This window comes from Sapajus apella, unplaced genomic scaffold, assembly GCF_009761245.1.
Source record: "Sapajus apella isolate SASKATOON/1434 unplaced genomic scaffold, GSC_monkey_1.0 scaffold41, whole genome shotgun sequence".
Taxonomy (NCBI): domain Eukaryota; kingdom Metazoa; phylum Chordata; class Mammalia; order Primates; family Cebidae; genus Sapajus; species Sapajus apella.
In genome coordinates this window covers 4,964,699-5,102,651 of record NW_022436981.1, presented here as the reverse complement: position 1 = coordinate 5,102,651, position 137,953 = coordinate 4,964,699, and the positions used below count along the sequence as shown (strand labels likewise).

The 137,953-nt window shown below is 41.3% G+C and overlaps 1 protein-coding gene across 9 annotated transcripts; it reads left to right on the top strand.

The window, feature by feature from the left end:
* The first annotated feature begins 28,129 nt into the window (after positions 1-28,129).
* On the top strand, positions 28,130-126,345 carry ADGRF5 (adhesion G protein-coupled receptor F5). 9 transcript variants are annotated; one of them, XR_004275587.1, is made up of 23 exons: positions 57,822-58,211; positions 73,242-73,367; positions 79,933-79,987; positions 91,665-91,835; positions 95,997-96,173; positions 96,608-96,714; positions 98,176-98,234; positions 98,685-98,827; positions 100,232-100,450; positions 101,847-102,050; positions 105,665-105,835; positions 108,317-108,436; positions 108,605-108,814; positions 110,860-111,072; positions 112,924-113,079; positions 114,791-114,999; positions 116,981-117,160; positions 119,580-120,977; positions 122,194-122,235; positions 122,306-122,384; positions 123,040-123,124; positions 124,047-124,113; positions 124,761-126,345. XR_004275587.1 is itself a non-coding variant. In XM_032299619.1 (23 exons), exons 2-22 carry the CDS (start codon positions 73,266-73,268, stop codon positions 124,109-124,111), a joined length of 4,146 nt encoding a protein of 1,381 aa, XP_032155510.1. In that variant the 5' UTR covers positions 57,823-58,211; positions 73,242-73,265; the 3' UTR covers positions 124,112-124,113; positions 124,761-126,345. The 9 variants fall into 9 exon arrangements, 7 of the variants coding, with proteins under 7 accessions (XP_032155509.1, XP_032155513.1, XP_032155510.1 ...); XM_032299619.1 differs by having other exon boundaries at positions 57,823-58,211; positions 122,325-122,384; XM_032299620.1 differs by having other exon boundaries at positions 57,823-58,211; positions 122,325-122,384; positions 124,050-124,113; positions 124,761-124,840.
* Positions 126,346-137,953: the final 11,608 nt, after the last annotated feature.

Genomic DNA, 137,953 nt, shown 5'->3' with positions numbered 1-137,953 from the left:
TGTCATATATATTATATATAATATATATGTCATATATATTATATATAATATATATGTCATATATATTATATATATTCATATATAAATATATATTTCATATATATTATATATATGAAATATAATATATATTTCATATATATTATATATATGTTACATTACAAAAAACATTATTTCAAGCAAAATATGCCAGGCACAGGAAGAAAAAGATTGCATTGTTCTCACTCATATGTAGGAGCTAAAAAAGCTGATCTCTTGGAGGTGGAGATGGATGATGGCTGCCAGAGATTGGGAAGGGGGAAGAGGGATGAAGAAAAGTTAGGTAATGTGTACAAAAATTTAGTTAGATAGAGGGAATGAAAGTTCTAGCGTTGGATAGCACAGTAAGGTGATTGTTAACAATAAATTGTTGTATATTTCAAAACAGCTAGGAGATTTGAAATCTTCCCAGCAAACAGAAATTATAAATGCCCAAGGTGATGAATATCCCAACTACCCTGAAGGAATCATTACACATTTTATGCATGTATCAAAAGACTAGATGTACCTCATAAATATGTACAACTATTATGTACCAACAACAAAAAAAGAGAATGCCATTTAAAGGTAAAGGGAAGGGCTATAGGGGCCTATGAAGAAGAAAGAGACCCTTGACAAGTAGAAAGAAAAATAGCTCAGGGAAAATAAGGCTTTTTAATGGAATGATACTGAAGAACTATAAACCCAAATACATTTCTATCTATTGTTTTCTTTTAAAATATAAAACAGACTTTTAAAATATATCAAAAAACCATTAGTATTACTTCTCCTTAGGACATTTCCAAGTCTACAGCACTTTTAGTTTCCTAAACTGCAATTTCATTCTAGCCCACCTGTTCCTCTGCCTGTGTTGTTACTTTGGGGAAGACCTCACCAGCTTCAGTTATCTTTTTTGTGGCCACTCTTCTTTTATCCACTCTGCTTCTACCAACTGTATATGCACTTTCCTTGTCCTGGTGTTGCAGGTACTGAGAGGGGCTGTGTATTACAAAAATGTACATTCAATTGTTTAAATGAACCAAAGTTTACATTTGAGTGTAAGCATAAGGTGTGTAAGAGGTGTGACTATGAGGGAGGGAGATTGACTCCTTGCTTTCCAAAGAGGAATTTTTACTTTATTTATTTATTTACTTGAGGAGGTTCAGTGGTGTGGCCAGAATTATAGAATCGGGGCTCTCTATTTACATTATAGCTCTCACACTTAGCTGTGCATCCTCTGGTAAGTAATTTAGTCTCTCCAAAACCTCAGTTCCCAAACTGTAAAATTGAAGCAGTAATGGTATCTGCCTACAGGGTTATTATGAGAATTAAACGAAATAGTGTATTTAGCAAAATTCTGGGAACATAGTATGTGCCTAGTACATGTTAGCTCTTATTATTAGCTTTTATTTTACCAGAAATGTAAAAATTTATGTAAGACAGAAAGTATAGATTTCTTTCCTCATTATACTTGCCTTCTTAGTTCCTTATGCACCCTCTCACATCCCCCCCCCCCACCAAGAAATAATCACTGTTAAAAGTTTGGAATATGTTGTTTAAGGCTTCATCCTTCCACATAAATAGGATCCCACTTTCCACATGTGTGTATTCTGCCTTCTAGACATATTTAATATTTATTTCAAAAGTTCACAAAAGAAACTTGGCAATTTCCTGTGAGAACTGAGCCAGGTTTGAAATGCAGAAGGAAATAGATCTCACAACTTAATTTTTTATTTTTATAATTCTCCCGTCCAAAATGTCATTTTGTTTTTGTTTTGAGACAGGGTTTCATCTGTCACCCAGGCTGGAGTGCAGTGGCACAATAATGGTTCACTGAAACCTCTGCCTCCCAGGCTCAAGCGATCCTCCCTCCTCAGCCTCCTGAGTGAAGTGTGAGCCACTACGCCTGGCTAAATTAAAAAAAAAATTTTTTTGTAGAGATGGGGTCTCACTATATTTCCTAGGCTGATCTCAAATTCCTGGGCTCAGGTGATCCTCCCATGTTGGCCTCCCAGAGTGTTGGGATTACAGGTATAAGCCACCACACTTGGCTGACTTCATGACTTTAGATCTATCTCTAAAGCTCTATTCAGAGCTTTCAAGTTATATCCAATTTTTCAAAATAAAAACTACCTTGCTCTACATGGTTATTTATACCCATGGGTGTGGATAGATTTTATTTTCTCAAAAAATTTACACTCCTCTCAAAGATGCAGACGTTGTTACCATAATATTTAGAAGATTGTGATGCAAGGAATAGCCTGGAAGTCTGGCCTCCTGAGGATGGGTCCTTGGCCTCTCCAGAAGTTATTCATTCTTGGCATGCTTGTCTATCCATAGATTGTGAAAATGAGGCTGGGGAAGCAAGGATTGAAGCTTCTGATCCCTCAAAAGAATGCACAACCTGAAAAACGTGGGTAGATGCATACTTATCATGGATAAGTGAATGCCTATACTTACCATCTCTACTTTGTCCAGGAGGAGTCCACTCAAGGCACATCATGCTAAAGATTAACACCTTTAAGACTCAACAAACCCTCGATTACAAATCTTCTGTATTCTTCAGTGCTAGATTCTTCTTCTTCAGCACTAGATGATTTTTACACAGCATGTCACTTAGTCCTTATCATACCCTCTCAGTTCTACAGATGAGGAAACAGGCACTAAGTTCACCTAGAAAAGGACAAAAGTAGGATTCAAACTCAGGACCTTCTCACTTCAAAACCCATGTTCTTTTGCTTTAAAGCTAAGAGCTACTGACAGGCTGGTGAGAGAAGGATTACCAAGATGCTTTCTGATCTCTTTCACATTCTACCTTGGTTAATGTTTTCTGATTAACCTGCTAATTTAGCCCTAGCAAGCAATGCCATTCCTTAGCCACTAAAACATCAGTCATGGAGTTCATGGCTGAGGGTTCAGCTGCTGGGCCTCCTACATTCTTCACAGGCTGTGCAGCCTTTTGAGGGGTCAGAAGCTCCAACCTTAACTGCCACAAGCCTGCCACAGGCAAGCCTGCGAAGATGGATGAATAACTTACCCAGAGCACAAGGACACACCCTCAGGAAGCCAGGCTTCCAGGCTGCATTTCTTGATGGGAAGAAAGCCTGTTCCTTCTCTCTGCAGTGGAAATATACAAAGGACAAGTCACTTGAGAAGCTCCAAGGAAATTCTCTGCTTTCACTCTCAGTGCATCTCTAGGAGAGATGGGGGGCAGAGGAGATCTGTCCAACAGACAAAAAGAAACAAAAAACCCTTCACTGGCCTGCGCGTGGTGGCTCATGCCAGCACTTTCGGAGACTGAGGTGGGTGGATCACTTGAGGTCAGGGGTTCAAGACCAGCCTGGTCAACATGATGAAATTCTGGCTGTACTAAAAATACAAAAATCAGTCAGGCATGATGACACACACCTGTAATCCCAGCTACTTGGGAGGCTGAGACAGGAGAAGTGCTTGAACTCGGAAGGCAGAGTTTGCAATGAGCCAAGATCTACCACTGTGCTCCAGCCTGGGCGACAGAGCAATACCCCATCTCAATAACAACACCAGCAACAACAGCATCAACAACAACAACAACAAAATCCCTTCGTTTAATGTTGGAAAGCATGAGGGCAAGTGGAGGAGAAACAACATAAAGAGAAGCAGATATCATTTCTCTTCCTGCTGCCACTATGAGCAGGCTGTGGGGAGGTACCAGAGGTTTTATATTCCTAGAAGGAAAGCAAAATGCAGACACTAAGGATTGCTGTCTGTAACACAGTGGCATTCATCTTTCCCTGAGGGCTTATGAGATCACACAGGAAAAAGAGGTACATATTGGAAAGAATCTCTTTAATTCCTTCTATTTGTCAAAAGTAAAGGCTTAAGGTGGAAGAGGTGAAAAGCATGAGAAAAACATGCCATTTTCAGAAAAAATGGAAATATCACAGTTGACCTATAACCATGAATTTCATGGCCAGTGTTTTAGTGACTGAGCACTGACATTTCTTGGTAGGGTGAAACCAACAGCGTGATAGAAAATATTAACCAAGGCAGAATGTGATCAATAGTAGAAGGTATCCTTTAGTTCTAGGATCAGAAACAAAACATGATCTTTTTATTTTTATCTTGTGAAATTACATCTCAAGTCCTTATTTTCTTAGTTGGGCATCTCCTCCTTTCAAACATAATCTATTAATCTTGGGACAGATCCGTTCTCTGCATTTAGCTGGAACTAAATCAGGGGATTTGACTAGATTTGAAGCCATTTTTCACAACATGCTCTACCACACATACTCAATTATCAGAGTGCACAGATGAGACAGGCAAAATAAATAATGGGTTTGTTTGTAAAGGGCTAAGCACTTTCATGAGCCTTATTAACATTGGTAGTCATGCATACTTTGGAATGAGCAATCAAATTTCATGCTTCTAGGCTTGGGCAGGAGCAGACTAGCTTAGAAGAAGACATTTACCTTCACACACTTCTGAAGGGAAGAGAGCCTCCTTGAGTTCTTTCCCCTTTACTCTAATGGGGAAATGGGCTTGTATTTTCAGCAAACACCACTGGAGGTGAATCCATTCAGGAAAACAAACACAGCACTCACTCTGTTGGTCTCTGTAATGGCTCTGCTTCAGTGTGTATAAACTGGGCCTCAAACTAAGCCTTAAAAACAATATTTCGAGATTCGTTCTTGTATTTCACAAAAATCATTTAGGTGCCTACCAAGGGCCAGGCACTGTTCTAGGCATTGGAGATACAGTGGTGAACAAAATGAACAAGGCCGACCAGGTTCCCGCTTTAGGGGCCTAGGTGTCTATCACCCACTGTGTATTCCCACCTGGCCACGAACCCATCACAGGCTTAGAGCTTGTCCTTGCTTTCTGCTAACCTCAGCTACCTTGAAAGGTGTTATTTTTTTTATTGATTTAGGGTATGTAGGGTCCAAGAACAAATGAGTTGATACTCATCTGCTTTTTATGCTCTAGTCCACAAAGGAAAAGCTATCACTCACCATGTTATTTCACTCACCTAGCAAAACTACCCAGTCTTTCTTTCACCTTTGCAAATCTCACTGCCCTTCCACGTTCAGGTGGCACCCAGTGTCTGCATGAAGACAACCCTGTCTTCTCCTGCCTCCATCAACTCCCCACTCCTCTCACTTTGGAGTACTCAGATTGCCATAAAGATGCTACAGTGGGGTATTTATTGCATAGTCTTTGTATCTTTTGACGTTTTTCACCTCTATTAATCTTGTTTCACCAACTAGATTATGCACTATTTGCCATTGAAGACTACTTTATTCTTGATGGCAGTTAACTCATTGACATGAGACTCTGATATGAATTGCCTGCATTTGAAATTTTTTAAAAAATTTATCTTTTATTTTAGGTTTAGGGGTATTTTAGGTTTAGGGGTACATGCGAAGCTTTGTTACACAGGTAAGCTCATGTCACAGGGGTTTGTTGTACAGATTATTTCATCACCCAGGAATTAAGTGCAGTAACCAATAGTTATTGAGGAAGGAGACCCTCTTTCCCTCAGCTTGTGCTTAGGGGAAAAGGAAGAAATAAAGGATAAAAGCCAGCCAGATGAGGTCAGTGAAAGAACCGGCTGAGGGCTGCTGACTAGGTCTGGAAGTTTAAAATGAAACCCCCTACTCCTAACCACAATCCTATATATAGATCACAGGCATGGTATGGAGGAACCTTCTCCCGGAAAGGCACTGTTTTTTACTCAGCCACTCAAGACCCCTATCCTGTCACGTCCCCCATGCTTGCTAAATCAATCACGACCCTCTTACATGTGCACCTCTTAGATCTCTTAGATTGTGAGCCTTTAAAAGGCCAGGATTTTCTTTGTCAGGGAGCTCAGTTGTTGAGGTATCTATGCCTGCCACGGCTCCCGGCTTCCTTCCCTGTTCAATATTTGAGAGGTTTGTTTGCGGTCGCTCCTGCTTCAGTTATCTTTTCTGAAATTTTCTAATGAAAGAGCTTTCAATCATTGAGTTGTGTTCTGAGTCATTCATATATGTACTCTTTTAACATATTCTGAATTCCTATTATGTCCAAAATGGTGTGGTGCCATGGGTAATAGGAAGGAAGTGGAAAACAAAATATATGCCCCTGAGGGACTCATGTTTTCCTGAATGAGCTGAGAGAGGTCAAAAAACAATTCAAGAAATTTGAAATAAAAAATAGCTCCATGTTGTAATTCTTGATTTCCATGACCAGAAATTGCTTGTGTGTGTATGTATGTGTGTGTATGCATTCATGACTGTGTGTGTGATATGTATTATATTTGTTTATAAGAGAAAAGTTCAACCTTAACCTATTTTAGAGAACTTTTTTTTGAGGTGGAGTTTCACTCTTGTTACCCAGGCTGGAGTGCAATGGTGCAATCTCAGCTCACCGCAACCTCTGCTTCCTGGGTTCAAGCAATTCTCCTGCCTCAGCCTCCCGAGTAGCTGGGACTACAGGCGTGTGCCACCATGCCCAGCTAATTTTTGTATTTTTGGTAGAGACGGGGTTTCACCATGTTGACCAGGATGGTCTTGATCTCTTGACCTTGTGATCCACCCGTCTCGGCCTCCCAAAGTACTGGGATTATAGGCGTGAGCCACCGCGCCCGGCCGAGAACTTTTATATTATGCTAAAGTTGTTTACAGGAAAGCTAGGCGATGGGATAAAAGCAAAAATTCAGTTAAGTCATCCAGATTTTCCAAATGCAAAGAAGAACCCACTGGAAGATGGACCTGTGTTTTTCTCAATACTAACCAACTAACCAGTGAACTAGACCCAATGAATACGTTGTTCAGATTTTCCCTCTTCATGCAACCTGAAACACAGGAATCCCCTTGGTCAAACCTTTTTGCCTTCAATATTATTCATTTATAAATCTGGTGTAGGAAAAAAGTAGCTCTGGATGTAGTAGGGAAAATACAGCCAAAGGAAATGAGGAAAGTAAGGCCCATTCATTTAACATGACTCTATATGTTCACTTCAACACACCCTAATAGAGAGCCACTCACATCTGCCTGTTGTTTTTTAAACACACAAATGAGGGCTTTCAAGTAGTTTCTTGGTATTTTTCCACCTCAGTCCTCTCTATTGTTTACAAAGCCCTCTGGACAGGCCAAAATCAGATGCATTTCCTCTTTGGTGGTTGTTTGGTTTGTAAATATGTACCTGTGTGTATGTTCTTGTGTGTTCCCTGCCTAGCTTGCAGGCAGATTTCTCTCACACCCTTGGACTTTGAATGGAGCAGAAAAGGTGGGCCTAATATTTTAAGTTGTTAATAACAATACTGACCTACGAACATATCAAACATGGAATCAAAAACAGCTGATTCAGATACATGGCATGAGGCTCTCATTAGAAACGGAGCTAAAGACAAGTTTTAGGGGTCCTAGGACCAACTAACATTGGATGTTGAGGCAGATTCTGTGCGTGAGAAGAGGAGGAGTGACATCTTATTTCTCTAGGTAGAATGTGGTGATTTTATTTCCATACTTCTACAGTCTTTCTTCTGAGTTATTGTGGTAATTTTCACTTTGTATGCATGTGTGTATACTTGTTATTAAACAATATGTATAACAAACTTTATTCAATTAATCATTTATTTTTATGAATAATAAACTGGTGACTCATATTTTATTGTTGTTTTCTTTGTTTGTTTTGCTACACAACAATTGGTAAAATCAGAAATGGTGCCAATTACTGTGAAATCATTAAAGTGTAGAAACCTTGGAATCATTTAGGGCACTTCATATTGACACCTGGTCTGCCGTTTTAATGTCTTGAATTGCAATGTGGTGTATCTTTTGAGTTTGAGGATTAAAAGGAAAACAAAAAGTCAAATTCTAAAATAAAGACAAGAAAAGAAAAATGATTGGAATTCTGGATCCATAAGGTAGCAGATGTCTAAGCCTCTATACTAACACTACATTCTAAGACCTGTTTGTAGCATGGATGGTGCAGGACCTACAGAGGAAGGAAGGTGTACTACAAATGCTTCCATCCTCTATGGCTTCAGCCATAGAGTGACCTCACTGAATTTCTCAGTTTCCAGATTGGAATATGCTGGACCACTTTAGGTTTCTATGGAAGAGGACACTTTTGTCATATATGGCAGCTTATCCTTTACGTGTTTCTTTCTGTTAGCAGGCTACAAGCCCTTTAAGTGGAAGACCGTATAGCTCTACTCATCTGAATAGTCCCAGTCTTAGCATAAATACTGTAAAGTTTGTTCAGTAAATGAAGGAATGAATTAATAAAAGTAATAGGCAGAGAAAAAGAAAAATCCTTGCTGAGAAGCTGTCTTGTCGCTACAACTGACTTTCCAAGGAGGATTTTCTCAGGAAGGCTTCCTTGTTCTTTGACTTTAAATATTGTCAAAGCCTGGCAATATTTAGTGGGACTAAAGGTAACAGGAAGAAAGGAAAAGTCTCTGTTATTCTTTTAAAAAAGATACAGAACCTGAATGGGGAGGAGAAGAAAACCCACATCACATGGAAACTAAAATGTGGGCAACTGAAAAAAATCACTAAAGCAGAAGAATATAAATATATTATTGGTTAGTTTAAAGACATCATATACATGCACACATAGACACACACACACACTTCAAATTAAATACACACAAGACTATGCTCTACAAATTTCCCCATGTCGTAAGTACGTTTCAAAACAAAATTTTAATGAGCTGCATGTTATCCCATAATATTATGGTACTATATTTAATTTAACCAATCCCTCATTTGGAGGCTATACAGTAAATAATTAATCTTACCCAAAGAGAGATCTGGCCATTGCCCTTGGCTACTGGGACATGATTTCTAGGACCTTGGACTGTCCTTCTGACAAAACTATCTTTGTTTTCCTGGGGTTTTGAGTCACGCTGAACAGCCTAACAATGTGATTTGTGGTGGGGGCTATGGACCATGTGGTATCCATTCTACCCCAAGAGGGGTTGGAGACAAAAAATTATCAGTTCAGTCTCTGGAAGGGCAGGAGACTAAAGGTCAGCCTCATGGACAATCACTTGAGTCTACCTGATCAAAACCCAATAAAAAATCTGGACTCCCAAGGATCAAGTAGCCTTCTCTGGTTGACAATAATCTGTGCATATTGTCACATATCATTGCCAAAGGAGCCACATTCCGCACTCTACTGGGAGAGGACCCATGGGAATTCCATGCTGGAAACATTTCTCTATTCTTCCCTGTGTGCATCTTACTTTAGCTGATTTTATCCTTTATTCTTTCCAACAGCTTTCAGTGAGGTCTGTGATTCCTTCCAGAGAACTAATTGAAACTGAGAGGGATCTTGAGAATCCTGCCACTCTGTAATAGTCATCAGAAATGGAGGTGGCTTTGTGGACTGTACTTCCTCACTTTGTAGGGGCATTAGTGATATTTCCCTTTATTCTAAGTGACCAATGATTTTTAAGTGAAACATGGGTTTTAAAAGAGCATTTTTTAGAATGAAGAAAAAATTGCATTAAGTATACATCACTTGCAATATGCATGAGAAAGATTGAGTTAAAGTGTAACTCTTCAAATTAAGAGATCAAGACAAATTGCTTTAATCTTTATAATATAAATCATACGGTAATATAATGTGTGTATGTGTGCGTGTCTGTGTGTGTGTGTCTGTGTGTGTGTGTGCATTTTCTTGATCATTTTCTTTCATTAGATTCATAAAAGTGGGATTAATGGGTTTAAAGTCCTGGTTACCAAGCTTGAAGGATGTGAAGCATTCAAATGTATAGCCTTGGAGTGAGGGAAAACCTTTCCAGGAGGGCCGACAAGAATAGGCAAATGCACAGAGGTGGGAAAGCATAAGATTCTTTTGGAGGTCAGTGAGAAAACAATCTGGGCTGAATAAAATAAAAGTTTGGGCAGCCAAGTACCGGAAAGGACTAAGAAAATAAATCCCATTTGACAGTTAAATCATCCAGGATGCTTAGAGGTCTACAAGACAGGAGACACTGAGACTCTCAGGCCTTCTAAGAGGCTAGTTGTCACTGAACCCCACTCCACAAAGGATCTGAGGGAGCAGAGCTCCTATAAAAGTCTGTGTTTAAAAGTTAATAATGCCAGACAATCTAGAGGAAATAGGTAGCAAACAGATGATGTGTCATATGGGCCGAGTCTAGACTCGGAGGCTTCTTAATATAAGAATACTTATTATGGGCCGGGCGCGGTGGCTCAAGCCTGTAATCCCAGCACTTTGGGAGGCCGAGGCGGGTGGATCACGAGGTCAAGAGATCGAGACCATTCTGGTCAACATGGTGAAACCCCGTCTCTACTAAAAATACAAAAAATTAGCTGGGCATGGTGGTGCGTGCCTGTAATCCCAGCTACTCAGGAGGCTGAGGCAGGAGAATTGTCTGAGCCCAGGAGGCGGAGGTTGCGGTGAGCCCAGATCGCGCCATTGCACTCCAGCCTGGGTAACAAGAGCAAAACTCGGCCCCCCCCCCCAAAAAAAAGAATACTTATTACAGCCTCAAACACTTTAAAGTTCTTGTACGAATATTTTTCTTCTGAAAAATAATGGTAAGGAAGTGTTTCTAAAACCTTGTCATGAAAGTATCTTAACACTTTTAGTGGAGACTTCCAGCTAGCTCTCCACCTCCCATGATAAGCTCTTGCACATAGTGGGTACTTGTTAAATGTTATGCCAAAGAATAAACGGACGAATGCACAGATGGAAGCAATTACCCAAATTCTAGGCCTAGGATTAGAGGAAATACATACCTTCTGTAAGTGTAAAGTGTTCAAATATTGTGAGCTTTCCAAGGGTTCTTTTCTAGATAATTTTTGGAATTATCTAGTCTAATTTCCAGACTGATGGAAATTACGGTATTTTGAGAGGAGGTGCTCAGTGGGCCTAGAAAGAGATGAGAAACAGATGTGGGCTTTCCAATAGGGTCTTGGTCACTGCCATTGTAGCCCAGGACATAATTCTTTCTGAGTACCCCTATCAAGGACAGCTTCATGGGTGTGTGACCTGTGAGTCATATAGGCTCTCATATTCAGAATGGCCATGCTTAATGCGATACTGTTGCTGTCTTGAAATTCTTGATACTTTTTTAACAAAGGGACCACATTTTCATTTTGCATTGTGTCAGGAGCCGCTTCCTACTGAATGATGGATCCTCCAGAGGCTCCTGGAAGAGCAATTGACAAGAGCAACTGAAAAGCTGTCAACATTGGCTAAATTGATAATAAGCGTTTCAAAGTTTATGTAACTCTGAAGAATATAATCAAGGGAAATACATAGCATCTTATCAAAAGGGTTTTCTTTATGTACATTAACAATTACTTCAAAATCTACTAAGGATTTTTTTTAGCCTCTTTTCTGTCCTGTCTCTTAATATCTGAATAATTTTCACTCTGTGGTTATCTAGGCCTGCCTTCTCTTCCTGTTCTTTTCTTTTTTTCTGAGATAGGGTCTCTCTCTGTTGCCCAGGCTGGAGTGCAGTGGGTGTGGTCTTGGCTCACTGCAACCTTGACCTCTCTGGGCTCAGGTGATTCTCCCACCTCAGCCCCTCAAGTAGCTGGGAGCACAAATGCATGTCACCACACTCAGCTAATTTTTATATATTTTTTGTAGAGATGGGGTTCTCCATGTTGCCCACGCTGGTCTCAAATTCCTGGACTCAAGAGAAGCACCTGCCTCAGCCTTCCAAGGTGCTGAGATTACAGGTGTGTGCCACCATGCCCAGCCTTGTTTGGGGCCTTTTAGTCCTCGAGTGCCATAAATGTTACTGCGAATGATAGAATTTCATTCTTTTTTATGGTCAAATACAAATAGTATTTCATTCTGTGTATATACCACATTTTCTTTTTCCATTCATCTATTGATGGGCACTTATGTTGGTTGCATATCTTGGCCATGGTGAATAGTGCTGCAATTAACATGGGGTGCAGGGTATCACTTTGATATACTAATTCTTGCTTTTGATTATAATTCAAAGGATTTAAGAAATGATAGGTATATGAGAACTGCATGCAGAATAAAACTGCATGGTACAAGAAAGCAGCATAACCTGTGGTTCTAAGTCTGCATGACATGACAGCACCGTTCAAATACCAGCTTCATCGCTTACTAACTGTGTGGCTTTGGGCAAGCATTTAACCTCTCCAAGCCTCAATTAAAATGTACATCTGCACACCCATATTGAAAAGTATTTATAAGCATTAAATAAAATAAGGCAGTCTACACGAAATGCATAGCACAGTGTCTGGTACGCAATATATTATAACCATCATAACTGTAGTAATTATTGTTTAAAGCATACATGGAACATGATTTTTCCACTTATGTCCAAAAATATGCTATTGTAGGCTGCAGGAAACCTAGTATGTTCCACAAAAGCTAAATACGTCTCTCAATCTGCTAAGAAAGTAAATAATAAACAATAATATTAACAATAGGCAAGTTAGGACTGCCCTGGACAATCCTTACATTTTTAGCAGCAGGCGGCCAGCTCTAAAGTGAAGACTCAGTTCTCTTTCAATGTGTACTGCCCTGTCTTTTCAAACCTCCCTTGGATGAACTCAATTATCGGCACCGTAATCTTTCTTAAAGCAATTTTGCTTTTCCCAGGCCTTGAAAATCAGCTCTTGCAAATTCAGTAACCACTGCCTTTCTCTCCAACAGTTTTTTTCCAGGACACATGCTTAGAAGCATCAAAATAAACCATTTTTCAGCAGAAAGTGGGCCTGGACTTCAATTCAAGGCATGGGAGCTGTATCCCTGGGCTTAAGGTGAGTGCCAAGGTTTACTTGTGACTTTTTATCAAACAGCAGAGGATTCAATCTTTAAAATGGGATTTTGGAAGTCAACCTTTTATTGTTTTTCTCCCTTTTATATAAATAGAATTATTCACCCTATCCTTGGAGTATTTCCCTCTCTGCCCTAACCAATCGATTTAGAATTAGATAAATGAGAGGGTTGATACTGGATGCCTTCCTCATGCTCAAGAGAGTCTGTTGCCATCCCATTGTCTTTGAGTTACCAGGTGAATAAAAGGTCTAAATTATTCTGCATCTTTTATTTTTCTCCCATTTGAAATCATGCCCGAATTATCCCATTTACGTTTTTTCCCTTTGTACTTCAATGATGGGCACCTTTGCCTGATAATCATTCTATATGCCTGATAATCATTTGGATCAGAACGTATGTGTAACTAGAGCAAAAATAAAATACAGTCAATATTACCCTTGGCTAATCCCATAATAATACATAGATAACAGTGTAAATGCCCATGTTACAGGCCAGATTGGAGGCTGACATGACACACTGTCACTCAGTAAGTCCGTGAGGGCCAGTTTTTTCCCAAGGTTGGAAATGATGGCTGTCCTAGTTGATATCAGACGAAGTAGCTGACTTGCATTTAAGGCCTATGTGACATAAGTGATGTGTATCTTTTAATCCTAGAAACACACTCAGTGTGTCAACAGTCACCTTTAGTGCAAGAGGAGCATGGGAACTGAACCCATCAGAGGAAATAGCTGTGTCAGGTCTCTCTTCTCCAGACCTTACTCCTAATATTTGTGACAATTGGCACAAGAATACAAATAGTGGCCACATAATGCATTTATAAATTCTGAAGCTACACATCAAGGGAACAAACTGTTAAAAGATATGTAAGACTTCTTTTTTGACCAATTGACTTTTATAATGGCCTGAATGGCCACATTTAGATTGGGAAATGTTCAGATTCCTTGGAATTCTGCATTAGAATGTGGCAGTGCAGGGAGGTCACCTTCCAGCCACACTCTTCCTCCTAGGGCCAATGACTCACATGCTCTATACCTCACCCCAGCAACCCAGGACTCTGAAACCCCCTGGCAAAGATCTCAATCTAGTTTTCTGGGGCTGAATTACAGATTTTTCTGGAATAGACAGCACCATTGCTGTGTGTACCCTTAACCCTACAGGATGACCACAATATGATTGTTTCCAGGTGGTTGGGTAGAGTTTAGACATGCTGACCTAGATGTCCATACCCCTACTCATGAGGCCTCCTGTGGTGCAGGTAGGGGTCAGGAGTTGGGCAGGCTGCCCTGATCAGATCTAGAGTTGCTCCTGCTCATCTCTGACTTACTAGAAGGCCCATGTTGATTATACAGGGTGGCAGCAGAATCCCCAGAGCTTTTGAAAGTATTTTTTTTCTCTTTATTCCTGTGCTGACGGTGTATAATTGAGTAAGTTTACCTTTAATAGTGAAATGTGTTGTGGTTACCCATCTGGCAAGCTGAAAGCACAAGTGTGCGTGGGCAAAGGGTGAGGTACAGGGAGCCTTCCACAGTCTGAGGGGGACAGCTGAGGATCTCTGCTTCCTTCCAGGTTCCGTGCTAATGTCTTCCATTCACACACTCTGGAGGAAGCCTTCGTTAGTGAGTGCAGGCATCTGTGATTCTCTCTTGGTATTAAACAACAAGCAGGATCCTCCTTGTTCCTTGTCTCAGGAGACATCTCCATTACTGATCTCCAGGCATCTTGAGCATTGATTTCAATCACTTCCTTTCACCACACTGCCTCCTGACCATCTACTAACACGTTCCTTTTACCTCCGAAATATTTCTCACACGTACCTCTCCTATTTATTCTCACTTCAACCACCCGTTCAGAGAAGAACCTCGGAAAGGAAAGTAGAAAGCCCGGTATAGTTTAAGCCAAAGGCTCTCAAAGCAAGGTGATGACTGGAAGTTCCCAAGGTGGCCAAGGACTGAAGAACAATTCAAGGTTATAACACTCTTGCTTTGTTCTACTGCCCTTTACAGGTGTGTTATACTGTTGTTTCTGCAAATATTTTGTATTATGTCAGAATTTTATGGTGGAGTCAGGCATAAATCACATAAGATAATAAATAATTGCAGATGTTTAATCTTTTTACTTAGTATTTAAAATTATATGCCATGCTCTTTGAAAACTCTCTTCCCTCAAACTAAGAGAAAATAGCTTCTTATAAGAAAATAGCTTTCCATTCCAAATGTTTACCAAATTTCCAATGTACCTATCAATCTACTCTTTTATAACTTACCTTTCTGAGACTAATTATGTAGGCAAAAAATCAATTTTGTGTTGGTCACAGTCATATTTCCTGATGAGCGGGGTAAATATTTGCCTTACTGTTTCAGAGGAATAGGAACAAAGTGTTGAAATACGTGTATCATTTGCCTTCAATATGAATTGCCCTGGTAAATTTCAAAATGTTTGCTTTCTTGAGGTAGGAACTTCTCAGTTTCCTTATTTGATCCACAACTTATCTGGAGGTATCTGTACTTTGGGGGGCCAATAGGAGCATTACAGAAAACATCCACCATGTTAAAATACAGATGATCTTTGTGAAGAGTGAATTAATTATCTGCCATGAACAACGTGTCATATTTACAGCTCTGCAAGGAGATTAGCTTTAGGGAAAAAAAAATTACTTCCATTTTTCCCAGGATCAAGCTTTGTGATTTTCTTCCTTCTTCTAGAGCACAGAATGTCCCTTAGCATAGAAGCAATCAGGCTGCATAGCCAAATATCTTAGAGTATTCTCTTTTAAACAAGCAGGAACAAACATGCATAAAGAGAGTTTCACCTATTTGATGCTGGTACCAGTTGAGATTTTTCAAACAGAAGTTTTGAAAACAAATGAATTCCACAACCTACAACCCCTGCAAAGCAGTAGCCATTCCTTTTCCTACAGGTGCTTTCACACCCATGAAAATTGGCAGGTCTTTCCCTGGATCAGCATTTAAATTGTGACCCCAGCCTGTGTTCTTTAGAAGTCATTTTCTCCCCAAACTGAAGATTCTAATTGTCAATGCCATCAGGCATAACTGTGCATATGAATATCAGCACCATGAAGTAGAAGTGAAAGTTCTCTATACAGCCAAAGTTCTGGATTCTAGTAAAGATGCACATTAAAAAATTTTAATTTGCAGGATTTCTGCATGGAAGTGTCTGGTATTTTGTTGTTGTTGTTGTTGTTGTTTGTTTGTTTTTTCATGGAGCCAGAGTCTTGCTCTGTTGCCCAGGTTGGAGTGCAGTGGTACCACCTTGGCTCATTGCAACCTCTGCCTCTTGCATTCAACGGATTCTCCTCCCTCAGCCTCCTGAGTAGCTGGGATCACAGGCACCTGCCACCACACTGCGCTAATTTTCATATTTTTAGTAGAGACAGGGTTTCACCATGTTGGTCAGGCTGGTCTTGAACTGACCTCAAGCGATCCTCCTGCCTCAGCCTCCCAAAGTGCTGGGATTACAGGTGTGAGCCATCATGCCCAGCCTGGATGTTTTAACAAAGCAAATAAAACTTCAGCTAATAAATTCATTTTTATATTTTAAATTCAAAGACAAGATATTTTGTTGCTACTGGTGTATATTTTAAAATCTATTTTCAGGATCAGTGTTGGCCAATGAAAAAAACTGTGACTGGAAACTCTAGGCTGTCAATAAGAAGAACATAAAAGATGCATTAAAAAAAAAAAGCAAACTGATTTTTATTATAACTGAAATGGATAAATAAATGAAAAACAGTCAATAGTATTTAAACACTGAAATAGAACATTGGCCCTTAGGTGAGATTTTTTCAAAAGAATAATATTATGAGCAGTATGTACCCAAGCATAATGATGTTTTCTGTGGCAATAGCAGAACAATATTTACAGAAAACAAAGGAAAATTTCTAGGTTAAATAGAAACGATTTTGAAATTCGATGTTAAAATGGCCAAACACATAAGACAGATAAAAAGAAAATGAAATAAATGATCACTATCTAGAATGCAGAACTTTAAAAGAGATTGTTAATGAGTAATAAAATAATATTTAATACATAAACATTTTAATAGTCAACTAGATTAGGCCAGTGATAAAATTCACATTGTATACCTACATTTTTCATGCAAAGTATTCAAAACTACTAGATGAAGAAACAAGGAAGTTAAAAATTACAAACTTTTCGTTAGTTTTTACATCTGTTGTAAAATGTAAGAGTTTTGACGTTTATGAAAAGATGAAGAAACAACTCTCAATTTTAGGCATTGATCTGAAAGTTTGTTAACAACTGTGCTTAGGCGGTTGTTGAAGAAAAAAACAATAAGACAGATTACTCAACATAGTTTGAATTTGTTACCAGGAGAGAAGCCCTTAGCTTCTGCATAACAGTGTCATTCTATGGAACGCTTCGAAGCTTATATATAATATTGTCTTTATCTGCCAAAAGATGAGAAACCAAAGAAACTAATGTCGAATTTGGCCATGCAATCGTCCTTTGACGCATCATAGCAATGCTGACTGAATGCTGTTAAGGCAATTAGATTTCATTTAGGCAAGATGTCAGATATAGTAAGAGTTAAGTAAAACAACAGAGGAGCTTCAAGTAAACAGGAAATTATGATCTTCAACAGAAAATCAAATTAATTTTGAACATGAGTGGCTCATGTTATTTTGTTATTCATAATACATTATTAGGCAAAATCTTATAAAAATAAAAATCCAAGTTGTATCATTTTACTTATAAAAGGGTTACAAATGTTTTTAATTTTTAAAAAGTTTGTTTTAGGAAATCACTGATTCATATATTTAGTCATCCATTTCTTCATTTATTTATTCAGTACTTACTAGGAGAGCCAAAATTCAGTCTATATATTCTTAAAGCACAGGTAAGTGGCCATAAGCAAATTACATCATCTCTCTGAATTTTAGTTTCCTATAAAAGATAGGAAATCCTCACATCCACCTTTCAGCATTGTTACCAGAATTGAGTGAAATAAAATCATTCAGCCCAGCATAGTACCTTGAACAGGATATGTACTCAATAAAGGATAGCAATTATTATTGTTGCTATTATTTTAGAAATTTTGTTTTTCTCAAAAATGCATTCCCAAATAAACGACTGTGTTTTGGATTTGAATTTTCCGTGAGTTCTAAATTGCCTTACCGTAATTTCCATCAGATATGAAAATATGGGGAGGGCTGTTGAAATAACAGCAGGTAGTAATTCTTTCCAAATGGCCTTAAAGTTGTATTCAGAATCTCAAAGAGGTCAGCACTCTGGGGTTAAAGTGTTTCTAAATTTAAAGAGTTATGAAATTGAGAAATTGCTTGGACCATGAGCTGCTTGGGTTCAGAATGTATCTCATTTTCCTCTAGCGCTGGAATAAAACCTGGCACCAAGTATGGAAGAGATTTGTCAAATTCTTGGTGTTGTTGGCAGGTTTTCTCTCTCAGGTGCTGGGAATGATTAGGGACAAGCCATCTTAGATAGAGTCCTTGTGGTTCTCAGAGAGCAATAAAGGGCGTGCTTTTGTAAATTCCAGTGGATGTGAAGAATAATAGCTGGGAAAATTACCGTTTCTGTGAGAAGAGATGACAGTTTATTGAGGCAGAGAGAGTGGAAGCCATCCCTTGGGAATAAACTAAAGCAGCTACTGAATCATTCAACAGTGATAACCCAGAGGAAGTGCAGCCCACGCCCTGGCGGGAGGTTTGGCCCAGAGAGATTCTGAAGGCAGCTTTCTTTGCCTGTATTTCTCATTCCAGAAAAGAAGAGTCGGGGGAGAATACCTCACATTGTTCCCTAATGTGTTCAGTATTTACGGAATACATTTAGTAATCTAGACCCAAGCAAAGAAACAGTGCATTCTGGAAAACATACAGAACTTTAAAGACCTTGTCGAATTTAACTTCTGCATACTTTTCTATCTCCTAGCTTTGTGTCATTTACAACCATGAAAAAGATGCTTTCCGGGTTTTCCCAGTCATTGACTGAAACTGGTGTTTGCTTCTCTTTGTCCATCCTAAATGCTCACTGTCTTCATGCCTTCTATCATGCTTTTTCTTATTAATTTATTTACCTGACAAGTATGTGGCACAAAGAAGCATGGAAATCTGGAGTCAACATGCTTAAAAATGATACGAAAAATAAGACACATAGAAGCAAGGAAGATAAGATATGTAAAAGCTCAGGAAGAAAAATAAAATGTTGCTGTTTAAATTGATAAAAGTATTGCAGATTTCTAAGGGAATAGCATGAAGATGAAGATGGATGCTTATTCTTTTTTTTTTTTTTTTTGGAAGACATCCCAATTGGGTCATTTGGAGGTGAAAGCTGAAACCCCCTGGGCATTTGGACTGGTAAGAGCAAAACAAAAGAGAGCTGAATTACTCTGCATCATGAAATAAAGGGAAATTAACAATTTACACAGCAGTGAACGTATAGGACCCAGAAGAGAGGGAGAAAAAGGGCAGTGCCAGGAGCTTCTGAAAAGGCATAGGAGCCTACACAATATGATGTAGATGGAGACTGGAGGAAAACATTGGCCAGAAAAATTCCCTGTGGAGCGGTGGGAGAGGGACATTAGGGAATGACCTGGGAACAATTTAAGCGGTTTTCAGCTCTGTGATGTAAACATCCTTCTCAGATCGTCAATAAAAGTCTGTTCTACTTAACAGCCTGTGTTAATAGGACTTTGGGGAAATGGAGGACGTGAGGTTCAGCTGCAGAAACCAAGAGTGATGGCTAGGTGGTGAATCATTCAGGGCCAATTCCAGTGCGGCCTGCAGCAAGAATGGCTCAGAAGAATGCAACTCTCCCCCACACACTCTTCTCTAAGAATCCCATAGGAAGGGAGCGTGGGAGGGTTGGGCTTTTGTGGATTTCCCACAATACATGGGATGGGACATCCAGTCATTCCTTTTTTTCTATATTAAAAGAAAGGCTGTAAGCATCCATAGGGTTGTATTTGGGGGAGAATTAAATAAGTTAGTCCATGTCAAGGGCTGGGCATATAGTAAGTACTCAATGAATTTTTGATATTGTTATTTTTATTAATATTTGAATAGCTGGATTATAAATTCATCAATAGATGATATTTAAGACTGAGAAGGGCTATTAAAGACAATAGTAGCGAAATACTAAAGATAATATATAAGACTGAGAAGGCCTAGTAAGAAGGGATACAGACCATATGTGCTCTGGCGTATTAATGGTGGGAGAGATTACTTGCCATTGTTTATGAAAGAAGGGTTTGTGGAGGAGATGGATTTCATGCAGGGCATGTGAACCTGTTTGAGACTCTGATGCTTAACTCTAGCTCCTTGCAGAAGAGGAAAAGACAAGGTTTGCTGGAGAGAGAGGAGATTCATTTGGGTCTGGAGCTAAGGCTAAGTACAGAAGAACAGAGGAAGCTGCACTGGAAAGATAAACTAGGCAGAGACTGGGGCAGCTTTGAATGACAATAGGTATTCAATAGGCAGAGTACCAGTGCAGCACAGGTATCATGGAAGGATTTTCAAGGAGAAAGTACAAAAATAATAACAGCCTTTTAAGGAAATTAACCTAGCAATAAACCAGTAAATGACTGGGGAAATGGAGTTCAGGAGTAGAAAAGATGGAGAATAATTTCTCAGTGGTTTAGGCAAAAAGAGATAAAGGTAGGCATGGAGTTGTGATAGTGGATATGTAAATATAGAGACATAAGGAAAAGATCTGCCACAGTAAGGATCAGCAGTTCCTGGAGGCTGACTTGGGCCTGGGGAAAGAATGTGGGCCTGGGAAAACAAAGGAGGAAGTAAAGCTAGTTATCACACTGTAGATTTGAACTTGCTAACTAGAAGAATGGTGGGTACCAAAAGCAGGACAAGAGGTATTCAGTGCTTTGGGAAATGCTGGCAGTTAAAGAGGAATGAAGAAGAATAGCCAGATGAGGAGGGAGAAGATGGGTAGAGGGGAGAGACTTTAGGTGGTGCAGATGCAAAGAAGATGAGAGAAGACTTTCAAGAAAAAATTGACACACATATAAAAGTTTCAGGATGAGAAAGATGAGAACTTAGAGAAACTTTTGTTAGCCTAAAGTTGTTTAAAGAGCGTGCTTAGGGAGAGGACAGTTTACCAGAGCTTTGAAGAGAGGAGGAAGAGACTGGGTGAGTACCAATCAGTTTTTTGGGAAGTTTGGAGGCAAATTGAAGGGGAAAAGTTAGGATGGTAATCCAAGAGCAAGAAAAATTATGTCAGGCTTGTTGGTGAAGATTTTGGAGTCAGAAATTTCAGGCAAAGGACTTAAGGAGTAATGAGGGGATCAAATCTCAAGAGCTAGGCCACTGAGTCCTGGAAATCTTTGTTAGGCAGCTGTGAGAACCCAGGTGAGGCTTGCTCTTCAGTAACATTTCATGTCCTTCTCCACTGGTCTCAGAGAGAGCAGGGCAGATGGATTGCTAGGTGCTCCTGGACTGGAGTTTGCCGGTAGCACAGCAGAATATCAAGAAAGAAAGACATAATAAAAAGTTGGCAAAGAGTACATTTAAATAGCTATCCATGGCATCTGGGTTTGGCAGGAAGGTAAGGGTAGCTTGCAGCAGTGGGAAGTCTAAGAAGGAGAAGGAGGTATAGAAGAATTGGGCTTTCTATAAAGGCAGAGGTACCATGGCAGTGAGGAAGGATGGTAACAGAGTATATCCCCTCCCCATCACCCTCGAAAATTCAGACTTAATCATCTATTTTGAAATTATAGCAGTCCCAGATGGTGACGTTCTGGGACACAACAATCACAACACACAGTGATGTGCTAAAGTAGGATGGAAGTCGTTGGTATTGGGGAGCTCAGGGAAGTGAGAAACATCTTAAAAGCGAGGATCCAGAAATGACAGACAGTGATTGCAGAGCGAGGTGTAAAACTGAGCCAGGCGCCAGTATTCAGGGAACGGTGGAAGAGCAAGGATGATGGATAAGAATGAAAGGAATTGAGGGCTGACAAGGAGGGGGAAGAATTCATGCCTCAGGTGGCAGAGGCACAGTGATCAGAGGCACACCCAAGGAGAATGGAAGGGTATCTGAAGACAGAGGCTCCAAAAGGGAAGGAAGCTTGAATTCATTTTTCATTGTGCAAGCTGGTGGGGCACAGAAATGTCTCGAGAGGAAGCAATTCAGAGCTTTGACATTATTACTGCAATGTGTCTTGGGTGGCGAGGCGATGTCCCACAGTCGCATCTTTAAAGAGACATGGCCTCTGTTTGTTTGACTTTTTCATCTGAGACACCCAATGGCAAAGTTTAGTTGAAGTTGAGACCAGGGCCATGCCTTCCCTAATAGGAAAGTCAGAGGTTAGAGAAGTTTGGGACATTTTTCACAAAACCACAGCTTCCTCCTCTATCCCTATAACAAAAAGAAGAAAAAGGGTTTTGGTGTATTCCCAACCCACACTGGTTTGTTGCTGAACTCCACTAACCAAGCCAACCACCCAAACAAAACAAACAGGGTTTATACTCTGGTGCAGAATGCCTTCATTGTTATACACTCTGATGCAGAATGCCTGAGTTGTTATATACTCTGATGCAGAATGCCTGAGTTGTCATATAGTCTGATGCAGAATGCGTTAGTTGTCACATACTATGATGCACAATGCCTGAGTTGTCATATAGTCTGATGCAGAATACCTAAGTTTTGTTGTTAAAACCAAGTTCCTCTTTACATCATCTAAATACAATCATATCCAGTTTTAAATTCCAAAGACACATAGATTTTTAAAGCAAGTTGTCTTTGGGAAATATTTAGATGTAATTATTGAGGTTTGGCACATTCTCTCATCAATTATAGTAAAGGGTGTTTGGAGTAAACAACCCCAAGCTCTCAGTAAATGCAGTGACCAGCTTCCCTAACAAGCAGGACACTTGCCCTTAACTCTAAGGACACAAGGCTTTATTTCACATGGGAAGAGTGAGTGAATCTAAGAGGAGCCAAGGGCAGTACTCCCATTTCATTAAGGACTGAAGATAGTTGTGACTGTTCCTAGGCGTCTTTTCCTAGAAACTTTTTTCTACCTCCATTGTAAGTATAGAGTGAAAAAGAACATGTCTCTACTCTGTGACTCAAAACGAGTCTGTTTTTTAAAAAGAATACTTTAGTGACTGCTTTCTCTTTCTTTAAAAGACAACCTACAGAGAACAAACATCTATATTACATGCTATGCAGAATTAAACATTGATATTTTGATGTTTTTGTTTCTTTTTTATTTCAAAGACATAGAATACAATGAAAACCTCTTTATTTCCTGCTTAGTTTTAGTTCAGGCCTTCTTCCTCCTAGACTGCATTGTGTAGTTTTTCATTATATAGCACTATGTATGTATTTTTTCTGCAACTGACCTTTTTCCCTCTGGTTTTAAAAAAATTTTACATGTATTTTTACCCACCTATGTTGATATGTATAGACTTAGTTTATTATTTCTGTAATAATATCAACATTTTTCTATTAATGTTTTTATGATGTGTATGTACATATTTTGCATTATAATTATTTTAAAGAGTGTTGCAATTGAATGCTCTTGTGTTTCTGCTTGTGTATATAAGCAAGATTTTTCTAGAGTATATCATGTGAAGAGAATTTTGAACTATCCTGGACACTGTGAAACTGCTCTCCAAAGTAATTTACTGAATTATACTCACCAAGAAGTGCGTGAAAATTTCTAATGCTTCCGGAAACACTAAGCAGGATTTGAGAATCCCTGGTTCCCTAAAACACTCAGTTTAATCTATGTACATATGTATGTCCCCTCCCTCCCTCCCTTCCTCCCTCCCTCCTTCCTTCCGTCTCTCTCTCCCTCCCTCGCCTTTCTTTTCTCTCCCTCTCCTTCCTCCCTTCCTCCCTCCCTCTTTCTTCCCTCCCTCCCCCTCCCTCCCCTTCCCTCTCTCCCTCCCTCCCTCCCTCTCTCCCTTTCCCTCTTTCTTTCTCTCTTTCTCTCTCTCTCTCTTTCTTTCTTTCTTTCTCAGGAAAACATCAAAACTTCCACACTGAGCTGTTAGATAAGTCATTTACCCCCAGCTAAATTACAGAATTAATGGCAAATTCATTTTGAAAATAAAAACAAGACAAAACAAAACAAAAAGGCCTTAGGTTTAGCCACTTATCTGGCCCTAAGAGCTTCAGTGAGTAAAGCCAAATTGGCTGGCCAGGCAAATCCTTAAAGTTAAATTATTTTATGTCTTTGATATTTAAAAGTACAGATTGCAGGTCATGCACATTAAAAATATAACAAATATAAAAATTAAAGAGAAATCAAATAACACAAATATATTTATCTTTTCTTGTTTCTTCCTTTCAGAATGTCCCTGTCGACCGTGTTGAAGGGTTTACTATAGCTGATTGATTGTGGGACACTTCTGCATGGTTGCCTATGTGGCAATAATTCCTAAAAATACTGTCTTAAATAAGAAGCTCTGAAATGCATGCCCTTTGCTTATCAAGGTTTTCTTTCCTCCAAGGTACCGATTCTAGTGAGTCCAAACCTAGGCCACGTTCACCATATTTAGTGAACCTGGGTCCAGTTATTATTTTAAATAGTTCTGCTTGGGCTTTGCCTGTTCTTCTGCCCTCACTGAAACTCTGCACCTTCCTGTTCGTTCAGCTGATGTAGCTTTGTCATTTGCTTTTATAATCAACACATTTAGTTTATTCCCTGTTTTTATTTTACATACACAAGGAATGTATAAAACAAGGCCAAATATTTAAGACAACAGTTTTGCTATGGAAAATTCCTGATACAACTTACTGTAAACACTATCGCCTGCCTTCTGTTAAAAGATCATTTTCCAAAGGTGAAATTTTGACTCAAATATAAAATGAACATGTGAAAGATATTTTATTTAACTCATTAATTAATGAAGGGAGTGGTAAAACATTAGAACTTGTTCAAAGGAAAATCCTAAGAGCAGATATATTTATATGGAGACGATCAGGAATGCTGAACTGAATTTGCTGATAGCTACAAAAACTGGCTAATATCCTAACATGTACTAAGATTTAATGTTTGAAATAACCATTTCTATATGGTGGAAAGCAATTATATCTCTACTGGACAAAACTAATGTGCATTTCTGTGGTCAAAAATAAGTTGCATTACTATTAGTTTCTATATCCTTCAGAATTATTAAACATCCAGTCGAAGATCAAATGTATAGACCCCTATAGATTCAGCTCCTCAGCCAAATGTTGTTCGCTAGGACTAGCATGCTGTTGACAGGACACCCAGGCATCTTTTTCTGATTTAAAGCCTTTCACTATTTTCCCTGACACTTCCATTTCCAATGGAAGTAATATCCATTACTTAGGAATCAAATTAAGACTTCACAAAGAAAGTTAAAATGATCAGCTTAATAAATATCTTTGCCTTATTCTAGATAGATGCATATATTAAATGACAATTAAATGCACAAAACCAGGTATTCAGAATCACCCATATTTTGATTACCTTTATAGATATTAGAGTACGGGTCTTGTTACTGCAGCTGGTACTCCAATCATCCAGCCTCACCTGGGGCTTCTCACTCATGTACTGCCCTCATCAACACACAAAGTGACTTCTTGATTCAGGGGAACCATGAAAAGTGACCAGAATATATGCTCAGAAATCCCAGATGTAATATTGTCATGGAAGTGTTCAAAATCATGAAGTAAAAAATGAGTATGTGCAAACACTATGCAGAAGCTAACTGTTGTGTTGCAAGAGCAGTAGTGGCATGCCCCTAGACACTCTCTTGCTTTTTGACTTCTAGAAAATAGAGGCTTGATTCATCAGGGAGCCTGGGAAAGTTCAGGGGAGTCAGGGAGGGTGCACAGAGCCTGCTTGTGGTACACTGCTTCCAGACAAATGCTGACTTCACAGGGGTTTTCCTCCCATCCCCACCACCTTGCTATTTTCTAAGCTTTGGTCCATTCTTGTGCTTCTTTCCACTTCTCCTGTCTTTATCCCTCCTCCTGTATCCCTCCCTCCTCTTTTCCACTTTCCTTTCCACTGCCTCCTCTTTCTTTTTTTTTTTTTATTGCATTTTAGGTTTTGGGGTACATGTGAAGAACATGCAAGATTGTTGCATAGGTACACACATGACAGTGTGATGTGCTGCCTTCCTCCCCATCACCTATATCTGGCATTTCGCCCCATGCTATCTGTCCCCAACTCCCCACGCCCCACTGTCCCTCCCCTATTTCCCCCCAACAGACCCCAGTGTGTAGTGCTCCCCTCCCTGTGTCCATGTGTTCTCATTGTTCAACACCCGTCTATGAGTGAGAACATGCGGTGTTTGATTTTCTGCTCTTGTGTCAGTTTGCTGAGAACGATAGTTTCCAGGTTCATCCATGTCCGTACAAACAGAACCAAAGACAAAAACCACATGATTATCTCAACTGATGCAGAGAAGGCCTTTGACAAAATTCAACAGCCTTTATGCTAAAAACACTGCCCCTTCTTTCTCCCTCTCTCCCCTCACCTCCAACAGCCGTTTCCTTCACCCGTGATCACTTTAGTCCCGTTTCTTGTGGGCAAGTCTAAGACTTCACTTTTTGAATAGAGGTTGTTGCCTACTTATAATAATCTCTGTGAGGCAGCAATACACAGCAAATGACAAACTGCAGCATTTTAATAATATTCAGCAATAGCTCTGCAATATCGCCCACGAAGTGGATCCACTTTGTAAAACTGTAACAACAGTCTTGTGTTTTTCCTCTAAGTCATGTATTTTCCCTTTCCCTAACATGTAATAACTGTAATTTATTTTATTTTATTTTGTAAAGACAGGGTCTCACCCAGGCTGGCCTCAAATTCCTGGGCTCCAGCAATCCTCCCGCCTCAGCTACCCGAGTAGCTGCACCCAAAATAATGTAATTGATGACGCTCCTACTCCTAACATTCAACCCACACAAACCAGACAATGCTGGGTCCTGGATGCTAGGGACAGAATGGTGAAACAGACACAGTCCTTGACCTCACAGAGGGACAACCCAGCAGGAGGTGGAGACAAGCAGGCAGGCTTCCTTGCTTTAGTGTTATGAGAGAAACAAACATGGTTTGCTAGGAAGAGCACCAAAGGGGCCCAGAAATTGGAAAATGCATTCTGAAGGATGTGAGATTCCAGGAATTGGGGTTTGGAGGGGAGGACGTGCTTCATTAGGTGGAGAGAGGTAGGGAAGGAGGGGATGAGAAGGGTCATGGGAAGAGCGCAGTTGAAGGTGGGCTTTGAGGGAAAGTAGGAGAGATCAGCCATTGTGAATTAAAGGGTTTGGCCTTTATCTTTAAGCTCCTGAAAGATTTTAAGCATGAGAATCCTACCATGAAGATTGCATTTGAGAGACATTGCCCTGGTTGCTGGGAGGAGAATGGGTTGGAAATGAGGGAAAAGATGGACAAAGAGGCCACTGTGTGATTTTTAAATCCATGATATGTTTGTGATCTTTGCCTCTTCACACCCATAACCCAGCATCCACCCTCCCCCTCTGCTGCCTTGCGGCAGCTACCATGTGTACTCCGGTTCAAGGACTGACTGTCACCCCACTGAACACAATGGAGGTAGTCCAGGCCTCTCAACAACTCAGCTTGCGAAAATCCACACACCCTGGAATTCCCACTGTCTTTCTACAGCCAGGACGGGCTTGGGAAGTCTAAGACTTGGTGCAGTTGCATAGAGCCCTGTGCTCCGGAGAGTCCCCACACTTGCTTTAATGTTCTGTTTTCCTGAAATTCTTAATTTTTAAATGAGTGGTGTCACATTTTTGTTTTACATGGAACCCCATAAATAATGTACAGAGCTCTACTTCTAGCAACCCATGGATGGTGGCTTCCTGATAATTCTTTAAACTCTAGGGCAAAATGGCCTGAGAACTTTAGGAGTCAGTCCAAGATTAAGAAAGATCAGATTTTTCAAAGACAGAGCTTAGAGGGTCTTTCCTGAGGCTGGGAACAGACTTCCAGGTCCTCTTCTAACCTGCCTCTCATCAGCTCTCTGTAACATGACATCTGGACTTGGGGCCAGATATGCTTCAGCTCAGTGGAAGAGGTGATTCTTGACTTTTGCAGAGTTAAACACTTAGAGAAACTTCAGGAAGAAAGCACTTGGTAAAAGGTAAAGCTAGCCAGCCCAGCCCATCAGCTCCCTATGCGGGGGCCTGCTGTTTTTTTCAGTTCTCAGTGTGTTTACTCTTCTTTCCAGTGGCCAGAGGACAAGTTTCTTGTTTCCTCTAGGGAGCCTGGAGAGAGGCATCAGGCACCAAATACAGGAAATCATGTGCAGAGGATCTCTTATTTATTACAGTCCCCATATAACTTCCCTTCCTCAAGCCCCCGCCCCCACCTCCAGTCATTCAGTGTCTCCCAGCTTCTTCCTGCATCAGAGAACAGAAGGCAGTTCACCTCTGCTCCCGACAGCCTGGGAACCGGCAAGAGCCCCAGCATCTGAAGTCTGGTCTTGTGAAACCCCACCCTCCTCTGGCTGTGTGATTGAATGGGAGGCCCTCAAGTTTCACCTCACCTGAGAGGTTTCTGGGCAGATCTACAGTAAGGTGTTAAATTTTAGGAGCCTGCAAATCACAGAAGAGAAAGGTAGGTAGCTGCATCGTTTTGATTTGTCATGTTAAATGTGAATCCAGCTGCTCTGGAATAGATGTGTATTTACACATGGCTTTTCTAGTGGGCTGCATGCTCTCAACCTGTGTGTCTGGTGGCAATTTACTGATTTACAAGGCTGTGAGGGCCAAATAGTGAGAGGGGACATGACATTTGGATTTATCAAATCTGTGCATCTTTGGATAAAGAATGCAACCAGTATGTAGGTCATGACGGCGATTCTTATTTTCTTTGGAGTGCAAATCTCATTAGAAGTTGCTTTTTTTTTTTGGCTTCTGCATAAGGGGTAATTTTTACTAACTACCTTTCCTTTTTAATAGTGTAGGCTCCTACCATGATTTCTTTGTTATTCCCTTCTGAGTTTTTCAGTTAAAGAAGTACTAGATTTGACAGAGAATTTGCTAATAGAAATGGGAACAGGTGTTCCTAATTTAGAGTGCCTATGTGCTGTAAGTAAAAAGAAAAGAGTACTTTGTTCAGGAATCTGGTGGACTTCCACGTTATTTTCTAGAATTTGCAGTGAAACAGTTGTTATTCTGAGGTTTCCTGAAATTCAACACAAGTAGTGACAGTGCGTATCCAGTAACGGCTCAGAGCCTGTGGTGGTTGCTATCTGCAGGGATGGCACTCACTCCTCAGCTGGGTGCGTGGTCACCACTGGAGCTCAACATGATAGGTCACTAAGACTCAGGGAGCGATCAGGTCTTACTTAGGTAGCACTACACATTTCTCTGGATTTCATTTTTTTGGCCTCTTATGTTTTTATTGTTGCTTCTTGTCTTCACAACCAGCCTTTCCCCTAAGAGAAATAATTTACACAGACTTCACATAATCTCAAACAATTCATTCCTATTTATGAACATTTTCTATTCTTTTCTAGGTTATTTAGTTCCAATGCTCATATTTTCTTACCACTTATGTATTTTACCTCAGTAGTCTCCCTCCATTCTATCTTCTGTACCCTGCTACAGGGCTCTTGGGAATATGCAATTCTAATAATGCCACTCTCAGTTTATATATATGTACACACACATACATATATATGTATACATATATACACACACATATATATATATATACACACATACACCCACATATATAAATACACACACACACACACACACACACACACACACACACACACACATATATATATATATATATATATATATATACACATTCTTTTTTTTCCTGAGACTGAGTCTCACTCTGTTGCCAAGCCTGGAGTGCAGTGGTGCAATTTCGGCTCACTGCAACCTCCACTTTCCGGGTTCAAGTGAATCTTGTGTCTCAGCCTCCCAAGTAGCTGGGACTACAGGCATGCACCACCACACCCGGCTAAATTGTGTATTTTTAGTAGAGATGGGGTCTCACCATGTTACACAGGCTGATCTCAAACTTCTGACCTCAGGTGATCTCCCCACCTTGGCCTCCCAAGGTGCTGGGATTACAGGTGGGAGCCACCACGTCCAACCTCAGTGAAATATTTCTGTTGCACTCTGTTGCTTACAGCCTTGCTACCTAAAGTATAGTCCAAGGATCAGCTGCATCAGGTATCAGTTGGGAGTGATAACTTGGGAACAAATTCTTTATCTCCTTCCCAGACTTCTTGAATCAGCATTCTAATCCCTGAGTAACTCATATGCATATTAAAGTTTGAGAAGCATTCACGTAAGGAGGGTAGAAAAATCAAAATTGGCTTCTTATTGTTCTGCCAGCCTCACCCTCTTACCACCTGACCTCACAACTAAACTAAATGCCTTGCATTTCCCTAATATGTGAATGCTCTAACACCTGCCTATTTCTCTGTGTGCTGTCCTCCTTGCTTGGGTTACCTCTATTCATCTTCCCCACCCAATTGCCCATTAAGGCCTACTTTGTACACCTTCCTTCCCCTCTATCCACCTTCTACTAAGTGGTTCTCAGGTCTGTGATTTTTCTAGTACTCGGTGGAATGTTTTGACATATCCCTAAGCACATTAAATGATGGTTGCTGTATTTATTTTCATTCTCGAGGAGTTATGGGTCTTCTATGTCTAAACACATAGCACTTAGCATAGTTTTGGGCACCTAGCTTCTGCTCAATCAATTTTGTTGAATGAATAAGTGAGAGAATGAATGTGTACATTGTTTGAAAAACCCTAATTAATTATCAGATCAAGATCTATAGTTTGAATCTTCCAAGGATATTTTTAATCCCTATAGCATTTCCCACACTATTCTTTCTGAAATGTTGCTGGATTTATTTACTCGCCAAATATTTTGAGTACTTTCCATGTGCCATGGTTTTTAGAGCATATTTCTTTATGTCTATGTGGTCGCCTCTTTCCTTAAGTGTTCCCCTATCAGTGCCCCTCATTCTTTGCCACTCTAAGTCAGGGACTCACTGAGTACCTTTCATAGGGCAGGCAGTGTGCTATGTAACAGAGATATGATGGCAAACAATACAGATGTGAATCCTGCCTCCAAGCAGGTTTCATCTGGAGGAGTTACTTTTTGTCAACCTCTATGCTACTTCTCTTTATGGAAGTATTAAGGAGAACTGAAATAAACCTAATCCCTAACAAATGCTGGCACATCCAAGTAAAGGCCTTGAGAGCTTGAAGCTTGAAGTCAGTGTGATTCAGTAGAAAGAAAGCTGAACTGTGCTTTGGAACCCCAGATTTAGTCCTGTGCCTGCAACTCTCTTGCCGTGTGACTTTGGGTGGGTCCACAACCTTTCTCTGAATGTTGATGTTTTCAAGTGCTGAACAAGACAGAGAGCTACAGGGGAGAGAATCCCTGATTGCAGAGTGTGCAGACAAGACCATATCCACAGAGCCTCTGCAATGACATTCTCTCCTGCCACAGGGCAATTTGAAAGGCGGTGCTCTATATGTCTCTGAGTCCAACCAGCTCAAAGAGAACCATTTTATTACTATGCCCATGTGTTCAGCCATTGACATTAACATTGTGCTTTGGCGCTTCCCCCAAGAAGACAGTGTGCCCATGACTCCTGGGGAGCAGTGCCCTGAAACTCAGAGGGATCTGCTAGGCATTCATTGTTGGGCATAGAGCTGCTTTGAAGCAGGTAAGATGAGGAGGGAGGAAGGGCCACCATTAAGCAGTCCCTGCTTTCAGAAAGCAGCCAGGAAAAGAGAAGGAAGTAGCTCTACCAAGTGGTGCAGGAAAAATCTAGAAGCAGGTAGACATATAGCCAGTTCCTGACATCATTACTTACTGCAGCACAGCTAAAGGGACTGCCTTTCTGGCTACATTTGATATTTTCCTTTTTCTACCCAAAAATTTGTGTCTTAGCCAGGTTTCACTTAGAATCAAATGTTGGAGAAGGGCATTGTATCATTTTCCCACATATTTTGCACTCCCATAAAGCACATGGGCACTTGGGAGAAAGCAAACAGCCACAACCATCAGGTTTAGGCTGAAGCAAACTGCTGAGGCGCTCTCAAGGGACCGCTGTTTCTGTCTTCCAGCCTTCTTCTCTTCCTCCTCCATTGTCCAGAACTTCCAAATGAGATGCCTCCTGCACCTCTAGAATCTCTTCTTGCTTCCTGTTGCGCCTATTCCTTTCTGTCTCCAGGCTTCTGCTATGCCCGCCTTGTCTACAGCCGCCTTTCAGCAGCTGAATGTTTTCCGCTGGTAATTTCTTAACTACTCACGTTCACTTTAATCTCTGTCAATAAGCACATGTTGCAAAAACAAAAACATGTTAACCTGCATGAGAGGTTTCCAGCGGCCTGCCACAGATCTCAGGCTATATTTGAGATCAGCCTGGACTAGATCTGGCTCAACATTTCTTTTTAATGAGAGGCATGCTGTGGGCTAGAACGAGGAAGACCTGGTTTTTAATCTCCTGTCTTGAACAAGTAATTGCATCTTGCCAAGTCTTTGTTTTGTTTCTTATAGGAGCTAATACTTAGTGCACAAAGTTATAAGATTAATTATCTAAGGTGTCAAATAGATTCCTTTAAAAAAACACCAGGTCTTAAAAGAGGATGTTGGCCAAGAGGGTGAAAATGAGAAAACTGTCATTCACAGAATAGTTGAAGGAACATTTAGGGGACAACCAAAGTCAGAAGTACATCTTGCAGCACATGAGGGCTGCCTTTAAATATTTAAAGGTTGCTCTGTGTGGGAAAAGAGAAGGCCAACAGAAGATCAATGAGTGGAAATTATAGCGTAACAGATTTCAGCTCAATGTGTGGAAGGATTTACCCACCATCAGAATCATCTAAAAATGAGTGAGCTGCCTTGTGGTGTGGTGAACGCCCTGTCCTGGGCAATATTCCAGCACCCTGGAAGACGGAGCAGTGGCCGGGGTGTTCCCAAAGGGATGCCCGCACTGGGTTGAGTCCGGGTAATGACCTCAAAGGTCCCTTCCCGCTCAAAGCTATCAAGAGTCTCGTGATGTCGGTGCAGTGATCCAAGCCACCAAATGAAGTTCTGCAAAAAAATCATCAGGCTAGACAGAGTGAGGATAGCTGACTTTTCACCAGCCAGCCCTACCTATCTGCTGCAATGAGTTTAAAATAGGGTCTTAGTAACAATGGAGTAGGTTGGACTTCCAGGAAAGAGTAAAAAAGAAATGAGAACAATGAGGAGGGAAAAGTTCACTGTAAACCACTCTTCTTGGGTTACTCTTTAACTAAATTGTGGGTTACTTCTTGTGCTGCAGACACATGGCTATTTGATAGAAAACTGCCACATTTTGGTACATTTTCAGTCCAAGTAGAGTCAGGCAAATAACAGCAAGAGTCAGAGCTTTGGCCCTGACTTCTCCTCTAGCTGTAAAATGGAAACACGACTACATGGATATGGGTTCCTGGCCGTTCACAAATCTAATTTTGAAATGTGAAAAAGAAGCTGATTCTACCATCTTCTTAATTTCAATGACTACGAATGGAATATTTGACTTTTGGGGAGAGAAGAGAGCTGGCTGGAACTGCCTGCCTGCTCTGAATCAAGTTCACTGGACTCTGACTTCTACCCATCTTTCCTTTTCTGCTACATGAACCACCTCAAGAGCAGCCTCTCTGCCAAGTAAGGACCTGGAAACTTTTAGAGAGGTGAGACTTTAGCTTAGGTAGGCCCTATACACATCACCAACCACTCCTGGCAGCCCCAGAGCTTTCTGTTAATACTTTATCCTTTGTGGACTCAAAGAACTTGCAGTTCTGGACCCCCATACATTTCTGACCATGCTTGGGCAGCATCTCAGCATACCTTTGCTTTCTTCAATCTCACTTTGAGATCCTGGGGGGAAAATGCAGCAATCCTTTCCATAGAAATAGATATCAGCAAATGCTATGTATTTTCAAACTGAAACAAAGCCGTGATATATTTTATTCTCAAGGCTTACCTAAACTAGCTTTCTTAAAAAGCACTAACTAAAAAAAAAAAAAAAAAAAAAAAAAAAAAATTCTTTGACCTGTAATCAATTGTGCAGGAGAAAATCATAGAAACCCTTGCGGACCAGACCAGTGTGTTTATTTTTAGATGCACATCAGCCTACCCAGCATAGCAAAGCAACTGTCTAACGTCCAAAGCATGGCCCTGGGAATTTCCTCTAACAAGGCTGTGTTTCCGCCCATTGTTAAAGCACAAAGGACAGAAGGAGGCCTGAGTAAAGGCTCATGTTAACCTCACTTAGAGTGAAATCTGGAACCTGTCATCACCTCGGTTGGATCAATGTGGTCTTGCGGACTAGGGTCAAGAGGGACATTGCCCGCCAACTCTGGACAGATGCAAATGAGTAGTCATCCAAAAATATTCCAGAAATCAGTGACGGCAATTCAAAAGTAGTAAAGGGCCAGCTTTCTCTTTGTAGTCAAGGATCTAAATATCATCTGTGCCATGAAGTGGATTCTGGTCCAGACCTGAGACAGGGATGCCATTTGAGGATCTTGGCTCGAATTGCAATTAATAAAGGTATTTTAGGCATATTTTAGTTTAAAAAGGCATAAAGGTGTATACACATGGCCCCAATACACATACACACATACATAGACACACATTCACTAGAGCAAGTATCAGATACCTGAATTGCCCAAAACTTTATTATTTTAGGCAAGTTTCTGATCCTTGATCTATTCATTGATGAAATAGGCATACGAGATCTCACATCCTATTAGTTTAAGGATAAATAACGTACAGTATTACAAATAATTTCACCCAAAATAGACTTTTGCTTAAGTGTTTGCATCTTGATCTTAACCTTGAGCTTCTTACAAGAAACTTCTGTACAAATATTTACTGTCAAGTCTCCAGGGGCTTTTGTTTGTTTTGCTACTACAGAAAAAGGAGGCCAACTTTGTTACTTAATTGGCACACTTTACGAACAGAGCTTTTCATGACTTTGTCAAGCTCTTTCTACTCCTAGAGACGGCCGCTGCATTATTACTCAAAGTTACAATGCTCAGGGTTATGTCTAGGGGTCTCTGTGGAAGATGAAGAGGTGGGTCTCAGGTCTGCACACAACAATCCACACCCATCCTGTCCTGTGTTGAGTCTGTGATCTGCATTCCACAGCCCCATGCCATCCTTTGCCCAGTCAAAGGCATAGGAAGCAAGGGGGACCTGCACGTACAAACACCAGCCCAAGCAGGAACTGGGTTGTTGGCCTCTGCCAGCAGGTGGATGTCCAGGCCCCCGCCAGGTCCACAGATTCAGGAAAATGTGTTGTAGCCCTTTGGTGAGAATGTGAGAATGTTAGTAAAAACGCCTTTATGGATTGTTTTGTTTGCAAATGTTTATTATCAGACACCCCTCAGGGGTTCACAGGGCAGGTTGTGAACGTCCGAAGTGGGGCCTGGGAATTTCCTTCCACAAAGCCTGTGCTTCCTCTCTTTGTTACTTCTTAAAGAACAAGTCGAAGCATTACTAGAGAGCCTTACTTAACCCTTTATCCTGCCCACCGCTTCTTCATTTATATCACAGAAACATCACGCTACCAGCCATCTAAGGAGAAAAAAGGTGTTTGGATTTTGGTTGTGGCGTGCACCGCAGATGTGCATGTATGTGTGCATTTGTGTGCATGTATGTGCATACATTTGTGTGTTAATGGAAAGGAAATATGTAAAGCACAAAAGGTACTGCATTTTAAAAACTTTTCATTTGGTATTATAACACGTACCCAATCATTGGTCAGACCAGAGAAATCTTCTTTCTTTATTGTAATATGAATTCCTGCTAAAAATGATGACTCAATTTCGGTTTCCTGTCCCTAGGAAAGGGCTCTCTTAGAATTATAGTTGCTTTTCACTTTTGGAGTCTACTAATTGGCAAAACTAGGGTATAATGAGTTGAGAGATATTTCAATCAACCGAGAATTATTTATTGAATATCTTCTAAGTGTCTGGACCCTAAGAGAAACCAGAGATTCTGTGCTGCAAAAAAATTCAAGACCATATGATGTATTTATATATAGATACAAACACATAAACTCAATGCATTGCAAGTGAGAGTGCAAAGAAGTCAGATATTTGTATGGTCTAAGGCCAGGAAAGATTAGAAGAGGGACATGGGCCCTCATCCAGCCTAGAACTCTTCAATTATCCCTGGAGACATCTTCATGGTATCTTCACTGTCCTTAAATCTCCAAGCACCAGTGTGGCCAAGTGTGTACACTGTGCACATACACATGTACTCACGTGCACACAAACTCTGCTCTCAGGAAACAGCTGTGCCTTCTTGGAGGATAACTCCATTGGCCTTCTCACCACCTACTCCATGCTAGGATCAGCTTCAATACCCACCTCTTTTGCCCTCCTGTTTTGTCCCAAGGGAAGACAGATCCTTCCCTGCATCCAGAGCTCGAATCTCCCATGTGCCTGCCATCTATTCCCATAGCCCCTCACTAGGCTCCCCTCTTACTGGCCCTTTCCTCTTATCATTTAATTATTCTTAGGTCCTTCTCGTTTTAAAACAATATCAGCAGAAGATCTTTCCACTCCATATTTTTCCTCAGCTGCACTTCCATCTTCATTCCCCCCCCCCCACAAAATTCTTGAAAGGGTTATGGCTATTCATGTCTTCACATCATTACTAAGTATTCACTTTGTGCTCTGTCTCCCCTACCCCAGTGCACCTCAGCAAATGCTTTTGCCAAGATCCTCTATGACCTCTGTATCCTCAAATCCACCTCATTCATTTTCAGCAAGACTTGACACTGTTTTTTACTTCCTCTAGTCTTGTCCCTGCCTTCCAGGACACCAAGGGTCCTGGCTTTCCTCTTTCTTCTCTGGCAGCAACTTCCCAGTTTTTTTTACAGGTTCCTTTCTCTCTGCCATTTCCTCAACTTCCCAATGGCCATAACTGGGGCCACCTCTTCTCCATTCATTTTGTCTCCCTGATGTGGTTCATTCCTCTGCCTGGAGTTATCTTTTCTCCCTTACCTGTTTATATGGTTTGGCTGCATCCCCACCCAAATCGAGGGTGGGCCAGGTAGAGATAATTGAACCCTGAGAGTAGTTTCCCTTAAACTGTTCTCTTGGTAGTAAATACATCTCATGAGATCTGATGGTTTTATAAATGAGAGTTCCCCTGCACAAGCTCTCTTTCCTGCCACTACGTAAGACATGACTTGACTTTGTTCCTCCTCACTTTAGGCCTCCCCAGTCATGTGGACTGTGAGTCCATTAAACCTCTTTCCTTTTTAAATTATCTAGTCTTAGTTATGTCTTTATCAGCAGTGTGATAACAGACTAATACATCCGTCAAATAAACTATCCTCCAAAGCCCATTTTAAATGTCACCAAATTACTTCCGTTTTACAGGTCACCCCATCCCTGTGCAAAACTAATCTCTCTGCTAAGTGCTTTGCAGCACTGTCCCAAGCCTGCTTTACAGTCCCTTTTGTGTTTGAAATCTCAGTAATTGTTCACGTGCTCTTCTTTCCTAGGACATAGGGATGCCATCTTTGTTTTTTTCTTTTTTTTAATAAGAGACAGGGCCTCGCTATGTTGCCCAGGCTGGAGTGCAGTGGCTGTTCACAGGCGCAATACCACTACTGATCAGCACGGGACTTTTGACCTGCTCCGTTTCTGACCTGGGCTGGTTCACCCCTCCTTAGGCAACCTGGTGGTCCCCCGCTCCCGGGAGGTCACCATATTGATGCCGAACTTAGTGCGGACATCCGATCGGCATAGCACACTACAGCCCAGAACTCCTGGGCTCAAGCGGTCCTCCCACCTCAGCCTCCCGAGTAGCTGGGACTACAGGCACGCACCACCATGCTCGGCAAAGTGGTGCCATCTTATTCATCTTTTTACTCCTCGCCCCAGCACAGTACCTGTCACATTAGGTTTTTAATCAGTACTTGATGTAGAGTTAGGAAAGCAAAAGTGTCACTTAAGTGAGTTATCTCTTATTTAAGTAAAATAACATCTTGTACTGTTTCAGGATGGAAGTATTCATTTCATTTTAATATAATTTTTGAAACTTTACTCACATTTAGGCTAGTAGCAAACTTTTATCTTTTCTTAAAATCAAAATCACAATTCTTAACACTTCCTATATGAGTTTGCAATTTCTGTTTAAAAGCAGCAATGAATGACACTTGGATGTCACATTTTATTTAAATCATCACTTAGGGAGAATTTCCAGATGTGTCATGACTGACACTGCATATTCATGCACCTGAGGTGGGGTTGCCATGGTATAGCAGAAGTAATATTTTTCAAGGTCGTTACTTCACTGTGGATGTTGGTGATGCACACATTTTCCACAACTCGCCTGCAGAACTTGTCTACTCTTCCTTCAAAACCACAAAGGTTGATTTACTGACCTGTCTGAAGGGGAACCATGGTGGCCATAGAGAATGAGCCTAAGCACTGAGCCAGGACAGATTCCAACCAATCTCCTGTCTTCCGGAAGTTCATAAGACAGGGATGCATCTTAGGGCACAAGGCCAGAGGCTCACTTAACTCTGGGTGGCAGATGGTATGCTACCTCCTTTGTTGAACTATGAAGAGAAAGTATGTGACCTGCTTTTTATTTTGAAAGATAGCATCCCTTTAAAAATCTCTATTTTGGGTTTTTGTAATAATGGATGTATAATATATTAGTATAAGAGAATGATAATTGACATATAAAATATAACATTTACATGGAGATGCAAAACAGTTTGTGCAAGTGTGGTCTAGAGATCAGCAGTAGATAAACTGGCGGAATACCGAACAAAATGCAGATCTCTGGGCTCTACCTGAACCTATTAAATTGAAACCTGTATGTGTAGGAAGATGGGGGTAGAAGTAAGACAGGGAGCATTGCTGCAAAATCTGCATTTTCCAACCAACACCTTAGAACAGGAGTCCCCAACCCATGGGCCATGGACCAGTGCTGGCCGGTGGCCTCTTAGGAACCAGACCACACAGCAGGACATGTGCCTCAGGCGAGCCAGAATTATTGCCTGAGCTCCACCTCTTGTTGGATCAGTGGTGGCATTCGATTCTCATAGGAGTTTGAACCCTGTTGTGAACTTCACCTGCAAGGGATCTAGGTTGTATGCTCCTTTTGAGAATCTAATGGCTGATGGTCTGAACAGTTTTATCCTGAAATCTCATGCCTCCACTTACCCCGCTTCTCCTGGTTTTCTAGAAAACTTGTCTTTCATGAAACCAATCCCTGTTGCCAAAGAGGATGGGGCCGCTGCCTTAGAAGTACTTGCAAAATATGAGGCACATTTAGTCAGGCATAAAAAACAATGTTTAGAAAATATCTTCCAGCTTTGTTTAGAAAAGTGTTTATACTAGAGGCAGATGGGTCCCTCCCTGCATTTCTCTGGGTAGGTTAATGATTTTGTAGTCCAGGCTCATGTTTGCAGGGACATTCTTCCTGCTGAATTGTACCCTTTGTCTGGACTACGGGTTTGGAACAGAATTCTATATCATTTCGTGCCATCCTTCAAAGCATCTATGTTTAACTTTTCATTTGTTTATGTTTCAGCAGCTTATCTTGAAGCATGATATAGTAGTGGCAAGAGCTGGGTTTGGGATTCAGAGTCTGCCTCAAATTCTTCAATTTGATAGACTTTCAATCTATGTAGGTTTTAAACCAGATTTGGCAAGTTGTTTAACCTTTCTGAGCCTCTTTCTCTAAAGTAGGAGTAGCTAACTAATTCATGGAGTGTTGTGAAAATTAAATGGCATTGTGCATTTTAAAAGCTTGTTAAGAAACACACAGCAGAGACCCTGTGATGGAGGTGGTCCTCAACAAGAGAGCAATTAAAAATAGCAATACTATCATCATTATCAACAACAACAATAAATGTGCTGTGAGAAAGAAAACGTTCACTAGTTTTCCAGCATTAAAATAGTATTCTGCACAAAGTAGGTGCCCAGAAACATTTGTACAGTGAACCTTGTTTGTGAATATGAATACATATATTGGGAAAAGGATAGGATTTACAAAGTGAAAATATGTAACCAAACTGCTGTGTGACTTGAGAGCGAACCTCAGCTGCTCTTGATAAAGCTTAACAAGTTTCTGCAAAAATCATCCATTTTCTCAGAGATGGTCTAAAGTTCTCCTTACTTACTTTAACAGGCAATTACGCCTTATTTTTTGTATGTGTAAGTTTCAATCTGATATAAATTACTAAATCCAGGTTTCTTTTTTTCCTCTTTTCACTTGAGACCACCTTTAGTCAACAATTTCCTGTGACAATTTTCAGGAACATGCAGACTTTATTTATTGTAATGAATTATCCTACATCCTTCAATTATAGGTCTTCAAAAACAAGACTTATAATTGAAGAATTAGTTAATGCCTACAGCCTATTTACTGACATGCACTAGTTCCATTTTTAAACCCAATAACTCAAGCCACCAAAGAAAATTCACACACATGCATGAGTGCATGCATGCACACACACAGACACACACGTGCATATCTCTAATGGTTATGCATGTGGGATCAAATTCTTCAGTTTGCTAGGCTTTCAGTTTATGCAGGTTTTAAACCAGGTTTGGCAAGTTGTTTATCATAGTTTGGCAAGTTGTTTAGTCAGAGCTCACTGCAGCCTCAAATTAGTGGGCTCAAGTGATCCTCCCACCTCAGCCCCACAAAGAGCAAGATTACAGGTGCTTGCCACCAAGCCCAGCTTTTTATTGTTTGTAGAGACAGGGTCTTGCTATGTTGCCCAGGTTGATTTGAAACTCCTGGCTTCAAGGGCTCCTCCCATCTTGACCTTCCAAAGTAATAGGATTAGATATGTGAGCCACTGAGCAGGCCTAGAATTTACATTTTCGTCAAGCTGCCAGAATGTTGGGGGCCCACGTACCACTGCTCTGTCTACTGAGCAGACTCTGGGTGTGAAGCCAAGAACTTAACCAAAACTATTTGGGTGATTCTTAGGTTGTACTAAAATTTGAAATTTCCTGGGAGGAAGAATCACTAATCTCTTTATCTTCTTTGCTGTAAGTGCTCCTTTAACTTTTAAATATTTCTGTAGTTGAAGAAGAAAATCCAACCCAAATAGTCCTGATATTCTGATTCATTTTGGTCTGCAAGGGGTCAAAATATAAGAACCTGTAGGGTTCTTTGGAATTTGGAAAATCAGCCTTTGAAATTTCTCTTTGCAAAACAGGAAGTCACTTGTTGCCCAGAGTAAACACTTGAGTCAAGCATTTGCCTCTTTAGAGGGCTTCAGAGCTGTGGCTTTTTAGCACGTTTTTCTTCATTTTAGAACAGTCTGAATCTGAGTCTTTACAGAATGGGTTATGCATGTGGAAATACGAGATCTGTGTCTTTGAGTGTGGCCAACTGGCTAAGGCTGAAATATATCCTGAGGACTGTTATTTCCATGGTAGATAAGGCATGAGGAGGCTGGGAAATCCAAAATTCTCTCGAACAAAGGAGAATTGGAAGGATGGATAGGGAATAAGAGGCCCTATGTGCTTATTCTTCTTTGCTTACCAAACTCCAACAGAAAGCGACTATCTTCTTTAATGTCGTGGTCACAAACTAAATTTCTCAAAACAAATGTTTAGAAGAAAAAGATTGATGTGAAAAATGCAATAGCAAGTGGCTGAATTAATCTTTAATATGAGTGATGAATCAAGAGTTGTACCCCTTCACCCCAGGTTGTATCAAAATCCATGAATCCCGAGTCCCAAAGCAAGTCCTGCAGAACCTCGCATATAGAAAAAATAAAAGTCAGCCGTTAGTATTGCTGGTTTAGCATCCAAGGAAAATCATATTTTTCAATACGTGTTTGGTTTCAGATACAGAACTACGCATACCAACTGTATGTATTGAAAAAAAATCCACATAAAACTGGGCCTTCGAATTTCAAACTCCTGTTATTCAAAGGTCAACTGTAATTGAATATCATAAGAATATAAGTTATGGGTTTTATAATTATTCTAGTAGTCTCAAGTCCTCTATCTATAGTACTAAAATGCAAATGCCATTGAGAATATCTGGAAGTAGCTGGAAATCCTCATTCATCGAAGTTGATTCAGTTCCATTTACAATCTCTACTACATGCAGAAGCAATGAGCTAAATATATGTTTGAAGATTTTCCAGCAGTACATGTTTCCTCCTTTAGTATAGCAGTAAAATTAATTAGTTGAAGCTCCCCATTCCATATCCTCACAACAAAATTCAGCCTTTAGTGAAAGTCACTTTTGAATTTTGAAACAATGAGTTTGAAGAGAAATTACTAAAAATAATTGAAATTAACAGCGATTGTATAAAAAGGAAGTAAACAAAAAATTGCTTTTATAGAGCCCAAGAGACAATACATTTTAATTAACTTACTCTTTCCCCTCATTTGTTTGATTTTCACACAGGGATTTTACTTGAAGTCACATATGCTTATTTGGTTGCCTACTTATTTACAGTGTCGCCACAAGTCTCTACACTCCTCCCAAACCAGTGCCCTCCCGTTTCCTGTGCCCCTTCACACCTTTGAGCCCACCTTGAGTCCACCTTAAGCTTCAGCTCTGCCTGCCCTCAATCCAGATACCATGAGACTGGCCACTCAACGAACCATGTTAAAGCAAGATTCCTGCCCCAGAGGGTAAAAGAGAACCACTAGTTAAAGGAGTAAGCCATGAGTCCCTGGGACTTTTGCTTTGATATAATCAGAAAAATAGAAAGAAGGAGAAATAAGACAAGTTTTGGGGAGAACTGAGAGCTCTTTGTGAAGGACTCTGTGGTGGAACATGTGTGGTCATCTCTAGATTCGTGGTTTTCAGAATTTGGTTTGCACAAGAGGGTTTGTTAGTGATGAAGACCTTGGGGCTGTACCTCGAAACTCTAGTTGGGGAACTTACAGGGGGAACCCAGAAGTGCTGGTCAGGGGACACCAAAAGAGCTGATTAACCACCTTACCCATGTAAATCATTGCACTAGTGCAGTGATCACTAAGGTGCTGATCCCCACCCACCAAGATGCTCCTTCATCTAGTGGGATAAGGAGGTGGACTCTGAGATTTTAATCGCAAGCTCAAAGGACCACTCACTTCCAGTGGCCTCATTCTACCAGAATCTGTTGGCTTTTTCATAGCAGCCCCAAAGCTTCTCATTCCCATTGGCTTCCAAGATGATTGACAGAGCCAAAAAATACAGAACTAGACAAGTGGTACTTGCCAGTCAACAGTGTTTATCAAGGGTTAGAGGAGTGTGGGAGGAATGTGGTGTTTACCACATTCGGCTCTGATTTGCTGCTTATAAGATGGCAGGTGGTGGGGTCTGAGGCCAGCAGAAAGGAGGGGAAAGGGAGGAGGATGCTGTAGAAGGCACCCAGCATGTTATCATTCTTCTAGCAAAGACTTTTCAGAGGAAACACTGGAATTCGTTCTGCAGGCTTTCCAGAATTAAAGGCTGTACATTTTTCCCAAACACCAAAATTAAACTATAAATCCTGTTTATTCACAAGTTACATGTAATAGAAAACATTTCTGATTATTGATAACTTCAAATCAGTATTCCCACCTTCCTCTTATTAGTACTCTTGCCGTCTGTGGTTTCAGCCACTCATGGTCAACTGGGGTCAGAAAATATTAAATGGAAAATTCCAGAAAAAAAATTGTAAGTTTTAAATTGCATGCATTTCTGAGTACTATGATGAAATCTCATGCTGTTCATTCTGTTTTACCGGGAATGTGAATCATCCCTTTGTCCAGCATATTTCTGTCCATTGGTCACTTAGTAGCATTTTCATTTATCAAATCGACTGCCAATGTATGTATTGCAGAACCTGTGTTCAAGTGACCTTTATCTGACTTAGTCATAGCCCCAAAACACAAGATTAGTGATGCTGGTATATTATATCATTGTTCTATTTTATTGTTAGTTATTGTTGTTAATCTCTTAACTGTGCCTAATTTATCAATTAAAGTTTATCATAGATATGCATGTATAGAAAAAAACATGGTACATATGGGGTTTTGTACTATCGATGATTTCCGGCATCCACTTGGGGCCTTGGAACATATCCCCCTCGGATAAGGGAGACCACTGTGTTGCCTTGCAACTGGAATGGTGACAAATGGTTGGGAGGACGTAGGTACACATTTCAAGGTAGCAGCCACAATTGGCCTGAACTGCTCTGCTTACTAAGATAAGAAAATAGAAGATCCTGTAGTAAACCCAATGGCATGAAATCTGAGACAGTAAGGGGCTGGGAAAAAAATGAGGTAAGTGTCATAAGGGGAATTTCAGTGACATGGAAGGGCTTGATGCCACCCATCAACACACACACACACACACACACACACACACACACACACACACTCTTTATTGCCTGTACCTTGTTTCATGTTCTTCATAACATTTTTGCTCATCAGACGTATAACTCATTTGTTTGATTATTTTCTGTATTTCTGTATCAGTCAAGATCCTGGCAGATAAGAAGTGACATTCTCAAAGGGTAGCAGAATAAGTAAGGGCAGTTAAGTCAACATAGAACTGGCAGCATCGAGCAGCCATAGGTTGCCTCTCATTAAGCAAAGAGGGTCAAGAAGGGTGGGGAGGTAAGGGAGGTGTCAGAGGAACCTGGCAGGGTCTGTGGCTGTGGGGAGGAACAGAACGACTGCCAAAACTGCAGCCTGGCAGGAGGGGAGGGGAGAAAAATGGCTGGCCCTCCTGTGCTTCCACATTACAACCTCCTCCTCCCTCTGGGATGTCCCACTCTACCTACCTTCCCTCATCCTCCCAGAAGACAAGGCACAGCGGAGTGCAGGGTTAGCTCCTTGGGGCACAGAGAAGGGCAAAGATGGGCCCAGAGAGTAAACAGAGGCTAGCCAGCACCTCCTCCAACTAGAGTGCTGACTCCTGGGGACAGTTATTTTTGTTACTTCTTATCCCCAGGGCCTAGAACAGTGTCTGGTGTGTAGATTTTCAACAGATGTTAGGTGATAGAATGAATGCATACATGATTTGGAAAGACAGAGATGTCGAAAGAAGTTTAAAGCAGTTTCTTAGCATGTGTGATGTAAACCCACCTACTCTCACTATTATAGTATGCAATTAGATTTACCCTTTCTCATAATGCTTTCATATGAAGAGATAGTTTGAGGAAAGCAGGTACGGCAGGCAGATCTGGAAGAAAAGACAGGCAAGATACTGCAAGGACCTCTTTTTTTTCCCATTTATTTATTTTATTGCATTTTAGGTTTTGGGGTACATGTGAAGAACATACAAAATTGTTGCATAGGTACACACGTGGCAGTGTGATTTGCTGCCTTCCTCCCCATCACCTACATCTGGCATTTCTCCCCTTGCTATCTCTCCCCAGCTCCCCACCCCCCACCGTCCCTCCCCTATTTCCCCCCAACTGACCCCAGTTAAGGACCTCTGTGTATGACCAACATTGAAACCGCAAAGTCTGAAGGTTAATGCTCTAGAATCTACAGGTGATAGAGGTGCAGGAGTGTTCAAGCCCCAGCCAGCCCCTACCCCAGGCAGGAAGGCCTTGGACATGGGGCAGCTCTGGGGTCCATCCTGACCAACTCAACCTCTCTGAGGCTGATTTTCCTCATCTGTAAAATGGGGATGAGGAGAGAATGCAGTGTTGTGAAGCTTGAGCAGGACCTGACACACTGGGCCTGGTGTAGTGTAAATGGTAGGAACCATAAGGATTGCTTCTGGTGCAAGGCAAGGTCTCCAATTTTGAGATAGGTAGCACTGGGAACTGCTGCCGATGCTCTGCTTTCTGGGCTGAAGCCATTCATTTTGCATTCCTGATTAGGGAAAGGGTCACCTCCTTCCGGAGGACTGCTTTACCCCAACCCCCAGCAAGGCTTCCTGCTTCCTTCCTTCAGGGTCAAGTGGAGTCAAAGCTTGTTTTCCTTCTCACTCCAGGTCAGCACCACACATCACACTCTTATTTTTTCAGGTGGCTCTGGGCGCTTTGAACTGCACTGACAGAGATCCTTGCAGCCCTTCCTTCCTCTGGGTTAGGGAGATGCTTCCAGATGGAGTTGAACTCAGGAGCAGGTGAGGGACTTGGGGAAAAGGAGAAAGGCGAGATTAGCTTCCCCTGGAGAAGACGGGAAATGCCTTAAAAAGTCAGATTCATGTGGCCTTCCTTTAATGTTAGCTTTCTCTCCACTTTTATTTGGTAGTGGCAAGTTCTTCCTCTACCCTCTTTGGGTCTGTACCCCTAAAAGTACTGCTCTGAGATAAAATAGATGAGGTTAATAAGGAGAGAATGGGGCACCTCTAAATGAAGGTCTCCTGTGCTTGCATGAAGAGCTCACAAGACACACTCTAGAATCTGTGACACCAAGGTGGAGTGGTAGGGGGTTCCCTCAAGTGCACGCAATAAGATGATGCTTTGTCTGTAGAGAATTTGAAATCAACAATAAAACTGACTAAAGCACTTTTTTATCTATTTGGGCTCTGGGGTACATGTGCACGTCCTGCATCCTGCAGGACTGTTGCACAGGTACATACATGCCAGGGTGGTTTGGTGTCTCCATCCCCCGGACCCCCATTACCTACATCAGGCATTTCTCCCTATGTTATCCCTCCCCCTCCTCTCCAACCCCCCTCTACTGTCCTCCCTTCCCCCTCCACCCCTCCACCTAGCCCTGTGAGGGTTGTTCCCTTCCCTGTGCCCAAGTGTTCTCATTGTTCATCACCCGCCTATGAGTGAAAACATGCGGAGTTTGGTTTTCTGTTCTTATGTCCGTTTGCTGAGAATGATGATTTCTAGGTTCATCCATGTCTCTATAAAGGACATGAACTCATTGTTTTTTATGGCTACATAGTATTCCATGCATTTTTTATCATTATCACCATATGATCGTGATCCCAAACAATGTCATTGGTTAAATATTTTTCCTAAAAATATCTATTGAAGGTCTAAGTTCTAAACAATTGCCATCATCACTGGTGAGTTTCAGTAATATAAGTTGCTAATTAATGTACTTTGATTACATATCTTTTAATAAATAGTGTTCTACAGAGAAGGTAATTCAGAAAACTCTCCTTTATATAGCAGCTCCTGACACAGAGGAACTCAGCTGTACATGTTTGTTCCAACAGTAAATTCCTAAGGGTTTGGGACTGTCTGAGTTTGCCTGCAGTCTCCCCAGCCTCTGTAGAATGACATATCCTTGCATTTGAACAGTAGATTAAAAACACGTAATATTGGCATGGTGGTTGTAAAGAAACTAAATAGGAGTATTCTGTCATTCTATGGGACCCTATAGAGTTTTGATTTGTGTTTAAAATTTAAAACGGTGAAGAAGAGTGCAAACTTCAAGGCATACTATTATTATTTGGCATGTACAAATTTTAGTTCACACTGAAACATTTTACTGAATTTTAGTAATAGCATAAAGTAGAATATTTTCTTTTTTAGTCAATTGCTTTAAATGGGAAGAATTAGTCGAGAAAAATAAGGATTATTGCTAAAAAATAATATTCTCATATAAAGGAGGGGAAAATTAATAAAAGATCTGGTCCAAGTGTCAACTCTGCTAGATATCCCCATGGTCCAGATTTGTGTGCTGGCTGCTTTTTAATTTTTTTTTTTTTTTTAAGACGGAGTTTTGCTCTTGTTGCCCGGGCTGGAGTGCAATGGCACAATCTCAGCTCACCACAATGTCTGCCTCCTGGGTTCAAGCAATTCTTCTGTCTCAGCCTCCCAAGTAGCTGGGATTACAGGCATGTGCCACCACACCCAGCTAATTTTGTAGTTTTAGTAGAGACAGGGTTTCTCCATATTGGTCAGGATCATCTTGAACTTCCAACCTCAGGTGATCTGCCCATGTTGGCTTCCCAAAGTGCTGGCATTACAAGCGTGAGCCATGCACCTGGCCAACTGCTTTCTAATTTTATGCAGAGAAGTGTGAGTGTGTATGTGGCATAGTGTGTGTGTGTGTGTATGTGTGGGGGGTGTGTGTGTGTGTGTGTGTGTGTGTGTGTGTGTGTATGAGAGATTAGAGGACTCAGGTGCCTCAGGGAAAATAGGTCACTCATAAGATTGCCCATATTTAGTAAGAGCCCGGGAGGTTCAAATGAAGAGTCCTAGGCAAGGGTATGCTGTAAGTATGTGCACATACTGCTGGGTAAAACACAAAGCTTAGATCTCAATGGCTTTCAACAAAACGGAAAATTGAACAATTTGAGGAATTCTGGAAGAAACTAAAAATACATGTGGTTTTCCCTCCCTTAATATTCTAGGTCAGATGAGGCAAACCCAAGGGATATGAGCCTGGAATAATCATGCAATTGTTGATATGTAGCTGTGTTTTGTGTACTGTGCTTCAGATCCAAAAATAGTTTAGTGGTCCTGTGAGGCAGACTCTGATAAATAGAAGGTGACGTAGTTATGAAAGGTCTTGAACCTGGAAACATGGACCCCTCCTTGTGCTGAGATGGGCCATGGGAGTTGTGGAGGGCTTGGCAATTTCCATGAGTCCCAGTAACAATCTGTACAATGCTAAACCATTTCAAATTGCAGTAGCAGCCACTGTGAACAGCTTTCTCTTTAATCTCTTACCCTTTTTATTCCTTAAAAAAAGTCAGAAAGCTCAGGCTAGAATACAGGGCAACTCACCTTCAGTAGTGGCAACCTGACCACCACGCCAACCAGAAGGCCACTCCGTCTCTCAGGATTTGCACTTGTGGTATGAGATGGAACAGAACAGTGAATAAAGAGGGTACCAAAGCAATGACATGTCCGCGACTTGGACCTGGGGAGACAGATAATTCAGTGGATTTAGGGGCAAGCTACTTGAAGTGAACAGCTAATGCTTTTCTCCAATATTAAAACAAGCAAGTTGTTTTGAACAGGAGTTACTTTACTGAGCGTTATGTGTAGGAATCTGGAAATTATTCATTCTTGTATTTTATTTAAAAATGATTCACTATAAGTAACATAAAAAGCGGTGCTCTCGGTGCTCTCGGGTACCAAGACCTTCCTAACTATCAAGTTGATACTTAGTTCCCCTAAACTCACTCACGAGCTCTGTCATTTTGCAGCATTCCACTTCTCTATGCTTTTAAGAGGCACAGTCTTCCTTCTCCCCAGGGAGCTGAACTTCAGAAAGTTTGATTAATTTTCATATATGCTGCGTTTTCTATTCCCATCACTGCTGCCTCCAACTTTGTGCTTCTCCTCAGTGAGCTTATTTTTGGCCCATTTTTGGCATTGAATTTCAGAACCATTGTTTTTCATAGACACTGGCGTCGGCCAGTCTTTTTTCAGATTTCTTTCTCAAGCAAACGTTGTCATTGTACATGACATATTATGTATTCTTGAAAGGGCATTTTAAAATGAATACATCATCCCACAGAGGAATTAAGGGAAGTCTTAGTAAAGGGACATGACTATTAGCCATGAAACAGGAGACCAGGAGCAGTGACTCTGTAGGGAGGTGGGACGCATGCTTGAGGGTGGTAATTTTCACCACACAATGACTCTTCTGTGGCTGACCAGGAGGTGTTGCTGACCTAGCAATGTCACCCTTCTATTGAAGGTCTTATAAGTTATTGAGCATCTGTTATGTACTGGGAATTTCTAGCCCTTCCTCAGGAATTACTTTCACTGTGGCTATGGCCATGTGGAGACTGTGGGAGCTCCCTGAGAGCAGCTGTGATGCGGCAGTAGAGAGGAATGATTGATTTGACTGACTTTGAGGTTGGAGAAGAAGGGTAAAGAGAGGAGATGAAATCTTTAGTTAAGAGCTGTGAAGGGGGACAAAAATCTGTTGCAGTAAATGAGGGGAAAGAGAAAGACGTAATATCAAAGAGATACTCTATGTTTGTGTGCTGGTGATGCTGAGGAAGTAAGAGGGGATAGAGCCCAGAGTCCAGTGGAAGAAGGAGCAGGACTTATCATTCTCTTAAACTGGAAAGAAGGCCAGAATGGGTAGTACAGGTGCAAGAAGATTAAAAGTTTGTATGTAGGAAGATGAATGTTTATTATTTTTTTAAAACAGCATCTCTCTCTGTGGCCCAGGATGGGGTGCAGTGGTGTGATCACAACTCACTGCAGCCTCGACTTCTCAGGCTTAAGTGATCCTCCCACTTCAGCCTCCCTGGTAGCTGGGACTCTAGGTGTGCACCACCATGTCCAGCTAATTTTTGTACTATTTTGTAGAGATAGGGGTCCCACCATGTTGCCCAGGCTGGTTTCAAATTCCTGGACTCAAGGGATCTGCCTGCCTCAGCCTCCCAAAGTACTGGGATTACAGGCGTGAGCTGCCACACTAGCCAAATGTTTCACTTAATTGACTGTTTTTTCAATGAAATGAGGCAAGGATACTGCTAAGAGTGAGGAGAGAAGAGAAGGTGTGAAATGGTCCTTTTGGAGAGAGAAAATGAACATAAATAATAGGCTTACCAGGTTATGTGGCTGTAACAATTCCACTGATGATTAGCAGAATGATTTTACTATACAAGCTGCCTGCCAGCCTGTAAAGAACTGCTCTCTGAAACACCATCCCCACGTCACTTCCCACTCTTTTACCCTCATTGTCCTCCTGTTATCTTTACCATGATCCATGTTAAATCTTTAACTGCTGGCTTGAATTAATTCACACTAATCTGGAACTCACTGGAAATGGAAATGAATAATACATAAACATTTCAAAGACATTTGGGTCAGAATAGGGGCAGTCTCCTTACTTAAAGCAATTTGTCTCTAACAGTGTAATTTTAGGAACTAGGTACAGGTAAACATAAGTTTTTCTGTTGCCTCCCAAATTCTGCTACAGAAGTGACAGTTTATACTTCTGATGTCACCTGGCATCTTATTTTTCAGACTACTATTGTGCCAATCGTTACACTTTCACTTAAAAGCTGTATCCTAATATGTTAAAAAGAACCACTTAACATTCTTCCATGAAAGAATGTAAGCCCTGGAGGCTGGGCATTGTGGTTGGCTCATGCCTGTAATCCCAGCACTTTGGAAGGCCATGGAGGGCGAATCACCTGAGGTCCGGAGTTTGAGACCAGCTGGCCAACATGGTGAAACCCCATCTCTACTAAAAATACAAAAATTACCTGGGTGTGGTGGCTGGCGCCTGCAATCCCAGCTACTTGGGAGGCTGAGACAGGAGAATTGCTTGAACCCGGGAAGTGGAGGTTTCAGTGAGCTGAGATCACGCTACTGCAGTCCAGCCTGGGCAACAAAAGGGAAACCCTATGTCAGGAATAATAATAATAATAAAATAAAAAAGAAAAAGAAGAATGTAGTCCCTGGAAATATTGAGCTAGTTTATTTAGGTGTCATTTCTTGCTCTAATTAAATCATGAACCAAACATCATAAGGAAAAGACTGCAAGTTTAACATTGCCTCATTCTCTGCCCAGAATTCACTACTTCATCTTAGGCGTTAGGTATATGGATAACATCCACCTGGACCTGTGAAATTGTCCCAATTTAGAGGTAAGAGAACAGGGTACCTTAATAGTCTTCCTTGGGAGGAAACTGTCTGTAGAAAAATACCCTGATAAGCACCAGAAAGCAATTGCGACTCCGAGACCTCTAAGAGAGCAGAGGGTCTCATACGTAAAGGGAGGAGTGGAATGTGTTTGTTACCCCCATAGAAAGAGGAGCCAACAGGAAGAGAGTGGAAACTACAGGGAAGAAGGGAAGAGAGGTCAGCGAGATGGTGGGAAGCTGGCACTAGACAAGATGGGATCTTGATAGAATGGTAACTTTGTTATTTTTCTTGTTGTAAATATGACTTTAGCTGCTCCTTTGCCCCCAAACTTTACATTCACATTTACTGGGTGTGTGTTTAGTGAAGTTCAAAAAAAGAGGCTGTTTTTCTTTTATACCACCCTTGAGCAACACAGACACAACGTACTAGGAGTGTGACAGTTCTATGGTTTGAGCTGGCCAGGAGAATATAAACATCCTCAGGAATTCCCAGGTATACTGAGGAGGGCTCTGAACTTCCACAAGCTGGGGTAAAGCAATTTTATCTAGAATTTTGACAGACCAGGATTCACAGCCAGCATTTGGGTTATGTGCTTCATTCTGGGACCCAATCTGACGTGGGTTCTTCTGTCCCCTCACGTGTTCCTGTGGTTGTCACCCCACTTTTCAGTATCTCCCTGGTTAGAGTCAGTAAGAATCAAATCGAAGCATTTTAGCCAGTGTAGCCTGTGCTTCTGTCTCAGGAGGGAAATACAGCTATTCAGCATGACATGAGCTTAATTCTAGCCTGGGGAGTGGAGAAACTTTCGCAATAAAGTTTGTTGACTTGTTGATGACGAAGCTTTGTTTATGGGTGTTGTCTGAGAAGGCCTTTACCACCTGTTATGTTGCCGTTCTGAGTACTGTATGAAAGCTGGGACCTAGGTAAGTGGGTGGGGACTTGAGGGTTCAGGATGGAAAAGAGACTGTTTTCACTGGTGCTGGCCTACTTCTGCGATAATGATGCTAACAAGGAAATTCTGTTGCTGACTTGCACCGGAAGTGTTATCTGTGTTTAAGACATGAAGACGGGATAAATGCTGACAGATTTTTTATTATTCTCGTCAGTACGGAGGTATAACAGGACTTTACCTCTGTGTGTACTTATTCTGCTTTGAAGCGTTATTTTTTCCTACCAGAAAACTGGGGATAGGAATGCATGTTTTGATGGAGGCTGGGGGTCACCAGACATAAGGAAACAGCTCTGCATGCAGAGACAGAATATCTAACTTCCAAGTCTAGCTCTGACACTAATGCTGCTTGTGACCTTGGGTACGCCTTTCAACTTTAATATGAGAGAGTTAGAACAAAGGATCACTAGCCCCCTGCCCTTTGCTTTAACATTATTCAATTCTGATTTTCTCGTGTCATGGATGGTTCTTCAGCACATATTTATCTAGTGGTTTTGGCATTGTGGCTGTTCACTAATAGCCTTGAAAAATTATGAGGAAATTATTTCTATAATCAGAGGCAAAAATGAAGGAAACTTTCTTGGGAGTCAAAGGAAATGTCAAAGCACTGAAAATAGCATAGAGTGATGGAATTTGGATGGGAGGTGGTGTTGTGAAGACAGGGTTTTGCAGTCCCAAACCAGGACTCTGCCTGATGTTTGCAGATCAGCCTCGCTGTTACTGTAGTACATGGTATCCACCAGTGCAGAGTGCCTGAACCCAGGATGCATGGTAAAGAAGCAGAGGTTAAAATAGGAGCGGTTTCCCAGTGTGCATGGACAAAAGGACATGTGTACACTGAGAGAAAAAGTGTAGCTTCCTTCTAAATACATTTCCTCCTAGGCCAAGACAAGAAGGAAAGCCATGTCCTCAGACAACTGCTCTTCTCCATGGGACTAGATTGGAAAGGACTGAAGGAAGAAGAGTCAGTGACAACTTTAGTCAATGACTCTGATATGTACATCACATCTGAGTTGACATAGGTCATGCCATGGGCATCAGAAATGACCTCCTGCTACATAAACGGCACGTCAGCTCTAAGAACTGAAAGTGGAATGTGAAGGCTGTGGTTGACTCACAGGCCATTGGCAGTCAGTATTCCCCAAGAACAGATTAATAAGGGTCAAGAGAGAAGTGTGGATGACACCTCAATGAGCCATACCTCAAATCTGCCCCCCGCCCCAAGATGCTATCTCTTCCTCTTCAAGGAAAAGGCAGAGAGGGTAGTTCTAGCAGTAGAGTTCAGAAAAAGGTTCCACTTGGATGGTGATTTGGATTTCTGGCAGAAGCTGGGGCCATTACTGCAGGCATAAGAAGTGCTGGAAGGGAGCTGTCAGTTGTGTCCAGTTGGCTCAAAAGATGGGAGCTTTGCAATCTTCCACAGTAAAATAACATCAATGTCTGCGAGACGCATCCACAAAGAAGGTGTAATAACACGGTCTATTGGTAGAATGGGTGCAGTAGCAGTAAGTGAAAATAAAATCTGAGTGGCTGCAGCTAAGCACAAATATGACCAATTCCATTAGCGGAGGCTCTGCCAAAATATACACAAGTGAGATAAGAATAAGACCATTTGTATACTATAAAACTGCCCAATTATTTGCCGGTTCCTTCCTTGCATAAGGACAGGTCAGGGCCAAAGGAGAATTTTCCTGACCTCAATATAGAAATACCAAAAGACAGCTGACCTGAGGTCAAAAGGGTTACCAACATCTGGTTATGGATTAAAAAAATAAAAGAATATTAAAAAAGCAGAGCCTACCCTGCCAAGATGTGGAGGTAGGAGAATTTCACAAGTTGAACTATTACATACTTTAGCTATGCTGTCCGGGGCTGTGGCATTAATAACTTTGCTTGTGCATTACACTTTCAGATACTCCTTTGCAATGAATCTGTTAAACAGGCATCTCTTCCTTTCCCTTGGGAAGCTTACCTTCTTCTTCTTCTTCTTCTTTTTTTTTTTGGAGACAGTTTTGCTCTTATAGCTCAGGTTGGAGTGCAATGGCATGATCTTGGCCCACTGAAACCTCTGCCTCCCAGGTTCAACTGATTCTCCTGCCTCAGCCTCCCAAGTAGCTGGGATTACAGGCATCTTCCACCATGCCCTGCTAATTTTAGCATAGAGAAGGGGTTTCACCATGTTGGCCAGGCTGGTTTTGAACTCCTGACCTCAGGTGATCCACCCACCTCAGCCTGCCAAAATGCTGGGATTACAGGCATGAGCCACTGCACCGGACTTGGGAGCTTAACTTCTAGTGTGGGGATGGAAGGTGGAGACATTCAGCAAACTTCAAAAGTGCATTATAATGTACCAGAGATGTCATATGATACGGACAACTAGAGCAAGTAGAGAGGATGTGGAGAGAAGAAATGTAAGATATGGCTGTCAACGAAGGCCTCACTAAGAAAGCAGTGTTTGAGCAAAAGTGAGAATGAGGTGATGGAGTGAGTCTTGAGGAAATCTGTGTAAAGAGCATCCCCGGGAGGCAGAGAGAACAAATATGAAGACCCTGAAATGCAAGTCTGCCTGGTCCACAAGGAGGCCAGTGTGCCTGGAGCAACATGAGTGATGGGAGAGAAGGTGGTGCAGATCATGTGGGGCTCACCTGCTGTGGAAAGGACTTGTGCTCTGACTGCAGGCGATGAGTTGAGCACAGATGGATTTTATATGACTTGTATTTTATAAGGACCATTCTAGCTACAGTCTTCAGAACAGACTATAAAGGGGTAAGAGGAGATGCACAGAGACAGGTTGGAGACTGGTAATTATCCAGTCAAGGTATAGTGATGTCTTGGATGAGAATGATAGCAGCAGAAGAGGTAAGAAGTGCCAGATTATACAAGTATTTTGAGATGTGATGACAAATTAAATGTAAAGTGTGCAAGGGAAGACTCAAGGATGACTCTTAGGGTTTTGGTTGGGTAACCGGAAGGATGGAAATGCCCTTTGCTAAAATGGAAGAGACTGATGGTATAGCTAGTTTGGGAGGGAAGATCAGGAGTTTGGTTTGGGACATGTTCTGTTTGAGGGCCTATTGAACAACTGCGTGGAGTTATCAAGTAGGCAGTTGGATATATGGGTCAGGAATTCAGGTGAGAGGTCTGTGATAGAGATAGACATTTGGAAGTCGTCAGCAAAACTAGTAGAGATTACCTGGGAAATAATTGTCAATAGACAAGGGTTTCAAAGACTGAGCTATGAGACACTCTTATGTTAAAAGGAGGAACCAGCAATGGAAAATGAGATGGAAAGTTTAATTTTGCTTGCTTTTATTGATAAGCCACTATATACCAGCACTGAAATAGGAATGGGCATAACACAAATCAGACTAGTGCCTGCCCTCAAGTTGCTTACAGGCAATGCATTAAATGGATTGTTTGAATACAATGTGGTAACTTTAAAAAGACATGTATCTGGCAGTGTGGGATCAGGGAAGAGAAATACTTGGTTCAGGTTGGGAGAAATAAGAGAGTCCTTGGAAGAAATAACAGCTGGAACTTAAAAAGCGACTAAACGTTACCTGTGTGAAGAAAGAAGAAAGAGCAGTGAAACAGCTTGGAACATGCTGGAAAATACATATTTATTTGGTGCTGAAATTTCTTCCTGAGAAAGTAGGAGCTTTGTCTCTGACTGTACCCTACAGCCATGAGAGACCTTCATATTAACAAACAGATAACATGACTGATGAATTCGTTACTCTGGCTACATTTGCAGTTTGGTTGAAGAGGTTTGAGTTCAGCCAGCAACATCAATGTTTTAGAATTCAGGAAAACGGCCCCTGTGACAGTCAATTTCAGGGCAGGGTCTCTCCATCCACAGTTCATTCTGGGTTGCTGCCAAAGCCATATGGTGGTTCCATTTTTTTATTTGCTTTTGTTTTCATTGTAATGTGTGTGCAGCAAGCACAGACTGTTCCTAACAACAAGCGGGGAACTGTGGGCGAGAAGAATTGCTCCTCAGGGAAGGAAAGGGACAGCCACTTTGACAACGCCCATTCCATGTTAGAGAGCCTGCTGCACCCAACAACCAAAATGCAAGCAGGAAAAAAGGCCGCATTTGCCAGGAGCTGCGTCCCTCAGCAGGCTGTTTCTTAAGTCTGGGTGTACCAATTCAAAACCAATTCTGAAACCAGACTAGAGTTGAGAATCAGTACCTAGAAGTGAAATAATAACATTTTGAAGTTCATCCTCTTTTTGCCCAAATACTCTGATCTCAAGCCTAAGTCCTGCTGGTGGTTGCTGACTTGCCCCAGGCTGACAGCACGACAAGAAGGGACAGCAGCTGGAGGGGGAGAGAGGACGAGCTTGGAGGCACTGGAGCCCAGTGCTCCAGAGAACAATGAACAGTTGCTAAACTCTTCCTCTCGAGTTTCAGCAGAGTCTATAAACTCAGCACTGTTAATATCCCACTTTCACACATAATAAAACAGAATCTCAGGGCCAGGAATAGTGGCTTACCCTGTAATACCAGCACTTTGGGAGGCTGAGGCAGGGGATCACCTGAGGTCAGGAATTTGAAACCAGCTTGACCAACATGGCAAAACCCCGTTTCTACTAAAAACACAAAAAGCTAGTCAGATGTGCTGGCGGGCACCTATAGTCCCAGCTACTTGGGAGGCTGAAGGAGGAGAATTGCTTGAACCCAGGAGGTAGAGGTTGCAGTGAGCCAGGATCATGCAACTGCACTCCAGGCTGACCACAGAGCAAGACTCCATCTCAAAACAAAACAAAACAAAACAAAATAGAACCTCAATAGCGTCAAGTAATGTGTACGTGCCCACATAAAATTGGTGGGTCTAAAGCGTCAGTTCCTATAGCCTGACTCGAGTCCTTTCTTTGATACTATGAGGATTTCTCTGAAGATACTGAGAGAATTCTGAGTATACTCTCACCTGAAGCACTCATTTCCAAAGCAGATTCCAGGCCAGGCCTCATTCATTACACTTTCTGTGGGCAGAGCTCCAGAGTAGGCAGTGGAACAGCATTCCCCATCTGTATTCTGATCTTGGGAAGGTTTCTCCTTGGGTCTTAGTTTTCTCACTTGTAAAATGAGGATCAGTGGGGTCACTTCCAGTTCAAAAATTAGCTGACTGTAATTCATCTTTAAACCTGACAACCTGAACGCAGCTTGCCAACCAGGCCTTTGCCATATATCTCCTTATCTTTAAATATCCGTGTTATCGAGTGGTATTTTAAGTACCACTAAATTGATGGTTTGATACACAAACACTCACAGAGTTTCCCTGGAAACCTAAGAGAACTGGACATGCCTCCAATGTGGCATTTTTGAGGTACAGCCCTCCCATGGGGGAGGACTAAGCAACTTCTATAGGTCTCTCCTCTTCTAAGGATTCTTTTATTCTCTGCTTTCTTGGCACTGCTAAAGACAAAGAATTCATCGAGAGTCTTAATTTTCCTTCTACTCTGAAATTACAATCTAATTTGGTGGTCATCTTTTAAAAGTTGAAACCAGGCATCTTGCACTTCCCATTAGCTCTCACCCATGTTTGGTTGGCTCTGGTTTTGCTTTTCTGATATTTTTCTCTTTGGAGAAAGGAAAGTGAGAACTAGGGGCATTGGCCAAACAAGTCTGTCCACTTGGTGGAGAGGTTTCCAGATAAGAAGGATCTGAAGGACTTCCCATGGGCGTGAGGGAAATTGCACACGCCATCCGGGGAAGAGGACCAGGAAGTCACTTTTTGTTTTTAAAATAGCAGTGCGGCTCTCAGGGATGACTCTGTGAGGCTCGGAGGATCACAGCTGGGGGAGGATCACAGCTGGGGGAGGCCCCAGTGAGGCTGAGTGTGGGAGCGGAACTGCCAGTCCTGCCTAAAAACTCGAAATGAGTCTTGCTTGGTTCTTCCTCCGCTGGGCGTGAGGCCCCCTGCCCAGGAGGCTGCGGGACAAATGGCCCTGTAGTGGAAACTGGGAAAATTTTAGGCATCTGATCAGAGTGGGAGCCAGCAGGGGGACCACAGTGCTGGACAGGTAAGACATTTCTCCTACTACGGTCTGTTGTTCTGTCTCTGCCTCCCTTTGTAGCAAGATCTCAGGGGCTCCGATGTTACTTAAGGCATCGTCCACTTAAGGTCCTCTTTCCCTGCTTTTCTTTTGCATATCTGTGACATGTACGTTAGGAAGATAAAGTATGTCCAGTCAAGAGCATTGTGCAGACTGTTGGTCTATTTGACGAGACTATGTTAAAGGAAATTGAGTATCAAGCACCTAGCTGGGATCCTTTAGGACTTTTTTTATAACAGACTTTTTTTTTTTTCCAAACAAGTTTTCTCATCCTTAAACAAGGAAATACTATGAAAACCAGTGCATTCATGAGCTACTGAGCTGCTGCTCTTGCCAAGAGGAGCCCTGGATATTCACTCAGCTCTGGGAGAGTCCTTCCAAAGGGCAAGGGGTGACCTTAGAAATGTAAAATGTAGGCTGCAGCCTCACACCCAGGACTGAGAGGAAAGGAGTTTGTAGTCAGCGTTAGGAAGGAGGTCAGTAAAAGTGCTGGGGCTTCATGGCCAGACAGACTTGTTTTGAAAGGAGGAACCCTGTGATGTGTGGCTTGCTTAAACCACATTTTCTCATACTTCAGAAAGCCAGGCCATCCCATTTCACTATAGCTTTTTTCTTCCTTTCATAAAGGGCTAATGTAGTTGTTTTTCAATGCAGTTTAGTTTTGAAACACACAAATAATACTTTAATATATTCTTGTTGTAAAAGAATATCTCTAAACAGATTGTGTGTGTGTGTGTGTGTGTGTGTGTGTACGTGTGTGTTTTGAGGCAGAGTCTTGCTCTGTCACCGAGGCTGGAGTGCAGTGGCACGATATTGGTTCACTGCAAAATTCACCTCCTGAATTCAAGCAATTCTCCTGCCTCAGTATCCTGAGTAGCTGGGACTACAGGCACCCACCACCACGCCCTGCTAATTTTTGTATTTTTAGTAGAGTTGGAGTCTTACCATGTTAGCCAGGTTGGTATTGAACTCCTGACCTCAGGTGATCCACCAGCCTCAGCCTCCCAAAATGCTGGAATTACAGGTGTGAGCCACTGCAGGCGGCCTTCTCTTAACTATTTTTCAAGCTCTGCACCCCCAATATACACTCTCTTTCTCCCTGCTCGAAGATTATTCTATCAATTTTTTTTTGTGTTACCAGTTAAAGGCTTTATTTTCTGTTCTTCTGAGTTCTTAGGATAAACTGGGGCACAGGACTACGATAAATTCTCACATTGTCAAGTTCATGTGATGATCCTAAAATCCTTCCATTCAGTGAAAGAATAAAAGGATACATGGGAAACATAAATAGCTCTTTTAACTCTTAGAAAAGTCTAAAAGAATTTTACTTATTTTTACCTTATTATTTTGTGTTGGTTTTGGCTTTCACAATTAATAATATTAATAATCTCCTAAGGATTAAATTCTAGATTTGCCAATTAGCAATTTGGGCTTTCCCCTTGAAGGCTTTCTTATTATAGAAATGAAAGAAGAGAAAATAAAATAACAGAAAATTAACTAGATGGATAATAGCCAGATTGACAGTTAAAGTGATTGACCCAGAGAAGATAGAGTGAGGGTAGGCGAGATTGTCCTTTTATTCAGTGGATAATAAATGCATTTAACAAATGGGTTCATTTTCCTTCTCTTTTAGTCTTCAGTAGAAAGGTGGCCTTCCCCTCCCCACCAACTGTTAGGAGACAAGCAAATAAAGAAAACATCACTGTGAACAAGTTGATACACCTTATGGAGAGAGGCTTTGGGAAGAAGGTATAAATAGCCAATGTCCAATCCAAAGATAATTACAAACACTTTCATTAGCTATTTTATATTTTCTTGTTCTTTCCAAGGTTTCTCCACCCCAAACTATAGGGCCATTAGGCCTTGCTGATTTTGGACATTCTGTAAAATTTGCCTGCCTTTGTCCCTTCTCCACATCCCTGGCCACTCTGATTAATCATTTTGCCCTAATGCACAGTGTTAGCCACATGACACACTTCCACCGAGGCCCTGTAGACGAGCACTGCCCACTCACTGAGTGCGGCTTCAATGACTGCAATATAGTTACCTCACTTACTGTGCTTGGGGCACTTGGGGACATTTTGGAGCAACTAAAAATATACCACATGGGTTCCCACCTCGTCTGCTTAATGAGAATAATCTGTCTCCTCTAAATATTATGCATTCAATCTCTTGTATTTATAAGCAACTCTTTTATTATCAAAAGACTTTTATGCCTCTTCTTTCACCATGTCACCGTAAAGCAGGTAACTTATTCTCATCTAATGGAATACAAAAGCAAGAGGTTCACAGGTTAATATATTTGCCTTACATGGCACAATGAATCTTTTTGAGGGACTGAGATGAGAAGAAGCCCAGATTGCTGTCTTTGCAGCCCCATTTTTTTTTCTTTTTCCTTTTTTCTTTTTTTTGAGATGGAGTTTTGCTCTTACTGCCCAGGCTGGAGTGCAATGGCACGATCTCTGCTCGTTTCAACCTCTGCCTCCTGGGTTCAAGTGATTCTCCTGCCTCAGCCTCTCGAGTAGTTGAGATTACAGGCATATGCCGCCATGCCTGGCTAATTTTGTATTTTTTAGTAGAGATGGGGTTTCTCTATGTTGATCTGGCTGGTCTCAAACTCCCAACCTCAGGTGATTCACCTGCCTCAGCCTCCCAGAGTGCTGGGATTACAGGATTACAGGATTACAGCCTCCCACCGTGCCCAGCTAAGCCCCATTTTTTTGTCGGTACTGTGAGGATAAAAATGATATGGAATAGAGAATTAATGTGATTGTCTGGATTCTGTCAGCTTTGTAGCTACTGGTAGATATTTTGCTGTAAATCTAAAGGTGAACTAAACTATTGCCTTGTCCAGATATTAGTAGGTTCTATCACCTGCTGTCCATCGGCGTCACCCTAGGAACTTAACAAAAAGAAAACAATGTCCAGACACTTTGCCAGAATAACTGAATCAGAATCTCTGAGGATAGGGCCAGGACATGGTTGGTTTCTTTGTTTGTTTGTTGATTTTAATCTCCAACGTGATGCTGTAATGCAGCTGGGGTTGAGAATCACAGAATCTTGGCTATGTGAGATACAGTGGCAAAATTGAGAAGCAGAAGCAATGCCTGTTTATGAAGCCAAGAAATTAGGGCCAAAGGTACCAGCAATAGTGCAGATCATTAGAATTCTGGCTGCTGCTGTTTATCAGAGGAACAGACACATTTGCATGTGAGAATGAAGGGGAGATTTCCGACACCTCCAACAATGGCACTGATTTTCCAGTTTAAATTGGAACAACCCCACTGACTTCACTATAGATACGTTGGCTTCCTGGGACTTGTAGATTTTACAAAGTCAGATTAAATGTTCTAGGTAAACAGGATGTGCTCTTCTAATGCCAGATGACTATCAGATCATACTTTTTACTCAAGGTCACTTTGTCATGTTGTATCCCAATCCCAAGAAAGAGAGCAAAAAAGAAATACTAATTATCCTTTGCATGAGCTGCCACTTTCTGGGTTGAACTAAATATAAATAGACAATAAGTCATGGCTGTTTTAAAATTATAACATGTTTCCCTACAGCCTTTTCCCCACTGACATTTCTGGATATAGTTCAAGTTAGTATATCTCATCAGTGCAGTGTTTGTCTTCTTGAGAGAGAGGACTACAGGGCCTGTTCAGGATTTATGTCGGTTTCCCCAGGACCTGCAAGTTTCTGCACAGAGTATGTGCTCTAAGAAGGATGGTTGAGTTAAATATACATATTAGCTAAGGGCACACTGTGATTCATAAGTTACTTACCAGCTCAGCATTTCAGATCACACAGGGTGACTCTGGTCATGATGGTTAAAATAATTGGAATCTTCCCTATTCCCTGAATGATAATCACCAATGTGAAATCTTTAAAACTACAGCCTAGTGGAATGAGCTACTCTGGAGTGACTTGCTAAGTACTGAGGAATTGCAAAGGCAGAAAAATCTTTCCTCTTAATCAGCTTAGACTCTTAATGGAAAGCAAGTTACATTCATTGAGAATTTTAACAACAAACAATATTTACCAAGTACCTCCTATGTGGCAGGAACTATACTCAGTGATTTATAAAGATAATTGTTAACCCCTTTAGTTATTCCAATAATTCAATGCCTCAGATAAAATTATAATCCCTATTTTATAGATGGGGCAATCCAGAAAAGTTAAGTAAATTGCTGAGACAAAAAGCTGGGAAATAGTGGCATGTTAGGATTCCATCTCAGGCAGTGTGACTTCAGAGTCCATATGCCTAATTACTGTGCTATGCACAAAAAACACGCCGTGCTGAAAAGTGATGCACATGGCAGGACCAGATGACTAGCTGAGCAGAGAAATGCAGTGCATGCAGTGGAAAGATATATCTTTGGGGAGGACAAGAAAAGAAGCAATATGCCAGAAAGGTCAGAATTGAGACTTTGGAGGCAAGCTTGACCACTTGCCAAGTGTGTTCATTTAGCCAATGTTCAGTGTTTCTTTAGCCAAAGCTCAGTTTCCTCATCTGTAAAATGGAGATGGTGGTAGTTCTCATCATACGGGGTGATAATGATTAAATGAGTCTAGTCATGTGTCGTGCTTAACCTAATGCCTGCCATATAGCAAGTGTCTGGCACACAGCAAGTGCTCGGTAAGTGATAGAGCAATTGTTGTTGTTACCAAATAAATAAGCAAGACGTGAAATGATGAGTAAAACTCAGAAAACAAAAATAGAGCATAGCAGTTGCCAAGAATAATGTGAGAAGAAGCTGCAAGGTAGCAATCATTCCACCAATATTTTCTGCTAATATTGATGGCAATACTTTGCAAAAGAAAGTACAATAAAAGCTGGAATCAGGTCAGTTTGTTCTTTACCCAAGTGTTATGGGAGAGAAATTGACAGAGCTCATTTTACATGAGGTCATGGTGATCATGCTTGCCTGGTGAATTAGCTTAAATATCCTTTGGGCATTTGCAAATGTTTAAAGTATTTAAATATGATACAGCCACAATTTAGGAAGAATAGTGTTCTGGGCAAATAAATTCCCTGCTGCTGTGTTGGATTATTGGTCAGGGAAGAAAGGACGGAGGAGCCCATTCAGGAGATTATTGTAACCATCTAGAGGTAAGATGATAATGTCCAAACCAATGTGGTGGCCCAAAGTGCAAGCCAGTGTGGTGAGATGACAATATCCAAACCGATGAGGGGCTCTGAGCGCATCAGCAGCAGGTAATAAGACTTAGTGCCTGGTCAAATTGCTGCTCCTACTCCTGCACTGCTTGTGTGTCTAAGGACACCTGTTAGGCCGTGAGCCTGGGAGACTGGAGAATGAAGCCAGCAGTTGGCAAATCTGGGAAGGGACAGGTTAGCAGAGAGCAGTGGAAGAGGAGACAAGTTCAGTTTTCAATGATCTGAATTTACACTGAAGTGGAAATAACATAGTTGGAAAGACATGCCTAATATCTAGCAAAGAGAGGAAATAGGTATGGAGAGGAGAGATAACTTTGGGGACAAGAAAAGAGGCAATATACCATAAAGGTTAGAGGGTGGAAACACAGTTTGGAAAATTCACAAATAAATTGATAATTGGAGCTATGGAAATGGATGAGCTCACTATGAGAAAATGTCAAGAAAGAAGAGCTGTAGACTCAGGAGAGGTATTTGGCAGGGCGCACAGTCAGGAGGTTGCAGGATGATGAGGATGGGAGGATAGAAGGAGAAATGGTATAAGCTCAGGAGCCTTGGGAACCAGGAAAGAGAATGGGGGCTCTGCAGAGGAGGAGGCCATGTACAAGTGGAGCAGGTGCCCACTGCAGGCCAGGGAGAGTGAGGACTGCAGCAAGTGTTACAGGTTTGCCTTTACCGAACACTTTTCATAATGCGGTGAGGACTAAAGCCAAACTGTCCAGAGCAAGGAAACACTGAACTAGGAAGGACTTCTCAGAGTACCTTATTTCTTGAGGTTGGAGAAGGTGGGATACAGTAATACTTTTATTTTTTCATTTGGAGTAGTGCACACATTACATGGTCAAAGTCTAACAAAATCCCTAGAGAAGGAAATGAAGATTTAGAAGAGAAGTCACCGGCCAAGGACAGCAAAGCCTTTTCTTAGAGAGAACTAATGGATGGGGGCCGAATAGGGAGGAAGGGCAGGCTAAGGTGGCCCTGCCAATTACTGTGATGTTGGAATATTTTAAGCCACGTGGCAAATAACTGCTTCCTCCACCCCCTGGCGTGCCTCCCCACCCCCTGGGGTGCCTCCCCACCTCTGCTTTAGCCGTCTATCCCCTTTCCTGGGATCCTCCACAGACTTCCCTACTATCCAGCAGTGATACTGCTAAGGTCTGGCCCAGCAGGAGACCCCCACTCCCTGCTCCTGCACAGTGGACAGATACTGTTATGATTGGCCCATTATTATTATTATTATTAAAATATTCAAGTATTATTTTAGATCTTACCTAATATGTGGTAGAACCATAGAACTCTAAGGCTTGAGAACAACCTAATATAAACAACCTAATGTAAAATGAGCTCTGCCAAATTTTCTCCCATAACACTTGGGTATAGAGCACACTGGGCTGAGTGTGGTGGCTCATGCCTGTAATCCCAGCATTTTGGGAGGCCAAGATGGTTTGATCACTTGAGGTCAAGAGTTTGAGACCAGTCTGGCCAATATGGTGAAACCCTGTCTCTACTAAAAATACAAAAATCAGCCAGCATAGTGGTGCATGTGCCTGTAGTCCAGCTGCTCGGGAGGCTGGGGCAGGAGAATCGCTTGAGCCTGGGAGGTGGAGGTTGCAGTGAGCTGAGATCACACCATTGCACTCCATCATGGGCATTGCAGTGAGACTCCCTCTGAAAAAAAAAAAAAAAAAGAACAAACTGACCCACTCCACAGGGCTTCCCTCCATCTGCAATTGGAATGCACGCCTGGCATTGTTTTGCCAGGGCTTAGGGAAACCCCTCCACATGGTGAATTAATGCAAGATAGACTAGATAAGAGCAGAGTTAGGAACTCAATGTTTTCATACAGATGGCAATCTCTTGCTTAAAGGCTAAGCTCCTCGGTGACTTACAACAAGGAAAGATGGATAAAAGGTTATCAACACTGCCCACATGTGCAGTGTGTTTTGGAAAACTTGATCCCATTGTATACAAACAAATGTTCCCCTGTAATCTGATAATACTGAGCTTCCCTGACACAATGCTTCTGCAGGGCCTGATTTCAAGGCAATAGAAAATTAAATAGAAAAAAAATGTCTTCAAGGCAGTTCTTTAATTGGTATTGTGTCCCTTGTTTGTGTTAAATAAATATTTAGCTTATAGTTCTACATGTGCAAGAGATGAATCATCTAATCAAATAAGGTCAGCAAAGATAAGTCTCACCACCTCTGCAGCTGAAAATACAGATTTATGAGGGCAGGCTCTTAAAGTTATACTTAAGGGCTTTTAATTTGTACTTCTACAGTTATGGGAGGTGGCTACTGATGACACTCTATCCTTATTGCAACTTTATGCCGCGTAGAAATGAGCAGAGGAATAATCACAGTAAAATTTGCAATGATAGTTCTCCTGAAAGTTGGCATTGCCAACTATCATCTCCCATTAAGAGAAACTCTATTCTTGATTAGAATGCTTATATGTGCTCATCTATTTTCAGATTCAATTAGTCTCTATTTTGATAAGTATGCATTTCCAAAAGGGCTGCCTGAGCATAGTCTGTATCCCAGAACACAGGGGTTGGGGGACACTAGTTTATATGCCCTTGGTTTTTTTCAAAGGTTACAATATTGTGTCCAGTTATCCGGCTACAGGCCAAGGTTTAGTAAGAAGCATGATTTCCCTTGCTATTGTACTAATACAATTAGTTCCTTTCTTAAAGAGAAAGCTATGTATATAACATCACCTACTGCATGGACATGAAAGCTCAGCAGCTTACATGTAGATAGAACCTTCACCCTCTCCTTCATTTTGCAAACACATTTCTTAGGTTTCATGTACTCACCATCCCCAAGTCCTTATCCCTCAGACACTCTGTAACTCTTCCCCATATAATTTCCATCCAACCATCCCAATGGGGTTTTCTTTGCTAAGAGCATACCATGTCTCCAAATCCAATGAGCAATATCAATCTCCTCCTTAATGGACTTCTCGGCATCACTGGACATAGTCGACCATCCCCTTCTTTTTTTGAGGGTGATGGAATTTCAACCTTTCCGCCCAGGCTGGAGTGCAATGGTGTGATCTTGGCTCACTGCAACCACCACCTCCTGGATCGAAGTAATTCCCCTGCCTCAGCTTCCTGAGTAGCTTGGATTACAGGTGTCCGCCACCACGTCCAGCTGATTTTTGTATTTTTAGTAGAGATGGGGTTTTACCATGTTGACCAGGCTGCTCTCAAACTCCTGACATCTGGTGATCCACCCGCCTTGGCCTCCCAAAGTGCTGGGATTACAGGCATGTAATCCCATGTAATCCCGGGAGCTACCGCACCCGGCCCCCTTCTTAAAACTTGACTTTCCCTGGTTTCCTTGATTCTCAACTAGCCTTGTTTGCCTCCTGTTCCTGCCTCTCTGGTTTCCTTCCTGTCTCAGGTGATTAGCGACTCTTTAGAGCTGGTGACAGGAGCACTAAGAAAAATTTACTGAGGCAGTTGTAGGAAAAGAAAGGCAGATTTATCAGAAAAAGTATGAAAATACGTTGCAAGGATGCAATGGGCAGGCCAGCAGAAAGGAGCTGACTGCAACAAGACACAGCCTTGCTGGGGGTTTTATAGAATGTTGCTTCTATTGTGTGCTGAAGAGGGCTTTGTGTAGTGCTGACAATGCCAAGGTTGCAGGGAGCTAACTTGCATTATTTCTAATCAGGCAAGAGTCTGATCATAAGTTGGGCACAGGAAGATTGTGAGTTATTTGCACTGGAAGGCTATGTGTTCTGGACCATGAAGAAAGGCAGATTTATAGCTTATCTGCTTTATACTTTTGCTTTCACCTGGTCCTGCCAGCCTGATTCTTTTTCCCTAATTAGGACTCCACAATTTCCAATAGTCTTGGCCTGGTCGTCTTTCTCAACTGGACCTTTGATTGTTAGAATTCTGGGGGATTTGTTCCTAGGCTGCCTTCTCTAGTCTCTCTATTGCCTCCCTAATCAATCTTACCTAATCCTTTAGTTGCAATGACAAGTCCTCCCCACCTTGGCCTCTGCTCACCTTACCAGCTCTGCCTTGTACCCTTCACCTGCTCTCTTTTCATGTTCCAGCCACTCTGGCCTGATTGCAGTTCTTCAAATGTCTCATGCTCTTTCTTCACCTCAGGGTCTTTGCACATGATCTTTTTTTCCACCTAGAACCATCTCCTTCCCCTTTTTCCAAACTCCCCTGTCGTTTTTAGCTAACTCCAACTTATGCTTCAGGTTTTGACTCAATTAAATACTTCCCCTGGAATATCTTCCACAAATCCCTAAGACTAAGTCATGTCCTTTTGATACAGACATTTGTAAACAGTTCAGCATAATGGTTCAGGGAATAAGCTCTGGAGTTAGACTTTCTAGGTTCAAATCCTGGCTCTGGCACTCACCAGCTGTATGATCACAGGCAAAATATTTAACCACTCAGTGGCTCAGTTAACTTTATATCATACTAGATCTGTGCCCTTTAATTAGATATCATGCTAAAACCACCCCATTAGGATTGTAAAGATTAAGTGATTTAATAATGTCAGTGCTGAGTTTAGTGCCTGGCACATAGTAAGTCCTCAACAAATGTTAATATTATGATTATTCTTCTTGGTAGCACTTTCACAGCCACAGTTAAACAATGAATTGAGTAATTTATTCTTCAATAATGTTCATCCACTTTATTAGACTTCAAGCTTCATGGAGACAGGGTCCATCATCTTGTTTACTGCTACTTCCCCTTCACTTAGTAGAACTCTTAACATGTAACGGGACTTCATAAATGTTTTTCCAGTAAAGGAATACACAAACGAATAGATGAGTAAAGGAATAAATAGTTTTACTTCATGGAATATTTATAACCATAAATATAATACAAGCAGGAAGGCTAAGGGCCTAGACTAAGTGTGTGTAGGTATTCAGGGGAAGTAGAGACTATTTATAACTGGACAGATCCGGAAACCTTCATCTGCGAGGAAGCCCTTTGCCTGGACATTGAAGGATGGATAGAATCTGAATATGCAGTGATTGTTCTGGGGCTAAGGGACAGAAAAAGATGAGGATTCCTAAAACAAATAAATGGCAGGATTATTTTGATTTTCCCAAACACAGGAAAATTGTTTGACAGTAATTGCTCCTGTCCACCCCCAAAATTAACTCTCAAAGATTGACTTGGCATTCTTACTTTCGCATGAGCACTGGAAAATATCTTGCACTATTTTAGCTTATGAAAAAGCAACTGACTTTGGTAGTGAAAATATTAGAGATGTTTATTACATATGCTCACTCTTATAAATAAAGTCACTTTCACTGATCCTTAAGGAGAACCTTAAGGATCAGTGAAAGTGATTTCCTTTATTCTGAAAGCAGTGAAAAATTGAAAAGGGAATGTTGTGAGAAGAGTGCTTGAGGAAAATCAATTTTGCATCTCTGTAGAGAGAGAGAGTAGAGAAATAAAGAAAGGAGGCCATTGCTATGGCATACATGAGGGGCGGTGAAAGCCTGGATTGTGTAGTACGTCAGAGGTAGGGGGATAAATGCAAGATAGTTACAGTCAGTCTCAGAAGTTAACCTGAGTGAGGCTGCATTTGAGTAGAAATGACTGAAGAATTTTAGACTTTTAGAATAGTAATAGAAGACTTGAAGAAACCAACTCCTGCATCCCAATTTTGAAATCATTGGGTGCAGTCAAACCCCTGGATTTTACTGATAAGAAAACAGTCTCAGAGAGATAAAGTGACTTGCCCCACATTACACAGCTAATTAGTGGCAAAGTGAGGCTAGAAGTTTCTTTCCAGTTGCCTGGTCAGGTGTCTGTAAAGTTTTTCTTTGTGTTCTGGAGATGGTGTTTCACTCGTTGCCCAGGCTGGAGTGTAATGGCTCAATCTCGGCTCACTGCAACCTCTGCCTCCTGGGTTCAAGGGATTCTCCTGCTTCAGTCCCTCAGATAGCTGGGTTTGCAGGCACCTGCCACCATGCCCAGCTAATTTTTTGTATTTTTTTTAGTAGACACGGGGTTTCACGTCAGGCTGGTCTTGAACTCCTGACCTCAGATGATCTACCCACATGGGCCTCCCAAAGTGCTGGTTAATTTCCCACCAAGAAGATCTCTTAGCTCAAATGGCACCTTGTTCTCAGAGGAATAGGCTGCTTTGTTTCTAATTTTGCCACTACCATATATCAGCTGTGTGGTCTCGGTGAATTAGTCATCCATCTAAGCTTCTGTTTTCCATATCTGAAAAGTGGGGGTAATTTAATAGTATCAGAGGCTTCTTGAGAGGGTTAGACGGCATAACCCTTGCATAACCCTTGCTCCTGTTCTCAGCAGCAGGTCTAGAACATAGTGAGCACCCCTTAAGGTTGGGCTCCTACAGTCATTCTCACACCAGCAGTTATTGCCCATAATCCTATCATACGTGGTTGCTCCAATTGGCTAAAATTTTGAGAATCATTGGTAGATCTCTTGGAGTTCTGACTGATTCAGTTCCTACCTACCTAGAAAGAGCTACACTTAGCTCTTTCTGGGCCGAGTTTTCTGATCTCAGCGCTGATGAAGGATTTCTAACAGAAGAGTTGATCTTAAGCACTGATTGTTTTCTTATTGTTTATTTATTTATTTATTTTTTTCTTTTAGAGAGATAGGGTCTTGCTCTGTGGTGCAGGCTTAACTAGAATGGTAAAATCATAGCTCACTGCAGGCTTGAACTCCACAGCTCATGGATTCAAGCCATCTTCCCACCCCAGACCCCTGAGTAGCTAGGTGCATGCCTCTGCACTAAGCTAATTAAAAAAAAAATTTTTTTTTGTACGATACAGGATCTCACTTTGTTGCTCAGGCTGGTCTTGAACTCCTGGCTTCAAGTGATCCTCCCTCCTTGGGCTCTGAAAATGCTGGGATTGCAAGGCATGAGTTACCATACCCAGCCAGCACTGGCTGTTTCTAAGAGATGTGAGAACAGGCCAGTTCCACAGTGAAGGTTCCTGGTGCACAAATCACTCTGCAAGAGAACGTCATTAATGGTGGCTTCAAGGAACCCAGACCATTCATCCTCCAGGTGCAGTGTTGCTGAGAACCTTGATGACATATTCCTGGCATATGATGTCAGGCTGTGCTTTATTTTCCTCTCCCTCTCTTCTAACTTCACAGACAGGAAAATGGAGTCAGAGGAGACCAGGAAGTTGCTCACAGCCACGAGGTTAATACTGAGGGCTAGGTCATATTTCCCAGCTTTTCTAAGAAATAGCTGGCTCACACACGTTGGTGAGTTTTAGTAGAGAGTGTCCTAGATTTTAATTTAAAAAGAGAGGGAGATTGGGAATGACATCTGTTCATGTTCTTTCTCTTTCTGCCTCTGTTTCTCGCTTTGTCTCACAGTCTTTGTCTGCCATTTACTCCAGGAATTTTAGAAGAAATATGAACTTTTGGGGAATTTAGTATTAGAGGGGCCCCACTGAAGACAAATTGCCTTGAATATAGGATTTTTCCCCCCATTGCCTAAGTTATACCGTTTTTACTTGCTTCCTTACAAGTACAGATACCTGTGAGCTGGAAGGTTTGTACGATTAATGATGTGGGTTAAAGAAAAGTTTGTCTTCAGGTCTCTATCCAGGTGTGGCAGCAACCCCTAAAGCTGAAGTGAATTTCAGCTGGTATCTCTGTTCCCATTGTTCAGGTCCATGCCATACTGGTTGTCAAATATGTTGACTATTTTCTTTCTTTCTACGTAGTGGCTTTCTCCTTTCTTTTGACTGAAGAATCCATGACCTTTGCTGTGTAACTGATGACTGTATGTCACGTTCTGCATCCAGAGAACACCCTCCTCCCCGTGGTGGGGTCCTTCCTACAACTCCATTTCTTTTGGCTTGTGATCTTGTTGTCAACAAATGAGTCAACATAGATAAGGATGTTAATTTATCCAAAATTGTCTCAGCAGAGGCAGAGGGTGGGGGAAGATGGGGACAGTATTGGCCAATGGCCTATACAAAGGGCCAGACATGACTACTTGGGAACATTGGAATTCTTGCTAACTCTGACCAAACAAAAGGATGCACTGCTGACATTGGGAAACTGTAGAAAGATATGGAGCCAGCTCTAGTCCTTCTAGTATGTGAGTCCTTCCTTGGTTATCAGATTCGAAGGGAGGCTCATTAACTATTCAGTTACTAAGTCTCTTCTCCTTGATTAACTGCCTAGGTAGGGAACCAATTAGTATGACGTACTAGGTTGGAGCCTGAAAAAACTATTTTGCCTCTCAAATACCTGACTCATTCTATATTAGCCTGTTCAATACCCACAAAGTCACACCGTCTTTCAATAAGGGAGAGAAAACTTCCAATAGAAAATTAAGCAGGGCATTGCTTTGATTTCCCCACAGCAGAGGCATCTGGTCTTAAACAATTGCTATAACCTAAATTGCAAAGCATTTCCCCCAAACCATTGAGTTTCAGAATTTAAAAAATGTGTTTGATTGTCAAATTTGCAAATTGGATCGGTTTTCCAGTTTTCCACTGAGGAAGAGGAAAAGGTGGCCATTGGCAGCTGGCGATTGAAATACGATTTTCCCTGGCATGTAAACCTGGCCTATCATCAGTGTGTTATCCTGGCCATGCTTTCCTGGTGCTCCCTGCAACACTGCAGCCAAAGCCTTCCCTTCTGGATGGTTGCTTTCTGGATTATATTGACAATCAGAATAATAATTATTGCAGCCTGCATTTCTGGAGTTCTTCATGGTCTTTAATCTCATCTGAGTCTCAGAAAACTGTGAGAGAGAATTAGGGGTGGTACAATTATTTCCATTTTAGAGACGGGCAAACTTGGACTCAGAGAAGACAATGACTTACACAAGGACACAGTTTCTAGTAATCCCGGATCCTAACCCATACATTGTGTCCCTTAGTCTAGCATTCTTTTGACAACAACACATGGGCATAGAAAAGCCATTAGGAGAGGAGTGTGCACAAAGTAGATTGCCTTGGTCCCCAGACCTTCTAGGGTCGAGATTATTCCATGTGACGCCATACTTTTTAAATGCAAGAATGATTAATCTGGTCACCAAGAAGCTGTTATCATCAGCATTATAAAGGGAATTTTCAAAAATCAATACATAAGGCCAGGTATGATGACTCACGTCTGTAATTTTGGCACTTCGGGAGGTTGAGGCAGGAGGATTGCTTGAGGCCAGGAGTTCAAGACCAGCCTGGGCAATAGAGTGAGACCCTGTCTCAAAAAATAGAAATAAAATAATATGAAAAATTTTTTAAAAATCAATGAATAAGATGAGATATATAATGATACTAATATTCCATAGTATGCATTATAATATGAAATGATACTATAAGATACAACTTACATTTTTATAACCAAGTCCAGCAGTTTTCACACTAATGGATCATAGTCTATTCATAGTCATGAAGTCCATTCAGTGGGTTGCTACCAGAATTAAATTAAAAATGGGGTAAGATACTTTATGATAGAATTGAAAATACCAAAGTACATTGCATGTAGCAAAACTGAAGTGTTCCCTATTCAGTTTTTTTGTTCATAACTTATGTGTACTAGATGACAGTGTTTAAAATATTTCTTACACATGCATCTGCTACCTTTTCCTGTTTACATGTACCATTCTCAGCCTCTCAACCCCCGTTATCCTAATATGATCATCACCCAAAGGTCTGGGCGGAGAATGCTAAGTTATTTCCTTCGTGCTCCTCCGTCCTTTTCTCTCTCTATTGAAAAGGTTCTCGTGTAGGATGACCTTCAAGACAGGGCTTGAGAGTTCTTTCCTTGTTTAAGAAATAAATTGCTGTATTTCTAAACCATCATATTTCCATTTCAGCCCAACCACCTCAAACTTGAAGACATGAAATCCCCAAGGAGAACCACCTTGTGCCTCATGTTTATTGTGATTTATTCTTCCAAAGCTACACTGAACTGGAATTCTGAATCTACTATTCATCCTTTGGTGAGTACACCCATATCTGCTATAATTTTTCTTGTCACATTTCTCAGTTTTGGGAATGTTACAGAATGACAATGGTTCTTTTAAAAAGTTTAGGGAGAAAAATGTTTAGGGAGAGAAGAAAAAAATTCTTCCCATAATTGCAACATAAGAAAAAATGTTGCAAATGAGGAGAAGAGGTGAATATAAACGTAGGTCAGTGTATTTGCTGGGCGACCACTTGCTATGCTCTGAAATAAGTAGTGGTGTCAAGGGAACATCAATGTAACTTCAAGAGAAACCTCCCAGGCTTCCTTCCTTCACTAGATTGCAATCACTAGGCCTGAGGTGTCCAGTCTGTGAAACTCACAACAATAACAACAAAACAGATTTGAAAGATTGAGCAGAATGTATGTTCTCAAAGGATTCATTCTAACTGGGTTATCAGACTAGAACATGCTCCAAAAGACATTAATCTCTGTGTGTGTCTCAATCACAGACTGATATAGCTGAAGGGACCATAGACATCATCTAAGACCTTTGCTGACAAATTATCCAGGTGTTTTTGTCTTTGGAAAGTTAATGAGAGTTTAGCTTAAGTAAAGGGAAGGACAAGTACCCGCTTATTCCGGAAATTTTCAGGCTATTCCTTACTTAGACTTCTCCCTGCATCAAAGGGCATGTTCCTCATTGGAAATCTTTGGAGACTGATGTAATTCTCTCTGTCTCAATTTCTTCATCTGTAAAATGATACTAATAGTAGTACTGATTTTCTTTGATCGTTATGAAAATGGAATTAGTTTATACCCTAAGATGCCCTAGAACAGTGCCTGGCACATAATAAATGTTATTTAAGTGTTTGCTGTTATTATTTCTCTTATTGTAATGGTATTTTCCACTTTTTTGTTTCAGATGTTTCAGTTCTATTTTTTTTGTCAGTCACTGTTGTTAGAGCTTCACTGGTACATTTTTAACATGATAAAATGTCCCTCTTTGCCCTACTTTGTATGTTATATTTTAATTATTTGTCTGCTATTCCAGTTGTCATGTCTGCTTTTGTTTGTGTGCTTGCTTGATTTTTGTCCTTTATTTTTTAAGCCTTTATATCCCACTTTATTATTCCCTTGTAAACAATGTGTGTTTGATTTTTTTCTTTTAAATCAAACTTAAGCAAGTAAATTTGCATCATTTATTCCCATTTGATATCATTTTCAAAATGCTTGCCTGATCTTACCTTTAGGATTTTGTTTCCCGGCTACGCGCTTTCTTCCTATTTCCATTTTTGGTTCTTTCATTGTTTGACCTAGGTTATCTTTGTCTTTTCTTTATTTCTCTCATGACTTGGGGGATATATATGGTGTGTCATCTCTTCCAAACTCCAGTATGCAGGGTACAACCTATACACTCACACACAATAGCCTGCCCATCTAAACAGAGGAGGGAAACACTAAAGCTTCTTGCGAATTCACATAGCAGTGCAGAACTCTGGCTATCCAAGGTAGGTGAGGTAAAAGCCAGGACCTGAGATTATCTCAGCAATGGGGTGAACTTTGCTCTGTTCCAGTGTTTCTTAGTGCTACTGGCTGCAGCAGTGCCTGCCCTCTGTGCCACATCTGCCCTCCTAGCGATGGCCCTGGCAAAGCCCCTTCATCTACCTGGTGGTGAAGGCTGGTCAGGGGAAGCTGACCTCCAAGGGCTCTTGGTAGAATGTGAACTCCATCTTCCTGGAAGCTCCTACCACTCACCCCAAAGGACCCCACTTTTCCTTGCTAGATCTATCCTTCAAGGTATAATGCCTTCCTATAACCCAAAGGCTGAGGACTCCCATTGGAAAAGTGTGCTTGAGGCTGCCTGATCAGTTTACACTGCCCTAAGCTGCCACCCAGTTTCCATGATTGACCTTCTACCATCTTAAATGCAATATGTATGCAACGTGTAGTGATGGGCTTGGTTTTTTCAAATCGTGGTAACCACCTAACATAAAATTTAACGTCTTAAAACCATTTTCAAGCATACAGTTCAGTAGTATTAAGTATATTCACATTATTGTAAATCTAATTTCCATAATTCTTTTATTTTGCAAAACTCAAACTTTATGCCCATTTGACAGTAACTCCTCATTTCCTCCTCCACTGACAGCTGCTGGTACCACTATTCTAATTTCTGTGTCTACAAATTTGGTGATTCTAGATACCTCATGTAGGTGGAATCACAGAGTATTTGTCTTTTTGTGGCTGGCTTGTTTCACTTAGCATATTGTTCTCAGGGTTTACCCATTATAGAATTTCTTCCCTTTTTAAGGCTGAATAATGTCCTGTTTTATGTATGTACTGTATTTTGTTTGTCCATTCATCCATCCATGGACATGAGTTGCTTCTACCTCTTGGCTGTTGTGAATAATGTGCCTATGAACATGAATATACACATGTGGGGTGAAGGCCTTTTAAAGGGTGGTGATGTAGCCCAGTGCTTCTCAAACTTTCATGTGTGCACAGATCTGCCCAGAGACCTCGTTAAAGTGCAGAATTTAGCTCAGTATGCTTGGGTGGGGCCAGGATGTTGGCTTTCACACACGCTGCCCTGGCTCATGCTCCAGTGACCACTCTTAGAGTTACAGGCTGTGCATACTCAACTTTGATATCAGGCCTGAGTGGAAGCCCAGCTTTGACTCTCATTAGCTTTCGAAACTTTGTCAACTTTCTTCATTTCCCTGAGCCTGTTTCCTCCACATAAAATAAGACTAAATCATATCTCCTTCATTTGTTTGTTGTGAGGCTTAAATGTCCTACATGTAAGCCGCAGCACGGTGACTAGCACAGAGCCCAAGTGCTTATGAATTTGCAGTTATTTTTAACATTCTAGTATTAGGCTGGTGCACAAGTAATTGCAGCTTTTGCAATTACTTTGAATATAAATAAACCCCTCTAAATATACTTACATGAGGAGATACTGCTAGAGGACTCTTGCTCAGACAGTTTTCTAACACAGTAGAAAAGATGTTAAATTGGAGGTTTCAGGTATATGGCAGGGCTCGAGTGAGTAGGGGTAAGATTTGAGAAAGCAGGATCCTTTGCTTATCACCTCGTTTGCCATCCTGCTCCCTGGGAATTTTCTTCTTCATGAATAAAAAGCCATCTCTCATTCCTGACTGATTACCTACCTCCACTCCAGGCCGCCCTGCCCCATTGCCACAACAATTATGTGTGAAGTCATCATGTCCGACAGGTGGGGCACTTCCTGGAATTGGTGACCTTGTCTTTTCCGGCTGAAGCTTGGCCTTCAGGAAATTCCTTCTGGACAGCACTGTCCACTGTGGATCAGACAGTCCTCTGGACACCTTCACACAGATGGAGCAGGCACGGGGAGGTCCAATTGGAAGCTCTGTTTCCTTGTCTGAAGTAAACACACTGCCGAGCCCTGGGAGCCCTGGCAAGCCTATGCTCCCTTGTGAGTTCTACCCAGCACCCAAAGTGTGAGAGGAAGGGCAAGTGCTGGAGTCCCACAGTTCCCCAAGCTGGGATGACATGAGGACTCAGGATGGTAAGGCTGGTCCCCAGTGAGTCCAGGCCAGCAGATAACACAGCATACACCACAACCAGAGACTGCACTGAGCACCCGATGTGCCTCAGCACTTAGTATTTTTCATAATGTAAGAAACAGAGGATTAGAGGGAATGAACGACTTCTCCTGAGAATCTGAGACTGTGGGATTCAGTTCTTGGTGTGACCATTTGCTCCATTCAAATCCAGGTCCTGTGACTTAGTAGCCAGCTCTTTGTACCTCCTTGAATCTGGGGATGGTCAAGGGCTTTTGACCCCATTTCCACACCAGCTCCTCAGAGGGCTTTATTGCCATCAGTGTGCTTTTTCCTCCATCATCTCTGATGTTTGCAGGGCTTAAAATAAGAAGTAGGTTGTTCTCATTGGACAACAAAGAGGCTGTAGGTAACAGAGCTGTGAGCTGTGCAAGCAGCACTTTGCAAAGATGTGCCCTGAAGGTTCCAGATGATCACTATAAAGATTCAGGAAATCTTCAAAAAGTAGTATTTCCAAAAGATGGACTCATGTCAACAGATGCGCTGGTTGAAAAGGTGGTTTCCTGCACCTCACCCCAGACCTACTGAATCACACTGGGGGCAGCAGAGACAAGCGATTCTATTCTCACAGAGAGATGAGAGAATTGCTGCATGAGAGAACTGAAATATACCTTGATTTTAACACGTAACTGACAAGACAAGAGGCAAGACCTCTCTGCTTTAGTCCTATTGAAAGCAGAGAGAATGAAAACTCGACCTGGGAGAGCTGCCCAAAGGTGACCACTGGTGGTCATATTCTCCTGTGCTAACTGAGTCCTCTTACTGCTGCCTTGAAGTGTGAACAGAGAAAGCTCCCAGTGGCCACTTCCTCCTCCCTACCAGGCACCAGAGAGGATGGAGGCAGGAAAGCAGGGAGAACCTTCCTTTTGTCTGGGAACAAAGCCAAAGCATTCTCCAGGGGAAGCTGGGCCGGAACCAGCCCTATACATTGACTTTGCACCTTCAGTTCCTGCATTCAAGTACCTCTAAAATAACTTCCCTGTAAATAAAGCAGCAACTGGGCTTTTGAAATTCCAATCATCATCCGTCATTCCTCTATTAATTTGTTCAAGAACATTTATGAACTATCAAGTGCACAGTCCCTCCCCATTTCCTACTGACTTTAATACATTCCTCAACCAGTACCTCCTAAGGGCATCAGCAAGGGGAGCAGGTAAACCTAACATTGAGTGGTAAATTGCTGACTTCTGATCTTTTCCTAAAAATGTAACTTAGTAAGAGGAGGGAGACCAGCCAAGGGAACTATTAACTGGAACGGAGGAGGGAATAGAAAGAGGTTATAGAGACAGAGAGAGAAGCAGTGCTGGGTAGAGAGACCGGCTCCCTGAGACAAAGCCAGTTTCCCAGGTCTCTGCTGATAAGGTGATGCAGTGCCTACGTCGACAAGTGCAGACTCTGGAGCTGGCTGGGTTTGAATCCTAGCTCTGCCATTGAAGTCTGTGTGACCATAGGCAAGTTACTGGACCTCTCTGTGCCTGTACTTTCTTATTAGTGAAAGGTGGATAATAACAGCATCTACCTCTTAGATTGTCCCGGCACAGGATGTTAAATACATCTTAGGAAGTATTATGTTTGTCATTGTGATGATGTGAGATACCTAGAAAATAGTGGTAGACAACCCTGATGGCAGAATGAGCTCTGCCCCAGGTGGCGGTCATGGACATGTAGAGTTTGTGGTAAAGCACAGATCTCTGTGGTCAGGGGTTATCTGGCAGACTTCAGAGAGGCGGGGCTTTTCTGCTGAGTGTGAAGGGAGTTTGAGGTGGAAAGCACATCACAGGAAAACTTGCAGGCAGGCAGGGACGAGCTAGGAAATCCATGTCAGGTCAAGATATGGTACAGGCTGTGTTACCAGCTGCAGAACTGGTGGTGAGCCCATGAGTGAAAGTGATCAATGCTTATTCTTTAACAAAAAAACTACATGATGAAGGAGATGAACTTCACAGAAGTGCACCAGGTGGCAGGTGCAGCATGATGCCCCAGAACACCTTGATGACCCCTCTCCGAATAGCATTTGCCATATAACCAAAATTACTGTCAGTGCTTTGCATCAATTAAACATTTGGTTCTCGCAACAACGTTCTGAGATAAGCTATATTCATCTGCATTCGGTAGGTAAGGACTGAGGCACAGAAAGGTTAGCTGATTTGCCCAAGGTCACACAGTAATTTTATGATGGAGCTAGGATTTGAACTCAATGTCTGCAGAGTCCTTACTTTTAGTCACAGCACGGTGTCTTAATAGCTAAACTGTATTAAGAGCTCACTGTATGCCATACTGTAGTTTGCTTAGTTCTCATAACAATCCTATAAAATTGATACTGTTATTATTCCCATGGTACAGGAAAAATAAAACCCTAAAGCTCAGCAAGAATATGTAACTTCTCCAAAGTCACAAAGCCATAGAGTAAGTGGCACACTGTTGTACCCAGGCAGTCTGACTCTAGGGCAGGCTCTCTTAGTTCCTACTACAGAAACCAGCAATAGAACCATCCAGGAGAAAAAGGATCAGAAGCAGAAGAAATAATTTCTAAGCACACCCAATGGTTAAAGAGCCCTACTACAGCAGAAAAATTGAGGTGGGGACAGGCTGAGTGCTAAGAAGGAGGTCGTGAGACTTGTCTTGAAGGTCACTGGGATGATTCATAGTTCGAGTCAGGCAGAAAGTACAAGTTTAGAACATTATAATCATTTATATTTCTTGACAGGATTCAACCTACAGGAACTCTGAGAAAGTCAGATATGGTGATTTCTTCTGCTCTTGCTCTAGAGACTGGTCTAAAAAAAAAATGAATTCCTAGGTCACACTGCAGTAGCAACTCTACTTCATTTTCCAAACCATTTCATTGCTGTTGCCTGGCATCCACGGGGCACATGGTGCTGACCCGAAATCTGCAGCCTTAAGCTCAGCTCCAACATTTAGGGCTATCTAAGCAGGGAACCATGGTGAAAAGACTTCTCTAGCATTAACAACTTTCTCAAATGTTCTTTTCAGCGTCTTCATGAACAGGAACTAGCTGGTGAAGAGGCATTGAGGCAAAAACCAGCCGGTATGTAAACTCTGGCTTGGCAATCTCTTTTATAAGTCTGCTCAAATGATATGTGTTGCAACTTTTTAAAACATTGTAGCATACACAATTCAGTCTCCAAGGGCATCAGGGTCATATAGTACAGCGTGATTTGCAAAAGTAATTACTAGGAAGCTCCATTCTCTACCAGATGAGAGTAACTGGGTCATAGCAACATGTAAGAACTCCCTTCCCTCCCCATCACCATCACCGTTCCTTACATTCCTAGGATTTTCCTGTGGCTCTCTCCTCAGCTGCTCTCCTGTGTCACCAAACAGCCTACTTCTCTCCCCAGCATCCAGAAGCCTTTCTTTTTGCCTTTACAAGAAAAGTTATTTCACTCAGGACTTTATCTTTTGAAGCAATCTAACCACAAGGCTCAAGTCCTCCTCCTCTGTTTCCCACTCCAATTTTCCCACCCGCCTCTAAAGCGGGTGGTCTAGAAAATACAAGACTCAGCCCTTTGGAGAGTTAGAGGCAGGTGAAGAGCTGTGAATACTGACACAGCCACCTTCAAATCCCATCCTGGGTGGACCCTGCGCAGATGTCAGGGAACAACTGCAGGCTGGGTGTTCCCAGGACTGATACTCATGCTCCCAGCACAGCAGCCCTTCAAAAGCACAGATCCGATCCTGTCGTTTCCCTCCCTAGAACTCTTCATGGTCTCCCTTGGCCTTGGAACTAAAAGCCAATCATCTGCTCGTGACTCACCAGGCCTTCTGTGCATTTCCCACCTGATCTCCTGTTCCCTTTCACTGCATCAACACCCTGCCCGTCGTCACCCTTTGTTTACCTGGGAGACTCCCACTGAAGTCTCAAGGTCTATGAACTCCGGCCCTGTTAAGCCTCCCATCCATTCCCCAGAGCATCAGGGATTGCTTTTCCTGGGTTCCCATTTCCCTTGACACGTATCCATTCACAACATTTGTCCCAAAGCACTGTAATTATTTTACTTCCTATTTGCCACCCCCAGTAGAGGAGCACTTACTTGAGTTCTCCTTATCTCTGTAGCCTGGCATCAAGCCCAGTTTCTTTCTCAACCAGTGAGCAAACAGATGAAGCACTTGAACGTTCACGTTACAGCTACACCTTTCTCAATTCCTATTGGGAAGTGTCTGCTGGTTGAGTGGCCGTACCAACCTTCTAGAAAGAAAAATGTTTTACCCTGTCACATTGTGATGGAATCATTTCTTCAGGCATGTGTGACTTCATCTAGTCAGTCTAAGAGAAATAGTAGGTTGCCCAAGAAGGCAGGGTTACCCTGAGGTCGGAGTGGAGGCATCTGTTAGAGCCTTTCACAGTGCAGTGTCCAGTGCTTGAAATGAGAATTTGACCACATTTTATTAAGCTCTTAAAATACTGATGGGAAGATCATACCACTGTTGGTTTTCCTCTCTCCCTTTCTCTTCCCCTTCTTTTCTTTTCTATTTCAGCCTTCGTTTTGTTAGCCCTGTGGGATCCACCCTCCCTTTCTCCCTCCTTCCTTGAAGTGACCTATAGCACAATCTGTATGTTCCATGCTCTAAAACAGGTATCATTATCTCTACTCCATCCTGACAAACCCTTAAACTTTTCTGCACCCTATGACAGGAACAGAGCCAGGAATGTGCTTATTTGCTATTTTGAAAGACTTTTGCCTTTTAAAATCAAACTACTAGCCAGTGAATTGCAGCTCCAGGCTTCTGCCAGGTTCTTCTAGGGCTCAGGCTGCCAGCTTCCTCAGGAGCAGTGGGTGACTACAGCTGTAAAAGGAATGTCTTCCTGTTCTTCTGAGCCAGGCTGTTTATGACCCACGGTGACACTGTGAGAGGGTAGCCCTTGGGGAGGAAACCATTTCTACATCTAAGGATTTGATATTCCAAAATTTTTCCAGGTGTGATTTCATTAAAAACAATCATGATGACATTAAATCACCATGAAAACATGTTTTTTATTTATTATACATGGCCCTCTGTGTTCTCAGGCGGCTAGAGTCATTTGGGAAGTGTTAATGAATCAACCTATCATCTGCAGAAGATGGATTGACCTTGGTACTTTTACAAAATTGCGGAAGTAAGAAATGGCCATAGAAAGGCCCAGGCACTAGGCCCCAGATATCCAGAATGTTAGTTGCAGTTAAGAAGATGACTCTCCAGGAAAATGATGAAAGGAAGCCACAGGAAACGTTACCTTCAACAGGACGCCACATGGAGTTGTGCGTTCTGCTCGGTGTGTTCGTTAAGCGAGGTGTTAGAACTGAGCTCTGATTTTCATGGTGCGATTCCCTTTCACGTACACATACCTCTCCCTTTCTGAAGCCTGGATGTCACAGGGAGACAAAGCTTCTAAAAGAAAAAAAATTAGGTCAGGAATTTTTTTTTGAGTCACCGGACCAAATCTTTAGCATTTGGAATAGAATCATCTTTAAAGATGGGATCAATATTTATATTTATTCTCAGCACACCATGAATTTCTACCCAAGTGACTGGTCAGTTACGTAACCTAACTGTCCCTTTGAATTTATATGTGTGTATATATACACACATACATATATGTGTGTGTATACATGCATGTGTGTGTATATATGTATACGTGTGTGTGAGTGTGTGTGTGTGTGTATACTGTTGTCCTTCTTTTGGCATCTAAGGGGTTGGTTCCAGGAACCCCTCAGATACCAAAATGTGCATATGCTGAAGTGTCTGATATTAAATTGTGTAAATTTGCATATAACCTATGCACATCCTTGCATATATTTAAAATTATCTCTAGATTATTTATAATACCTCGTGCAATGTACATGCTATGTAAATAGTTGTACTGTACTTTTTAAGTAATAGCGACAAGAATAAAAGTCTGTACATGTTCAATATGGACAAAATATTATATTACACATATATGTATCACATATGTATGTCACATTTACATACACATACATATCTCAGAGTTATTACCTTATTGGGTTGTTAGGAAGATTAAATAACGTTATGTTAATATTACTTTAAAAATGTTAATTGGATTATCTGGTGTTTTTTTTTTCCTTTTAATAGTTTTTTTTAATAAATTTAAAACAAAGAAAATCGGTTTATTTATAAAATAGTATTGCATTTGAAAGGGCCTGATCTACCTCCAGTCCAGCAAAGATATTCTGTACCAGTCACATATAACCACTTGAAAGCAGGGACACAGATGCTGTGATATAGGCGTTGGCATTTTAGGAAAACTTTGTCAAAATTCTGTAGGGAAAAAGGCATGCACAATACCCAGAGGCAAGAAAAAGCATGGAGCTGCTTAGGACAATGAGTGGCTGTAACAGATCAGAGGGAAATAAGAATGTGGGAAAGATCCTGAGTCACATCAGGATTCCATCAGGAAGTGAATTCTGGATCAGCTGATGGGCTGGCACAGAGAGGTGACTGATGAATGCCCCTAAGTGAAAAGTATTTCAAAGGTTATGGTTAAATAAATTACATGAAGAAATTAGTGCCTGGGAAACCAGCCAAGAGGCTCGGCAGTCTGGACACGCAACCCTGGCCATGGAGTGAGATAGAAAAGAAGCAGAGGAAATGCTCGCTGAAGACATTTTGAAAAACACAGCAAAAGGGTGTGGACAGGTGTCACTTGAGAATGAAGGACTGCAATAATCCCTGTGACTCTTCAGGAGAGCACAAACTTGGAAGACAGTGCTTTTGGAAGGTCACAGGTAAAGGCCAGAGTTCAAAATAAAAGCTTGTTCTGGAGGTTTGCAGATAAGCTCCAAACTCAGTCTTAAGGGGACTTTTCACAGGCGACTGAAAGTGGATGTTTCTTAATGGTTAGAAGTCGGCTGGCCGAGTTCTCCACTCCAGGTTTCTGAGAGTAATTGGGAAGGGGGCGTGTCTTGGAGCCTGGTGCTCCAAGAAGAGTCCCGATTGATTACTCTTTGGCTTCAAAGGAATAACTAATGAGAGACAAAACAGCAAGAGAGGGAGATTCAGGATGTCCAAATGCTGCACTGGATACACTCACATTTTCACATCTATTTAGTCAGAGTAAGGTTCCTCCCAGATTGGGTCTCTGGCTGCCAGAGTGGAAATCCTGCCCTTTCTGTAGGCCTCGCAGCCTGGGTGTGCTGGCCCTTTTTGGTCTGGGTCCAGGAAATGCCGTGCATTTCCCAGGTTGAGGAACAGATTTTTGGATTGTCATGGCTGTAGTCTTTCTGGTGATGACATGTGGGCCTGAGTGCTCCGAGCCAGCAGTGGTGGTGGTGGAGTGAGATTAAAGACCTGGTGCTCTCAGCTGGTGTGTAGGGTAGGTTTTAAGCTTGACATTTAATGTTGGGAGTGTTTTGTTTTTTAAAAAATTTTCTGATTAACGTTTTTCTGTTTTGTTTGTTTGTTTAACTCTCCCAAAGGTGAAGCCTGATGTGAATAACGTGAACATTTCTTGACCTATCAGCACACATCTACATAGAACATAATCATATATTTATGATAATCAGAATTACTATTTTACTGGCAACTATACGCCAGACACTTCGTTAGGGGTTTTCACGTACAATTCCAGCTCTTTAGCAATAATCCTGCAAAGCAAATACTACCTTTCATTTACAGATAAGCAAAGTGTGGCTCACAGAGTTAAATGACCTGCGCAGGTCAGAAGGCATTCCTCCCCCATTCTCTCTGGCTCCAAAGTCCATGCTCATAGTTATGACTTATAGTTTTCAACATGTGTTCCTGGTTGACTCATGAAGTCCCATTTCATGATTCTTGGAGCAGCTGTGAAGAGTAAGGAAGACTGGTATATCTGCCTTCATCTTACTAGGTAAAATGGGGCTAACTTTGATGATTTGGGTATATGGATGGCTAGTAGAATAAATTCTCTTCCCTAGGCTTCACAGTCTGGTATTTGATGACACAGTGCTGCCCACTTTCTCCTCAATCTACACCTGCCACGTAGCCCATAGCCTTGGGTTCTGATTATTTTCTCCTTTGTGAATGACTCTTTCTGAAACCTGAAGAGAGAATAAGATCCCTTCACTGCATCTGCAGAGCAATTGCACAGCAGTATACAGACAATGCTGCCAAATTGCCACCTTCTAGCATATGTCAAGAAACAAGCAAAATAGTAGGTATCTTTTGACATTTACTTGCTTAGACCAATAGGGAGAAACCGGAGAGCCAATCCCAATGGTAAAATTGCATTGAACCCTTTAGTCAAGAGGAAGCCACACCAACCAGTCTCTTTTCTCCTGGGTGAAGTTAGCAGGCAAGAAGTTAATTTATGCATCTACTTAAGCTCTGACGCTGACAAACCATAGTTCCCATTAGTGTTTCCAGGCAAAAGTGGAATTGTTTGCTTAAACAGCTGTGATTAAGACCCAAATGTGTTGGTTGCAGCTTATGGCCAACTTTCCAGAAATGTCCCTGTAAGATAAGTGCTGTGTGGCTGGCAGTGATTTATGAGAAAGGAGAAGGGAAATCCTGGTTGTCTTGTACCTCCTGGGCCTGCTGATAGGCCTCTGTCTGTGACACTGATGACACCTGGAATTGGCTACCTTCCACAAAGTGCATCAGTGAGCCAGAAAAATCCAGGCTAACAATGCCAGGGGCAAAGAAAACACATTAAACTATCAGGAGTCAGACATCCCGAGGAGCAGAAAAGGACGGGAGTGCATCCAAAACACACACACAGATGTTGAGGAACTGTCTGTTCCTCCTGATCCCTGGTAGTCGTTGGGGGAAAGACAAGGAATGTCACTTTCCAGGCTCTGAAGTCCTCAGGCTGAGAGGGGCAGGCATTTCTAACCCTCAACTCCGGGCCTTCTGAGGGAGCAAGGCGAGCGAGCCTCTAACCCCACCGCTATGTGGGTCATGCTGATACCTGAGCATCTAAGCTGCTCCTTAGGTGCTGATCCTGTTGCCCTGGGACGTTACAGGGGAAGAAGCCTCAGCCACAGCCTCTATGTGCTGTTTGCCTATAGGACCATGATATTGTTCTAGGCTTCAGAAAAGAAGAAATGACCAATTGCAAGTGTGTACTGGGGGATTGTGGGCATCTTCTTGCTGTTCCTCAGCAAGCCAAGAGGGTTGCTATCTCAGGGCTTTCATACCTGTTTACTCTTCCTAAAGTGACATTCTCCAGATAGCTTCCTGGTTCACCCCTTACTACATTTGAGTCTCTGCTCACAGTTCACTGCTTAAGAAAGGTCTTTTGTAACCATTCAAAAACAAAACAAAACAAAAATCCTCCCTGTTGTCCTGTCACTGTTTCCTTACCTTCCTTCATTAAATTAAAATGTAAACTTATCTTTTGCCTCCAGCATAAGGATGAAAGATCCTGGAAGACAGGGCTTTGCTCCTTTTACTTACCCTGTGTCTCTAGCTCCTAGTGCAGTACCTAGAAAATAGACATTCAATAAACAGTAAAATTACAGGTAAATCATTAAATCAAGGAACAAACAAATGAGGCTAGCAAGGCTTAATATCAAAATACACAAGTTTCAGTGACAATGAGTCACAATGCATTTTTAGTGTAGATGGGTTTCACTGTGTTGCCAGGCTGGTCGTGAACTCCTGACTTTGTGATCTGCCTGCCTTGGCCTTCCAAAGGGTTGGGATTACAAGTGTGAGTCACTGCGCCCAGACCTGAATGTGAATTTTTAAGACATTTATTACGTTGAATAGAATTAAACAAAGGTTTACATAATTCTTTGATTTATTATCAATCATTTTGCCTTCGAACTTGATTTTATTTTAGAATTTAGGAATTGTACACCAAGTTCTAAAGACACATTTAACAATAATAACTAATATTTTTAATAGTACTTTAAGGTTTACAAAGTGTTCTCATTTGGCAATGATAGACTGGATAAAGAAAATGTGGCACATAAACACCGTGGACTACTATACAGCCATAAGAAGAATGAGTTCATATCCTTTCCAGGGACATGGATGAAGTCGGAAACCATCATTCTCAGCAAACTAACACAGGAACAGAAAACCAAATACCACATGTTCTTACTTATAAGTGGGAGTTGAACAAGGAGAACACATGGACACAGGGAGGGGAACATCACACACCAGGGCCTGTCAGTGGCTGGGGTCTAGGGGAGGGAGAGCATTAGAAGAAATATCTAATGTAGATGACAGGTTGATGGGTGCAGCAAACCACCATGGCACATGTACATGTATATAACAAACCTGCCCGTTCTGCATATGTATCCCAGAACTTAAAGTGTTAAAAAAAAAAAGTGGTCTCATTCATTATCTTCTTCCATCTGAGATGTGTCAGGGTATGATGAAGAGACAATGGACTTCGGAGTCAGAAAAATGTTTCCAATCCCAGCACTGACACTGTCAAAGTGGCCTCAACTCTTTGAACCTTATTTTGCCATCTGCCAAACAGATGTATGCATACTGTTCTCATGGCCCTAGAACCTAACAGATGATGAATAAATGCAGCTGCTGCTGTTATTGTTACATTTGCTATCGTCACTGATTTATCCAGTATCACCGAAGAGATGGAATGAGCAAGTATCACCTCCCTTGAGGCAAGAAAGGGAAAATATGTGAACAAATACGCTTAGAGGCTGCCTGAGTGTTTGTCTCCATAGGAGCAGCAGCAGGAGGTGTCTGGAAACAAAACGCAAAGCCAAACACAAGTTTAGTTGCCGATATTGGCTCTCCAAAATTCCCTTCTGGGTTTCTTCATTTGGATTAGAACATTAGACCTCAAACCTACTTGATCATCAAAATCACCAGTAGAAATTGAAACAAAACAAAACAAAACAGAAATAGAGGATTCAGAGTTACTTATTTAATAAATGAATAAATGAGAAAAAAAAAAAAAGAAATACAGGATTCTGGCCCTAACCCATAGATACTGTACTTTGGTTCACACGGGCTGAGACTCCAAAATCTCTCTCTCTCTCTCTCTCTCTCTCTCTCTCTGCGTGCGTGCGTGCATGTGTGTGTGTGTGTGTGTGTGTGTGTGTGTGTGTGTGTGTATTCCCTAGGTGTGCATAATCCTCAGGTTTGGGGACCACTGAAATAGATGATTTCCGAGGGCAAGCCAAGAGTCTGCTAAATTACAATGGTGTTTTTGAGCCTGTTTTGAATAATTGAGTATTTTCAAGGAGAAGGCATTTTCTTCTCTATTTGAGGTTCCCCATCCATACCAGTCTCTAGAGAGAGGTGATGCTCAGGCTAAGGGTGATTCTGAAACTCTTTTTAGAAGCTATTGGGGAACATAAAAGGTAGGTAAGGGAAAGAGATCCTTAGAGGCTGGGTGCCCACATTAAAAGCTGCAGGAATGCTAAGACTGAAACTTACTAAGGTCACAGGAGCCTTTCCTCTTAGTTCTTCATGCTTTTGACTCGGCTCCTTGTAAAATCTGAGCAGAACTGCCTTGGTTTCAATGGGGAGTGATGACATCCTTGAATCACCATGTGCTTTCTAGGCAGGCATTTGTGCTTCAGCTGTGACTGAAAAGAGCACAGGGAGTAGGGAGTAGGCTCAGGTCCAGGTGTGACTCTCAGGCAGGCATTGATATTTTGTGGGATCAGATCCTGGGATGCAACAAAGCAATGAAGTGGGAGATACGGATTTGTTACTGACCTCACCCATCCAAAAGGCAGCTACCATCCAGGAAATCCTGTTTATATCTATGGAAGGAGAGTAGACTGGCATGGCAAAGAGGACCCTGGAGGCAGTGAATCCTCTGGAGGATACATACATTGCTGCATTGCTTTTCAGGAAAAAGAATGTACTCTAAGGCAGACCTTGTAAATATTGTACAGCCTCTGTCCTCGCAAATATTCCCAATGGACAACATGATGTGTCCAGAGTTAGAATCACATAAATTAAGATTAACCATTCTTCCAGGAAGCTTGTTTTCATCACAGAACCATTTGAGGATCAGAAAGTAAACAGGAAATTTGAGGCAATGCCATACTATCACAACAGAGTTTCTGCATTACTTATAAAAGTCACTTTATTCTATTTGCTAAGTACATTTTTATAAAGAGGAAATATACCTTAACATGCATTCTTAATTTAAGAAAATCTGCACAGACCTTTTTAATAGGCTGAGTTAATTGTGGAAGCTGAATGATGCCAGGATGAAATAATTCTTAACAAGGTTGATGGGTAAAACCAACCACCTAAGACAAACAGTTTACAAAACTAGGGGACAAATGTTATAGATTTCTGAAATAAGCATTCAACAATTAGAATTTCCCAGGATAAACTTACTCTATTTTAGTATTTCACAGCAAGAGTTCTTGGAATATATAAATCTTGCAATATTATGGGAAAATTTTGTGCCCTTTTAACACAGAATTTTAACTTTATGGCATAGTATACTTTATCTTTTCAGATAGAACGTATATTTTAAAGTAATCATTTTATAAGTATTCACTAATCTTTTTCTTATTTAACTGACAAGATAAAATATTCTCATTGGTCAGGCACAGCAGCTCATGACTGTAATCTCAGCACTTTGGGAGGCTGAGGCAGGCAGATCACTTGAGCCCAGGAGTTCAAAACAAGACTAGGCAACATGGTGAAATTCCGTCGGTACAAAAAGCACAGAAATTAGCTAGGTGTGGTAACATGAGTTTGTGGACCCAGCTCCTCAGGAGGCTGAGGCTGGAGGATCACTTGGGCCCAGGAGGTGGAGGTCAAGGTGAGCCAAGATCGTGCCACTACACTACAGCCTGGGCAACCGAGAGACCCTGTCTGAAAAAAAGAAAAACATTCTCAATGTGTTTGTGTAAAACATTCTTATTCTTTGAAGGTTCTTTATTAAGCATTAACTGTGTCCATGACTTTAGTTATATATTCTAGCCAAGATTTGGTCAAAGTTCTGTCAGTGACAGAGAGGTGAATTTGTGACTTGATTCAGAGAATTTCAGGTTTAACAAGAATTGATTGGTCACATATTTGTAATGTGGTGAGCTCTATGCCAAATGGAGTAAGTAAGGCTAAAAGAAGCAAAATAAACGTGAAAGAAACAGTTCCTGCTCTTGGGAAGCTTAAAACTAATGGCCCAGACAGGATGTGATATAGAAAACTATGAAAGAACAATTCCCGAAGTGTGTGTGTGTGTGTGTGTGTGTGTGTGTGTGTGGTGTATGTATATGTATGTGTGTCTCACACACATATATATTTAGTGTGTATAAATAGTATGTAATGTTTGTGTAGACTATGTATATATATACTAGACTATATAGACTAGACTATACATATTTGAGACTAGACTATTTATATATATATAGTAGTCTATATAGACTACGATAGCCAAGGTGGATCTGTTCCCCAGCACACACCTATGTCAGGCAGGATAGAAAACATATATAGCATACTATATGTAGAGACTACTATATATGTAGGATATAGTATTATATATATATGGTCTAGACTATATATTATTACATATATATCTATGTATACCTAGTTTATATATATAGCATACTATATATAGGCTACTATATATAGTATCTGTAGTATAGTAGAATATGTAGTATATATAGTATAGTATATATATATAATATACATAAAGTCTATATATTTAGTCTCTCTATAGTATATATATAGTCTGTATATCTGTATATATATATATATATGTCTGAACTATACAGATAGCATAGTACATACAATTATATATAGTATATATAGTATACTAGTATATGTATAGTATATATAGTACAGTATATACATAGTATATATGGCCTATATATAGTGGTCTACTACTATATATAGTCTATATAAAGAGTAGTCTATATAGACTACTATATGGCAGTTTATATATATATAGTAGTCTATATATATAGTATGCCATATATGGTCTAGTCTATATATATATATACATAGTCTATATATAGTATATTAGTATATATAGTATAGTATGTAAATAGTATATATAGTCTATATAGAATAGTCTATAGACTCTATATAGTAGTCTATATAGTACATACATAGCCTATATACAGTAGTCTTTATGGACTACTAGTATTAATATACTATATATATATATATATATATATATATATATATATATATAAAATCTAGCCTGCCTGATGTAGGTGTGTGTTGGGGAACAGATACACCTTGAATACCAGCCAGTTAACCACCTGGAGACAATTTGGATAAACAATGAAGAGCTGAAAATCTCTTTTGTTTTACTTTCCAATTTGCCAAACTTCTATGGAGTACCTATTGTTTCTTAACACAGGAGATACAGAGGAAGAACAAAGAATATACGCTTTTTACATAGGCTAAGGGCAAAGGGAATTAACTGTGTGAATTTTCCTAGATGTCTTCAAGTCATGCATGGTTCAGCTCTTAGAATATGCATCTATTGACTGAAAGTTGCTGGAAACACTGACTCACTCACTCCTATGAGTCCTGACTGTGACATATTTTCCCTGAACCATTTCCAGACCCTCCCTGCTATTCTCTCTGCTTCCACTCTTGCCTCATTACAGTCCATAATTCACACAGCAGTCCTTGGCCTTGGACACCAAGGTGGTGAGTAGACAAACTCTTCTTTTTCTCTGAAAGGTTTCATTAGAAATTCCTAAGGGTTGTTGGACCAACTATTCACATGTACCTGTCATTACCTTTAACTGCTGAAACATCCACATGATCTTGCTCCATTTCCCATGGTAAGTTCTCACAGTCTTCATGTGCTTTCATTGTAGTTGCCACAAAAAGTCCTGCAGCTGAAGAATACACTGTTAATATTGAGATCAGTTTTGAAAATGCATCCTTCCTGGATCCTGTCAAAGCCTACTTGAACAGCCTCAGTTTTCCAATCCAAGGGAATAACACTGACCAAATTGCCGACATTGTGAGCATAAATGTAACAACAGGTGAGTGAGAGACCCATTGTTTCAGAATAAATGATTGGATGTCATGAGAAAGACTGAGCTCCTGACTATCAGAGCAATCTTTTACTCAGTAGGCAAGTGAAATGACTCACCAGGACTGATGTGTGAGCCTATGACTTCAAAGCCTTCCTGAATGAATCCTCTATGAGTAAACTCTGCAGCCAGAGGTTTCTTATGTTAAGGGGTGACCAAGGGTTTGCTTGGTAGTTTGTATGATGCTTGTCATAAAATGGTCCCAAGATATGGCCAGGTCCTTTGTGATAAACTACTGGGTCCTCTTCCCTTGGGCAGATAAGCTACTGGGTCCTCTTCCCTGAATCCTCTTCCCTTGCTATTTCAATGGAATATATTCCATTGATGTAGAACCTATAATGCCAAAGAGAAGGGCATTTGGTACTTACTAATATCTTGAATATATATTAGTAATATCTTGAATATTAGTAAGTACCAAATGCCCTTCTCTTTGGCATTATAGGTCAGGAAATAGGAAACAAGTATGTGCCTGCATCAGAAGTAAGGTGTTAAGCAGAACCTCTCAGGCCATAGATTGGATTTTCTGGTTGCTAACTCTTTTCCCAGGTCATGCTAGCTTCCCTATGTCTCCAGAGACCATCATCCAAGATTTGGTATACAGAAGATGCTGTGAGAGAGGGCTTCCACTTGTCTGATAAAAGGGTATTGCTTTTTAAATTGGAAAGATGTTGGGTTTTATTATTCTACAATGAGGTTGAGAAAAATAGATGTTGGGTTTCATTATTCTAAAATGAGGGCAAGAAAAAAAATCTTGTTTTTGAAATTCTTCTTGAATTTGCATATTTCAAATAGTTCATCCCAATGTCAGTACATGCATTTTAATTTTTGATTCTTAATGTATGCTACTTGAAGTCATAGCTCTCTTATCACTCCTTTTGGATGCTATTTCCCACTGAATTCTACCATTAGCACTAATTTCCTTGTATTAGTGGTTTTCCACTAGCTGAGGGTGATTCTCAGTCAGCAATGTGCAGTTATAAGTCCTTCAGGAGCAGTGAGCTTCTGTTGTGTTTCCCACTCTTTATCCATAGAACATCTCACAAAACTAGGGTACTTTGGAACATACATAGGAATCACCATTCTATGTTTCCACCCAGCACAGATCTGTTACCTCTAGAATAAATTACTGGATAGATTTTTAGTCAATTTTGCTTCCCAATTTTTTAATGGAAACCTTTTGGTGTCTTTGTAGGTGCTAGTAAGAGAATCCAGTAAACGCAACAGACCAACAAGTATAAAAAATAGTTTATTGTTGAACAACTTGTAATTATAGACACCTGAGCTTTAGTTGTGAGTTTACCTTACATACTTTCAATATAAACATATTAACAAACTTTCTCTGATTTTTTTCTGCTAGAGGTGGGATGTCTTCAAGAGGCATCACTGTTTAACCATCTGAAAAACTTGGGTTAACAAGCTTCTCAATTAGAATGCATTTGACCTTGGAAAGTTTAACTTATCCTTCCAGAAAGACTGGTCATTCACACATGGAGGGGGTGAATCCTTTCTGATTGTGAACTATGAAACAGGTTTGACAAAAGTGGATGCATCAACATGGCAGAGAGAGCCTGAGGCTTGTGGACCTCAGGACCTGCAGGGAACAGCTAAGGGGAATTGTCCTCAAAGAGGAAGGGAATGAGATGGGTGGGCAATGAAGGTTAGGCCTACTGACCATGGCACTAATGTCGAAGCATCCAAACTTTCACCATCCTCCTCTTTCCATCCTTCCCTCGCCTCATTCTTCCAACAGCTTACCTTATGATCCTTTGTCAGTAATGACAAATAAAAAACTGAGGATATTTAGAATTGGACAATGTACGTAAAGCACCAATCAATATCTGAGATATGGCAGGTGGTCTGGAGGTGGTAACTTTTTCCATTCTTCTACGGCATGTTTGCATTTTATGTGGGACTCGAAAGTTCTTCAACTACTCCTCCCATAATCCTCGCTCACAAAACAGAAGACAACAACAAAATTGCTTTAACGCTGGAATTTCATGTCAGTAAGAGAGAGATTTCAACAAGTGGGATCCTGTTGGCTATCCTCATATTGCCTCCAGTGGACACTTAGCTTTTTTGTTAGCAGCTCCAGTTTCTTCTCTTCCTAATTCTCCTGCCCAAGTGCCACCCACTTCTGGGACACGGGCTGCATTAGTGCCCAAGGAATTAACTGGAACGTGTTGTCCCTCCTATTTCAGAAACAACTATTTGATGACTTCCCTTTGGGTAGTCACTCCATGGGACTTTGCCTGGACACCCATCTGCAGAACAAACAACTCTCAAAGATGTGACTTTGGTCCAGCTTTGGAAATTGATTCAAAACACTCTTATTTCAGAGCTCCAGTGAGAACAGAGTTCATGTAGGCTGTTCACATCTGACTTGATATGCAGAAAGCACAAATTTACTTGCACTCTATATTTGTTATCTATTGATGCATAACAAAGTCTAAAACCTAGCATCATAAAGTAGCATTTATTATCTGAGAGTTTTAAAAATCATTGTATTTATATTTGTTAAGAATTAAGATGTAGAAGGTGGAAGTACTGATGAGTATTGGTACTAACAGTAATATAAAAATAAACTTCCATATATATATAAATTTATTTACCCTATAGACTATATATACAATAGTCTACAAATAGAGGTATGCGTTACATACATCCTGCTGCATTTAACATATAGAAAGAAAGCATTGGTCCTTGTTGCTCACTCCTGGGAGATGAAAATGCACTAAAGCCATGAAAATCACTCATTGCCAGGCCAAGTTTGACCCTTCCTTTTATACAATATATAGGCGCAGAGATGAACCAGCCCCAATCCAAAGGCTCTCACCTAAATTTGAGAATGCTTATTCCTTCTCGCTGGAGTTTCCATCAAGACAGGACCTCTTGTTTGCCTCCACAAGAGTGTGATATAAAAGGACACTTTTTTCTTTTTGTCTTTGTGTCCTAAGTGGGGTTTTTATGGTAATGGAAAAAAAAAAAGTTTAGTTCTCTTATTAGAAGATAGACTGCTTCAGAGTTTTTGAGGGTCAGAAATCTTAGAGCAGCTTAGCTGGGTGGTTCTGGCTCAAGGTCTCTCCTAAGGTTGTAAGTAATCTATCAACCATTGCTGTTGTTGTATGAAAGCTCAACTGGGGCCAGAAATCCATTTCTTTTTCTTTTTTTTTTTTCTTTTTTTGAGACAGGTCTCACTTTGTTGCCCAGGCTGGAGGTAGTGGTTGCAATCTCAACTCACTGCAACCTCAACCTCCCAGGCTCAAGCAATCCTCCCACCTCAGCCTCTTGAGCTGCTGGCACTATAGGTACACACCACCACTCCCAGCTAATATTTTTGTATTTTTTTGTAGAGATGGGGTTTTGCTGTTTCCCAGGCTGGTCTAAAACTCCTGGGCTCAAGTGATCCACCTACCTCAGCCTCCCAAGTGCTGGTATTACAGGAGTGAGCCACTGTGCCTGGACTGGAAAAGATATTTCTAAGCTCACTCATGTGGTTGTTGACATGCTCCAGTGTCTCACTAGCTATTGGCTGCAGACCTGTTCCTTGCCATGTGGACCTCTCCATGATGTGTCTTCATGCCACAGCAGTCAATTCCCCCAGAGTGAAGGGAGAGGGAGAAAGAGAGAGAGCAACCAAGAGGAAAGCTATAGTGTTTTTAATAACCTAATCTTACAAGTGCTATACCATCATTTCTGCCATATTCTGTTGATTACATAGACTAGTCTTAGTACAGTGTAAGAAGGTACTACAAAAGAATGTGAATACCTAGTGGTAGGGATGGTCAAAGGCCATCTTGGAAGTTGGATACCTTATACGTATCATCATAGACACCTGGTGGCTATTAACTATTAGGCATGACTATCTAAAAGATGCCCTAGTCATTCGTCACTCAACCGTCACAGCAGTCATCTTTCAGATTGTCGTGGTTAATAGCATGGTGATGCATACGTGCAAACATCAATTTCATGCAGTGCTATTGAACTTCTCAGAAAGGTAATATAAAGTCAGATGAGGATTTTCTTGAAGAATGAATACCTGCAGGCTATAAATGCAAATATGGTGACCACCTTTTCCACCTTCTCTCTCCTTGCTGTTCTGGTTAACGATAGTCTGCAGACTTGCTGGAAATGAAATCTGGTGCTCCTGTGAGAGAGGCTATGGGTGGCCTCGGGAAAGGTGTCTTCGCAATCTCACTTGTCAAGAGCATGATGTCTTCCTCCCAGGGCACCAGTGCAGTTGCCTTAAAGAACTCCCTCCCAAAGGACATTTTTGTGAGCTTCAGGAAGGTAAGTAACTGCTCATTAAATGCTCTTTGAGTGGCTATTGAACATCAGTGTATGGCCAGGCGCGGTGGCTCATGCCTGTAATCCCAGCACTTTGGGAGGCCGATGTGGGTGGATAACCTGAGGTCAGGAGTTCGAGAGAAGCCTGGCCAACATGGAGCAACCCTGTCGCCACTAAAACGCAAAAATTAGCCAGATTGTGGTGGTGCATGCCTGTAGTCCCAGCTACTCAGAAGGCTGAGGCAGGATAATTGCTTGAACTTGGGTAGCGGAGGTTGCAGCAAGCTGAGATCATGCCTAACACTGCAGCCTGGGAGACAGAGGGAGACTCCATCTAGACAAACGAACAAATAAAAACAGTATACAAATGTTTCTGCTTTGTGTATACTCAAACACTAACATGATATTTTAAAATATTGTCCTATGTTTTTCAACAGACGTTACCCTGAACATGAGAGTCAGATTAAATGTAGGCTTTCAAGAAGACCTCATGAATACTTCCTCTGCCCTCTATAGGTCCTACAAGACCGACTTGGAAACAGCGGTAGGTTTTGACCCCAAGAGCCTCTTAGCCAACAAACTTTGGTCTGAGCTGAGTCTATTGCATTCACAGTGAACAGTTGCTTGGATCTGTCAGAATTTACTGATGGGCATTTGTTATTCTTTTGCATCTGAGATGGCAAATTAATACTTGCTCAAATCAAATCATGTTTAGGGGACAGTGTGGCATCACCTTAACCTATAAGTAGAAGTTTTTCTCAGGGTGGAACTGGTTCAGGTAAGATTTGGTGGTGTCAATTCACTAAAACTTATTCTGAGCCCCAAGAACCTAGCCTACAAGCACCAGTTAATGCGTTTCTATTCTTCACATATCACATGAATGAAACCTCTAACAACTTTTGGGCAGACCAACCCGTGGCTGGGCACAGAGAGTTTCAAACCACTCTACACCAGCGGTCACTAGACATTCATACCTATGACAGATATAAATTTATTTGCATAAAAATAGAGACTATTTTACCAGTGTTAATTGTTTGCCAGCCACTGTCTTAAGTGCTTTACACTGAGTTGATTCATCTAAACCTAAACACTTTGCTGGAGTTAACCTATTTTGAACAGAGCTTCCCAACGATGTGGCACAGATTATTATAGGTGGGCTGAGAAAATGACTTCCATTAACTTTCCTGGCAGCCAAGCCCTGCCTTAGGCTGTCAGCAGCCTCCTGCTCATCGCAGTGTGTCACCCAAATATTGTTATTTCCCATGAGTGCCTTGATGAAGTGCTGCTTCAGAAGAGCTCTGGGATATTTGATTTACATTTCTGGCATATAATATTTCTGCACAGCAGGATAATCCTCCTCACACACATACTATACTAAATTATGTGCTTAGAAAGAAAGAGAGAGTTACATAGCAACCACCCAGGTATCTGGCACACCAATCAATGCTGCAGTATGGCAGCCATGAGGATGCCTCTCACAGACCTCCAACTACAGGTCATGTCATGGAGCAAGGGCTGCAACTGCTGCCTCTGAAATCCATGACCATCATTGCTGCTCCCCACCAATGAAGGGGCACAGCACGTCTGTGTCTGGCAGATACTGGGACTCCTTGGAAGTCTTTAGTGAACCTTTCAGGCTCAGGCTCAGGCTAGGTTGCTTTTATCCAACCTCCCTTCCCTCTCTCTTTCATTTGGGGGTCTGGTGGCTCTCTCTGTCTTCCTTGCTCCCTCCACATTTTCTTTCCTAGGCATTTCCCTGAGTAAATTTTTTTGCACGTTTCATCTAGTTTGCTAGAAGGGGTCTACTTCTTGGAGGACCCAGGCTGACATAGATAGTTAGGAATTACTTCTTCAGAAATCTAATGCCCACAAAATTAACAAAATGGACGGAAGATAATTTTACCCAGTGTGATTAAGAATATGTGGTTTTTACTCTACTTCAAATATTTTGACCTACCTCTCTCTAGACTTTGATGTATGACACTCACCTTGCTTTATTTTTCAGTTCCGGAAGGGTTATGGAATTTTACCAGGCTTCAAGGGCGTGACTGTGACAGGGTTCAAGTAAGGCTATTGTAATTTGATCATTTCTACTTTATGGCTGGGATCCATGTGGTAGTGAAGGAGGAAAACCCCCTAGAGAGGCATTATTCACGTGGAATGCTCAGCAGGACCAGTTTGGTAGAGGTGAAAAGAGTGGTCACCCCTTACAGATGTACCTGTTTAAAAGGAAGAGAGAAGACTTGTGTTCATTCTACACACATGCAAATGTTTTTGCAAGCCAAGATAAGGGATAAAAGTTTGTAGTCCAGATAGTTCAGAGATATAAAAATAAAATAATGCCATGTAATGATGTCTTTCTACCAGAAGATCCCACTGGCCAGTCAGGACCATAGATTTGCATGCTGCAACAGGCAGTTCTTGCTATTTCGTTTTCCTAAGCAAGTGAGCCATAAATGTCTAAACTCTTCCAGGTCAGCTATTGTTTTACTGAACTGAGTGGTCTCTGTCCAGGTCTGGAAGTGTGATTGTGACATATGAACTCCAGACTACAGCACCATCACTTGACCTAATTCATAAAGCCAATGAGCGAGTGGTACAGAGCCTCAATCAGACCTACAGAATGGACGAAAACTCCTTTCAAGCATTTAATGGCAGTAAGTGAAAGTGTTTAGAGATGGTCATGGTATTTATGGTTATGCTTAAACCTAGGAAATCTAGCTTATATTACAATGTCCTCTGTGAAGCTAGACACTCCAGTACCTGGCACAGGAGGTTCTGTACCATCTCCTCTTATGTCAGTGCCTCCTAATCTGACTAATGCCACTGTATCTGGGGTGTGCAGAAGAGGGGCACAGGGATTTTACAAGGGGGTCACAGAGCCATCTTGGTTTGTGGATTTTCTAAATTAACAGATCCAAAACATCCAAAAAAGTAAAGTTAATATCATAGTAGAGATTTAAATATCCACAAAATGCAGCAATAGGAAATAGAGGGCCACTGTTTTAGAGCAGTAAGCCTCAGTGTAGCCCTCTGTCATCCAGGCTGGAGTGCAGTAGTGCCATCATGGCTCTCTGTAGCCTCTACCTTCCTTACCCAAGTGATCCTCCTACCTCAGCCTCTGGAGTAGCTGGGACCACAGGTGCATACTCCCATACTTGGCTAACATTTATTATTTATTATTTTTATGTTTTGTACAGATGGGATCTCACTATGTTGCCCAGGCTGGTCTCATACTCCTTGCCCCAAGCAATCCTCCCACCTTAGTCTCCCAAAGTGTTGGGATTACAAGCATGAGCCACCATGCCTGGCTGTGTTTTCACTTTTATCTGTGAAATGTCAGGGGAGTGATCTCATGGATTTTTACTGCCAAAACAAGAATAATAGTTACAGTTTCTCCAAGTTACCTCCCGATGTAGCTCTCTTTCACTGCTCCTATTTTCCAGACAAGGGTACTAAGGCTCAGCCAGGCTAAGCAATTTCCCCAGGGTCATACACTTACAGGTGGGACAGAACCAGGACTCAGATCCGAACTTATTGTCTGTAAAGCTCCGAAACTTCAAGAGGTCCAGTAGTATTAGGAAATTCTTATTTTTCAAGCAGACTTTATTATAGTTAATTAATTTGTTTTTAAATTTCTAAATCATTCAAGACTTAGGTCAGAACTTTTAATAAGCATGAGATATCAGTTATTGATAAGAAGTAGTTGATATTATTCCAGTCAGTAGCAGAGAAACTTGATGTTTAAGTTAGTTTGTGTGTTTTTTTCCTAAGCAAATGTGCAATTTTCTACCACACTTTTTGAAGTATTGAAAATAGCTTTAAAATCTCCATTACTGCCATTAAGGAGCCATAGGGCAAAGACCCCAATCTGGAAACCCTGCACCTCCTCAGGGCTCCAGATGCATGGGGATGGAGTTAGGAGACACATTGCCTCAGCCTGTTCAGCACCACAGATGCTGTCAAGACCTCCAAGAGCCTTGTGGTGGTTGTGCCTGGTGAGTAGGATCAATGACATTTATTTACTTTGGGATCTTAGTACCTTTTCCTTGGGTTTCCAGATGATATTAAGTTATCTGTCACACCAGAAATCATCTTTGAAGGGGACACAGTCAGTCTGGTGTGTGAAAATGACATTTTGTCCTCCAATGTGTCTTGGCGCTATAAAGAACAGGAGTTGGAAATTCAGAACAGCAGCAGATTCTCGATTTACACTGCCATATTCAACATGACCTCAGTATCCAAGCTCACCATCCACAACATCACTCTGGGTGATGCAGGTAGGTCTCCGTTCAATAACTGGTGTGAGGAATGAAATGAAGAGCTTGTAAAGATGCAAATATGTAATAGTGTTTTATGTAGATATGTAAATACTGTTTTTCTCTTTAACGAGAAGTCTCCTGGTTCAACCTTTCAAAACTGAAAATTAATCACATATGTATTAGTTCATTTTCACACTGCCATCAAGAACTACCTGAGGCTGGGTAATTTACTGAGAAAAAAGGTTTAATTGACTCACAGTTCTGCATGGCTAAGAAGGTCTCAGGAAACTTACAATCATGGCAGAGGAGAAGGGGAAGCAAGGCACGTCACATCTTACATGGCAGCAGGAGAGAGAGAGAAAGTCAGTGAGGAATTATGAATTGTCAAACATCTGATTTTAAACCATCAGATCTCATGAGAACTCAATCGCTATCCTAAGAACAGCATGGGGGAACTGCCCCCATGAGCCAATCACCTACCACCAGGGCCCTCCATGGACATGTGGGGATTACAATTTGACACGAGATTTGGGTGGAGACATACAGCCAAACCATATCACCATGGTATTAATTGTTAATTAATTTTAAAATTTAATTATTTTCATTATTTGCTCTATTATAGTACATATTTTCATTATTTTGTTTTGGAATATAATATTACTTTATTTTTAATTTTCAATTGATTTTTAAAAAAATTTTAAATAGCTTTGTTGAGGACAGAATTGATATATAATAAACTGCACATATTTAAAAAGTCTTGACACATGTACACCTGTGAAGTCATTACCACAATTAAGAAAGTGAACATATTCATCATTCTCCCTGCCCTCACCAAATTTTCTGGTTCTCCGCTACTATCCCTCCCTTCTGCTTTCCCTTGTCCTCTGGCCCACCCCAAGCAACTACAGAAGCATAAGGCTTAATTCTTCACTAAGACTAGTGGTGAATCGGTCACATTCTGGAATGCAATAACCCCTATTAGATGGGGCCATCTCCTTTTCTCTGCATGAGGAGGTGAGCTGTAGACATATGGGTCCTATCACATAGTTGTTGATTTTGATTTTATCACATGGTTAAATACTGTGGCAATATTATCCATCTTCTTCTAATTCTCCAAGTCTTTTCGATTTTTCTTTCCTACTTCTTCTGTTGTTATATTTCTTTCCTTATTAGCAAAGTCCCTGAGATATCTACCATTTCCTCAGAACATTTCTGTACCCTACTTTGTGGCATCAGAAATATCTGCACTTCCTGAATTCCTGAATGGTTTTTTAGGCATTTTTAGATCAAGTTTCAGATGCTTTTGAACATGATGCTTCATGAAGTACTGTCATGATCCATGACATGAGGGTACCATTCCTCTATGAAAATACACATATGTTGTAATAATATATATTTTGTGTATTGTATGCAGGTGAATATGTTTGCAAACTGATATTAGACATTTTTGAATATGAGTCCAAGAAGAAAATAGATGTTATGCCTATCCAAATTTTGGCAAGTGAAGAAATGAAGGTGATGTGCGACAACAATCCTGTATCTGTGTCCTGCTGCAGTGACAGTAACATTGATTGGATAAAAACAGAATGGAAGCAGGAAGGAAACATAAATATTTCAGGTGAGAATGTTAAATAAGCCCTTTTGCAAATAGGTTTTCGCCTCTTGGCCAAGTAAAAATGGGAGATATGGTGTGTGGAAGGGGAAATGTCAGATGGCTGCTATTTTCTGGACTTTGAACTGTGAAAAGGCATTAGGTTTAATGCCAGCTCCAGCTTAGCCACTCTAGAGCAAGACTCCAAAAATATATGCACACAAGTGTCATGCTGTGGTTGTAGATGAGATCTCAGCAGCGGAAGACACAAGGGAGAAGGATCCTGATGACTTAGGTCCATGGCATTTTGCATTAAAAAAAAAAAGACAAGAAAATTTGTGCTCACCTTCCTTTCCATCTTCAACAAAGAGTTAAGGATGAGGTCACTTGTCGTTGAAGTCTGACTTAGAGCTTCTAATTTCTGTGTTTCTTCTCCTGGTGTCTGGTCCTTCTCACTTCTCTGTCTTTGTATCTATGCATACCTCAATATTTTCTTTCTCTGTGTTTCCAGCTTTATCCCCCTCTCTCTCTATAGACCTGTTTGTCTCCCAGTCATTTCATACCAAGTCTGATCCCGTTAGCTTTTGTTTTCAATCAGAAATCTTACCTAAAGTTCCCTATCCTCCAGTTTATATTGATGAATAATAATAATAGTAATAAATTAAAACACTGTCTCTGTTTTAACAGTTTATAACCCTTTAAAAATATGTTACTGCTTTTTAATTGCTTGACCACAAATTAGAAGCATTTTATTTCTGATTTGCAAATAAGGAAATTGAGGTTTAGATTATATGGCTTATTCAAGGTTATCAAAATATGAAAAGAAAGAAAGAAAGAAGAAAGAAAAACAAAGAAGAAAGGAAGGAAGGAAGGAAGGAAGGAAAGAAGGAAGGAAGGAAGGAAGGAAGGAAGGAAGGAAGGAAGGAAGGAAGGAGAGAGGACTCAGCAAAGGTCTTGTCTCACAAAATCAGTATTTGTCTTGGCCAAACTATATGACACATGCCTGGTGGGCCAGCACTGGAATGAGCTAGTCAGGCAAAGTTAGGACAGTGTTCTACCTAGAAACTGCGTAGAGCAAGATCCAACTCTTCTCTTAAGAAACAACAGTATAATGTGCTGATCTGTAAAGAAAAAGTCTTTTTTTTTCCCATTTATTTATTTTATTGCATTTTAGGTTTGGGGGTACATGTGAAGAACATGCAAGATTGTTGCATAGGTGCACACGTGGCAGTGTGATTTGCTGCCTTCCTCCCCATCACCTACATCTGGCATCTCTTGTTGGGGGGAAATAGGGGAAGAAAAAGTCTTTAAAGTAAAATGTGGATTTACACATGAAAGACGTTAGTGGGGTGAACCTTCCTTTTACAAAGCCTTAGCTATGGAGCTATGTTACATTTTCTTTTTTTTTGAATTATCAGAAAAAGAGCAGTGGTTCACGCTTGTAATCCCAGCACTTTGGGAGGCCAAGTCAGGTGGATCACCTGAGGGTGGGAATTCGAGACCAGCCTGGCCAACACGGTGAAACCCCATCTCTACTAAAAATACAAAAAATTAGCAGGGTGTGGTGAGGTGCACCTGTAGTCCCAGTTACTCGGGAGGCTGAAGCAGAAGAATCACTTGAACCCGAGAGGCCAAGGTTGCAGTGAGCAGAGATTGCGCCACTGCACTCCAGCTTGGGTGACAGAGTGAGACTCTGTCTCAAACAAAACAAACAAATGAAACCCCATCAATATTCAGGCAAATTTTCCTAAGCACATGTATTTTGCAAAGCATGTTTCATCTGCAAGCATTTGTATTAGACTTCAAAGTACTCCGAAGAAGGTATGTGGTAACTGTTGAAAATATTGACACATGATACATGGAGTGACTTTCCTGATTTCTAAGGAAGACAAGGTGTAGATACCCTGAAGAAACTGCCGGATGAAAGGAAGACTTACACAATTCCTCTGGTACTAGCTTAGAAGATTTCAAACCCTAAAGGTGAAAAACTTGCCTTCTGGCAAAGGAACCAGGAAGTCTGTGGCACAGATGCTTAGAGCGGGACAAATGACTGCAGAACAATGGATTTCCTGCCTCAGGGCTGGCCACCTGGGGACCTGCTCCGTGGCTTCTCTGATGAATTTAGCCTCTGCCCTCGCATCCTGCCCTTCTTTCTCCTGCCCTTGCTGCTTCCTCCCTGCAGCTCTCTTTTCCAAATTCCACAAGCTCAACTAACAACCATTTTTTCCAGTTCTGTAGAATGCAAAAAAAGCAAAATAATTTACCCAAAGCATTTGGAAGTGAATAAATGACCTCCTCTCAGAAATGGTTGCATATTCAAAGCCCTTTGGGAAAGGATAAGACAGAAAGGAAATAATCAGCAATGGCAGAATTTCTAACTTTAAGAGACTAAAATTCAATGAAGATTTCCTCCCACATGGGAAAAAAGTGAAGACGTATTCTGTAATGGGATCACCATGATCACAAAATAGTTATTATGGCAGATTCAATATATTCAACTCCTTTTTTTTTTTTCTTTTGAGACAGAGTCTCACTTTTGTCACCCAGACTGGAGTGCAGTAGTGTGATCTTGGCTCATGGCAACCTCCACCTCCTGAGTTCAAGCGATTCTCCTACCTCAGCCTTCTGAGTAGCAAGGATTACAGAATGTGCCATCATGCTCACCTAATATTGTACTTTTAGTAGAGATGGGTTTTATCCATGTTGGTCAGGCTGGTCTCAAACTCCTGACCGCAGGTGATCCGCCCAGCTAATTTTTGTATTTTTAGTAGAGACAGTTTCAACCATGTTTGCCAGGCTGGTCTTGAACCCCTGACCTCCGCCCACCTTGGCCTTCCAAAGTGCTGGGATTACAGGCAAGAACCATTTCACCTGGCCTCAACTCTGTTTTCAATGTTTACATTTATCACCTTGGTTTTTCTCCATTCCCCACCCAAAGTCTTGCAAAGTAGGTACCATCACAACCATTTTATAGAGGAAGGTCTGGGATGTCATCTAACTTTGAAAAACAAAATTATAATTGCATACTTGCTCTTCTCCAGAAAGCAAGGTATCAGCTTATTACCTGCATTCAGTATCTTCTGTGAAGAGCCTCTGTTTGCACAGCCCCAGGGGTGTTGTAGGAAACACAATGTTAAGGATGCCAATTTGGAGGTCCTGCTTGTGGTTTCTGAGTTTGCCATCTCTTTGGAGCCTTTTCTCCACTCTTTCTCTGAATCTCAGCCTAACAGAAGTAGTTACTGTTCTCTGAACAAGACCTGCATTCCAATAACCATCACTAATGGTCTTTGCTGGGGCAGGCCCTAGTAGGGTACTTTTCTAAGAATTTATGCATATTATCTCATTTAACCTTATAGTGGTCCTGGGAAGTAACTGCTATTACTAATCCCCAATTTACATTGGGAGAACTGAAGCACAGAGTGGTTAAGTGACTGTCTCAACAAGTAAGTGGTGGAGTTTGGGATCCAAAGCCAGGCAACCTGGGTACAGAGTCTGCAGATCTAATTATCACACACCCCTCCTCTCCATTCAGAGAAGAAATCTGTTTAAATAGTAACTCCTTTTATTAAAAAATGATTTGGCCACTTCGTTACTAAATAAAAGAGACAGCTAGGATGGCAACCATATGCTTCTCATTACAGGATCTGCTGAGATACAGATAGATTCTAGCTGCAGCAAATACGTCTTCAGGGTTGACAGAACCCAATGCCCAAGCGGGTCATCTGGAACAACCGTTGTCTACACCTGCGAGTTCATCAGTGGCTACGGAGCCAGAGGCAGTGCAGACACAAAAGTGACATTCACCTCTGTGGGTAAGGACTCTCCCTAGAATTTTTAGCCATAAATAGGTTGCACCCTAAATAAATGCTGGCAATGAACTATGAGCAAAATAATGTGTGGTTAGGGCAAATCGCACAATGGGAGATAGAAATGGATTTCCCTCTCTGCCATTTAAATTCAGAGGGAGTCTTTTTAAAATTGGGAATGGTTGTGGTAGAGCACAGTGGTTGCCAGGAAGGAACCCAGGGCATTCTGTGAGTAAGGCAGGAGGTGGAGTGGGAAGTAGGGTTTCGTTCTCGGGTTAGCCCTATTATCATTGAATAATGTGTAATGAGGATAATGTCCCTAATTTTCCCCTTTTCCCCCATTACCTCATTCTCCCATTCTTGAATTTCAACAGCCTGGCTCACTCTCCTGTACCCCTCAACACTCTCCTTCACCCCTCCTCTCCCATTTCACCTATTCCAGAGACAGTGCCGCAGAAAGCCTTAATACTCTGATTCTTTGTGGTTATTTTATGGTTGGAATGAGTGATGTTTTAGTCTCTCAATTAATTGTTTAGTTAGACTTCTTAAAAGTGTCATTTCTCCTTATATCATAAAGCATTGTAATTTCACCCCATGTGCAAAAGGAGGACATTCAAACTTGTTTTTTCACCCATCTTACAAAAATGAGCAATTTACATTAATTATTAGTCCCTTTCTGAACAAGTTTAGAGAAAGGACTGATATAAGCAATACTTGTTAACTGTTGTTCACGTTTTCTGCTATTGTGACTTAGCAATTTTACAAAGATCAAGATTATGTTTATGTGGGCATAGTCTATCTAATATATATCTATAATATATAATACATAGCTATAATATATAATATATAGCTATATAATAATCATATGTCTAATCATTTATCTACAGGGTAAACAGTTTTGCATTCCCAGTTTTAACACCAAGAGTTGTGTTCTGTTCACATAATCAAAACTGTTCTCACTATAGAAAACTGCAAATTGTTCAAAGTAGCCATGAGCTCTTCTAGGGAAATAATGCTTTCAGATAAACCTAATCTTTCTCCAAATTACTTAACTTTACCCCTATCTGCAAAACTGGGACCTGTCTTAGGGACATGTTTAGCCTTTGCTGAAAATCATTGGTCAGGTAGTTTGGAATCTCATCAGAGAATTAAGAGGACCAAATTCATAGTTCCATGAGCCTTTTTCTTCTTACTCACAGAAATAGCTAAGCCTCAGAGAGCCATCTCAAGATGCCTACAGCTGGGGAGGGTAATACAGGGACATATTATACCTTGCTAAAGTGGCTTTGGGCTGTATCTGAACATTTGAATCCCAGCTTCTAAATGGTAACTATGAAAAGCTCTAATATCATTGGATTATGATTAAGAATAAGATTTTTAGGCCAGGCATGGTAGCTCATGCCTGTAATCCCAGCACTTTGGGAGGCCGAGGTGGGCAGATGGTTTGAGCCTAGGAGTTTGAGACCAGCCAGAGCAACATGGCAAAGCCCTGTCTCCACCAATAAAAATAAACATAAAGTTAGTCAGGTGTGGTGGTGTGTCCCTGAAGTCCCAGCTTCTTGGGAGGCTGAAGCAGGAGGATCAATTAAGCCCAGAAGGTTGAGGCTGCAGTGAGCCATGATTGTGCCAGCTGGGGTGACAGAAAGCAATCCTGTCTCAAGAAAGGCAAAAAAAAAAAAAAAGAGAAAAGAAAAGAAAAGAAAAAAAAGTATAAGATTTCACACTGACTGGGAAAGTAGACCAGCATCAGTGGGCTCACAAAATGAAGCTATTCACATATAGGAGACTGAAGTAATGGTGTTTTGAACTATCACCCATGTAAAAATATACTCAAAGAGAAGTAGAAACTTAGATGAAAATAGTGGGAGGCTCATATAAGCTTTTACATTTGTAATAGCCTTATTAATATTTTTGATTAATAGTTTTTCATGAACCTGTGAGAATCTTATTAGAGGAATAAATATATAGCGTAATTAATTACATATAAATACTTCTATTACTGTAGTTATAGAGTTATAATTATAATTAATGTGCCCATACATCCCAGTTTACCTGAAACAGTACAGGTATAATTATTAGGTTAGTGCAAAAGTAATTGTGTTTTTTGCCATTACTTTTGAATCACCCTATATTTGGGCAATACATGCTATGACTCTTGTACTTAAAATGTAGTTCCAGAATTCACTCTTTCACTTATTAAGCACTGACTGTGTACTAGACACAGTGCTGAGTGCTGCGGATGCAAAGACACAGAGGTCACATTTCTGCCCCTGAGGGCTCACATTTTTATGGAGGAGAGATATGAAAAGAGAGAAAATAATACACAGCGTGGCATTATTAAAAAGTATTTTAACAGAGTAAAGAATGAGATTGTTAGAGGAACCCAGCCATTTGTTCTCCCTTGAGGTGTTACAGAGGAGGTTGGAGGGGAGCTTGGGATAAGTTGACACTCCTAAGTTTGCAACCTTTTACCCTGCTGATCATCAGGAGATAATTCCAGCCAGAAAAGTGAAGTGCCCGAGGTCCTAAGGCATGAGATGGAAATGAGTACAGTGCAGAGCACCACCAGGAACAGCCTAGAAACGAGTAAAGCCTGGGAGCAGCAAGGTACCAATCCTACCTTGACGCGAATAGAGTCAGGATGCTTCGGGTTTTTGTTTTGTTTTGTTTTTCCTGCCCTCTCTGAAGTTTCACTCATGTGTCAATGTCCCCAGAGATACTACACATTGGACTTGTTGTCAGTTTCTTTTGTCTGTTTTGTTTGCCTTTTTTCAGCCAATCTAACAATAACCCCGGACCCAATTTCTGTTTCTGAGGGACAAAACTTTTCTATAAAATGCATCAGTGATGTGAGTAACTATGATGAGGTTTATTGGAACACTTCTGCTGGAATTAAGATACACCAAAGGTTTTATACCACGAGGAGGTATCCCGATGGAGCAGAATCAGTACTGACAGTCAAGACCTCTACCAGGGAGTGGAATGGTGAGTGAAGGGCTGGACACCATACTGTACTCCCTGGGTCCTTGAAAACATGCAATAATAGTTACCATCCATGTAGGGTCTGCTCTGAGACATGCCTATGCCAGCCACTTTAAATTCAATATGTCCTCACACTTAATGCAACAGTCCTTTGAGGGAAGGGGCCATTATTTCCATATTTACAGATGAAGTAACTATGCTTAAATAACTTAAGTTGTGGCTGGGCACGGTGGCTCATGCCTGTAATCCCAGCCCTTTGGGAAACTGAGGTGGGCGGATCACAAGGTCAAGAGATCGAGACCATCTTGGCCAACATGGTGAAACCCCGTCTCTACTAAAAATACAAAACTTAGCTGGGCGTGGTGGCGAGCACCTGTAGTACCAGCTACTTGGGAAGCTGAGGTAAGAGAATCGCTTGAACCCTCAAGTCGCAGGTTGCAGCCTGGTGCCTGGCGACAAAACAAAACTCTGTCTCAAAAAAAAAACAAAAAAAAAAACCCCAAAAACTTAAGTTGTAGAGCCAGGAATGGACTCGTGTCTCTAATTCCAGACCCTGTGCTCTTGCCATTAAGTTATGTGGATTGTTTTGAAAAGTACTTTCACTAGACACTTGGGAGTGTTTCATCCAACCACGCTTTAGAACAGCTAGGAAAAGATTTTATAAGCCTGGTTCCAAAAAAAGAAACACCTTTTAGTTTCCTGTTTACCTCTATCCATGGTTTGTACTGTGAGGAAATGCAAATCTCTGAAAGCAAAATGAACTTGGTAGACAGAACTGCTACAATAGTAGCTCATATTTATTGAGCCCTTAACTATGTGATAGGCACTATGCAAAGTATTTAAATGTATTAATTGATGTAAAACAATAAGCCTAGAGGATACTGTTATTATTAGCCCCATTTTACAGATGAGGAAACCGAGACTCAGTAAAGTAAATTACCCAAGGTTATATTTTTTCAAATGTAACAATGGCAGAGCCAGGGTTCAAACTTAGATTGACTGGCTCCAGCGGCCAACTCTTAGCCACTCCACTCTGAAGACTTTCATTAACTATGAGGTTAATAAGCCTAGATTCCATGAGTCCCATGTCGTCTTTATATTTTTAACTAGGGCCTAGGAAACATTGTAGAAATATCTAGTTATTATTTGGGCTGTACTTGGTAGTATATGTTTAGGAAGTGGAAGTTTTTTTCTTCCAGGCTGACCTCAATCCTGCTCTGTCCAATTACTCTTTCCTACTGCAGGTCAATAACCTAGAAAGAATTTTAGCTTTTCCAGTCACATTAATCTGTTAAACAGTCCCATAATCAGTTGTTGAAAAAACATATTATCATCTAAATTTACTACACTGTTGTTTTATATTCAATTTAAATTCCCTCTTCCCCCCAACAGGAATTAAAAGGAGTTTCCTTTCTCCCCTCGTTCTACTCATTTGCCTTCTGGCTAGCTGCTCCTTCTGACTTTTCCAGAGCTGGGGCAAAGGGAAGCAATGTAAAGATAATTGAAGGGTCTTACTTAACTGTAGGTGCCGCTGTAATCTTGCTGTATGTCTGCACGGCAGCTGCCCAAATGACTTGTCCTCTGGGGACATGATGAACAGGGCCTGTTCACTTAGAGTTAGGAGATGGGGCGTCATAACACCACAGTGTTCCATCAGGTTAACAATTATCTTCAAAAAACCTCCCCACCCCTGCACACGCCAAATTTCCCATTTATTCCTTGGGTTGGTAGAAAAGCCTTGGAGTAGAAATTGAAATTCTTGTTTAAAATCCAATTTTGCCACTAACAGGCTGTTTGACCTTGAATAAGCCACTTAATTTTTATTGAAAGTAAGTGCATATTTATGTGGTCATAGGTTAGTCCTTCTAATACATGGAGAACCCAGGAGAGGAGTCAATCAAGCATTTTTTCCTCTAGTGTCCAGGAAGGTGTGGTATTCCTTTACCAAAGCTTGAGAGGGAAAATTAAACCTCTCCTTAACCTTCCCAGAAAATGCCTTTGAAGGGCAGTTATTTCATTCCATCTCATTTTTGCTGTCTTCTACTCAGGAACCTATCACTGCATATTTAGATATGAGAATTCATACAGTATTGCAACCAAAGACGTCATTGTTCACCCGCTGCCTCTAGAGCTGAACATCATGGTTGATCCTTTGGAAGCTACTGTTTCATGCCGTGGTTCCCATCACATCAAATGCTGCATTGAGGAGGACGGAGACTACAAAGTTACTTTCCAAATAGGTTCCTTGTCCCTTCCTGCTGGTAAGATGCTCACTGCTGAATTGTTAGGGTGTATTATTTCACATATGTGGAGTCTAAAAATTTACTCTTAAAATAGGGATCAAGAGACATAGGACTGTATCAGAGATAGAATGAACAGAATAGAATCCCATGAGTCTATGTAACCTTCTATTTTGCTATGTGGCTGATGGTTCATTGGTTTGTGGCAAAATCTTGGGAGTTTGCAATGGTGGAGTGAGTCCCTTTTTTGTTTGTTTTTAATTGGGAGAAGTTGAAGAAACTATTGACATACCTTCTAAGGAATATGGCGGACTAGATATTCTGACAGTCCTTTCTTCCATGCTATAAAGTTGCGTGCCACAAAAGCACCACAAAAATCCTTTTAAATGCATAATTGAGCATGTAAGAAGGTATGAGAAATAACCAAGTGCCAAAAAAGTAGAGGAAAATAAAATAGAAATGATGCTTTAATACTGGAGCTTCCCTGTGGGCATTTGCCAATAGCAGAAACCCAGAACCTTGGGTTTTAAGGCTCCTTTGGGCATAAAAGTAAAAACTGTGCTCCCCAAACAGTACCTGGGGCACTCCCATCCCATTGACACAATGTTAAGACCTTCAAAAAGTGACATGTTCAGTAAAATACTAAGCTAAGAAAACAAACTTCATCTGCCAGAGTTGAGGCCTTGGCCTCATCTCTGGGTGGACAAAACGTTTCCCCCGAGAATTATAATTGTCCTCCATCACCCAGGTTTGGTCTTTGAATTTATATTTCCTGTGTGGTTCAGGAGCTCCAGTCTAAGTTTAAAGTTGTCCATTGGTAGCACGCTATGTCAACTAGCAAAAAAAAGAAAAAAAAAAAATCAAAGTCTCTCTGGTAGATGGTACCATAATCCAGATCCCTAGGGATTCCCAGAGATTAAAGTCAACCAACCTGAGCTCAAAATCCAAAATCTCAAAACACAGACACCTTCATGAGGGATTTACAAGCTCATTTGTTCTTTCAATAACTATTCTGGAGGACTTACTCAATGCGAAACACCATAGTAGGCAATGAAAGGGAGACAATATACTTACTGAATACCAGCATATACTTACTGGATACTTACTATGTGCTGAATTATATGACTTGTACTATGTTAGGAATTATGGGATATGAGAAGGATGTAAAGAAATGTAGAAAAGAAGTAGGGTACATATTTTAATATCTAGAAGGGTCCATGCCACAAAAGGCAATGCATATAACATAAAATATCCAAAAGGAAGAATACAGACTGAAAAAACAGTGGAAGTTCAGAAAAGTGGGGACTCAGTAAACACTGTAGTCTTTAAAGAAGACTGCGTGGTAGAGTGATATAATCAACCTGGATTTTGATGTATGCAACATTTCAATATTCTGTGTCTAACATGCATACATTCCGTGCTTTCTGTGTGCCAAATATTGAGCTGAGCATCAGGAGATGGAAAAATAAATGACAAGGTACTTTCTCTCCAGGACCTTATGGTCTAATAGAGAAGATAAACTTATAAAGAGGTGTCTATAAACCAATATGGTAATGGCAGAATAGGATAAATGCTCAGAGCATGACGAAATTTAGATAGGGAGAGCGATTTGTGGGATGCTGAAAAGGCGTCCTGAATGTCAAAAATGTGTGACTTAAAGTCATTAATGGTAGAGGAGAAGTTTTGGCTATCATACATGCAATTGTGGGCTTACATACTTCTAAGAGACAGAGGCAAAAACCTATTAAAAATGAATATGGCACATTCCTGGGGAAAGCTTAGACAATTTTATTCATATTAGGTCATCTTAACACGATTCGTGCGTTAGAGACTTATGTTGTGACTTAATTCTTTCAATAATTCTATCTTTAGCAAAAGAAGTTAAAGAAAAACAAGTGTGCTACAAACACAATTTCAATGCAAACTCAGTTTCCTGGTGTTCAAAAACTGTTGATGTGTTTTGTCACTTTACCAATGCTGTTAATAATTCAGTCTGGAGCCCATCTATGAAGCTGAATCTGGTACCTGGTAAGAGCGTTTTAAATTACTTTAAGATATTATAGTCAGGAGCAGGGACTTATTTATTCATTCACTCCCTCATTCATCCCCATTCAATAAACATGTGTTAAATATCCTCACTGTGGGAGGCCCTGGGCTCACCACGGGGTATTTAAAAGAACAGAAATAAGCCATGTCCCCTGGTCTCAAGCCTAGGGGAGAAATATATGTGATAAAGTTATTATATGTAATGCTTCAAGAGCTCAATAGAAATGTTGTGGGTGGCTTAGCTCTACTGAAAGCAGGTGGGGAAAATGTGATCAGGAAAGCCTTCCAGGTGAAACGGGACCTCAGCTGAGTCTGGGGGCTAAGGAGTTCACCAGGCAGACAGGAGTCGACAGTGTCTGGGCATGGCTGAGATCCTTTGAGGTTTCAGCAAAGGAAGGGTGTCCACAGTGCACTGTTTTTCTGAGACAGGGCTACATGAAAACAATTGATCTCAAGAGTAGACCACTGCCTTTCCCATCTGTTGCCATCACTGAGTCAATTTTCCATTGCGTAGTGTCTTTGAGGTGAAAGGTCATAATTATGGAATCATTGCTGTGCTAGCCCATGCTGGGGAGCTCCCCTAGGCAGCAGAGAGGGATAGATCATCCTAATAGAAGGTCATCTTAAGGGAGAATTTTATGTTAAGGCAAGAGATAAATGATGACCCTGGGCTTCTATCATAAGCAACACCTCATCCTCCTAAATCTTCTCAGCAATGGGACTTGTGACAGACAAAGGATCCATGGCTTTATTATCACTTTTGTTTCAGTTTACTGAATAACTTGTAGTCATTCTCACATGTTGGCAGCTAGCCCCTGGGCACCAAAACAGGAAATAATTTAGAGTCACTGTCTTCTGACCTTGCCATGCATAAGCACAACCCCTCCAGAGTGCAGCAAGGTCGCCTTTTCTTGTACCCCTCACTCATCTTAGCCAACGCATTTTATTCACATATCTTTGTTCTTCTCTGTCTTTATACCAAATACGGTTTCACCTCTTTTTCCCAGTAGAACATTACTTATTTAAGATTTGTATATAGTGGTTGAGATCTTAATGTTAAAAAAACTGTTGGTGATGGAGGGGTCTCATCAGAATCAGGGTCCGCTGGGCATGAGAGATTCCACAGCAAGTGCCATTTTCCTATCCTTGTCAGGTTATGAGAAAAAGGTGACATATAATCACCTTTAAGGGAAACCAGAAGGAACAAATGCTTAAAAATATTGATTAGAATATTCAGGTCATGGGTACCCAGAATTGCTACTACTGATTACGTCTTTGGATAATGGCAGTGATTCTCAATCTTGAAAGCACATTGGAATCACCAGGGAGGTTTAAAAACCTCCTGATGCCTAAATTCCAGCCCTGAAGATTCCCATACACTTATCCTGGACACTGGTGTTTTCAAAAGCTCCCCAGCTGATTTTATTATGACACAGTTGAGAGTCTCCAGATTAAGGTAAAAAACTGTTAGGAAAAGCAAGTTCAGATTACAGAAGTCAGGTTCATGTGGAAAATAGTGAGGGGCTTTGGAAAATCAGGGACAAAATTAAGACATTGGGTAGCTGCTAAAAAGTCACTGAAAGCAAAGAAAAAGAGGAATTCAAACATCACAATTCTACCTAGGCCTGACCGTATTTCTACTATTTGTCTCTTCCTTGCAATGATCTCTTTTATTTCAATGTTTCCAACACAGGGGAAAACATCACATGCCAAGATCCCGTATTAGGTGTTGGAGAGCCCGGGAAAGTCACCCAGAAGCTATGCCAGTTCTCGAACATTCCCAGAAGACCTGGCAGTCCTGTTGGCGGGATTATCACTTACAAATGTGTAGGCTCCCAGTGGGAGGAGAAGAGAAACGATTGCATCTCTGCCCCAATAAATAGTCTGCTCCAGCTGGCTAAGGTGATCCTTAAAGCTTCCACTCTGACCTCTTGGTGGGGAGATCTGTCTGACTTACCATATTTCTCAGCACTTACGAAAATGGGTTTGGGGTTGCTTTGTGTTGCTCCAAAACTACTTTTATTTGTGTATTTCCAAAGGAGATGCAACCATAGAGCTTCATGAAATGCCTACACTCAGATATTAAGACAACTAAGTATGTGTTCTTCTCTCAGACCAGCAGGATACCTTAACCTTGACTTCTCAGTACCATGTGTTAAATACCTCTGGGGGCAGCAGTATTATCCTCTGTCTTATTGCTCTCCTTTGAGTAATTTTAATATCAAGAAAATAGCTGCAACCCTTTCAGAAAAAGTAGCAATACAGAAAATAAGATTCATCAATTTCTTTTTAAAAATAGCTGGGCTTGATGCTTTTATAGGTATGAGATTTTCCTTACTACTTGGAAGTAACTTGTACTTCTGAAGAAGCGACCATCTGCCTCTTTTACCTACAATAGAGGTTACCGCTGTGTAACAGGGGTAAAGTTCCTTTCCTTCTCTCAATATAAATAAGTGGTACCTCCACACTTGATTTGTCATAAGCTAGACTCCTAAAATTCCATGAGTTACATTAAAAAATTCTGGTGATGCAACTAGTGAGGTTATAGCCAATGATGACATCTTCAGACAACCAGGTCCAAATCCTCTCACCACTGGGAGAAGAATTGAAAAAAAAATTAGGGTAATACTATTTATGTTTTGTCTAATTAACTTCTATCTCTCCTCTTGTCTCACACCAAATTTATTAAAATATATATTATGTGTAAAGCATTATTATAGGTGCTGTCAAGGTAAATGGGCCAAATCAGATCTTGGTCTCTGATTTGATAAAGAATATAATCTAACTGGGTAGTTACATACACATTAATTTGGCTAAGATCAATTAAGAAGATCTTCTTGGGGAAAAAAAAAAAGCACCTGGGCTAGACCTTGATGGGAGGAGGCATGAGGGCTATAAATTATCCTAATGAAGAAAGATAGAAATTGTAATCTGAACTCGGTGTGGGACCAAGCCCCAATTCTAGATACCTACATACATTTTCAATGGAAAAGGATCATGTTGGTCTATCATGCTTCATTTGATTTATCCATTCAGCATATACTTACTGGATACTTACCATGTGCTGAGTTATATGACTCATACTATCTTAGGAGTTATGGGATATGAGAAGGATGTAAAGAAATGTAGCACATGCTCCATGTTGTTAAGGAGCTTATAATTTAATTAGAGCAATATTGAAATTAGAACACAAGATGACATTACTGGAGATGCCACAAATGAAAAGTATGTCATATAAAACCAATACTTATGCATTCAGAGGAAGGAACTTTCCTGGGTTGGAACATTCATCAAATTATTTTCCTAGAAGATAGAATATGAGCTATTCTATGCATATAAATAAGAGTTAGTTAGAAAGTAGAAGTGTAATCATTATAGGTAGAGTGACCATATAATCTATCATCCAATGGGGGACATATTTTGAGAATATCAGAGGGCACTTTTAATCATTGTACTAAGAGAAAAGGTAGAAACCAGACCTGTCCCTGGAAAATTGGAAGGGACAGTCACTTTAACGATTGGAAGAGTAAGTGATATGAGGAAAACCAAAGAGTGGCAGCTGTGTTTCCATGCTGACTATCCACGTGACCGTTGTACTGACCTTTAAGCTACTTCTCAGGCAATCACATCTAGCTTCTCTTTTTTTGTTCCAGTTAAATACCAGGTTGACATATGTTTGTTCCCCTTCTGTGTGCAATCTTATGTCATATTCTAAAGAGCATGCGTGGAGTGCTTAAGGGATACATTATCTTATGGGAAGTATTTATGGAAATGGAACAAAAAGGAAACTACAGATGTGAGAGATTTTGCCAGGAATGGATCAGCTGGATTTGATAGCTGAACTGACCTGTAAAAGTTTTTGTTTTGGCTTTTGTTTTACTAGGCTTTGGTCAAGAGCCCCTCTCAGGATGAGAAGCTCCCTACATACCTGAAGAATCTTTCTATTAGCATAGACAAAGTTGAACATGAAATCAGCTCTTCTCCTGGGAGTCTGGGAGCCGTTATTAACATCCTTGATCTGCTCTCAACAGTTCCAACCCAAGTAAATTCAGAAATGATGATGGTGAGTTTGCTTAACCTTTGCAGGAGTTTTGGGTCTTACCTTTTTACACCTCAGAATTTGTGTTCAAGAAACATTAATTCCTCCCAATTGCAGCTTCTCTGTCTTTTCCAGAGCAATGCTCAGGATATTACAGCCACACATTCTGCCAGCTACAGCTTTTAGGATATTAGGAAATGTTTCCCATATTCATTTTGAGACCTTAAGAATATGTCTTAGTGGCCAGGTGCGGTGGCTCACGCCTATAATCCCAGCACTTTGGGATGCCGAGGCGTGTGAATCACGAAGTCAAGAGATCGAGGCCATCCTGGTCAACATGGTGAAACTCTGTCCCTACTGAAAATACAACATTAGCTGGGCATGGTGGCGCACACCTGTAGTTCCAGCTACTCAGCTACTCAGGAGGCTGAGGCAGGAGAATTGCTTGAACCCAGGAGGTAGAGGTTGCGGTGAGCCAAGATCGCGCCATTGCACTCCAGCCTGGGTAACAAGAGCGAAACTCCATCTCAAAAAAAAAAAAAAAAAAAAAGAAGAATATTTCTTAGTGAATTTCTGCTTTATTTTCTTCACAAATTGGAATGAATTCTTACTTGCTTTCCAGGAAACTAGGAATTAAAGGTTTTCAGGATATACAAGATGAGATTCTCAAAGGTCTAGCACTAAACATGAACTTTAAAGTAATTGTGGGAGGATAGGTTCTGGAAGGACAGAGAATTCTTCCACCAGAGTTCAAATGAAGACACTTTAATGAGGGATACCTACAGAGGTAAAGACAGGGTTAACAAACAAACAAACAAACCAGGGGTGGTGAGGCACTCAGAGACCAGCAACATTTAGAAGACATTATCACCCCCTAGGAAAAAGAGAAAAGAAGGCAAACAGAGCCCAGTGAGAGCTGAAGTCTTGAAGGAGGGACCAGTCTGCAGAAGCGGTAGTCTTGGAAGGCCATAGGTGTAACCAGACATGTGCTGAGGAGAAAGGGGACTGAGTGGAGAGAGCAGTGGGCAGCAGGAAAAACGTATCTCAGTGTCCCTCTCCTCCCACCCTCACATCTCTTGCCAATGTCTCCTACTGGCCAAGCTCAACCTAAACCAACTGGAAACAAGCTTAGTAACAGAGTCCAAAGAGGTCATATAAGTGTCCTAGGGCTGGCAACATAAATCACCACAAACTGGGTAGCTTAATGACACATTTTTTCTCTTACAATTGTGGAGGCTAGGACTCTAAAATCAAGGTGTCTGCAGGGAAGCATTGCCTCCAAAGGCTCTAGAGGAAAGTCCTTCCTTGCCTCTTCCAGTTTCCGGTGCCCCAGACATTCTTTGACTTGTGGTTGCATCACTCTAATCTCAGCCTCTGTCTTCACACGACCTTCTTCTCTTCCCCACTTTTGTTCTCCCCTTCTGTCTCTGCAAGGATACTTGTCATCGGATCTGAGACCCACACCAATAATTCAGGATGGATCCTTAACTTCATTAGATCTACAAAAACCATTTTTCCAAATAGAGTCGCATTCACAGGATTCATGTATTATGTCATTTTGGGGGCCTTCATTTTAACCTGCTCTAGGGGTCACATTTCCAAAGGGTATAACAGGGCAATAAAGGGCAGATAAATTATTTGGACTGAATGAAAAATGACAATCCCATGACTATAGGAGAGAGAATCAAATTGTTCAGCAGAAAAGGAAGATGCCTTTTACCACACTTGTATAGCTCATTCAATGCTCAGGATTTGAAATGATTTTCTGACACTTCCTCACCATCGCTGGTGAATACCACCCACCAAAAAGCCTTTACAGGCTTGAGATTTTTTTTTTTTTTTTTTTTTTTGAGATGGAGTTTCCCTTTTGTTGCCCCTACTGGAGTGCAATGGCACCATCTTTGCTCACTGCAACCTCCACCTCCCGGGTTCAAGCGATTCTCCTGCCTCAGGCTCCCGAGTAGCTGGGATTACAGGTGGCTGCCTGTAATCCCCGCACTTTGGGAGCCCGAGGCAGCCAGATCACCTGAAGTCAGAAGTTCAAGACCAGCCTGGCCAACTTGGTGAAACCCTGTCTCTACTAAAAATACAGGCTTGAGATTTAAAATAAAATGAGATAAAATAAAATAGTAAATATCCCTGCCACCCTGCTGAATTGGCCTCTGCCAGCCTAATGAATTGGCCTTAGTGAGTGGTGTTTGTAGTGGGTGTGCCTCTCACTGTCACCATTGCTAAATGCTTACTGACATCCTTGCTGTCTTGGGGACCCATCCTCTGCTAAACTTGACCATAAGAAGGTCATAAATCCCCACTGCCTGTGATGTCTCATTTCTGTCTTCTCTTTTCCTCTTATCTTTATGCAGTCAATTTCTAGGAAAATGTTGTTTTTCTCTTTATTATGATAGAATTTGGTTGGTTTGACCCCAGACCATTTCACTTTCAGCATGTGCTCTCTACGGTTAATGTCATCCTCGGCAAGCCCATCTTGAACACCTGGAAGGTTTTACAACAGCAACGGACCAATCAGAGTTCACAGCTACTGCATTCAGTGGAAAGATTCTCGCAAGCATTACGGTCGGGAGATAGCCCTCCTTTGTCTTTCTCCCAAACTAATGTGCAGATGAGCAGCATGGTAATCAAGTCACCAGCAAACCTAAAAACCTATCAACAGAAATTTGTTTTCTCAGATTCTGACCTCTGGGGCAATGTGGTCATTGACAAGAGCCATCTAGAAAACTTGCAGCCGGATTCATCTGTTGTCACCATGGCTTTCCCAACTCTCCAAGCCATCCTTGCCAAGGATTTCCAGGAAAATAACTTTGCAGAGAGCTTAGTGATGACAACCACTGTCAGCCACAATATAACCATGCCATTCAGGATTTCAATGACTTTTAAGAACAGCAGCCCTTCGGGTGGGGAAACAAAATGTGTCTTCTGGAACTTCAGCCTTGCCAACAACACAGGAGGGTGGGACAGCAGTGGATGCTATGCTGAAGAAGGTGATGGGGACAATGTGACCTGCATCTGTAACCACCTAACTTCATTCTCCATCCTCATGTCCGCTGACACCCCAGACCCTAGCTCTCTCCTGGGAATACTACTGGATATTATTTCTTACGTTGGGGTGGGTTTTTCCATCTTGAGCTTGGCAGCCTGTCTAGTTGTGGAAGCTGTGGTGTGGAAATCAGTGACCAAGAACAGGACTTCCTATATGCGCCACACCTGCATAGTAAATATTGCTGCCTCCCTTCTGATTGCCAACACCTGGTTCATCGTGGTCGCTGCCATCCAGGACAATCGCTACATACTATTCAAGACAGCCTGTGTGGCTGCCACCTTCTTCATCCACTTCTTCTATCTCAGCGTCTTCTTCTGGATGCTGACGCTGGGCCTCATGCTATTTTATCGCCTGGTTTTCATTCTGCATGAAACAAGCAGGTCCACTCAGAAAGCCATTGCCTTCTGTCTTGGCTATGGCTGCCCGCTTGCCATCTCGGTCATCACGCTGGCAGCCACCCAGCCCCGGGAAGTCTACACGAGGAAGAATGTCTGTTGGCTCAACTGGGAGGACACCAAGGCCCTGCTGGCTTTCGCCATTCCAGCACTTATCATTGTGGTGGTGAACATAACCATCACTGTTGTGGTCATCACCAAGATCCTGAGGCCTTCTGTTGGAGACAAACCATGCAAGCAGGAGAAGAGCAGCCTGTTTCAGATCAGCAAGAGCATTGGGGTCCTCACGCCACTCTTGGGTCTCACTTGGGGTTTTGGTCTCACCACTGTGTTCCCAGGGACCAACCTTGCATTCCATATCATATTTGCCATCCTCAATGTCTTCCAGGTGAGTTTTACAGCGTGGGACTTTCAGGAAGATTTTATTCCTGTAGAACAAATTAATGATAGAAACACAAACAAGAGTAGGAATGGGGAAGGATTTCAGTCCAGAGGAAGCCTCAGCTCTAAAGAGCAGTAATAATGAGAATTCAGTGAGATGGAAAGGACACATTCTTCTGGTCCTATGGAGCCTCATGCTTTTTATCACCTACATTATAATTTAGTGGCATTTGCCAGCTTCTGCTTAATGTCCTGATTACACTAGTAAAAGGAAAATCTCCATTTGTGTAAGATTATCTTGATGCAGTCTACTATCTCTTAAATGAAAATCCTGTCTTTGAGAGGACAGGAATCACCCCTTTCTTGTTCATCAATATATCCCTAGTGCCAGATAGGGACCTTGATACAGAGTAGGTTCTCAATAATCATTTGAATGAAATAAATTCTATGTACCATGTAGCAGGTTCTCTGGAAACATCAAAAATCAAAGAATGAATGACCTGTGAATGCCGGACAATTTGCTTGATTATACTACAATGAAAAAACATCTTCTTTGCTTTCCTGCAGCACATAACTAATTACAGGGCAGGCCAGTTTGTTAGAAGAACTATAACAGAGGTATAGACAGCAAGCCTTTAAAGTGCAAGGAAGAGAGTGATTAATTCTGTTTCACCCAATGGAGAGGTGGTAAGGATAGAAAAACACCTGCCCAGGGATTGAGGCCACTGCAAGCTTGTGGAGAGGCAGAGGCTGGAGGTGCACTTAAGATATTGCTTTTAGGATGCTTGTGTGAAGAACATATGAACCCTGATTTCTGCTACTAAGTCTGTGCCTCCAAGCTATGAAGTACATATGTAATAACCTTCATAATATGCCTCATTTGGAAGGAACTAGTTATCCCACCCCATACCCCAAATTCTCATCACAACCATGTGAGGAATATTGAAGACACAAGAGGTATATTAACTGCATAACCAACAGGACTTCCAGTTCTCAACTGAAGGAAAATGGGAAAATAGAAAATATCCTTCTAACATTATAACAGAGTCCCTTGGTGTGGAGCATCTCCTTCCTTTGAACAGTATCGTGTACTGAACTCATTCCATAAACTCAGATGGGGAAAGAAACAGTACAAATTTAACACCAGCTTAACAATACTTTCTCTTTTGCTGGTCAATAGACTGTAATTAAAATGCACTTCTTTTTCATCTTTTTTTTCTCAGGGATTATTCATTTTACTCTTTGGATGCCTCTGGGATCTGAAGGTAAGAACAATGACAGTTTTATGTTTCTAGAAAAGCCTAAAGTGCTTGTGGCATGTTGAAGTTACGATAGCTTCTTTTAAATGATGCAGGTACAGGAAGCTTTGCTGAGTAGGTTTTCATTGTCGAGATGGTCTTCACAGCACTCAAAGGTAAACCCTTTCTCTGCAGAGACTTTTCATTTTATAACCTCCTGTATTCCACTAGCCTTCTGAAGTACAGAGTACTAAACGTTTTCTTTGAGATTTTGATCAGTTAGGTTAGATATATTGCACCCTCAAACCTCCCCCTCAACAGTTGTATTTGGCATAGATCATTCCATTGTTTTTGCTTCTCAAGTCTTTCTGCCTATTAAACAGAGCCATGGAGCTGTCATTGAGATGCTACTCCACATATTTAAATAGGGTTTAAAATCATATGTAATATAAACTTAAGGTTGAAATCAAACGTTCAATGGGAAGCAATCTTCTGGGGGATTCAAGGCATTAAAGAAAACAAGTTGAAGAATAATAATGGATAGAATTTTCTATAGTTCATTTTGAAACATAATAATCGCCCTTTGAGATATTTGACTGACTTTCACATATGAGAAAATACTAGAAGCCTAATGAACAATAAAACTTGCTCTGACAGTTATTTTTCTAATACAGATGACAAGATTCCAGTGTTTTAACGTGACCTCTGAGAGTGGCACGAGAGATGCCAGCAGTGACAGCCAGAGGGTGGAAAATTCGTCTTCCTAGAGATAGAAAGAACTTTCGTCCCAGAAATTTGCTTTTTGATTGTCCTTTATTTTCTCTCTTCTAGTCAACATCCCTGGGTTCATCCACACCTGTGTTTTCTATGAGTTCTCCAATATCAAGAAGATTTAACAATTTGTTTGGTAAAACAGGTGAGTAGTGACCTCTAGGTTCTCCGTGGTTGCCCAGAACACATTTGCTCAAGTGGGGAGTCTCAACACCCCGACTCTTTCACCCTGCTCATGGCATTTACCTGAAACGTCCTCTTTTGAGGTAGAGGTTAGAGGAACTTACATGTTCACAAATCACCAAAAAGTGGGTACAGAGGGCATCTGCCTTCGCTGGGCAACTCATGAAGAATAAGATTTGGAGAATCTAGACAATAATTTGGAGAGCCATCTGTCAAAATATCATCCATGAAAATAAGAACTGTAAATTGCTGGTCTCGTCAAACACGGAGTTCTTTTCAATTTACGTTAAGTAAGAGTAGATAGGTCATGTTACTGGGTTATGGGGCAGTAAAGAATACATTTAGTAAATCTTACTACAGGATCTCACTGTGTAAGTTTGTTTTCTTTTTTGTTCTTTTACATAAAGTGTGCTTGTGTTACACATCGAAGTGTACAAAACTTCATTATGTAAGGGATCACCCAAGTTAACTATTGGAAATATTTGCAGTTAAATTTCTACCTTGGAGATATGAAACGAATGTAATGAATAACTTTAGGCAATGGATCTCAGCTATTCTGGCAAATTGAAACCCCTGTCCCATGCCACCATCCCTCCCCCACAGGAAAATAAGCCCCAGGATTTCTTCTAGCTTTTTGAAGCTGAACAGATCTCACAAATGCAGAGTTGAGAAACGTGTCAATATTCCAGACGAAGGTTTTTCACGTACAAGCAAATTCTGAGAATACCTATAACTGTCAAAACTCCAGAGGACTTGGGGTTTTTTCTGCTTCAATTTGATGAATTACTCATGAAACTGATGGACCTTCACTTCTGATTATGAAAGTCCCACTTGGGCCTGTTTTGGGTCCTCATAAGCACTGTAACTTTGGTTTATGTTGTCAGCAGCCCCTAAGGTACCCCCAGGCCATGATGGAAACCTTGTTAGCGGTGGCAGTTCAGCAATCTGATGGTAGGGTGGGCACTTCAACCCTTTTCTTGCCCGACACACACTCTCCACCCAGTCCCCGTGCACAGTCCCCATCTCCCCACAGACACAAGCCTGTGCAGTTGCTCCGAGGCTGCCTTCCTTGCTGCGCTGATTCTCAGCACTTCTGTTGGAATTCCTGACTCCTGCTTCTTTTCTGGCCCTGCCTTTTCTCCCCCTATAATTTTCTCTCTTTTTTTTTTCTTTACTATCTTTACAAGCCTCCGCCTTCAGTAGTGCCTCCAGGTCCCTCCCAAGAGCTTCCCTAAGTCACCACAACCCAAGGGGTCCAGGGAGATTCCCTCATGCAGCTGTTCCCAGGCCATGCATGTGATGGCATGTGAAGGGCTTCCCACCTTGAGATCTTCCTCTCCTCTGTAGAAACCTGGCTGCTGGTGTGACGTGAGGTAGTGACCGCTTGTTGGCTGCCACGCATGCATGAGAACAATAGTTCTGTTAGTTCTCTGGCATTTCTGGGTCTTGGGAGGAGGGCAGGTATGAGTTGGTTTTCAGGCATGGCCAAGCTTACCTGGCGACTGGACCACTTCTTCCCTGGGTCCCTTAGGAGATGTTCACACCCCAAAGTTCATGATGGATTGTCTTCAAGGCTGAGTTGCTGCTCTGTTTTTCAGGAACGTATAATGTTTCCACACCAGAAACAACCAGCTCATCCGTGGAAAACTCATCCAGTGCTTATTCTTTGCTCAACTAAAAACAGGAAAATCCAACCTATGTGACCTCCAGGGGACAGTGGATATGCTTTTAAAAAGAGATTTTTTGCAAAGCAATGGGGAACATGTTCTCTGGGCAGGTTTCCGGGAGCAAATGCAGAAAAGACTTTTTTTTTAATAGAGGAGAGGTGTTTTTTGGTAAGACAGACTAAAAGTAATTGTTATGTTTATGTTTGTTCCCTCCCCCTCCCCCTTGTGTGATACCACATATGTATAGTATTTAAGTGAAACTCAAGACCCCCAAGGCCCAACTTCTCTGTTTATATTGTAATATAGAATTTTAAAGAGACATTTTCACTTTTTACATATTGGGCACAAAGATATGCTTTGATTAAAACAGTAAGTAAAAGGCTAGTACATAGGAAATAGTTCAGTGAATTGTAAGAAGGAAGGAAGGAAGGGAGGGAGAAAGGGACGGAGGGAGGGAGGAAAAGAAGAAGAAAGGAAAAAAGAAGAAAAAGAGAAAGATCAAAATAGGAACAAATAAAGGGAAACAACATTAAGGGCCACATTTTAAGATTTCCGTGTTAATGATCTAGTATAATCACCGAGATAGTACAACACTGATAATTATTTTTTAATGGCTCAAAAATGGAAATGGAAAGTAGTCATAGAGAAGGGATACTTTGGGAAATATCTTCCTGATGTCTTCTTAGCTAAGAGTAGGGAAAAAAAAGGCTGAAAAATAGGGAGGAAATTCTTTCATCAGAACGACTTCAAGAGGATAATAATATTTATAAGAAATAAATGGAAGGAAATATGATTCTCCTGATGCTAAACACATATTGTATGTTAAGATTTGAACTAAGTAGAATGTATCTGCAGAGGAAGTGTGATAAAGATACGTCATTAGATCCAAGTGCTGATTAAATTTTTATAGTCTATCAAAAAGCTATAAAACACATTTTAGTGTGTTCCACATTTTAAAAGCAAAAAATATATATTTTATACACCTTTCAATTGCCAAATTTGAGACATTTGCACTGAAAACAGACCTTAACTGTCATATATTTCATGGCTTTAAGCAGGTACTTCTCTGTGCATTATAGAATATATTTTAATAATCTTATAACATTGTACATTACTATTGCTGTTGTCACCATCATTGTTACAGTGGATAATGGCCCTTGGTGTGTTGTATAGCTCCCTATGTATTCTCTCTTTCTACCTTTAAGTTCCCAGGCCAATACACATTAAGAGTTTTGCGTGGTCTAAGTTGTGTTTATTCCAACCACTTGGAAAGCTTCTGGAAAGAATTTGTACATTTGGCTGTTCTGTGCTCCTAATGACACTTGACTTTGATGAACAAATGGTAGAGTTTCCCAAGGATTTGATCGTGAATTATCCGCATGTGTGATTTTTTTGGTGTGTATGTATTTCATTAAAAAATATAAATATTTATGAAAATTGCATCCTTATTAGAGTTAACCGTGTGCCAGCAATACAGCAACCCTACATTGCAAATAAAAGTCTGATCCCAAAAGGAGAATGAGACAGAACAGAGATGTGGAAATGTGGAACTACTCAGGATATGTGGGTGGTGTGGGCCCAACCATCAGGAAGACGGGGCAAAAGAGGCTGAGATTCAGCAGCCATTTTTTTTTTTTTTTTTTTTTTTTTTTTTGAGACGGAGTTTCACTCATGTTACCCAGGCTGGAGTGCAATGGCGCGATCTCGGCTCACCGCAACCTCCGCCTCCTGGGTTCAGGAAATTCTCCTGCCTCAGCCTCCTGAGTAGCTGGGATTACAGGCACGCACCACCATGCCCAGCTAATTTTTTGTATTTTTAGTAGAGACGGGGTTTCACCATGTTGACCAGGATGGTCTCGATCTCTTGACCTCGTGATCCACCCACCTCGGCCTCCCACAGTGCTGGGATTACAGGCTTGAGCCACCGTGCCCGGCTTCAGCAGCCATTTTTTAAATTGAGGTTCAAAGAAATTTTCTTTTAATGTTTTAACCCTTAAAATATCTTCCTTTAATTTTTATTTTTTTAAATTCTACTTAAATTCTACTTCCATCTCTCTTTTCTTCATGGGGAAGAAGAGGTATGGGGCAGAGGTGGGACAGACAGTTAATGTAAATGAACTCTTTATTTCTACATATCACAAACGACATAGACATCTACTGTCACATTTGCCTGAGAAGTGTCACATACCTGTCCCAAATGAATGGTGTGTTACTTAAAGTCCCTAAAAGAAATCATTGTTATGCTTTAAGTGCATGCCAAGGTCTTCAGGAATGATAAACTTTGGGCGGAGCTTGGTACTAAGAAGATGGAGTCAGAGGTTGAGTTGGGGGAAATCCTTTGAATTAGAATTAGAGAAAGAAGGCCTTTGACTGATTTGATTCCTGGAGTGACATCAAGAATTGAGCCAGGCTTGGAGCACAAGGTGAGCAGGGCTATCTTGACATGATCAGTCAAGGAAAGCACACAGTATTGGGAGCAGGATGTGGTTGTCATGTTCAAAAATTCAGTGAGACAAGAAATGCTGAGCTTCCACCCACTGCAGCCGGGATCCCTTGGGGAATCATCATGTTCAACCTGTGAAGGGAACTTCCATCGTAGCAGGAGCCTGTGGGGAGTTGTACAGGATGTGGATCTGGCCTTCTGCTCACATTCATTAACTGGGGCATGTTCCCTTATCCCCAACACACACATGCACACATACATGCGTGCAGGTGCCTTCACCGTTTCAAGCCACACCACTGCTCCAAATTCCAGAAAAGCTATGAAAGCAAATAACTGGAGAAACATTTGCTGGTTTTCTGCCCACTGTAATACACATTAGCCCAGCCACTACCGTTTCCCAAGGAACTCCTAAAATGAACAGTAGAATTCAAAATTGTAGAAGAGCAGTGCATGAAGCTGAGAATTTTATGAATGTAGGAGCCTCACTCAGCCCTGAGGTTGCCATCTCTCAATCAGCAATTATTGCAAGGCTATTGGCAGCAGACTGAGAATGAAGGCACATTGAGTTGTGCTATCTACTTTGTTTGTAAGGCGCCCAGTTCTTCCCTGTGTTCCTGACCTCTCTCAGTGTATTAAGTCCATCCCCTGGGCCTAAACTCTCTTGCATTAGGAGCTTTCCATTAAGTCAGTTTCTTGCAAACAGCTCTGTGCTAATGCATCAAAGGCCGTGAGGTTAGAACACTCACGAATGAGCAGTTAATACAGATGACAGGAATATTCTCTAGGAATATCCTAAGTCCAGACTAACATATCTCTTGATCCTCCTCCCCCATTTCTTATTCTTTCCGTAGGGAAACGGTTAAATAAATGTCCATGGGGTTTTCAGGTTGTAGGTTGGTAAGGCCAGAAATTAAGAAAGAATGTGGGAAGTCACAGCCTTTTGTGGTTTGTATAGAGAACTTCAAAGAGGTCCATGTTGGAATGCTTCAGAAAAAAAAAGTTACATGGAGATGAGAACAATTACAGCAATTGGTAAATACTGAAAGGAGGTATGGGTGAGTAATTGAGATGAATGGAGCAGAAACTCATAGTCATTTGAAGACAAAAGGAAATAGAAATGCCAGGTAGGTGGAATGCATTTATTTTATGCCACGTGATGATGAAGTTAAATAAGGTCTCTGCATCCCAAAACCAGTGACCCAGGCCAACAAGAGTCTGATTCTCCAAGTGTCTAAAATGAATGTGGAATTTACAGGGAACATACCTTTTGAATGTGTTTTTAAAAGGGCAATGGAAATAGCGTCTCATCATTTCAAGAGGACAGTAGTTTAGCTTTGATATTAGGTAGTATTGGTTTCTAACATTATGACTTGGGATTTAAAATCACGTCATGCATGCCAGCACACAGCTATGCTTCCTTTCCATACTATAACAATGAAATATCTAATAAGATCTCCTCAGCTGTCTTTGCAGTAATTGTCTGCCTTCTTACAATTTGCTGCTGCCACTGCTCAGGCTTCTCCGTGTCACCCAGAATGCAGCTCCATTCACCAAACAGCCAATGATCCTGTCCATCTTCCAGACATGGGGGAGGCTGGCAACTCACAGGTGAACTCAACTGGCTGGCAGGGCTGACGACTTCCCTCACAGCATCTGCACTCCCAAGCTCTGTGCAATGATCCAGCACGTTATAGAAAGTTTAAACAAGGGTCCTTGAAGTAGTGTTTAGAACCAAGTTGTCTGGTAAACAGATGCCTGTTCCATCATTTGTGTGTAGATTGCTTGGAACGTTCATTGACGGCTGAAAACAGAGACCTCATGTCCTATAGATGAATATACAGGGTGTGAGGGCTCTGTTTATCCTACAGCACATTCTAGACGGAAACCAAGTTTCCCATTCTTAGTGAATATGGAGTGGACAGAGGAAGAAAAGAGAGGCAATGGGCCAACTCTTGAAGCCTGCTCTGTGCCAGACACCAGTTCTTATCTTCAAATGCCATCTGTGTTAGGGGTGGGCGTGGGGGCCTTGGTCGTGGTGCCCTACAATTCAGACACAGCATTCCTGCCTATTCGTAAATGATTTTATACACACCAATTCTTCCGTTTCTACCTGTAAACTTTGCAGTGAAGTTGAAAGGCTACCGGTGTCCATGACAGGTCCGTCTGCACACATGGGGCATGGTTAGGAGACACATAGCCTGTTCCTACCCCAGGGACTTAGTCTCTCATGCAGAGCCAAGTGAAGGATGCCAATGACTATTAAAGTCTAAACGGAACAAACCCAGGAGACTGATAAAACAAACAAACAACAATAAAAACGTGGCTTTATTCTCAGCATGAAAGACAAGAGGACCCGATTGGGCAAGTGGTGGGCAGATTGGTGTCACGGCTCACTTCCGATGACTTTAAACAACGAAACCCAGGAATGACTTTGGGCCCTGCCTTTTTCGGATTTTGATTGGTGCCATCCTGGGTTTTCCAACCTGCCAGCCAGCCTGCACCCCAGCAGTTGTGGGAAGAGGAATTTGACTTTGATTAACCGAGAAAAACTGTGCACACATTCTCTGTTTTTTTTCTGGAATTGTGAGTGTTTTCCCATGCCCCAGGGGCTCCCTCACAGGTGTCCTATCCCAAGCAGTCCCGACAGGAATCTCCAGCTGGGCTGGAGTGACAGCTGGCCTCAGGCACCGCAGCTCCTCAACCATCGCGGGCGTTTCCCGAGGCTCGCGCGCCCCCTGGTGGGCATGAGAGGAGGCGTCCCTCGTTCGTCCGACATCAGGAAGCGCGTGGGAGGCCGCGTTTGTCTCGCGGGGGGCGCGCCCAGTGGGCTACATCCAGGAAGTTAATTTGCGTCATATGGACAGAGCGAAGGTCAAGGCATAGCAGAAAACGGAAACCAAAAATGAAAAAAATGTCTTTCAGTCCCTTCTCCTAACACCTTGATATTATTATCCTTGCTGGGGAAAGGGTAGTCAGAAAGCCACGTGGGTCTGTGGCGGGAGGGAACATCCCAGTCACATAGTTTCGGTGTGTGAAAGGCAGAGGAAATTTCGGGCCCCCGATTCACTAGCAAAGAGGAAAAAAGTATGGAAGCTGAGTCATGCAAGAAACGGCCTTTCCTTCTGTCGCTAAGCAAATAGCTAACAGATGAAAGGCTAGATATCTCCACAGCTAGCCACACTAGGTTCACCTTCTTTTATGTAAGGTGCCGATTTACTGAGATGAATACATCACTGACTATTCCCCTACCTGCTCCTTTTCTCTTGCAATGCATGGAATCAGCAATGTGACCACATCCTCCCTCTTTACCCCCAGCCCACTCTTTCCATTTAAATGTTGAAGCCCTCAAAGTCATCTTTGCCGAAGGACACAGACCACAGATTGTCTCTGTGATTCTGTGTTCCTTTCTTCCAGGCATGTTCTTAATCTTGGCAAAATAAACTTCTAAGTTGAGCGGGACCTGTCTCAGAGACTGTTTGCTTTACAAGTGTGCATAGCACATCTGCAGGCAGACATACATTTCTAAGGCATACTTGCTGGGATAGCTCCTTCCTCCCTGTGTCCCAGCTCACCGACCGAATCTCATTTATGGCACTGACAGCAAAGCTGAAAACCCCACAAGTGATCTGGCTCACCCATTCCAGATAGGCTGCTGGAAGGTCGTTTTAGGAGGAAAAATGGGTGCCTTCCATGTTTCACAGGAAACTACTACTTTCTTCATCAAGGCAAAGGATTAAATTTTGCCTTGCAGTCCTGCAAAAGGATTAACTTAGGTGGTTCTATTCCGTTTCCTAGTTCATCCATTGAAAGCTACTGCAGGCCTGGATTTTCATTTTCAATCCATGAAGAATCTGCAGATGAATCTGCAGCTATCTCAGGGCTGTATGACTGTCCAGCCAGCGGCTCAGGCTGGATGGCAAGTTCCTAGCCTAGCCTCTGAGCACACATTGCCAATGTATGATCCAAGAAGACCCAGAAGAAGTAAACAGGGCCAACTGCTGGCCGGGCTGGTCATTGGAATAGAGTGACAAGCTGCACTGGCCTTTACTAATGAGGCAGACAGCTTTCCAGTTTGGGGGGATGTTACATGCCTTGGCTTGCTGCTCCTATCCCTTTGGAATAGCTCTCACACCTTTATGTTGAACATTCCTTTTACAAAAACAAATCTCAAGGACAGGTAAGGTTAACAAGGTTAATCTCAGGTTAATCTCAAAGACAGAAAAGGTATGCAAATATATCTCTGGGTGAGAAACACAGTAACTTCAATTTACCCTGCAATGAAAATGGCTGGTAACTAGGTAACTATGTTAACCAACATTTTTTGAGCTCTTGCTGTGTACTTGGTGCTGTTCTAAGATTTTTATGCATATAACCTCATTTAAACTCTAGCAAACCAAAGCTGACTAAATATTCTTTTTCTCTGCATTTTTCAGAGGAAAAAACTAAGCACAGAGAGGTAAATAACTTGTCCACAGTCACACAGCTGAGGACCAGTAGAACCAGGTTTTGAATGCAGTGTTTGACCTAGAACATGGGCTTGTATCTACCTCCTTATATTGCTTCTCTATGCAACCTGATGCCAGTTACTTTCTTAAAAGTAGGCCTCCATAGCAGGAAGAGCTTCAAATGTACAAAATGAGAGGGAGAACAATGGTAACAGAGAGGGTGGAGGAGTTGGGGCTTCTCCAAGCTTCATCTCACTTTATAATTCTAACTTGGGGCAGCCCAAGACATAATGACCAATGTTCTGGGCAAACTTCAGAATCCACCTACTTCCCTTTTAAGTCTCTGATGAAGCATCAAAGAATTCCTGCTGTGCTGCTTTATTGAAAGTAGATCTCAACTTAGCTATTTAGTGGACTCCCCAGCTTGAGCCTTCATTCAAGTGAGTTTCCTGCAAGCTTTCAATCACCAGTGTTGTTGTTTTTATTCTTGTCTCAGATCTATCAAGAATTCTCAGAGTGTTGGATGGCATTCAGACACGTAGGAAGATCCCAGAAATGAAGAGTGATTCTGAGGCTATGTTTAAACACACCGAGTGCAGAATCGAGACATTTGACCAAATAAATTTAGCCAAGTCATGATTTTCCTTATGATATGCAGACTGACACAGCAGCTGATTTGCTACTTGAATGCTTTGCATTCTTTGCTTCATTGTGCATGGTTAGTGTGTTGGACATTGATTGACAGCCAGTTTGGCAAATACAGCATGGTGGTTAAGAGCATGTGTCCTAGAGCCAAACTGTGTGCTTTTCAGTTGTAGGTCCACCACTTCTTAGTTTGACCTTTAGTAAAATAACTCTTTCTGCCTCAATTTCCACTATGTGAAAGAAGATAATTATTCCACAGGCTTCATGGGTTATTATAAAATTCTTATAAAGCCTACAGATCATATCCAGCATAGAATTATTGCTGAATAAAGTTAGCCTTTATAATTTTGTATCATACTGTGTAGGCATAAAAATTACAATAGATATGTATCATATACACACATATACATCATGAATCATGACTTAGCCAAATTTATTAGGGCAAATGTCTCAGTTCTCCATTTGATATGTTTAAACACAGCCTCAGAATCACACTTAATTTCGGAGAAGTCATATTTTCTTCCTGTGTGCCTAAATCATATTCAATACTCAGAATTTTGATGGATCTTGAGAGAAATCAGATTTAGACACCAGCTGTACTCAGAATCAAACTACATATGCCTTTTACATTGTCACATTTAATTCATGGTTAAGAGCTTTTGAGAGTAATGTCAACGGTACGTGACATCCTAAATCATAACTTTACCAAGGTTAGATTTTAAATCATGCTTATTATGAGGCCAGAATGGGTGAAAAATTCACGTAACAAGTGTGTGAGTCTGGTTAACTTCCCCATGTCTGCATTTCAAATCAGTTTTGGTAATCTTACATATTACATAATTTTATTTAATCCTCAGACTAATTTCATTATCTATTTTCTTTACAGATGAGCCAATTACAAGCCATAACAGTGGTGTTAATTAAGGCTGTCTCAATTACAGGTAACACAACCATACTCAAACTAGTTTAATCAAAAATGGGCACTTACCATATAACTGGGAAAGATAATAGATTGGTGCAGTTGGATTCGGGTGCTCGAACAGTGTTCTCAGAGTCCTGGCTCTGCCTTTTGTATTGTTGCCTCTCTTTGTGTATTTATTTCATTCCAAGATAGATCTTCAAGGAGATAAATTTATGAGTTCCACAGACCCATAGATTGGGATTTAAAAAAAAAAGACGAACCCTTTTCTTCTCCAAATGTACATGTATATATGGCAGTACAGGGTACCATGATTGGCTTAGTCTGAGCCATATACCAGCCCCATAGAAATAGTTGTATCCCTTAGGATTATGTTTTCTGTGTGTACCAGACATTCAAAATAACAGTAGCTTAAAGTAGAAGTTTATTTCTCTAACACAGATAAGCAGCCCAAGACTGGTGTGGCAGCCTGGCTCAATGCAGTTCTCAGAAATTCAGATACTTTCAGTTTTTTATAATCTGCTTTTCCCAAGGTCAACATATGGCCCCATTTGGCAGCTCTCACTCTGGCCATTACATCTCCTTTATCAGTCATTAGGATGGAGGAAGGGACTATAGGTGTGCACCAAAATTCCTTTAGGAAAGGTTCCCAGAAGCTCACATGCAACATTCCTGCTTCCATTCCATTGGCCGGAATTTGGCCACACTACCTCACTGTATCAGTACATTTTCACACGGCTATAAAGAACCACCTGAGACTGGGTAATTTATAAAGGAAAAAAGGTGTAACTGACTTACAGTTCTGCAAGGCTTGGGAAGCCTCAGGAAACTTACAATCACAATAAAAGGCAACGGGGAAGCAAGGCACGTCTTACATGGCAGCAAGAGAAAGTGAGAGAGCAAGGAAGTGTGCCACACTTTAAAACCATCACTTCTCATGAGAACTCACTTACTATCACAAGAACAGCATGGCAGAAACCACCTCCATGATCCAATAACTTCTCACCAGGTCCTTCCCTCCACACATGGAGATTACAATTCAAGATGAGACTTGGGTGGGGACACAGAGACAAACCATATCACCCATCTACCTGCAAAAAGCAGGAGAATGTAAACTAGGCTCTGAGTAGCCATTTGACCAGCTGGAGTTTGGGGATTCTGTTACCGAATGGATGTTGGTGACCCTTTTTGTTCGGGGATGGTCATCTGAACATCTCCACTGACTCCTGGTCTCTTCTCATACGTTTCTGATGACCCCATTTTTCTGTTCTTTTATTCTCTTGACCAGATAGGATCTTTAAATGTTTTTAATAATTTTCATTGAGCTGGTGAGCTACACATGGGTCATTTTGTCCTAAATTTGTCTTGGTCCTAAGTGACACTGTGACCCAGATGAGGCCATGTCTCAATCTATTCTGGGATTCTAGGACTAGTCCTTGGCAAAATTGTAGAAGGCAAAGAGAGATGGGTCTTGTTTTTACTCCGAAATCACAATTAGCTGCAACTCTTACACACACACACACACACACACACACACACACACACACACACCCTGTTGGGCTGCTTACCCATATCAAATCTTTCACATCATATTTTTTCACATTAGTACTCATTAGAGATCACTGGCACCTGACTCCATTATCTCCCATCCCCCATTCCCTAGAGTTTTCAAGAGTTTGCTAAATGATACTCACAGCTACAGGATAACTGCACATCATTTGAAACTATTCTTTGCTTAGAGATTTTTGAAAAACACATTTATATTAAAACCAACACAAGAAAGATGTTTTAGCCATATTTACAAAGACATAGAAATTTGAGTAGTGACTAATCATCCATAAAACTGATATCCCTAATAAGGAAAAACAACTAAAATAGACTTTTTCATAGTGTTAGATATATATTAGCCTATATTTGATAGCACCTTCCAAACCTCTGATCTTATTAAGACTTTCTGTAGTCAAACAAGATTATTAGATTCTGCTATTAAGTGGCTCTGCAACTTGCCTAAGGCACTTAACCTCTCTAGAGCTGTCTCAGTTTACCAAAATGTAAGAGGTGGATTTCAGAATCTCTAAAATTTCTTTAAGCCATAAGACAGATGATATAATTCATGAGAAAGAAGGAGCTCAAGAAGGGAAGGTGTGAGGTCATCTGTAATTTGCTTGTAAATGCTTCCATATGGGTATCACACTGTATACAGCCTTCAGGGGGACTATAACCCACACCCTGAGGGAGGGAGGGTAAATAGTATGCAAAGTACTCTAAAAAGGAATACACACTCCAATAGCAGTTACTTAGTATCTGAAAGATACTAATCAAAAGTCTCTACAGGAGAAATATCTGTTGCAAAACTTCAAAACTTTATGTATTTCTATAGCAAGCTACAACAAAGGATTTGTTACTTGTATAAAGGTTGCTAGAAGTAATTTTTGCATTGGTTAAACAGAATTATCAAGATAGCTGTAGGTACAATATTCTGGCAGGCACAGTGAGCTAACTTTTGGGGTAGAACCTTAGACTAGAACTCTATTTGGTCCCAGGTTTCCCTCACTTAATACAAGTTTTCATGGGCTGATCTAACTAGACAAGTGATTCCCAATCAGTGATGATTTTGTCCCTCAGGGGGACATTTGTCAATGTCCAAGAGATTTGGGGTTGTCACTACTGGGGAAGTGTGCTATGAGCATACAGTGAGTAGAGGCCAGGGATGCCGCTAAACATATTGCAATGCACAGAGCAGCCCTTAAAGAAAAGAATACCCAGCTCAAAATATCACCAGGGCTGAGGTTCAGAAACCCCGGGGTAGATAAGTGACTGATCCTGGCCTTCAGATTATTTGACTGCCCGTGTCTAGAATGAACCTTTAATCCAAGAGGCTTGGTGGAGCACTTAAAAGGACAGAGTAGAGACTTCACCACACATACAAAACAGGTTGGATGGCTATTCGGGGACTTGATGGTTAACAAATACGAATGTGTAGCAGAATTTAGTTTGAATCTTAATTCATTTTAACATCATCAGAGAGAGGGTTATAATTTCTACCCACTTCTAATTATCAGAGGCTGCAGGTATTATTGAAAGAACCTGGCATTTGTGAATGGCCAGATTGGCTCAGGTCAGTTTACAGAAGGAGAGGAAACAGGTGGGGATATGTTAGGGAGAGGGTGGAGGAAGCATGAGACATTTTCAGAATTTTGAGCCGCTGTGACTTATTCTTACTATGTAAGGTTAAAGAAGTCAGACACCCAGATGCAGGGAGGATTTCCCATATTTTTCATGTTGTTCATCTAAATCCCGAATTCCACACTGCCTAGACATGATGAAATGCTTATTTCTCTGTCTACTCCCCATCCTACATGCCGACTCTGCCATCGCCACGTCAACACCTTAAAAGAATAAAGTATTTGCTAGTCCTCCTGGAATGATTGAGGTCTTTGGGCTCCAAGAAAAGCTGAATACCATGTCAGATCTATAGTGAGTCAGATCATTAATCAATCAACAGAGGTGACCATTAATCACCAAGAGGGATGAACATAGATAGTAGGCATCGTGCTGGATGAGAATCTAGAGAGAAATAACTATCAAAATGCTTTACTCTCATTCTGGTACCCCCTTATTATTATTTTGACCTAGCAGTTTTAATCTGCAGTGCTAGATAAAAATACTGGGTTGTCTTTGAAATCTGAGCTGCTGCTTCCTCCAGAGAGAAACTCACATATTTAAGAAATGTTGTCCTTGGTTTGGGATGGAGCCTTTCCTGCTGAGATGGACCAGAGCATACTCCTTTTAATAAAAACAAAAGGTAAATAACAGTAGCAGCAGCAATAAAGCCTAAAGTTCACTTCTGAGGTCAGACACAGGCCTAACTGTAAGGTTAGTGGAGGGTTTGCAGAACTGTGAAGCACAGAGAAAAACAAAGCTGGAATCCATTTCCAATGTGGTCTTGGACATAATATAACTCGGCTAGTGATAGGATAGCTTCCTATCTAGTCTGAACATTGAATAGTAATATTGTCATGAATATTAAACTCTAAGGTAGGTTCACATTCATTTTCCCACTGTATTACTCTGCTACACTGTAGATGGTAAAGTCGTGTGGAAGGAGATAGCTATTATTTCCATTTGACAAGTTAATAAACTAAGACCAGGAGCTTAAATGATTTCTTACTAAAATTACCCAGCTAGCTGGTCGGGCAATCCAAGCCTGCAGCCAGGATGCTTGCTTGGCTTCCAGACCTGTTTTCTATCCACTAGAGCAGTGGTTCACAAGGGGTGTCTGTGAGGTGGGGGTTGTGGGGGAGTCAGTAGCAGTAGCAGCTTGGCTGGGAACTTATTAGATCCTGAGACATTCTTAGATCTTGTTTGATCCTTGCACATTTAAGAATGCACATTCTTAGATCCCACCCTAGATCTACTGACCTGGAAACTCTTGGGGTGGGGCCCTGCTTTGTTTTAATCAGCCATCCCTGGGATATGGTGCACCTCAAGTTTGAGGGTTATTGCCCTCTAGGGTGCTGTTTTCACCTGCTACAAACGGTTCTCATACTTTTACATTAAAGAAACTCTTCTACTCTCATTTTGTTTCCAGTGAATTTTAACTCTACAAAATTGTCATAAAGCCTCTACTTAGGAAACCTGATAACTTAAAGGACCATTCAGAATCCTTAAA

Coding starts and splice junctions, on each gene's coding strand:
- ADGRF5 (XM_032299618.1), top strand. CDS start 73,266: ATGAAATCCCCAAGGAGAACCACCTTGTGCCTCATGTTTATTGTGATT. Junction 122,385..123,039: donor GGTCTTCACAGCACTCAAAG/GTAAACCCTTTC, acceptor TCTCTCTTCTAG/TCAACATCCCTGGGTTCATC. Junction 123,125..124,760: donor CAATTTGTTTGGTAAAACAG/GTGAGTAGTGAC, acceptor TCTGTTTTTCAG/GAACGTATAATGTTTCCACA.